Genomic DNA, 144,179 nt, shown 5'->3' on the forward strand with positions numbered 1-144,179 from the left:
CATTTAAATGAACATGATAATACTCTTTGAGACTTCCCAGAAGTTTTTATAATATAATCTGTTTAGTTCAGGTAAGTCCGGTTTCATCCACAGGGGAACAGAGGCAAGGAAATATATAAGGTGATACACACCTGGTAGGTTTTGCTGTTTCACTGGGCTACAAAGTAGGCCATAGAACCATCTAATATGATTTATAGTAGACTGGAAGGGCAGGATACAACGCAATGCTCCCACCAACTTCAGAGCCACTGGAAGAGCAGAAGAGTGCTGGAGAATGTGGAGGCCTGTTGCCTGGGACTAGTTTTCTCCTCTTCCTTGATACTTGAACACTTAGGCACAAGTCCATGCTCAGAGATCTCTGCCAAATGCTTATAGAAGGTACCTAGAATTGGCTGCCTGACCTTTGCCTTCTAGTACATTGACTAAAAGGAATTTCTCCAAGCTTTAGACTGCAGCGAGATAGTGAATGTTTTTAGCTCCAAGGTACCTGAGCTCAGCCAGCTGAGAAAGGCCATCTCTTGGTTGGCCTGTTTGATAACAGAGGACATGGTATGTGCAGCTCATTTGTGCTCTAAAGCTTACGGAGAATAAGGGCATGAGGGCCTGGAGTTGGGACTCGTAGAATCATTCCCCTTCTGTTTATGTTACTGGTCTGATCATCTTAGATGAGCAGAAATTACAGTTGGTCTATTTGTCCATTATCTTCTATCCCTCCCTGGTTTTTACACAGTAAGGCCATTTCATTTAGTGGTCTCTCAACTGTGGGGAGGGGCCCAGTTTGGGGCATGTGGATATTCGCTCTCACTTACCACTTTGTTTATAGAACTCTGTCTTTGGTCTTGGAGAAGGTTCTTCAAGATCATGAATGGTGAAGGTAGATGGAATGTGGGTGTGGGCTGATGGTATGATGAAGCTCAGGAGGTGAAGTTTCCAAGATCCTGGGATTTGGGGATCTTCTTGACTTAACATATTTATGGCTTTCATTGTCTGTATTGTACATTCAAGATCAAGATTTAAGATTTTTTTTTTTTTTTGAGATGGAGTCTTGCTCTGTCGTCCAGGCTGGAGTGCAGTGGCGTGATATCGGCTCACTGCAAGCTCTGCCTCCCAGGTTCACGCCATTCTCCTGACTCAGCTTCCTGAGTAGCTGGGACTACAGGCGCCCACCACCATGCCCGGCTAATTTTTTCTGTTTTTAGTAGAGACGGGGTTTCACCGTGTTATCTAGGATGGTCTCGATCTCCTGACCTCGTGATCCGCCCGCCTTGGCCTCCCAAAGTGCTGGGATTACAGGCGTGAGGCACCGCGCCCGGCCAAGATTTAAGATCTTGAAACATAAGTGGGCCATTCATTGAGGCTGGAATGTGAACCAAAGGGGACCCATGTCCTTGGAACTTTTCTTATTCCTTCCTTCTTTTGTGTATATCTCAGAATTCTAGGTGAGTCATTTAGATGTCACATTTAATGAGGCACCTGCCTAGGGACTTTAGTGAGCAACCCCAAAGCCAGTTGCAAGGAACTCCAAGATTATAATGTGTGTCATTTAGATCTTTGTCAATGGTATGTGACACTGCTTGCTACTGACAAAAATAAAAAGCAAATCGATTTCCCCCTTCCTTCAAAACAAATAACAGAAAAACATGGGATGTGAGTGACAAGGCTTGGAGTTTCTATTTGTGCTAACTCTAGAACATTGGCCAAGATCAAAACCACTCTTGGCAGGGCACGGTGGCTCATGCCTGTAATCCCAGCACTTTGGGGCAGGCGGATTACAAGGTCAGGAGTTTGAGACCAGCCTGGTCAATATAGTGAAACCCTGTCTCTACTAAAAATAAAAAAAAAATAGCTAGGCGTGGTGGCTGGCACCTGTAATCCCAGCTACTTGGGAGGCTGAGGCAGGAGAATTCCTTGAACCCGGGAGGTGGAGGTTGCAGTGAGCCGAGATCGTGCCACTGCACTCCAGCCCGGCGCGGTGCAAGACTCCGTCTCAAAACAAACAAACAAACAAACAACCGCTCTTATCAGTAAAATGGAAAGGTTAAATGGAAATATGGAAATTACCTTCTAGCCAAAATAGGGGGTGCAAATGAGGATTATGATTAGAATTATTGAGATGGAGGAGGAAAAAAATAAAGGTAGCTTACGTACGTTAGGTATGGTTTCTTTTTTTTTTTTTTTTTTTTTTGAGATGGCGTCTCGCTCTTATCACCCAGTCTGGGGTGCAGTGGTGCAATCTTGGCTCACTGCAACCTCCACCTCCTAGGTTCAAGCAATTCTCCTGCCTCAGCCTTCTGAGTAGCTGGGATTACGGGCACCTGCCACCATGCCCACCTAATTTTTGTACTTTTAGTAGAGACAGGGTTTCCCCATGTTGGGCAGGCTGGTCTCAAACTCTTTACCTCAGGTGATCCACCTGCCTCGGCCTCCCAAAGTGCTGGGATTACAAGCATGAGCCACCACACCTGGCCTAGGTATGGTTTCTATTGGAAATATTAGGACTTGGGTGACATCCATGGGCACGGCCTCTACAGAATGGCAACCCTGCTTCTCCCCACATTCCCATTTCTGACACCAGGCTGAACAGGTCATGTGGTCAAAATGCCCATACCAAGGGCTCTTCTCCTCTTGGTGCTCCTGGAATAAAAGCAGTAGGAGTCAGTATTTATTGAGCAAGTGATATGAGCAGGCACTATGTGAAAAGCTTAATTCATATTATCTCATTTATTTCTCACTATAAGTCTCTATCACCATTTTTTAGATAAGGAGACTGAGACTAAGAGGTTGTCATTTGCTCAAGATCACACAGCAAATAGGAATATAATTCTTTCATTTTTTTCTAAATGTCTTAATCACTCTGACTCACACCTGTGTTGTTTTAGTCATTTTGGTCTTCTAGTCTTTTTCTGAGGTTTCCACATTAGCTATTTGCTAGGTAACTGCCCATCAGGTTCACCTTGCCTGCTGCCTAGACAGAGCCAATTTATTGAGACAGGGGAATTGCAATAGAGAAAGAGTAATTCATGCAGAACCGGCTGTGTGGGAAACCAGAGTTTTATTATTACTCAAATCAGTCTCCCAAGCATTCAGGGATCAGAGTTTTTAAAGATAATTTGGTGGGTAGGGGCTTGGGAAGTGGGGAGCACTGATTGGTCAGGTTGGAGATGGAATCATAGGGGGTCGAAGTGAGTTTTTCTTACTGTCTTCTGTTCCTGGGTGGAGTTGCAGAACTAGTTGAGCCAGATTATGGTCTGGGTGGTGTCAGCTGATGCATCAAGTGCAGGATCTGCAAAATATCTCAAGCACTGAACTTAGGTTTTACAACAGTGATGTTATCCCCAGGAGCAATTTGGGGAGGCTCAGACTCTTGCAGCCAGAGGCTGCATGATCCCTAAACCATAATTTCTAATCTTGTAGCTAATTTGTTAGTCCTGCAAAGGCAGACTGGTCCCAAGACAAGAGGGGGGTCTTTTCAGAAAGGACTATTACCAATTTTGTTTCGCAGTTGAACCATAAACTAAATTCCTTCCCAAGGTTAGTTCGGCCTATGCCCAGGAATGAACAAGGGCAACTTAAAGGTTAGAAGCAAGATGGAGGCTGGGCGCAGTGGCTCACGCCTGTAATCTCAGCACTTTGGGAGGCCGAGGCAGGCGGATCACCTGAGGTCGGGAGTTCAAGACCAGCCTGACCAACATGGAGAAACCCCGTCTCTACTAAAAATATAAAATTAGCCGGGCGTGGTGGCACATGCCTGTAATCCCAGCTACTTGGGAGGCTGAGGCAGGAGAATTGCTTGAACCCAGGAGGCAGAGGTTGCGGTGAGCCGAGATCAAACCATTGCACTTCAGCCTGGGCAACAGAGCGAGACTCTCTCTCAAAAAAAAAAAAAAAAAAAAAAGGAAGCAAGATGGAGTCAGTTAGGTCTGATGTCTTTCACTGTCATAATTTCCTCAGTTATAATTTTTGCAAAGGCGGTTTCACCAATTTCATTACCATATCTACAAATTCAAGTGCATCCAGCAGAGTAAACCCCCCTAGATTGCAAATGTGAAAATAAGGATTTATTTTGCCTTTCATGTTTACAACTATATCTCCTGCCACATAATAGGTACTTTATATATATTTGTCATATGAAAGATTAATTGAATGGGCTGGGCACAGTGGCTCAATTCTGTAATCCCAGCACTTTGGGAGGCCAAGAAGGGAGGATTGCTTGAGGTCAGGAGTCTAAGGCTGCAGTGAGCTATGATGCCACCGCATTCCAGCCTGGGAAACAGAGTAAGACCCTATCTTAAAAAAAAAAAAAAAAAATTGTGGAAGACAGTGTGGCAATTCCTCAAGAATCTAGAACTAGAAATACCATTTGACCCAGCCATCCCATTACTGGGTATATACCCAAAGGATTATAAATCATGCTGCCATAAAGACACATGCACACGTTATGTTTATTGCGGCACTATTCACAATAGCAAAGACTTGGAACCAACCCAAATGTCCATCAATGATAGACTGGATTAAGAAAATGTGGCACATGTACACCATGGAATACTATGCAGCCTTAAAAAGGATGAGTTAATGTCCTTTGTAGGGACATGGATGAAGCTGGAAACCATCATTCTCAGCAAACTATCGCAAGGACAAAAAACCAAACACCGCATGTTTTCAGTCATAGGTGGGAATTGAACAATGAGAACACTTGGACACAGGAAGGGGAACATCACACACTGGGGCCTGTCGTGGGGTCGGGGGAGCGGGGAGGGATAGCATTAGGAGATATACCTAATGTAAATGACAAGTTAATGGGTGCAGCACACCAGCATGGCACATATATACATATGTAACAAACTTGCACGTTGTGCACATGTACACTAGAACTTAAAGTATAATAATAATAATAAAAGATTTATTGTTGAATGAATGATATGTCAACAGAAACTCAGATCCAGGGATTTGCTTTTGGGCTGGGATCAGGCCTCTTGAACTAGGATCTGGGTGGGGATCTATCCGCAATATGCGGCTGGGTTCTGAAGACTGCTTGCATATCTTATAAAATTCTGAAAGGTAGCATAATTGCTCAAGAAAAGTATGTCTATCCTTGGTATCAGGACCAAAACGAAATTTATCCTGAGAACCCTCATAAAGACGATCTTGCATAATGAATGCACCAGGTTTTCAACAACATCCATGAGGAAACACCATGGAGATGCGCTATGGTGCTTTCCTTTGGCTACACGCAGTAAAGGTGGATGGTGGCTTCTAGCAGTGCAATCAGAAGCCACCAGGCCTGGCCGGGCACGGTGGCTCACGCCTGTAATCCCAGCACTTTGGGAGGCCGAGCTGGGTGGATCACCTGAGGTCAGGAGTTTGAGACCAGCTTGGCCAATATGGTGAAACCCCATCTCTACTAAAAATACAAAAATTAGCCGGGCAGTAGTGGCGCACCCCTGTAATCCCAGCTACTTAGAAGGCTGAGGCAGGAGAATTGCTTGAACCTGGGAGGCGGAGGTTGCAGTGAGCCAAGACTGCACCACCGCACTCCAGCCTGGCCGACAGAGTGAGACTCTGTCTCAAAGAAAAAAAAGAAAAAAAAAGGAAGCCACCAGGCCCAAGCCTTGGATGTCCCTGAAGAGGAGCCTCCCTCTCTGTTTTAAGCATCCCTTCTCCCTCTCTGGCTTTTTGTGTGGGTTTGCATTCTGAGAGCAGTTGGGCACCCTGGGGAGATTTCATTCTTGAATTGCTCTAAAAACAGCACTAGAAAATTTAAACACATGCTCACACTCTTATGTTTTCTCTCGGGCCCATTACTTACCCCAAAAGACACTAGATCTAAAAGACCATTCCACTTGGAGAAAGCCCAAAGGATTGAAAAAGGTCTCGTTGCTTTCCAAATAAGATGATGGAAAAATGCAAAACAACCCAGCAACAGCCACCCAGTTTGATGCTGGTGCCCTTTATTTCAATGCAAATTTAAGACAATCATGGCTCAAGAAAGAGAAATGGAACTGTGTAGGACCTGGCCCCATAGAAACACACATTTTCATTCTCTGTGGCATGCTTTGCTGACGTTACAGAGTTTTGGAAAAGTCAATTATTCACAAGTAAGACTTGTAAAATTCTCTAGCCCATAAAGAGTCTTACAATTTTCTTTGGAGCTGCAAAATAAATTTTAGACTTATCATTTTGTCATTTAAAGTCCCCAGATCTAGAGCCAGAATACTTAGGGATGCTGGCAGAGTTGCAGGAAAAAAAACTCCTCTCCCAAGGCTTTGTTCTGTTCCAGCGAGCCTGCCAGTTCTGCCTGTACATCCAGTGAGGGATTGTGTAATCCCAACACTTCTGGGAGCCTACCAACCCTAGAAGAGCCTTCCTCCAACTTTAACCTGGCCTGGCAGGTCCCCCAAACAAAGAACCACTTCATTGTCTGTAGAACCAGTTTGGACCACATTCTGCTGGATTTAAAGTAATAATCCACCCACCTACCTGGCACGGGTGGCTAAGAAGTAGTTCTTTTCTCATTTGTATGCCAGAATTTCTGAGCTGTGTTTGGTTTTATCTCTTTCTTCCCCTTCATCTATAACAAAAGAGAGGCAACAGAGGGTATGAGAAGTGTTGCACATCCCCAAGGAGGACAGCACCAGAGGGTGTGACCTTAGACCACAACATGGGAAATGTTAGTGACACTCAAGGAAGAGTTCTCGGCCGGGTGCAGTGGCTCATGCCTGTAATCCCAGCACTTTTGGAGGCCGAGACGGGTGGATCACTTGAGGTCAGACATTTGAGACCAGCCTGGTCAACATGGTGAAACTCCATCTCTACTAAAAATACAAAAATTAGCGAGGCGTGATGGCATGCACCTGTAGTCTCAGCTATTATTTGGGAGGCTAAGGCAAGAGAATTGCTTGAACCCAGGAGGCGGAGGTTGCAGTGAGCCAAGATTGCGCCACTGCACTCCAGCCTGGGCAACAGAGTGAGACTCCGTCTCAAAAAAAAAAAAAAAAAAAAGAATAACCTACAAAAATGTAATTATTTTGTGGAAGGTTTTGCCTGAAATAGTTTTCTGGTAAAAACATTCATAGAAGGGTCACACTCAAGTACTACAAATGCATCAACATTTCATTAAAGATTTCTACTAATGGAGAATTAAAGCTCACAAGAGCTGTAAACTTAACTTCCAACAGTCTTTGACTAGGATCAGGAATTTTATGCTTCTTAACTCCTTGTTCTGTCACTGATTCTCAAGGCTTAGGCTGGAAGAGATGGAGAAGAGGGAGTTGACCTCTTCCAGGAGTTGGCCTGGAGGAAACATTTTGTCCCCAGATCCTAATGCCTCCCAGTGCCACTAGCAAATTAAAACAATGCTTAGGGGTCTCTTTATGCCATCAGTGGGATGAGGACATAGATGCAGGTCAAAAAAGAAAAGGGGGGTGAAAAAAGAGAGGAGGAAAGAAAACGGGAGAAAGGGAAGGCTTCAGGGAAGGAGGGTCAAGTCTAGCACCAGCAAATTTGTTGGAGGGGCTATACTCAGTTGCTCTCCCAGCTGTAGGCTGCTGACAGATGGTCTGTGGATGTGTCTGAAGGTGCAGGCACAGGAGTGGAAGTGGCACTGGCCTGGACCACAAGGGTTCTAGTCCCTGTTCTGTAGTAACTAGCTGAATGACCTTTGGTGTTTTTTACCCATAACAGGAGGGGGTTGGCCATATGGTCTCAAAGGTTGCTTCCAACTGGAGCAGTTCCTGGGTTGTGAAATGGTGATAATTTTGAAAGCCTGTGACTCCACCACCAGTAGGGAACCACACCTTATGCAGAGGACATCCTAATTAACCCAAAGGAATGATTAGCTGTGGAGGTTTCTGTCCTCCCCACCCCCGCTAGTTCCCAACTGTTGAGTCTCATTGTTGGTAGAAAGTTTATAGGAAAAGTGCTTGGAAACTGTTGCTGGTCTTCCTTCCTTCCTTTAACCTTGAGATAAGAATGCCTTTGTTTGAGTCTCAAACATGTCTCAAGTTATGTAACTCACTTGTATTAAAACTCTCCCTGACTGTTTTATATTCAGCTTTCTAGCTGCCCTGGTTTGCAGCTTTAATTGAATAGGTGGCCTTGTATTTATGCTAATTTTTTGTCTTTCTCCACATTGGTTTGTTTAGTAAACACTGAGACCAACTCCACCATCCAGAGGACTGACAGACAAATGGCCTGAGACAGGGCTGGGAAAGTTTTGCTTCTGGATGGGAATTCAGGAAGAGTTTTTTTTTGTTGTTTTTTTCCCCCAAGGGAACAAGCCCTTGAATCCGGGAGGCCGAGGTTGCGGTGAACCGAGATTGCGCCATTGCACTCCAGCCTGGGCAACAAGAGCGAAACTCTGTCTCAAAAAAATAAATAAATAAAAAAGATATGTACGTCAATGTCAGACTTTCTGTGCTGGATGGAAGGACTCTGAGCCTACCAAAGGAAGCGTATTTACAAACCTCTAGGTACTGACTTGTTGCTGAAGGTCAGAAATTCGCAATGACATTTGGATGCATTTAGGGGTGGAGGGGCAGGTTTGGGGAAAGTTCTTTTAAAGAAAAAATGCAAAATTTGATTACAAGAAGCTGGGGTGCCTCCCAGGGCCTCTGAAGGGGCTTGCGCAAGTGAAGCACCCTGAAGATAATGCTTCATTAGCTTCACAGTGAAGCCACCTCTGAATCTCTGTGTGGTGTTTGTCCAAAATATTCCAAGTCTGAAGGTAGGCCCGCTTATATGATCGCACAGCAATTTTCCTGGGGAAAAGTCTTTTGCTGCCAGTTCTTCCTCTGCTATGAACAGGTCTTAGTCTTGTGCCCTCTTTTCTATCTATACCCTTTCCCTACTCCAGGGGTCCCCAACCCTTGGGCCACAGGAACCAGGCCACACAGCAGGAAGTGAGCAGGGCGATCGAAGCTTCATCCCTATTTACAGCTGCTCCCCATTGCTTGCCTTATGCCTGATCTCTGCCTCCTGTTAGGTCAGCAGTGGCATTAGATTCTCATAGGAGTGTGGATGCTATTGTGAACTGCGCATGCGAGGGATCTAGGTTGCACACTTCCTATGAGAATCTAACGCCTGATGATCTGTCACTCTCTCCCATCACCCCCAGATGGGACCATCTAGTTGCAGGAAAACAAACTCAGGGCTCCCACTGATTCTACATCATGGTGAGTTGTATAGACAGAAAGAGTCAAACTGTAAAATATTTGAAGATATTTATTCTGAGCCAAATATAAGTGACCAGAGCCCGTGACACAGCTCCCAGGAGGTCCTGAGAACACATGCCCAAGATGGTCGGGGCACAGCTTGGTTTTATACATTTTAGGGAGGTATGAGACAGCAATCAAATACATTTGAGAAATACTATAGGTAAATTTAAACATTTTCTGGTTGACAATTGGTTAAGTTTTCACCATGTTGGTCAGGCTGGTCTCAAACTCCTGACCTCAAGTGATCTGCCCGCCTTGGCCTCCCAAAGTGTTGTGGTTACAGGCGTGAGCCACCACACCAAACTGACCTTGCAAAGCTGTCCTTTGTGGGGGAGAATTTGCATCTGTAAAGAATCTTTATTAACATAGCTAGATCTTTTTCTAGCTATGTTAGAAAAAGGCCCTCCCAATCCTAAAGAGATTAACTAAGAGTCTAGCACCTTTTAAAGGTCTGAATAGGAAACATTTCTCATCTATTGTCTCTAAGGACAGCCACTGTAAGACCTCAAAGGAACTTTGGCCTCCACAATCTTTTATCTTAACCTGAACATTTCTATCAATCCCTGAGTAGCTGGGATTACAGGAACGTGCCACCAAGCCCAGCTAATTTTTGTATTTTCAGTAGAGACGGGAATTTCACCATGTTGGCCAGGCTGGTCTTGAGCTCCTGACCTCAGGTCATCTGCCTGCCTTGGCCTCCCACCATCTCAGCATCTTTGCATCTGCTCTTCCCTTTGCTTGGAGCACTCTTTCCCCAGAATTTCATTCTAATATTCAAGATGTAGCTCACATGTTGCCACCTTCTCAGAGGTTCTCAAGGAGACCTTCCCTGACCACCCAATCAAAGAAACCTTTTAGATCCTTTCTATTGCACCACTCTGCTCTATTTTCTTTTCTTTTGAGACACAGTCTCGCTCCGTCACCCAGGCTGGACTGCAGTGGCACGATCTTGGCTCACTCCAACCTCCACCTCCCGGGTTCAAGCAATTCTCCTGCCTCAGCCTCCTGAGTAGCTGGGATTACAGGCGCACACCACTACGCCCAGCTAATTTTTGTATTTTTAGTAGACATGGAGTTTCACCATGTTGGTCAGGCTGATCCCAAACTCCTGACCTCATGATCCGCCCGTCTTGGCCTCCCAAAGTGCTGGGATTACAGGTGTAAGCCACCGTGCCTGACCATGGACACTCATTTTTTTTTTTTTTTTGCGACGGAGTTTCGCTCTTGTTGCCCAAGCTGGAAGGCAATGGTGCAATCTTGGCTCACTGCAACCTTTGCCTCCTGGGTTCAAGTGATTCTTCTGCCTCAGCCTCCTGAGTAGCTGGGATTACAGGCATGCACCATCATGCCCGGCTAATTTTGTATTTTTTAGTAGAGACGGGGTTTCACCAGGTTCACCAGGCTGATCTCGAACTGCCAACCCCAGGTGAGACTCCCACCTCTGCCTCCCAAGTGCTGGTATTACAGGAGTGAGCCACCACGCCCAGCCATGGACACTCATTTTTTAAGGACTCCAATAGAGTTCACTGACAGCATTCTTACATAATTATAATATTTTGCATCTGTGCTTTTTACTTTTTAGTTTTCAAAAGATTTTTACATACATAGTCTCATTTCCACCTTAAAACAACCAATGAGGTAAGTAGGAGAGGGGTAGTTAATGTCCCTGTTTTAAAGATGAGTAAATTGAGACTCATCTTTAAAACAAATTAAGTAGATTGAGGTGGGATGGCTTATCCAAAATTTTCCAGCCAATAAGTGACAGCAGCAGTCTTCTTCTGTCAAGACCAGCTCTGTTCTCATTCGGTCTCATATTTCTAAATCTTGTTATTTCTCCTGGCTCCTTAGAACAAAAGAATTCATCCATGTAAGGTATGAGAAAGCACCTCTCTCTCAAAGGGAAGGAAAAGAGAGCTTGGGTTTCATATGAAGGTTTATGACAGAGAGCCCAAACTTCACTTGTGGTTTACCAGTCATGCTAATTATGACCGAATGATAACGATTGATGTTGGACAATAGTAACACACTCCCTCAGTGCAGTAGACTTTGTCACCTGTCATGAAAATGGTGAGGGACTTTGTCATTTTGATTTAATGTCAAAAGCATTGACTGCAGCACAGTTTCACATATTTCACCTTAAAGGCAAATCTAATGATGGTGAATGAAGAATGAGAGCTAACTTCACTATTTTTAGAAATAGAGGTAATAGGAATAATAATAGGAATAATGTTTTTCTAAAATTGCCTAGAGAATCAGTGACAGAACAGGGAGTTAGGAAGCATGAAATTCCTGGTCCTAGTCAAAGACTATTGGAAGTCAATTTCCACAACTTGTCTAGGCTTCAATTCTCCATTAACAGAAATCTTTTTTTTTTTTTTAGAGGTGTCTTACTCTGTCACCCAGGCTGGAGTGCAGTGGTGCGATCTTGGCTCACTGCTACCTCTGCCTCCCAGGTTCAAGTGATTCTCCCACCTCAGCCTCCTGAGTAGCTGGGACTACAGGCATGCACCACCATACCTGGCTAATTTTTGTATTTTTAGTAGAGACAGGGTCTCACCATGTTGGCCAAGCTGGCCTCAAACTCCTGACCTCAGGTGATCTGCCTGCCTCGGCCTCCCAAAATGCTAGGATTACAGGTGTGAGCCACCGTGCTCAGTCTATTAACAGAAATCTTTGAAGAAATATGGATGCATTTGTAATGCTTGAATGTTACCCTTCTATGGATTTTTAATTGATAAATAACATACATAAAAGGGGTACAACTCATATAGAGCTCAATGAATTTTCACAAAGTGAACTCAACCACATAAGCAGCTCAAGAAACCAAGACCTCAGAGTTCTCCTTTTGCCTCATTTTAATAAATACCATCCCCAAGGAAAGGTAACCCCATCCTGAGTCCTACTACAGTGAATTATTTTACCTGCTTCTGAGCTTTATATACATGGAATCATGTAATATATTGTCAGCCTTTTTGGTCTGGCGTCTTTTGTTCCACATCATGTTGGTGAGACTTATTCATATTGTTGCTGGGAGCTACAGTTTTGTTTATTCTCACTACCGTGTGTTATCTTACTGTCTGAATATACTACATATCCATTCTATTATTGATAATCATTTGTGTTGTTTTCACTTTGGCTCTATTATGACTAGTACTGCTATGATGATTCCTTATATCTTTTGGTGAAAAGATACAAGGATTTTAGTTGGATATAAATCCAGGGTTAGAACTGCTGGATTATAGGATATACATATATTCATAGACATTGCCAGTTTTCCAAAGTTATTTTACCAATGTATTCTTGCATTGTTGATATATGAGAGGTCCAGTTGCTTCACAACCTTGTCAACACTTGGCATTGTCTAGCTTTTCAATTTAGCTATGCTTGAATGTGACCCATAATGGATTTTAATATATTTAAATTAGGATTAATTTGATTTTTTTTTTTTTGAGACAGGATCTCACTCTGTCTCCCAGGCTGGAGTGCAGTGACACCATCTTGGGTCACTGCAACCTCTGCCTCCCAGGCTTAGGTGATTCTCTTACCTCAGCCTCCCAAGTAGCTGGGACTACAGGCACATGCCACCATGCCCAGCTAATTTCTGTATATTTAGTAGAGACAGGGTTTTGCCATGTTGCCCAGGCTGGTCTTGAAATCCTGAGCTCAAGCCATCCATTTGCCTTGGCCTCCGGAAGTGCTGGGATTACAGGTGTGAGCCACTGTGCCTGGACAGATTAATGTTTTATAATTTTTAAATTTAACTGTGAAATGATGCATAAGAAAACTAAGATTAGATAGAGATTATACCAATTTTGATGCCCAATTATATTCTTGTCTTGTCTTGTTCCCTAGTTCCTTCATGTGTATAGGTTTGGCCCACTCAACAAGATGGTGAACTTCCTAAGGTCAAGGGCTGTGTTGTAGGCTTCTGTTGTTGCTATGGCCTTTAGCACAGTATTGGCACAGAGTAGGTGCTGAGGAAGTTCTGATTGAATTATGCTGAACTAAATGACAGAGGCAAGCCCACCAAAATCAATGGAATATCTCTCTGTTCACAGTTCTCTGCTTAATCACCCCATTTTCAGGTACTTCTTTTCTTCTTTTCTTTTTTTTTTGAGACAGGGTCTCACTCTGTTGCCTAGGCTGGAATGCAGTGGCACGATCTCGGCTCACTGCAGCCTCTAACTCCCAGGTTCAAGCAATTCTCCCACCTCAGCCTCCCGAGTAGCTGGGATTACAGGCACACCACCACGCCCAGCTAATTTTTGTATTTTTAGTAGAGATGGGGTTTCACCATGTTGGCTAGGCTGGTCCCAAACTCCTGACCTTAGGTGAGCTACCCTCCTCAGCCTCCCAAAGTGCTGCGATTACAGGTGTGAGCCACTGTGCCTGGCTCAGATACTTCTTAGGGTGATGAAAGGACCAGGAGAGAGAAATTCTAGAAAATATCCAAATCATTTGTGTTCTTCCAGAGCCTACATTCCAAGTGCTGAAAATCTTTAGGTAGGATGAGCCCTTTTAATTTTTTTTTTGGAGTCAGGGTCTCACTCTGTTGCCCAGGCTGGAGTGCAGTGACGTGATAATAGCTCACTGCAGCCTAACTCCTGGGCTCAAGTGATCCTCCCACCTTAGCCTCCTGAGTAGCTGGGACTCCAGGTGTGCGCCACCATGCCTAATTAAATTTTTTTTTTTTTTAGAGACAGGGTCTCCCTATGTTGCCAAGGTGGGTGTCAAACTCCTGCAGCCCTTTTATTTTCAACTGCATTTTCTGAGGCATGTACCTTAGACTACCAGAAAGCAAAACAGAAGACTCTTACTCTGGCTTGTTAGGAGAGAACACTGTGGTGTCCCTCCATGCTTAAAGAAATGTTTTGGACTCAAAATGTCTGATCTTATAACACTAACCCGATTTCCTTATGGCTGAATCCGGTTTGATAGAAATTGCTCCGAAGGCCACAGTAATCTCTAGGACACTTAGTTCTCCTTTTGGCTAATTTTTTAAAAAGCTGTACTAATTTTTAAGAACTATTTCTGTCCTTTCATAAGCTAAAGGATTTGTACTCAATGGCCTGTTTCAACATGCAGCACGCTATGTCATGCTATGCATATTTTTGTTCATATTGAATACTATTTCTGGACTGAGATCCTGAGATGTTAAGCTACTACATTTTACTAGTTTTACATAGTACTGAGTTGGCATTACACACTTATTGAAAATAATTGGTGGAAATATCGCTCCTAGCCCTTCTTTCAGTTTTGAGCCCCGCCATCCAACAAGAAAGATGAGTTTTAGGCTGGATGTGGGGGATCAGGCCTGTAATCCCAGCACTTTGGGAGGCCAAGGTGGGCAGATAAGTTGAGGTCAGGAGTTCGAGACCAGCCTGGGTAACATGGCGTAACTCTACTAAAAATACAAATATTAGCCAGGCATAGTGGCACGTGCCTGTAATCTCAGCTACTTAGAAGGCTGAGGCAGGAGAATCCCTTGAACCTGGGAGGTGGAGGTTGCAGTTAGCAGAGATTGCACCACTGCACTCCATCCTGGGCAACAGAGTGAGACTCTGTCTCAAAAAAAAAAAAAAGGCCAGGCGCCGCAGCTTATGTTACGCCTGCAATCCCAGTGTGTCCAGAATTGGTGGGTTCTTGGTCTCACTGACTTCAAGAATGAAGCCATGGACCCTCGCAGCCAGTGTTACAGTTCTTAAAGGCGGCATGTCTGGAGTTTGTTCCTTCTGATGTTCGGATGTGTTTGGAGTTTCTTTTTCCTGGTGGGTTCTGGTCTCGCTGGCTCAGGAGTGAAGCTGCAGACCTTCGTGGTGAATGTTACAGCTCATAAAGGCAGGGTGGACCCAAAGAGTGAACAGCAGCAAGATCTATTGCAAAGAGTGAACAGCAGCAAGATCTATTGCAAAGAGCAAAAGAACAAAACTTCCACAGTGTGAAAGGTGACCCCAGCAGGTTGCCACTGCTGGCTGGGGCAGCTTGCTTTTATTCCCTTATCTGGCCCCACCCACATCCTACTGATTGGTCCATTTTACAGAGAGCCGATTAGTCTGTTTTACAGAGAGCTGATTGGTCCGTTTTGACAGGGTGCTGATTGGTGTGTTTACAATCCCTGAGCTAGACACAAAAGTTCTCCAAGTCCCCCCTAGATTAGCTAGATACAGAGCACTGATTGGTGCATTTACAAATCTTGAACTAGATACAGAGTGCTGATTCGTGTATTTACAATCCCTTAGCTAGACATAAAGGTTCTCTAAGTCCCCACTAGACTCTGGAGTCCAGCTGGCTTCACCAAGTGGATCCCACACCAGGGTTGCAGGTGGGGCTGCCTGCCAGTCCTGTGCCTTGCGCCAGCACTCCTCAGCCCTTGGTTGGTGGATGGGACTGGGCACCATGGGGGAAGGGGCGGTGCTCATTGGGGAGGCTCGGGCTGCGCAGGAGCCCATGGCAGCAGGGGGAGGCTCAGGCATGGCGGACTGCAGGTCCCGAGCCCTGCCCTGCGGGGAGGCAGCTAAGGCCTGGCGAGAAATCGAGTGCGGGGGACCCAGCACACCCTCTGCAGCTGCTGGCCCAGGTGCTAAGCCCTCACTGCCCGGGCAGGCGTGGTCTGCAGAGCCCATGCCCATCTGGAACTCGCGCTGGCCTGCAAGTGCCACATGCAGCCCCAGTTCCCGCCTGCACCTCTCCCTCCACACGTCCCCACAAGCTGAGGGAGCCGGCTCCGGCCTTGGCCAGCCCAGAAAGGGGCTCCCACAGTGCAGCGGCGAGCTGAAAGGCTCCTCAAGCGCGGCCAGAGTGGGCGCCGAGGCCGAGGAGGCAACGAGAGTGAGCGGGGGCTGCGAGGGCTGCCAGCACGCTGTCACCTCTCACCAGCAATTTGGGAGATGGAGACAGGCGGATCACCTGAGATCAGGAGTTTGAGACCAGCCTGGCCAACATGGTGAAACTTCGTCTCTACTAAAAATACAAAAATTAGCTGGGCACAGTCGCGGTTACCTGTAATCCCAGCTACTCAGGAGGCTGAGGCAGGAGAATCACCTGAACCCGGGAGGTGGAGGTTGCAGTGAGCTGAGATCACACCACTGCACTCCAGCCTGGGCCACAGAGCCAGAATCTGTCTCAAAAAAAAAAAAAAAAAAAAAAAAAAAATGGTCAGCACGGTGGCTCACACCTGTAATCCCAACACTTTGAGAGGCCAAGGCGGGCAGAGCACCTGAGGTCAGGAATTCGAAACCAGCCTGGCCAACATGGTGAAAACCCATCTCTACTAAAAATACAAAAATTAGCCAGGTGTGTTGGGCACCTGTAATCTTAGCTACTGGGAAGGCTGAGACAGAAGAATCGTTTGAACCCAGGAGATGGAGGTTGCAGTGAGCTGAGATCACGCCACTGCGCTGCAGCCTGGGCAACAGAGCAAGACTCCATCTCTCAAAAAAAAAAAAAAAAAAAGATGGTTTTTAATGGTCATAATCATTACATGGGGATTAAAGAAGGAAGAAAATTGGACCTTGAGAAACATGTAGAGAGAGCTAATAAAACAGAGTCTATCTGAGCCAGTTTCCAGAATCCATGTGGGACAGGCATATCAAAATGGGATGTATGTGTGTCTGTGGGTAGGGGATGGTAGAAGAAATACGTTCCTAAAAAGAATATTGTGGTAAGATCCTGTAAGCATGTCAGCTAGTAATTGTATACTGTCACTAATGGGAGCAGGCTTGTTCTGCAAGCTGAAATCATGATCAGCAGGTAATCAGATCTAGCGCTCTGGGGCTTCCCATGACTCAGTGATTGTTGTACACTAGAAACAAGGGGATGTTTTATTCTCTACTCTTGTACTATCAGGGTTGGCCAGCTTCCCAAGATTTGTGGGGAGAGGGAGGAGGGCTGTGAGGTTCAGAGTGTTTTTTTCTTTGGGAATGGGACTCATGTCTCTGAACTCCTGAAATCCCTTCATCAATGTATTTGCTTTTCATTCTCTGAACTGGCTATAACTTTTAACTTTTTTTTTTTTTTTTTTGGAGATGGAGTCTCACTCTGTTGCCCAAGCTGGAATGCAGTGGTGTGATCTTGGCTTACTGCAACCTCTGCCTCCTGGGTTCAAGTGATTCTCCTGCCTCAGCCTCCCAAGTAGCCAGGATTACAGGTGTGTATCACCACATATGGCAATTTTTTTTTTTTGAGTTGGAGTCCCTCTCTGTCACCCAGGCTGGAGTGCAGTGGCATGATCGTGGCTCACTGCAACCTCCACCTCCTGGGTTCAAGCAATTCTCTTGTCTCAGCCTCCCGAGTAACTGGGACTACAGGTGCCTGCCACCACATCTGGCTAATTTTTGTACTTTTAATAGAGATGGGGTTTCACTATAATGGTCAGGCTGGTGTCAAACTCTTGACCTTAGCTGATCCACCCGCCTTGGCCTCCCAAAGTGCTGGGATTACAGACGTGAACCACCGCACCCAGCCAGCTAATATTTGTATTGTTAGTAGAGATGGGATTTTCACCACGTTGCCTAGGCTAGCCTCTAACTCCTGGCCTCAACTGATCCACCCTCCTCAGCTTCCCAAAGTGCTGGGATTGCAAGCGTGAGCCACCAAGCCTGGCCAACTTGTGTGTTTTTTTTTTAATTTTTTAACTCTTATTTTAGGTTCAGGGTTACATGAGCAGGTTTGTTATATAAGTAAATTGCATGTCACTGGGGTTTGGTCTACAGATTATTTCATCATCCAGGTAATAACTATAGTACCAGATAGGTAGTTTTTCCCACCATCCTCTTCCCACCATCCATCCTCAAGTCGGCCTCAGTGTCTGTTGTTCCTTTCTTTGTGTCCATGTGTACTTGAGGTTTAGCTGCCATTTATAAGTAAGAACACGCAGGACTTGGTTTTCTGTTCCAGTGTTAGTTCACTAAGGATAATGGCCTCCTGCTTCATTCATTTCCCTGCAAAGGACATGATCTCCTTCTTTTTATGGCTACATTTTTTGACTTTTTAATGATACCCATTGTGACTGGTGTGTGAGATGGTATCTCATTGTGGTTTTGATTTGCATTTCTCTAGTGATTAGTAATGTTGAGCATTTTGTGGCTTGTTGGCCACATGTATGTCTTCTTTTGAAAAGTGTCTGTTCTTGTCCTTTGCTCACTTTTTAATGGGGTTGTTTGTTTTTTGCTTGTAAATTTAAGTTCCTTATAGATTCTGGATATTAGACCTTTGTCACAAGTATAGTTTGCAAATAGTTTCTCCCATTCTGTAGGTTGTCTGTTTACTCTGTTGATAGTTTCTTTTGCTGTGCAGAAACTTTAGTTCAATTAGGTTCCATTTATGAATTTTTGTTTTTGTTGCAATTGTTTTTGGCATTTTTGTCATGAAATCTTTGCCCAGTCCTATGTCCAGAATGGTATTTCCTAGGTTATCTTCCAAGGTTTTTATGGTTTTAGGTTTTACATTTGAGTCTTTAATTGGTCTTGAGTTGATTTTTATATATGGTGTAAGGAAGGGGTCCAGTTTCAATCTTCCACATATGGCTATCCAGTTATCCTGGAACCATTTATTGAATAGGGAGTCCTTTCCCCATTGCTTGTTTTTGTCAACTCTGTCAAAGATCAGATGGTTGTAGGTGTGTGGCATTATTTCTGGGCTTTCTATTCTGTTCCATTGGTCAATGTGTCTGTGTTGGTACTGCTACCATACTGTTTTGGTTACTGTACTGGCTATGACTCTTGAGTTAGGTCCATTAGGTAACTACATGGGCATTTTTGATTAGGTAGCCAGGGGCCATGAGTTCAAATGCTTGAGATGGGCCAGGCAGGTAGCACAAGTGTGAATGGAGTCTGTGGCAAGTTGGAGAATCTATTTCTGATCAAAGGGGGACCCACTAGTCAGCTTCAGACAGTGGTCCCTATATAAGTAGACTGGCTCCGGTGGTCAGATCTTCAGATAGTTTTTTAAACCAGAAATCTACTTTTTTTTTTGAGGCAGGGTCTTGGTTTGTTGCCTAGGCTAAAATGCAGTGGCACGATGATGGCTCACTGCAGTATTGACATCCTGGGCTTAGCAATCCACCCACCTCAGCCTCCCAAGTAGTTAGGACTATAGCCATGTACCACCCAGGTAATTTTTAATTTTTTTGTAGAGATGGGACACACTTTTAAAAATGTGTGTAATTTTCTGATTTTAATTGTTTGTAATTAATTTAAAAATTTTAAAAATCACTTTGTAAGCCAACTATAAGAGTATCAAACAAAACGAAGCTTCAGGTTTCATTCAGTCTCCCAATCCTGTCTCCTGGCTGAATTGATTTTCCGAAGGGAAAAACCCAACATTTATTCAAGTCACTTCAATTTATGGGGGGCTATATTATAAGAATGCATGTGACAATAAGATAAACAGGATTTTCAACCATGCAGCAAGGCCTCTTTGAAACCCAGGAACTCTGTACACAACTCAGGTCAAAGGAAGAACAAGGACAGCACATGCCTGATGCTTAGTGATAACTGGAAGGTCCTTTCTCACCATCTGTGGTGTAACTTAAGCTTCTCAATTGGTGGCATGTTTCAATAGAAACCACATGTAACTCACATTAATTTCTCTGGGAACTGTAGAATTCTTGACTGGTTCTCGGGGGTTCCTGTTGTATAAAGGCCTTCATCACTTTAGTTATACCCAAGTGAAAGGGGCATTTACGTCGTGACAAGTGGATTATAGGAGAAAAAGAGGAGATGGTAGGTCAGAGTGTGCTTGGAAGTCATGCCCAGTGTTCTCATCAATGCCAGACATTACGGACTGCCCTTCCGTCAGCCATTCTACCCGTCTTCCTGCTAACAGTATCCCAATTTTGTTCAGATATCAGGCCACTTAATATGTTTCAGGGAAAACTGGTTCCGGCCCAAAGCAGTGTGGACCTTCATTACATCAAACTAATCATGGTGAGTCCATTTTCCTTGCCAGAAATTAGTTTAGGAGTGGACGTGTATTTCACTTGTGAGTACACAAGAGACTGAGGAAAAGTCTAAGGGGGCTTCTGGGAAATTTTCCTTCTAATAAGAAGAGATTCAAGGCAGAAAGTGACACTTTTTTGTTCCCCTGTTGTATCTTTATGGGGCACTTACAACTACGGCAACCACTTTGAGCTATGCAGGATAAATATGCAAACAAAAGTCAACCTATAGAGGAAGAAAAAAGCAGAAAATTGGAAAACAAAACAAAACAGGTGCCTTAATGCTGTCATTGAGCAGTGAGTTAACTCAACCCTGAAACCATCCTACCTTTGAACTTGCTGTGATATGACATATTACCTTCTCCTTTGTTTTTTTTTTTTTTGAGATGGAGTCTCGCTCTGTCGCCGAGGCTGGAGTGCCATGGCGTGATCTCGGCTCACTACAACCTCCACCTCCCAGGTTCAAGTGATTCTTCTGCCTCAGCCTCCTGAGTAGCTGGGACTACAGGCAGGTGCCACCACGCCCGGCTAATTTTTGTATTTTTAGTAGAGACGGGGTTTCATCATATTGGCCAGGCTGGTCTGGAACTCCTGACCTTGTGATCCACCCGCCTCGGCCTCCCAAAGTGCTGGGATTATAGGCGTGAGCCACAGTGCCCAGCCTACCTTCTCCTTTTTATTGATGCCGTTTCTGGTTGGGTTTTCTGTTACTTTCTCCTAAAGCATCCTAACTGAAAAATGTATTATCAATGATTTTCCACTTAGAATATTGAAAAAACTGGCCAGGCACAGTGGCTTACGCCTGTAATCCCAGCACTTTGGGAGACCGAGGCGGGTGAATCACGAGGTCAGGAGATCGAGACCATCCTGGCTAACATGGTGAAACCTCATCTCTACTAAAATTACAAAAAATTAGCCGGGTGTAGTGGCGGGCGCCTATAGTCCCAGCTACTTGGGAGGCTGAAGCAGGAGAATCGCTGGAACCGGGGAGTCGGAGCCTGCAGAGAGCCGAGATCACGCCATTGCACTCCAGCCTGGGTGACAGAGTGAGACTCCATCTCAAAAAATAAAAATAAAAATAAAAAATATATGGAAAAAACCAGCTTTCCCCTCAAGACTAGATTGTGTCCACAAAGAACTTACTAGAGGCGGGATATGAATGCTAATGTTGGCCTTTATGCTCAAAGAAAACGCCTCCACAGGTTACAACTGTCTGTGTGTGGAGGAACCTGCTGAAGGTGTGGGTGTGATCAGAGGTCTCACTGGTGGGAGAGGAGAGCTATTTTGGGTATTTGTGGTGGACTGGGAGCTTGTGCTCCATACCATATCCCTAGGTGTACTAATTGAGGAATCGAGTGCCATCTTGGAGGTTTTTTTTTTCTTTTTTTTTTTTTGAGACAGGGTCTCTGTTACTTGGGCTGGAATGCAGTGGTGTGGTCATAGCTCACTGTAGCGTCAAACTCCTGGACTCAAGTGATCCTCTTGCCTCAGCCTCTCTAGTATCTGAGACTACAGGTTCACACCATCATGCTGGACTAATTTTTATATTTTTTGTGTAGACAGAGTCTCTCTATGTTGCCCAGGTGGTCTTCAACTCCTGGCCTCAAGCAGTTCTCCTACCTCGTGATCCTCCTGCCTCAGCCTCCCAAGTTTCTGGGGTTTCAGGATGAGCCACTGAGACTGACCTTGCAGTCTTAGACTTAAATCACCATGCTTATTGAACTGTAAAAGGTCCAGATTATCAAAGGATCTCAATCCTACAAAGTACCTTTTGGCTGTGATCACTATTTGCAAGCCCAGTGCAGACACTGCTCCCCCAGGCTGGGTCTACCAGATCCCCGCTCCCTGTAGCTCCTACATTTCTTTCTGTTTCCTCAGCAGCACCTCCTAAATCTCTCCTCTATTAAAGTATTTGCTGCTGTTGTCCTTTCTATTTCCCTCCCACCTTCATTGTCTGCGTCCTTCTCCCTGCCCCGCAAGGGGAAATGAATAGCTGGCCAAATTACTGCTTTGGGGAATTGCTTTAGTGAATGTTGGAAAGGATAGACCAGAAACTAAGATGTTATTCTTCATTCCTTGCTTGGGGGGCTTGGGACCTCCATTATTTAGTGATTGGGTTTGGATTCTCCAGAATCATATTGGACTTGAGTACATTCCATTATTTCTTTTTTTTTTAATTCCAGAATTTTTGGTGCCTAATTTCTCTTTCCTCCCGCTGGACACACAATGGATACTCCTTTGCCTCAGTTACACCTTCATAAACCTAACTTCCTCTTAGTCCCTCTTCCCATTCTCAACTTCTCACAAGGAGCTCCTTTATCCCATAATATTCATTTTCCTGACTTTTCATCAGAGGCCTGTTATTTTGCTTCCACCCTTCTGAGAGCGTCTGGGTGTGTACCTGGAACTGCAGTGGTCTCCTGGAACTCTCCTGATTTACTTGGGGGATATAGCCACATAGCAGTCTTCTGAATATAGTGCTTCATCTCCACTGCTTTCGGCTCCCTGCAGAATGGCTACCAGCTCTCCAGTTTTCATGTAAGCGTTATGATATTAAAACCACTCAACAGTAGTTCTCCTTGTCAAAGAATTAGACTGAAAGAGTCTGTGTTCTTTTACACGATTGCAACTTTTATGAGAGAAATAACCTGCCAATCTTGTAGAGAACAAGTACCCAACCTACAGACATGGTGAATTCCTTCTAGCTTTTTGTCATTGACCTGTATGTGATAAAATCCTCTCAGTCACCATCAATTAAGGATGAAATAAAGGAAAACATGAACGTATGTAAGGAGAGAGCCCTAATTTGGGATACAAGGGTGATATAGGTCTTGACCTTCAGATTTAAATATGCCCATGAACTAGAATCTAAAAATGCTGTTTTCCCATATGGACCTGTATATTCTTGGTTCTCGCTACTTAAAATAAGAACAGGAGGAAAATACTTAATCTATGCTGAAATTACTAGCTATGATTATTATAAACATCTGCTATGGGGCAACTTTGACCTACCAAGCTGGGGCCAAAATATAGCTAATGAGGACAATATTTCTTTTTTAGGTCCCTTTCAGCTCCTGCCTCCCTCTTCCCAGTGTCAATTTGCACCTGTTGTTGTCTCCTTGTTTTGTGCTGGGTTGGTCAAACATCCAGGCCCTTGTGGGGAAGACAGGTAGGATTCATTGCAAGCAAGGCCTGAGAGGTGAATGGTGGGGGAGAGGCACAGTCTCTGTTCCTTGCCTGCCCTCTTGGAAGGTGTCAGAGACCCATGGTTAGAACAGTGAGACCAGAAACAGAGGAGTTGGCTTCATGAGACTTTGAGGCATTCCCAGCAAGAGGTGAGAGCAAGAAACTGCAAAACTATTTATGAGAGACTTTGGGAATCTTTAGGCACAGGCAGAATTGCTTAGGAACAAAGCAAGGCTGTGCAGAGAATTCTTCTCCGCTGTGGTACCCAGGGGACCAGAGACTCTAGGAGCATCAGCAGTCTGCAGGCTTGGCACGGACCTGGCTTTATTTATGGGCACTGTCAGCAACAGCAAGGATATGGCTCTGTCTTGAGAGTGCTGAGGGAAGCAGACGCTGATGGAGAGGGTGTTGGAGAATCACATGAACATCAACACTTCCTCAAGAAATAACCAACCAACAAGCCTATAAATGATACTGGTATGTTGCACTCCCTTCATTTTTGTGGTAATGAAGGTACATAAAGGTTAAACACATTTTCAAGGGTTCTTATCACAAATTCAGAATTGGAATCTGGAGCCCTGTTGCTCCAGTCTCTGGGTTACCCATAGCAAGTGTGGTTATTTCTAAAAATATGCAACACATGGTTGTGCTGGGAGAGGGCGTGTCCTGGAGATGCTGCAGAGGCTTCTCGAATGGAGCAGAAAATGGGTACAAGATGGAGGGGGTGGGTTGCTGCTGCCAGCACAACCTCACTACCAGGTCTCCTGTTACCCCAAAAGGGGCTCTTTCCTGCTCAGTGCACACAAAACTGAAAGTGAGTGTCAAGCAGTGCAGGCTGTATTTCATGGCCACGGAATGGGAGAAGTGGGAGCACAGCTCACAAATCAACTTCTCGGCTCCTGGGAACTGGGAAGTTCCTCATATAGGGTATTCTTCATGAAGAGGCTGAGCATTAAGATTGAGGAGAGGTATATTTATGCTTTTTCTTGGGAAGGGACAGAGATTTACTTGGAATCAAGGAGCCGCCTCCCTTTTGTCCTGTTTTGGTTTCCTCCTGTTGTTGTCATGGTAATTGTCAACTGTCATGGCGCCCCTGGGAGTGTCATTTAGTATGGAAATTGGATTATAATGAAGTTAGAGGTTCTTCAGAGGTGGGGTAAGCTGCCTAAGAAGGAACCTCTGACCACAGACATCCTGTTTTCTTTTTCTTTTTCTTTTTTTTTTTTTTGAGACAGAGTCTTCCTCTGTCTCCCAGGCTGGAGTGCAGTGGCATGATCTCGGCTCACTGCAACCTCCGCCTCCCAGGTTCAAGTGATTCTCCTGCCTCAGCCTCCTGAGTAGCTGGGATTACAGGCGCGTGCCACTACGCCCAGCTAATTTTTGTATTTTTTAGTAGAGACGGAGTTTCACTATGCTGGTCAGGCTGGTCTTGAACTCCTGACCTCGTGATCTGCCCGCCTCAGCCTCCCAAAGTGCTGGGATTACAGACCTGAGTCACCGCGCCTGGCCCGTGTTTTCTGAAAATATGCAGAGTCAAATCAGAGTAGGAATTTTGCTAAGTCACATAGGCATTGCATTGGGCAATAAAAGCAGGGTAGGGGTCCACCTAAGTCACATAGGCCCTGCAGTGCCTTTGTGACTCAATGCAATGGGTAACAGCCCCAGTGTGGTATCCACAGAGTAGTGATGGCAGCAATACAATGCTTCTCCAGCAGCCGAGCAACTTGCGCTCTGAATTTGAGAAACAGACTACACTGAATACATTGGAGCAGCACTCATTTTATCTTCTGAGATCTGCCATTGATGTCACATGGTGATGGTGGTTGCAAAAAAAAAAAAAAAAAAAAGCCCAATGGAAACACTGTAGGTATTCGACATGATCTTTGACTCAACAGTGGAGAGTTGACAACTCTGAACCCTGGAATGGTTTGTTCATCACCTAAATCCTAATTCAAGGAAGGGAACTGTGGCTGAGAATGGTTAGGCCAACCCCAAGGAGCTATTGGTATCATACCTCTGGAGTTCTTCAAGCTACTACGGGCAACAGAGTTTAGTAGTCCGAGTGTGAACCCCAGAGTTCTATCTGTGGGGTACCAAAGCCCAACTCCACTATTTTATACACCTGGTAGTCTTGGGAAAATTATTTAATTTCTCTTGGCTTCAGGTTTCTTTGCATAAAGTGTTAAATGTAATAGTGTCTCTGTTTTAGAGTTATTGTGAGGTTTAACGTGGCTCAGGCCTGTAATCCCAGCACTTTGGGAGGCTGAGGCTGGTGGATCACCTGAGGTCAGGAGTTCAAGACCAGCATGGCCAACATGGCAAAACCCCGTTTCTATTAAAAACAAAAAAATGGGCTGGGCGTGGTGGTACACACCTGTAATCCCAGCTACCCAGGAGGCTGAGGGAGGAGAATTGCTTGAACCCAGGATGCAGAGGTTGCAGTGAGCCCAGATCATGCCATTGCAGTCCAGCCTGGGCGACAAGAGTGAAACCCCATCACAAAAAAAAAAAAAAAAAAAGAAAAGAAAAGTAATAAATTATTACTTCATATGAATTCTTGGCACATATAAGTATCTGATAAATGTTAGATGTTATTTTAAGTGTTAGCAGACGATTCTAGAGAGTTTCCTCTGTGACTTGAGAATCTGATTCTGGGTATCTTAGGCTTCGTTGTTTCTACTCCCTCCTAGAACAACAGCTAAAGGAACAAGATTGCAGACAGGGTGGGAAGCTTTCTCGTGTGACCACTTAGCAGCGGGGAGGAGGCCTGGGATGTGTGCCTGGATCCTAGTGCTCTTGTGTGGGGCTTCCGTGGGCTCTGCTGTGAGGTGGGTTGGCTAGTCTGGTTCCTGGGTCCCTTGCACTCATATCCCTGGAATTGGAGCTGACCCTCTGTTTTGTTCTTTGGTTTTTACTCAGGTCCTTATGCTCCTTTTTGTGATTCAGGTCTCCTTGGTGTACCTGTCTGAATCTCACCTCCAGCATCCATCCGATTCCTGGCATAGACTGAACACCCCTGTACCACTATGATGACCTCTGGTTCTTAACTCAGCTACCTCCCTAATCCTCTATAGTGTGTGTGGTGACCTCTGGGTCCCAGCCAAGGGAAGCTAAGAAGGCATGACTAAGGCCCATTTCCACCTAACCACCATGAACCATCATTTTTAATTTGCTGAGCCCTGTCCTGCCCTTCCCTTCTCTTCCTTCTTTTCTTTTTTCTTCCTTCCTTTCTTCCTTCCTTCCTTCTTTTCTGTCTCTCTCTCTCCCTCTTTTCTTTCTTTCTTTCTCTCTCTCTCTCTTTCTTTCTTTCTTCTTTTTTGAGATAGGGTCTCATTGTGTCACCCATGCCGGAGTGCAGTGGCATGATCATGGCTCACAGCAACCTAAACCTCGCTGGCTCAAGTAATTCTTCCACCTCAGCCTCCCGAGTAGCGGGGACTACAGGTGCACATCATTGCACCTGGCTAATTTTTATATATTTTTTGGAGAGATAGGGTTTCTCTATGTTGCCCAGGCTGGTCTCGAACTCCTGGGCTCAAGCAATTAGCCCGCCTTGGCCTCCCAAAGTGCTGGGATTTACAAGCGTGAGCCATCACACCCAGACTGAAAGAGAATTTTCTAAGTCACAGATAAATAAAAACTTTATTCACTACACTACAGGAAAAACTGAATTGCCTTTCTATTCTCTCTTCAGAAAATGATTTCCCCAAATTGGCATAACATGAAGAGTCAAAGACCATACAGTGAAAAGATCAGAAAAAATGGTTTAGGCTGGGCAAGTTGGCTCATGCTTGTAATCCCAGCACTTTGGGAGGCCGAGGTGGGCAGATCACTTGAGGTCAGGAGTTCGAGAGCAGCCTGGCCAACATGGCGAAACCCTGTCTCTACTAAAAATACAAAAATGAGCCGGGCATGGTGGTGCACACCTGTAATCTCAGCTATGTGGGAGGCTGAGACAGGAGAATCGCTTGAACCTGGAAGGCAGAGGTTGCAGTGAGCTGAGATCGCACCACTGTACTCCAGCCTGGGCAAAAGAGCTGAGAAGACTCTGTCTCAAAAAAAAAAAAAAAAAAGGAAATGTGGTTTTAGAAAGGTATGCTATGAAGTTAATAAATAAAAAAATTATTTTTCTGTATTGTAGTATGTGTTAGATAAAATTTGGGATTTTGAGGGGGTTTCTTTTCTTTTGCTAAATATGCATTTACTTATATAATTTGTTTTAATTCACAATTTGTTTTTTGTGGGGTTTTTTTGGTTTTTTTTTTTCAAGACAGGATCTCACTCACATTGCCCAGGCTGGGGTGCAGTGGTGCAATGTCGACTCACTGCAGCCTCAACTTCCTGGGCTCAAGTGATCTTCTCACCTCAGCCTCCCAAGTAGCTGGGAATACAGGTGTGCACCACCACACATGGCTAATTTTTTGTATTTTTTGTAGGGATGGGGTTTTGCCATGTTGCCTGGGTTGGTCTGGAACTCAAGTGATCCACCTGCCTCGGCCTCCCAAAGTGCTGGGATTACAGGCATAAGCCACCACGCCTAGCCTCACAATTTGTTTTCTTAAAGAAATTCCTCAAACTTGTAGAAGCTTCAGGACCCCCAAAATACTAAATCTGTTCCTGATGGGAGCTACATGGCGCATAGTCTCATTTACAGTGGCCACCAATGGATATTGGGGCACACCTATGGAACATGTCCTGTTGGTGAGTGCCATTTGTCATTTGTATCATTGTAAAACAAAACAATATGAAAAAATTAAGAACCACTGCTTTAGGCAGCAGAAGCAAACAAGTAACTTTAACAGAGAGTGATTAGCACTATCTGAATTCAGAGTTTATTATTGCTATGTATTTGCTTATGCATTTACCACATATATATGTTTATATATTGGTATGACATCATGGATATGTGTTCTGGTTACCAGTTGCTCTATAGCAAATTACAGGGATGAAAGGAAATATTTGGCTGCTCTCCAGTTACAAAACAAAATGTCTTAAAACAACAATCATTTTATTATGTCTTACTATAGCTCGCCTTCTTGGAGGGTGATCAGGATAAGCTTGAAAGATAAATATTTGCCAGGCCGACTGAGTGGCAGTGGCATTACATGCAATATTCGAGTCTGAGCAAAGAACTGTTGGGAAAATGAAAAGATGGAACTCGTATTCTGAGCATTTATAATTGAAGACAGACCCCAAGAATATTTGGGAAGGGGAGAAATGGTGTGAGTCTAGGAGGAAGTGTTTGAGGTGAGTACAGATTTCACCATCAAAGTATAATAACGAAATGACTCTAGTGGCTGTGAATCCAAGAATTAAATAGGTTACAACATGGACAGTGGCTCTAAGGATATTGTCAAGGTGCAGTGTTTCTTCCTACCAACCAGCCAGCCAGTTTTTAGAAGTTAGAAATTAAGCTTGAGTGTGAGTTGGAAAGAAAGATTTGGCTGCTCTCCAGTTACAAGAACAGTATGTTGGCTGTAATAAGGCCAATGTAGATATTGTCTTAATCTTAAAAGAGGCCAAGATATACAGTTCCTTCTATGAAGTCTGGATTTCCCACTGATTTCAAAGGCAGGCCAGTTATGAGGAACACATTAGGCGTGGTCCAGACAGGCTGTCCAAGGAGGATACCATTCACCACCCCGTTTTCAGAGGATCCTAAAGCACATGGCCATGTTCGCTTCAAGCTACAAGCATATTTTCTGTGTCATGGTGTTTACTTTCACTCCTTTTTTTTTGTTTTTATTTACTTATTTTTTGAGACTGAGTTTAGTTCTTGTTGCCCAGGCTGGAGTGCCATGGCACGATCTCGGCTCACCGCAACCTTCGCCTCCCGGGTTCAAGCAATTCTTGTGCCTCAGCCTCCCAAGTAGCTGGAAAAACAGGCATGCACCACCACGCCCAGCTAATTTTGTATTTTTAGTAGAGACAGGGTTTCTCCGTGTTGGTCAGGCCCATCTCAAACTCCCAACCTCAGATGATCCGCCTGCCTCGGCCTCCTAAAGTGCTGGGATTACAGGCGTGAGCCACTGCGCCTGGCCACTCCTTCATTTTTATTTTTGAAAATGTACTATAGGATATTATATTGTGCCTAGAGTTCCTGCCAGTGTTCTTTTGTATGAGAATTGTAATTAAAAAACCAGTATCTATCTACTTTTCCAAACATAAACAAGTCCAGTTTCTGGATTTGAACTTTTGTTCCTCCTGCTACTAAATCATTTTAGTAACTACAAGACACCTATGAACTCTATAGATGTCAGTCGTTCAAGTAGGAGCTACCAATTGCATCTAGGACAGTGCCGGTTATCTTGATCATGGGTGCCCTAAATCTGGACCTCATCCTCTCCAGCTATTCAAAACAGTCTTCTGGACATCCAGAAGATATACTTCTAGCTATTTAGTTGTCTGTAGAAGGTGATTATAGAGTTTTCAGTGCCTAGCCACAATGCCAGTGTGTTATCTGAAGATACACAGTTAAGAACATGGGCTCCAGCCTGACCAACATGGTGAAACCCCATCTTTATTGAAAACACAAAAAGTAGCCGGGTGTGGTGGTGCGCACCTGTAATCCCAGCTACTTGGGAATGCTGAGGCAGGACAATCGCTTGAACCCGGGAGGTGGAGGTTGCAGTGAGCCGAGATCGCGTCATTGCACTCCAGCCTGGGTGACAAGAGTGAGACCCTGTCTTTTTTTTTTTTGATATGGAGTCTCACACCGTCACCAGGCTGGAATGCAGTGGTGCAATCTTGGCTCACAGCAACCTCCGCCTCCCAGGTTCAAGTGATTCTCCTGCCTCAGCCTCCCAAGTAACTGGGACTACAGGCGTGTGCCACCACACCCAGCTAATTTTTTGTATTTTTAGTAGAGACGGGGTTTCACCATGTTAGCCAGGGTGGTCTCGATTTCCTGACCTTGTGATTCGCCTGCCTCGGCCTCCCAAAGTGCTGGGATTACAGGTGTGAGCCACCGCGCCCAGCCTGAGACCCTGTCTTAAAAAAAAAAAAGAACATGGGCTCTCACCAGGCGTGGTAGCTCACGCCTGTAATCCCAGCACTTTGGGAGGCCGAGGCAGGTGCATCATGAGGTCAGGAGATCGAGACCATCTGGCTAACAGTGAAACCCCATCTCTACTAAAAATACAAAAAATTAGCCAGGTGTGGTGGCATGTGCCTGTAGTCCCAGCTACTCGGTCAAAAAAAAAAAAAAAAAAAAACCAAAACCAACATGGGCTCTCAGAACAGACAGAATTCGGTGGTTCAAATTTCAGCTCTTCAATTTACTAGTCATATGGCCTTGAAGAAATTAAGTAACATTTTAAAGTCCCCGTTTCTGTAGAATGCTGATGGTGAGGATGATGTCAACAATCCTTGCCTCATGAAAGTATTTTGTAGATTAAATGAAATTATGAACAGGTATTACTACTAATTGTGTTCTTGCTCTTTAATCCCTTCTTAGACTTAAAAGAGCTGTTTTATTGGAGCATTAATCATGATGGCTATCAGTTATTGCCATGTGCCAGCACTAGGCTAAATACTTTATCTACGTGATCTATAATCATAATGAAAAATGCAAGGAAGAGACCTTTACTTTACAGCAGAGGAAACTGAAGGTCAGAGAGGTTAATGATCTTGGTCATAAAACCAAGAGGTAGATAGAGCTGGGGTGCAAACTCAAAGCTGCTGTTCTTTCCACTAAGCCCTACTGATGCTCATGTATCCCAGTTTAAGTCATTGCCTCTGCAGAGGAATACAGCTAAGAAGGATCATTATTTCCCTCTTGTATTAACAAGGGACAGCTGTCTATCCCTTGCTCTAGAAAAAAAAAGAACACCTAATATTAAGCAGTAAACCCACGCAGAAACCCATCTACTCACAGCGTTTCCATATGGGGCTAATACATGCCTTTGAAGATGCCCACAAGTCTCAACACGAACGGCTGTGCCAGAGAGGTATGCGCCCATGTCCAGGCTCCTACAACAAATATTAGCCACAGAAACCCTTGATTTTTTTTCTTTTCTTTTTTTTTTCCGAGATGGAGTCTTACTTTGTTGCCCAGGCTGGAGTGCAGCGATGGGATCTCGGCTCACTGCAACCTCCGCCTCCCGGGTTCAAGTAATTCTCCTGCCTCAGCCTCCTGTGTAACTGGGATTACAGGCATGTGCCACCATGCCTGGATAATTGTTGTATTCTTAGTAGAGACAGGGTTTCACCACGTTGGCCAGGCCAGGTCTTGAACTCTTGACCTTGTGATCCGCCCCCCCCTCGACCTCCCAAAGTTTTGGGATTATAGGCATGAGCCACTGCACCCGGCAATTCTTGATGTTCTTAATTTAATCTCCTTTAGAAGGTCTATCCAAATGACCCTGAATCACTAGCTTTGGATATAAATAAAATTTTTCTGCCAGTCAATAACCCAGAGTCCCTATTCTATTCTCATCTATTTACTTAGTTTTCAAGTACAAAGATAAAGCCAAGACTAGAGTCCGTTTTCTTGTCCACATCTACTCCAGCAGGAACTCCGATTTCCCTCTGTCCCTACAAAATATTTCCTCCCTGGCCCCTCCCCCAAAAGGAAGCCTCGCCTGTGGCAAATCAGTTCCTTAGCCACAGTCACTGTACAACTTCTGGGACAAATCAATGGTCTGTACCCCTCAGGTCAATGAACGGAGCCCACAGAGTCCATCATGAGAATATTGGCGACTGAGTCAAGCTCATTGCTTTGTAGTACTTCCAGTGCTTCAGGTCTCTGAGGCCAATTTCCTAGCCCTGTTCTGCTTTTTGTAACCTGGGCCCTGAAGCAGCTCTGCCTGCATCCAGAACTCCACATAGTCTCAGAGAAACAACTTCTTCATTTCTGTCAACCATTCTTGCACAAGAAAATGAGCAACAGTTTGCAAGCATGGTGTAGCTTAAACAAAACTTCCAGGAAACACATCACTGAAAAGATAACAAGGTCTGCAGAGATGCTGTTTGCCCACAACATAGACAGGCTTTTTCATTCTCGGAGAGTGTAATTTATCTCATTTCAGCCTCAGCAATATCCAACACCTTTTCTATTGACAACACTGCTTTATATTTGTCTTTGGCTTTTCTCTACTCTAACCTTGCCCCGTCCATCTGATATCACCCCAGGCAAGCGAGTGGTTTCCACTAATGGATATCTAAATCTCTACCTCTCACAGGGAGGAACTTTCCTTCTATCTTTTTTCTTTTTTTGCCACCCAGGCTGGAGTGCAGTGGTGTGATCTTGGCTCACTGCAGCCTCGACCTCATGGGCTCAAGCAATCCTCCCACCTTAGTCTCCTCCATAGCTGGGACTACAGGTGCGTACCTGGCTAATTTTTGTATTTTTTGTAGAGACAGGCTCTCATTATGTTGCCCAGGTTGGTGTCAAACTCCTTAGCTCAAGGGATCCACCCACCTTGGCCTCCCAAAGTGCTGGGACTATAGGCATGAGCCACCGCGCCTGGCCCATTCCTTCTATCTTACACCATCTCCATGAAGGTTAAAATGATTGTAGGGCAAGTTCTTGTCAGTTCTCATATTCTCAGTACCCCATGCTTTCCCATAGAAGAGTTATAAGAAGGAATGTCTTCCTGAGAGGTGGCAAGGAAAAATTTTCCTTAGGAATCACTGACTTTTTTCTGGACAGCAAAAAATTAATTAATTCCTTTTTTTTTGAGCTGGTGGTGTTAGGCAGCAATCTTTTTTGAATGGTATTGCTTCTTGCGGAGCAGGGCTAACTCACAGGCAGTGTACCCAGGGTCAGGGTCAGCCTATTTTTTTTTTTTGAGATGGAGTCTCACGCTGTCATCCAGGCTAGAGTGCAATGGCACGATCTCAGCTCACTGCAACCTCCGCCTCCCAGGTTCAAGTGATTCTCCCACCTCAGCCTCCCGAGTAGCTGGGATTACAGGCACCCGCCATCATGCCCAGCTAATTTTGGTATTTTTGTGGAGATGGGGTTTCACCATGTTGGCTAGGCTAGTCTTGAACTCCTGACCTCAGGTGATCCTCCCACCTCGGCCTCCCAAAGTGCTGGGATTACAGGCGTGAGCCACCACACCCGGCCTTTTTTTTTAAAGATCAAGACCTCTCTTGATTCAGGCATAGAAACCACAGATGGGGGAAAGAGTGGGTTTGGGAGCCAAGATAGGCAGATCACCAAAAAGAGAAGAACATAGGCAAGGAAAAAAAAAAAAAGAAAAGAGAAAAGCAAAGCAAAACACGAAACACATGGGGTAGCAGCCTAGATTAGTAGATAGAATTGAAGTCGTTAAAATCGAAGGCACAGTGAGGGAAACCATAAGGTCTTTTATTACATGTAAGATGTTCAATATCTTCCAAAGGACTGCCTATACTAAGCATAGAGGGTGATTTGGCTTAGGTGAACACTGCAGTTTGGTAAGGATTCAGGTAGCTTTTTGTTGTCACCGACTGTATCAACCTTAATTTAGCAAACGGCCTATGCTGTGCTGTTTGTAAATGGTTTCTTTTTTCTATGTGCCTAAGCAAATGTTTTTTAGTGAGTAAATGACAGTAAATAAATCTTTGTAGAACAATCCTTGTGAAGATTTTTTTGCCCTTCTTCTTCTCCTCCTCCTCCTTCTTCTGCTTCTGCTTCTTCTTTTTCTTCCTTTTCAATACTACGTTTTTCAGGCCAATGATAAAACAGAAAATGTCTTGACAAAGTGAGCTCTCCAAATCATATATCACAAGGACATAAGAGGAATATCACTTAACAAGTTGATAAAGAGTCTGCCATCAATATGAAGGAGGGGGAACGGTAACTGTTCTTTGGATTGTGCAGGTGGTTCAAGTCCCAGAACTAGAACCTTAGTAACTCAAAGAATATTGCCAAGAGCATGTATACAGTTATTCTCCTAGATTTATGTGACAATGAGAACAAACTCCATAGTCTGTTGAAATATATTTGGATGGGCCGGGCACAGTGGCTCACGCCTGTAATCCCAGCACTTTGGGAGGCTGAGGCGGGTGGATCAACAGGTCAGTAGCTCAAGACCAGCCTGGCCAAGATGGTGAAATCCCGTCTCTACTAAAAATACAAAAATTAGCAGGGTGTGGTGGCGGGGGACTGTAATCCCAGCTACTCGGGAGGCTGAGGCAGAGAATTGCTTGAACCCAGGAGGCGTGAGCCACCACGCCCTGCCTAGAATGGTATTTTGAAAGCTTCAATAACACCAATGCTTTTCTAGAGATCGTGCAGGCTGTGAATTTTAGACTTATGAGAAGACCTGGACAAAACAGCTGTTTGTACACCCGGACATCTGTTTTTACTGGAGAAGAGGAATTTTTAATGCAGCTGGCAGTATGGTAAAAATCCAAAGGGATCATGTTTCACAGACGCCTCCATGGGCTGACTTGTATTTTAAAAAGTGACCTGAACTTTCTACTGGATGTCACTGGATCCCCAGAAGAAGGTTCATCACAATTAGGAAAGAACCTGCCACGATTCATTTTCCGATTAGAGTGCTTTCTGGCGTGCCTCTGCAAGGTGCTAGGAGCACAGGGCCAGGGTATACACAGTTGAGAAGATGGGGGAAGGTCTCATAAGTAGATGGGGAGCGAACGCAAACAAACCTTAGGATGGTTGGGGGGGAGGGGAAGCAACAGTAGGGACTTGGGTGAGGAAAGAAAAGATCAAGAGGAAAAGCAGGGCACTGGCAACTGCTTGGGGGGTGGATGGGGAGAGAGGAGGGGAATGGCTGTGATGAGGAGGGGGCGATGAAAAGGAGAGAAGGGGTGCGAAAGCCACCTCACGTGCAGGACGCACGAATCAATGATTAGAGATGTAAAGCGAATTGGGAGGGAGGGACTTAGTTCTCTGGAGATCCCTTCTGCGTTTGCAGAGCCTGGCCCAGCGCTAAGGGGGTGTGGTGCTGAGCTCAGGGAGGTGGGGGTGTGAGACGGCGGCGGCAGGGACACCCCCGCCCCAGTCCAACCAGAAACTTGGAGCTGGGGAGATGGATCTGCAGGCGGGCAGGGCGGGGGCGGAGCGAGCGAGCGATGGGCGGGGCGGGGGCGGAGGGAGGGCGAGGAGATAGAGGCGGAGGGCGAGGAGACAGAGGCGGAGGGCGAGGAGATAGAGGCGGAGGGCGGCGCTAGGACCCGCCGGCCGCCCCTCCGGCTCCAGGGAGGTTGATAAAGCGGCGGCGGCGTTTGACGTCAGTGGGGAGTTAATTTTAAATCGGTACAAGATGGCGGAGGGGGACGAGGCAGCGCGAGGGCAGCAACCGCACCAGGGGCTGCGGCGCCGGCGGCGGACCAGCGACCCAAGCGTTGCGGTTAACCACGTCTCGTCCACGACCTCCCTAGGTACGGGCCAGCGGGGCAGAGGCCGCGGGGCCCTGATGGGGAGAGGACGCTCGCTGCTCGGGCTCGCGGGCACCGGCCGCAGGCGGCGGGGTCGGAGTCCACGGCTGGTTCAGGTCTCCTCCCGCCGCCGCGCCTGCCCGCCGGGCCTAGCCTCAGCCGCGCCCAGCGCTCCCGCAGCGCGCGGCCTGAAAGGGCGGCTCGTGGGCCGCGGCTCCAGTAGCTGCTGGGAGAACCAGTGGCGCGCGCGTCTGCGCCCGGCCCGGCCCCCTGCCCGCCAGCCCGCCGCGTGGCTGCCGCCGTGTCCGCCCCGACCTTAGGGGGCGGCCTTGAGCCGTGGCCGCCTGCCCCGGGCGCGGGGAGGTCGGCTGCGGCTCCGCTCCGTCCGGCGAGCTCCGGACGCGGCGGGGCGACCCGTTAGCTGCTGGGCGTTCGCTGTCCCTTGCGCGGACAGGGAGGAAGGGGTGGCCGGGGCACGATGGGCCCCGCGGAGGAGGAGGTCGCGCGGGGAGCAGACACCTTGCTGCCGGGTCCGAAAGCTCCTTAAACACCCTTCCTGGAGGGAACCGCAGTCCGCAGGCCAGGACTCTGTCCCCGGGCTCGCGTTTCGGGGCTCCTCGGCTCCCTAACCCATTCGCGCGGGTTGTGCGTGGTAGGGTGCAAGTCCAGATTTTCGGGTCAAACTGGGGTTATGAGCCGTTTACGAGTCAGTTGGACGATAGTAAGGCCTGATCACTCTGAAAGTGTCTGTGGTGTGAAGTCACTTGGACGATAGTAAGGCCTGATCACTCTGAAAGTGTCTGTGGTGTGAAGTCACCTGATCCTTGGCTCCCTGGTTTTGCTGAATGTGCGCTCCTACTGTACGTGTACCAGGAGCGCCCCTGCCCCCTCGAAGACGCAGTTGCGTTGGCAGCGCAGTGTTGTGTATCCCTCTCACTCATAACACCCCTATTTATAGGAGTTTAGCATTTGATCTCTTACTGTGGTGCGAATTGATCGCATGAAATCCTGATTGAAATTTTTGATGGTACTTAAGAAAGGCATAAAGTTTTTTCAAAGGCTTATAAATAGTAAAAGCCTACGATTTGGTAAGTACGGCCAAGATAAGAGTTTATTATTAAATAGAGATACGAGCTCGTGTCTTAAGATTTCCTTTTTTACAGTGTATAAAGGTTTTGCTGGATAAAATGTAAAACATTTTGGTATGATATTAACCACAAGGAAGTATAGGAAAGTTTATTTGAAATATACTTCATCATTCCTGGTAGTCCTTGGCGCATGTCAGAGGTGATGACAGACTGGAGTTTTGCTAAGGGAAAAAGAAAAGGAAATAAAGCTTATTTTATTATTGTCTGCCAACCAAAACACTGGACTGTTTGTACAGTGGTAGCACTCTGTAGAATAAAAAACTACCAAAGAAGCAGCTTCGCCTTAGATCTGTGCTGGTTGGATTTCTTAAGTAATTAGTTGTTTGGGAATGCGGATGGATTAATTTCGCTCTTTTGATTGGATCCTAGGGGAAGAAGTGTGTGTTCTGTTCTTTCTTTCTTTCTTTCCTTTTTTTGAGGTAAGCGTTTTAGATGCAGTTTCAAAATATTCTATGTATTTACCTTATTAGAAGAAACATAAATTTATACTTTAGTTATGGTTGTGAACGTTTTTGTGCTGTGGTATCTTGAGAAGAGATGATACTCTTCAGATTGTTGTTGAAATAGGGCCCACCATTTATTATTTAATAAATGCGGTTGTCTGCTACTCATAGGTTTTTGTCCTTTGTTTTTTAGGACGGATCAGGAAGACCTTCACATGATAGCCATTCCTAGCAAATGATTGCCTAAAACAGTCCCTGTACCTGCTAATTTGCTCCGAGTCACTCATTAATGAGTTAAAAACTAAATGAGCTTGGTAGGATTTGTGTTTAAAGTGAGAAGAAACAGACTGAATGAAAAGGACTCATCTATTTTTGACCGTGTAGAAACTCTGTCTCCCTCTGCTTCCTGGAGAAATAGCTTCAAAAACCAAGTTGGGGTCAAGTGTCACTTTAGTAGTTTAGTGTTAGGAAGAGGCTTTGTGTTTATTCTTTTAGGAATGTAGGATCTTTAGAAAGCAAATAAGTACTCATTTTATTGGCTTTTTAAGTTGATAGGATTCTGTAGATATGATTAAATCTATTTAGTAAAGTGTTTTGAAATTCTTCGAAATTATTTAGGGAGAAGGAGCTGCCTTACAGTAAAGATATTATAGGGAAAAGAAACCCTGAGTGAAAATAAGATTATGGCCTTAAGTGCACATAGGTGTATTTCAGGATTTGTTTTTCTGTGACTGTATTGTAACTTTAAAGTTTTGGAATATTCACAAGTATAAGTAACTTTCTTGAAATTGTTAGACCTTTTCCAAAATTAGGCTTTTTCCGCAGTTAGTATTAGGCAGCTAGCTGCTAACAGTACAGGGAGACTGATTAACTAGTTTGATAATGCTGGATGGAGTTCAACATATATTTTTTAAATTTTGGGACTTCATAGCAAGACGTATTAAAAAATTGTTTATGGTCATTTGGAAGACATGTTTGACACACACAATTGTCAGCAAAGCTGTTTGTCAGGCTCTTAAAATTAAGAGCCAGAAATGTAAGGCATAGGAGTAGAAGTTAAACTTTTTTTTTTGGTAATGGTGGTTTAGAGCTTTACAGCGCAAAGATTTTCTCCAGATAGGTGCAGGGAAGCAGCTTTCTTCTTTTCTTTCTTTTTAAAGTGTAATGGTATTCTGATTTTGTAGACATTTTGGGTTTTCAAAGTCCAGGTGTATTATTTACTTTCTAGAAAATTTGAGAGTTATTTACTTTAAGGAACGTAGATGTGAACATAGAATAACTGAACTTGATTCCACAGTGAATTCATTACTTTAGTAGGTTTCTTCCTGTCCGTTAGTCCTCCACACCACACATGATACACAACACTCCAGGGCTTTCTCTATGGCGTTAAAAATGGATAGCAGCCTGAGTGTGGTGGCTCATGCCTGTAATCCCAGCACTTTCGGAGGCTGAGGCAGGTGGATCACCTGAGGTCAGGAGTTCGAGACCAGCCTGACCAACATGGAGAAACCCCCTCTCTACTAAAAATGCAAGATTAGCCGGGTGTGGTGGCGCATGGCTGTGATCACAGCTACTTGGGAGGCTGAGGCAGGAGAATCGCTTGAACCTGGGAGGTGGAGGTTGCGGTGAGCCGAGATCATGCCATTGCACTCCAGCCTGAGCAACAAGAGCGAAACTCTGTCTTCCCAAAAAAAAAGGATAGCAGGAAGAAAATACCAACCTGAAAATATGATGGCAATAGGATAATACTTGGTAGATATTATAGAAAGAAGTAGAACAATTAGTAAAGGAAGTAGAACAATTCTGTTTGTTATGGTCATGGAGAAGCATGAAGTATTCAGAAGCGCAAAGCCAAAATAACTTTTACAAATGATTTTCCAAGGTATGGAATGTGTCTCTGTGTGTTTGGGTATATACACATATTGCCAAACTTGGATACAGTTTTTTTAAAAATGTGTGTATTTAAGTAGCCACCTTCACTACCTACTCTGAGACAAATGGCTGTCGGGTGTATGGTCGGATGATAGTTACTAGAAACAACTTTTAAGTCATAAAAGACTAACATCCTCTGTTTTCCCGAGAAGATAATATGTACTTTTGATTGACCTTGGATTTGGTCTTCTGACCAGTACAAGTAGAATGTAGGGGATTCCCTTGCTAAGCTACTAGCTTAATAAAAAGTATTCATAAAACTCCTGTTCATACAACTTTATGATTGATACCCAAACAACCACTTAGAGGCTAGCTGGATATCCTGCTGGCCAGTAACTCTAATAACTTGTTGGAGAAGTATGTAACTGGTGAAGGATACTTATCTAGGATCTCTAGTACATTTTATCTTTTATTGCAAAGATGCTCTGATTGTGGCGGCAATGCTTCTTTAATCATAGGGAGGATAATGTAGTGGGAAAAGAACAAGGAATCAAATGAGTGATTTCACTTAAGCTCTCTGAGCCTTGAGCCCTCATATACAGTAGTGATAATCGGTAACAAGGCTGTCGTGGGAAACAGATGATAGGGTGCAAGTGTTTTGTAGTACTTTACAGTTTGTAAAACTGTCTTAAGGCACAGTAACATATATGTAAGAATGTACCAGTGTGGCTACTTGTGTTATTATGCTATTATATATAATGTGTATATTTGCAATAAAAAGTTATACTTTTTTCCTGTGGACAGAGATTTAGTTTAGGCAAGGGTGGTAGGCAAGTTTTAAATTTTAGCTGTAAAATGCTGATAATATGTTCATGATAGGGTTATTGTAAGTATCAAATGTGTTAAAAGTGCTTAACCCAGTGCCAAATATTCTGCTAGAGGTGGTTATTACTATAATGGGTGGTTATTTAAGATGAGACTTTGAACTAAAAAGTAATTTTCAAAATAGGCAACTGGGAAGGTGTTTGTTCAGTTATTAACATAAGATGTGATTATTCATGCTTCTTAGCTATCTTCATTTTAATAAATGTGCATTTTAGACAATTTAATCCTGTGGCAAAGTAGTTCTTCTGGAATTGTTTATTTCAATTGCAGGATTTCGTATGAGTTAATTTCATAGTTTAAGGTTATGGCAGTTTCCAAGTACAGTTGTCCCTTGGTATCCATGGGAAATTAGTTCCAGGACCTCCCTCTGATGACAGAATTCAAGGTCGTTCCAGTCCCTGGAACACGGCATAGTATTTGCATATAACCTATGTGCATCCTCCCATACACTTTAATCTCTACACTATAATACCTAATACAATGTAAATCATTGTTATACTGTATGCTTGGGGAATAATGACAAGAAAAAATTGTACATGTTCAGTACAGATGCAGTTAAAGAATTTTTCTATTCCTGGTTGGTTGAATTCATGGATGTAGATCATAGATATGGAGGGCTGACTTGACTGTATAGTGCACTGGCTTTTCAAACAGTAAATCTGCAAAATCTAACTTGGGTCTATTATGCACAGGATTGCCAAAAAAAAAAAAAAAAAATTAACATGAAACCATACTAACAGTGAATCTCATAAAAAACTTATTTTTCCCTTCATTTAATCCTTTAGAATAGAGTCATGGACAGTGATTAGAACTACATCCATCTTTAACATTTTAACTTGAGTTCTGTAAACTTCCTATGATTTTGAAATGGATTTAGAATGGAGGCTTGGATTTTAATACTAGGTCTGTGATGTTTTATTTTTATGTATTTTTTTATTTTGAGACAGGGTCTCCCTCTGTCACCCAGGCTGGAGTACGGTGGCGTGATCTTGGCTCACTGCAATCTCCACCTCGTGGGTTCAAGCGATTCTTGTGCCTCAGCCCCTGAGTATCTGGGACTACAGGCGCGTGCCACCACGTCCAGCTAATTTTTGTATTTTTAGTAGAGACAGGGTTTCACCATGTTGGCCAGTCTGGTCTCGAACTCCTGACCTCAGGTGATCCACCCACCTTGGCCTCCCAAAGTGCTGAGATTACAGGCATGAGCCACTGCACCCTGCCTGGGTCTGTAATGTTTTTCTGTAACTTTTTTTTTTCCTTTCCAGTGGTTAATATCTACCCTAGCAAACTTACAGTAATTTTTTAAAAAAATTTTGTTTTGTTTCTATATATTTTCAAACGAGGTATTGCCCTGTTGCCCAGGCTGGAGTCCAGTGGCATGATCACCGCAGTTTTGACCTCCCTGGCTCAAGTAATTTTCCTGAATCAGCCTCTTCAGTAACTAAGACTACAGGAGTGTGCTACCACACCTGGCTAGTTTTTAAAATTTTTTGTGGAGATGTGGTCTCCCTGTGTTGTCCAGGTTAGTCCCAAACTTCTGGACTCAAGTGATCCTTCCAGCTCTGCCTCCGAAGTGTTGGAATTACAGGCATCAGCCACCACACCCAACTATTTCTTTTTTTTAAATTAAAGAGATAAAACCTATAAATGCCATTTAGAAATTTGAAAGCCTTCTATAAAGTCGTTAAAGGAGGAAAGTTGGCACGGTAAATGGGAGCTTTTTAAAAATTTCAGTGAATGAATTTGTGGGATGCCAAAAGTTGGTTTAATTTCACCTTTATCAGAATGGGGGAGTTGATTTTTGCCATTTCCTAATCTTTTTTATCTTTTTGTATTTTTTTCCTTAATTTTTTGTTTCCCCCAGAGATAGGGGCTAGCTTTGTTGCACAGGCTGGAGTGCAGTGGCTCAATCATAGCTCGCTGCAACCTTGAACTTCTGGGGTGCACCCCCCACCCCTGCCATTTCAGCTTTCTATGTAGCTAGGTCTACAGGCTTGCACTACCCTGCTGGGCCAGGGGTTGATTTTTTTGTTTTGTTTTGAGATCGAGTCTTGCTCTGTCGCTCAGGCTGGAGTGCAGTGGCACAGTCTTGGCTCACTGCAACCTCCACCTCTGGGTTCAAGAGATTCTCCTGCTTCAGCCTCCCAAGTAGCTGGGACTACAGGCGCCCGGTACCACACCTAATTTTTGTATTTTTTAGTAGAGATGGGTCTTACCACGTTGGTCAGGCTGGTCTCAAACCTCTGACCACAAGTGATCCGCCCGCCTTGGGCTCCCAAAGTGCTGGGATTACAGGCATGAGCCACTGTGCTGGCTGGGTTGATTTTTTTTTTTTTTTTTTTTTTTCTTGAGACAGTCTCACTCTGTCTCCCAGGCTGGAGCGCAATGGCGCGATCTTGGCTCACTGTAACCTCCGCCTCCCAGGTTCAAGTGATTCTCTTGCCTTAGCCTCCCGAGCAGCTGAGATTACAGGTGCTCACCACCGTGCCCGGCTAATTTTTGTATTTTTAGTAGAGACAGACCAGGCTGGTTTCAAACTCCTGACCTCAGGTGATCCACCCATCTTGGGCCCCAAAGTGCTGGGATTACAGGTGTGAGCGATCGCCCGGTCTTGATTTTTTTTTTTTTTTTTTTTTTTTTTTTGAGACGGAGTCTCGCTGTCGCCCAGGTGGGAGTGCAGTGGCGCGATCTCGGCTCACTGCAGGCTCCGCCCCCCGGGGTTCACGCCATTCTCCTGCCTCAGCCTCCCGAGTAGCTGGGACTACAGGCACCCGCCACCTCGCCCGGCTAATTTTTTGTTATTTTTTAGTAGAGACGGGGTTTCGCTGTGTTAGCCAGGATGGTCTCAATCTCCTGACCTCTCGTGATCCGCCTGCCTTGGCTTCCCAAAGTGCTGGGATTTTACTGGCGTGAGCCACTGCGCCCGGCCTTGATTTTTTTTAATGACAAATCCGAGAGAAGTTTTGACGAGAAAACACCCCTGTTCTTAGAGTTTTTTCAAGATGGCTATTAATAGCATCTTCATAAATTGCTGTTTTCTTTTTATCAGCACTTTAATTTTTATTTTTTATTTATGTACTTATTTTTGAGATAGGGTCTCAAATATGCAGCCTCCACCTTCTGGGCTCAAGCGAACCTCCTGCCTTAGTCTCCTGAGTAGCTGGGACTTACAGGTGTGTGCCACTATGCCTGGCTAATTAAAAAAAAAAAAATTGGCCGAGCATGGTGGTTCACGACTTTAATCCCAGCACTTTGGGAGGCGGAGGCGGGTGGATGACAAAGTCAGGAGTTCGAGACCAGCCTGACCAACGTAGTGAAACCCCCTCTCTACTAAAAAAATTTATTTATTTTTTCTATGAGACAGAGTCTTACTCTGTCGCCCAGGCTGGAGTGCAGTAGAGCAATCTCGGCTCACTCTACCTTCTGAGTTCAAGTGATTCTTGTGCCTCTGACTCCCAAGTAGCTGGGATTATAGGCATGTGCCACCACGTCCAGCCTATTTTGTATTTTTAGTAGAGATGGGGTTTCACTATGTTGGTCAGGCTGGTCTCGAACTCCTGACCTCAGGTGATCCACCCACCTTGGCCTCCCAAAGTGCTGGGGTTACAGGTGTGAGGCACTGCACCTGGCCTGACATGTACATTTTCAAGAGTAAAGCTAGATCCATTCAGAAAGGTTTTACCCATTTGTTCTTCATCAGGGTTAGGTTTGTGCTTGTTTGCAAGTACCTTTGTTCACAGTGGGTGTTGTTAATTAAAAATAAATGCCAACATATAGGTAAAAATGGGCATATTACAGTTTAAGTTGCAATTTTTTGATTGTAGTTGATGTTGGAATAGTAATATGGAAATTGAAAATGTGAATTAGTTTATTTACTTTTTTAGAGATGAGGTATCACTATGTTGCCCAGGCTAGTCTCGAACTCTGGGGTTAAGCGATCCTGCAACCTCCACCTCTCAAAGTGCTGGGATTACAGGCGTTAGTTACTGTGCCCAGCCCTGACTTCTTTTTATCAATTGCTTTTTAATATTTTTTGAGCATTTCCCAGTATTTCTTTTATTGTTTTGTAAAAGCCTGTTTACATGCAGGAAATTATTTTTCATATTTGCTTTTTAATTTTGTATTTTTTTGGTGAGAATTGTATGTGTTGGTTTCTTTCATGTTTTTCTTAAATAAATTGGCAATTTTTTTGAACTTATTAGTGGTAGTCTTAGTCTTTAGGCATGCTATTGGAGTACTTTTAAAAAGTTGTTATGGCTGGGTGCAGTGGCTCATGCCTGTAATCCCAGCACTTTGGGAGGCCAAGGCAGGCAGATCAGCTGAGGTCGGGAGTTCGAGACCAGCCTGACCAACATGGAGAAACCCTGTCTCTACTAAAAATACAAAATTAGCCGGGCGTGGTGGCACATGCCTGTAATCCCAGCTACTAGGGAGGCTGAGGCAGGAGAATCGCTTGAACCTGGGAGGTGGAGGTTGAGGTGAGCTGAGATTGCACCATTGCACTCCAGCCTGGGCAACAAGAGTGAAACTCCGTCTCAAATAAAAAAAAAAAAAAAATTATGTCTTTATTTTAGAGGCCAGGCGCGGTGGCTCACGCCTGTAATGCCAGCACATTGGGAGGCTGAGATGGGCGGATCACGAGGTCAGGAGATAGAGGCCATCCTGGCTAACACAGTGAAACCCCATCTCTACTAAAAATACAAACAATTAGCCGGGCGTGGTGGCAGGCGCCTGTAGTCCCGGCTACTCGGGAGGCTGAGGCGGGAGAATGGTGTGAACCCGGGAGGTGGAGCTTGCAGTGAGCCGAGATCGCGCCAGTGCACTCCAGATTGGGAGAGAGAGCGAGACTCTGCCTCAAAAAAAAAGTTGTTTTAGGCCAGGCGTGGTGGTTTACGTTTGTAATCCCAGCACTTTAGGAGGCCAAGGTGGGCAGATCACCTGAGGTCAGAAGTTTGAGACCAGCCCGGACACCATGGTGAAACCCCATCTCTACTAAAAATACAAAAATTAGCCGGGCGTGGTGGCAAGCGCCTGTAATCCCAGCTACTCCAGAGGCTGAGGCTGGAGAATCACTTGAACCCTGGGGGCGGAGGTGGCAGTGAGCCGAGATCGCGCCATTGCACTCCAGCCTGGGTGAAAAGAGTGAAACTACGTCTCAAAAAAAAAAAAAAAAAAAAAGTTGTTTTAAATTGTTGTTGTTGTTTTTTTTGAGATGGATTCTTGCTCTGTTGCCCAGGCGGGAGTGCAGTGGCTCACTGCAAGCTCCACCTGGGTTCACGGTATTCTCCTGCCTCAGCCTCTGTAGTAACTGGGACTACAGGTGCCCGCCACCACGCCCGGCTAATTTTTTTTGTATTTTTAATAGAGACGGGGTTTCACCGTGTTAGCCAGGATGTTCTCGATCTCCTGACCTCGTGATCTGCCCGCCTTGGCCTCCCAAAGTGCTGAGATTACAGGCATGAGCCACCGCGCCCGGCCTTAAATTGTTAATGATATATTGATTGTTTATTTGTATCTCTTTTTATTGTCAGAGAGTGGGCATCTGTTTCAGTGCCTAGTAGTGTGGTAGAAGAAAAGCAAGCTTAGAAGCTAGGTTCAGATCTCTACAAATAAGTTTTAGTTTCCTGAAGTAAAAAAAAACCTACCCGGAAAGTTTTAAGATGAAAAGATAATGTCTTGGCTGTGTGCGGTGGTTCGTGTCTTTAATCCCAGCACTTTGGGAGGCTGAGGCTGCAGGATGGAGCTGAGCCTGGGCGACATAGTGAGACTGTTGCTAAAAAAAAATAATAGTAATAAAGATAATGTCTTAAAAGCGTTTGGCATGTACTGAGTGCACAAAGTTATCATCTCTTCTCTTGAGGATAGGACATGAAGGGGTTGGGGTTAGTTTTCTTTAGGGACTAGAGGCCGGAATGGGACAGGCAAATACAGGACCATACTTAGACAAATAATTAGCTTTTTTCCCTTGATAGTTTTAGTTGACATACTGTGTACCTACCTTATAAAAGGGCTTTTGAGCTGCTTATAGTGAATACCTACAAAAAATAATGTAGACAGATGCTTGTTCTAAGCTTTCACGTAGATCATAGAGACTTTATGTGTATTTGTGAGTTAAGTTTATCATTAAGCTTATATGTTCTGAAGTAGAAATTGCCATGTGCTAGAGAGTTGTTGAGGAACACTTCATGGAAGAGGGAGGCTTTGTCGCTTTGACAAATGGGTAGATCTTAGAGAGCGAAGTGTAGGCTGTGCCACTGGTTTGAAGATAAAAAGGCAGTATTTTGGTAACTTTTTATGACATAATTTAAGCATTTGACCCTGATTTCTGAGAATTTTCAATCTAAAAGAGATGCTTAAAAATACGTAAAAGCAATTAGATAGAGGCAACTGAAAGACCAAATGGTATTAGAGTATGTTTAATAAAAAAAGGAATGGGGCTATTTTTCTGTTAGCCAAATAGAGCAAATAATTGGTTTAAATAACTGGATAATTCCTGGAAAAATTATCTGAGGAGCTCAAAATGCAACTTAAAAACTGTGCTAACGTCTCCCTCCTTCCTCCTGTTTTTGAGTGTGTTTATTTACTACAAGGAATCCTGACATGTACCCTCAAATTGCCAAACTAGAGAGAGGGGACAAAAGGAGAGTATAGTGCGAAGCTCTGACTTTATCTTTTTTTTTTTTTTTTTTTAAATTAGTCACATTTTATCTAGTTGGAAGGATGTTTATTTGTCTCCTTTTGGCACCATTCCCTTCTTTTCACAGCTGCTCTTGTAGTAGGAATTTTGTCTGTATTGAGCCAAGTCTGGAATTTGAGTGAATACTTAGCTCTTTTTTTTTTTGAGACAGAGTTTAGCTCTTGTCGCCCAGGCTGGAGTGCAACGGTGCGATCTTGGCCCACTGCAACCTCTGCCTCCCAGATTCAAACCATTCTCCTGCCTCAGCCTCCCAAGTAACTGGGATTTTAGGTACACACCACCACACCTGGCTAATTTTTTTCTTTTTGAGATGGAGTCTCATTCTGTCACCCAGGAATGATCTCTGCTCACTGCAATCTCTGCTTCCAGGGTTCAAGCGATTCTCCTGCCTCAGCCTCCCAAGTAGCTTGGACTACAGGCACCTGCCCCCACGCCCAGCTAATTTTTTTGCATTTTTAGTAGAGACAGGGTTTCACTGTGTTGGACAGGCTGGTCTCGAACTCCTGACCTCGTGATCCACCCACCTTGGCCTCCGAAAGTGCTGAGATTACAGGTGTGAGCCACTGCGCCTGGCCAATTTTTTGTATTTTTAGTAGAGACAGGTTTTCACCATGTTGGCAAGGCTCGTCTTGAACTCCTGACCTCAGGTGTTCTGCCTGCCTCGGCCTCCCAAAGTGCTGGGATTACAGGCGTGAGCCACCGTGCCCGGCCTTCTCTTTTTTTAAACTGCTGCTGTAACAGTCATCTGAGCTAGAGAGATGCGGCAGAATGGAACTTAGTGTCTAAATTTCCAGAGTATTGGCTTAAAGCTTTTTGAAATTTGTCATGGTAGCCCTATTCGATCTAAATGTCTATTCTAAATTTAAATATTCTAAGTGTGTGTGTGTGTGTGTGTGTGTGTGTGTGTGTGTGTGTGTGTATGTGTGATTCCCTTGCTAACTGGCTATCCCAAATTTCAGAGTTCTTTTATGGGCTTGATATTTTACAACTCTTAAACAAAGTAATTTTTTTTTTTTTTTTTTGAGACGGAGTCTCACTCTGTACCCCAGGCTGGAGTGCTGTGGCGCGATCTCGGCTCACTGCAAGCTCCGCCGCCCGGGTTCACGCCATTCTCATGCCTCAGCCTCCCGAGTAGCTGGGACCTACTACTCTGGAGTAGGTGGCGCCCGCCACCACGCCCGGCTAATTTTTTGTATTTTTAGTAGAGATGGAGTTTCACCGTGTTAGCCAGGATGGTCTTGATCTCCTGACCCCGTGATCCACCCACCTCGGCCTCCCAAAGTGCTGGGATTACAGGCGTGAACCACTGCGCCCGGCCAACAAAGTTATTTTTTGAGCCTAAAAGAGAATGCTCAAACTATATGCCTGAGTCAAGGAAACCTGTGTTTTTGATTAATTCTTGATCCGTGTGCTACAAAATCTTGCAGCTCTTAGAGTCATTGTACTAAAAATACTTCTGGAAATAGGAATGTAGTACATTGTTGTTTTATAAGGCATGTAAGAAAAGTGAGTGTTTCATATAACAAATATGGAATAATTTGGCCTAAGGCCACAGAGAATGATGTTTAAGAACTAGCTCTTCCATTTTTACTGTCACCTCTTGACTTTTGGCTTCTCACTTTATATTCGGGCTCTTGAAATTGCCTTATATCTGATTTGCTCATTACACTTCTTACTCATCACTTTGAGTTTATCTCTGCAACACAGCTTTGATTCTCTCTCTCCTCTGCTCTGAAATTGTCAGTGGTACTCCTCAGGGTTGATGTCCAGCATTCTCAGACTATTACTTTTATTTTTATTTTATTTTATTTTATTTTTTGAGATGGAGTCTCACTCTGTTGCCCAGGCTGGAGTGCAGTGGCACAATCTCAGCTCACTGCAACCTCTGCCTCCCGGGTTCAAGTGATTCTCCTGCCTCAGCCTCCTGAGTAGCTGGTATTACAGGCATCCGCCACCACGCCCGGGTAATTTTTGTATTTTTAGTAGAGACGGGGTTTCACCATGTTGGTCAGGCTGGTCTCCAACTCCTGACCTCATGATCTGCCTGCCTTGGCCTCCCAAAGTGCTGGGATTACAGGCGTGAGCCACTGTGCCCGGCCTAGACTACATTTTTAAAGTTAGCCTTAATCTGATCCTCGGGTCCTAAGAGATGCAGCCGTCTTCAGAATGTCTTTATTGACAACCCTAGTTTAGATAATCCAAAAAGGGCTACTTTTGTACTCAAGTAGCATTTCCTTTATATTACAGTATCCTTTTATATTTTTTGTGTTAGAACCGTTAAGAGTAAAGACAGTTACTATTGAATTATACTTCTGTCTAGGATAGTGCCTTGCTCTCTAGTTACCATTGTGAAGCAGGTAGGGTGGGAGGTCTTCCTCGTAATTCATGACACATTGGATAGTAGGTGTCCTGAGAATTGTTGGAGTTGGTTGAATAGGAAACAGTGAGTTGCACATTTACTTATATTTAAATATATGTGGTTGTCTTGCCAAAGATGGGCAAATATACTTTTATTGCATCTTATATTTTAAAGGTATGCAATTTAACACTTGCCCTTCTAGAAAGTTTATGAAGAAAAAATTGTTCCCCAAATATTGGGAGACTGTGTAAATGATTTGCTGACTGTATAAATAAATACTAACTAGGAAATTTTTGGAAAAATAGATGTATGCCAAGATTCGTTGTAAAGATGATAAATAACCCCCCCCCCCACCTTTTTAATAAACAACTTGTATTTTTGGTAACTTTTTTCAGGTTTCTAGAAGTACTGAGCATATAAGAATTCAGATCTGAGTTTATTCAGCAAACATGCTCATTTGATAATAAAGACACTAACAGTTTGGCTCAGTTGGAAGATGATGCATTTTGACAATTACAAAGACCTGGTTGTGTGTGCATCCTCAGTTGATTACTTACAAAATGTGTATCCTTGCAGATTGCTTAATCCGAGCTTCAGTGTCCTCCTTTATGGAAACAAGGAAACTCATAGCTACTCCACAAAGTGATTTTGAGGTTTAAAGAGATAATAGGCACATAGTAGGCACTCTGTGTTTTTCACTCTTCTGTAGTAAAAGCTACAACACCTAAAATTATTTCATACAGTAAATTATTTTGAGGGATGAGAAGGTTACTAATAATGTTTTCCTCTTTTCCTCCAGATGTCCATGTCTTTCAGTTCTTTGCTCGAATGTCATCTTGTAGGAGAAGTTATCTCTGACTATTGTCTTCAATGACAACTCCTGCCTCCATTTCCATTGGCTCGCTTTACTTTTCTCTGTAGCACTTAACACTAGCTGACATCACACATGTTTTCTATTGCTCTATCTTTAGGATGTAAGCTCCTAAGGGCAGGATTTTTGTTGTTGTTCTTAATTTTGTTTTACTACTGAATCTGTAGTTCTCAGAACTGTGTTGTAGGTGTTCAGTGACTATTGAAAGAATAAAGATTTATGCACCTCCAGTTCTAGACCTTTCACCCCTTGTGTCAGAATTACCATGGTGCTGGTTAGTGGGGTGCTTGTTAAAAATGTAGATTTCTGGACTCCATGGATCAGCTGAATCAGACTCTGGAGGTGGGGTCTAAGAATCTGTATTCTGAGTCAGTTACCCAGATGGTTCTTAAACTCTAGTGGGTGTGAGACTCACTGTTTTATGGTGTGGCTGTGGCTAATTAAATATTGACAGTATTAACTCAGTCATAGGCCCATGATAAATAATTGAATTACAAATGTGTTGACCATTCTTTAGTAAGCAGTTTTTTGCCCTGTGATATGTATGGTAAGGAAAGGTTATGTGTATTTGTAATTGTGATTATTTTGGTTACTCTAGTTTTTTCCCAAACATCTAGTTTAATCTGGAACTTTAGGGAGCTAGAAATCTCAAATACCAGATGTTAGCGAATCCACCTTTCCCAAGCAAAAACAAGCCCTTTAAACCTATTCTTATTCTGCACTTGTAGTTTTTTACTCATAAGAATCGATTAGCTAATACTAGGGATTTATTTTAAATGATAAGCATCATTATGTGGACTGATTTGAGTCTCCTTTCTATGGCTGTATCACTGGGGAACAGTGATTGATCCGTTTAAGAATTATCCTATAACATCAAAAAGCAGTTTGATATAGTGGAAACAGCATGGGTTTAAAAGATAGAAATCTTGATGCATGCATTACCTTTTAACTGTGTAATCTTAAATAATTTAAAAAAAAAATCTTTGAACATCCACATTTCCTCTCTGAAATGGGACTAATAGCTAAGTTACTGGGTTGTTGAGAGGATTATTTCATTGAGTCATTTCAGTAAATGTAAGTTTTCTTGCCTGTCTGTGGAAGTAAATTTTGAGGCAAATTAAAATGTTTCATTAAAAACAATTGTATTTCAAACTTACAAAAATGACAGAGAAAGATAAAATAGATACCCAAGTAGCCATTGCATTAATCTAATACATAATATTTGCCATATTGATTTCGAGTCCTTTTTAAAAGAGAAAATGTTACTGTGCAGTTGAATGGTTCGCCCAATAACCTTTCTCTTTTCCCCTTTCTTTGTAGATATACACCTGTCCTGAAAGTGGTGTATGCTTTCTGGTTTTTAAATAGCTTATAATATTTGTATATTTCATAAATAATATACAGTATTTTGTTGTGTTTAAAACATGGTGAGTGGTTCAGACTGTATTTTGTAGCTTGATTTAATTTAATTTAATTTTTTTTTTTTTTGAGACGGAGTCTTGCTCTGTCACCCAGGCTGGAGTGCAGTGGTGCGATCTCGGCTCTCTGCAGGCTCCACCTCCCGGGTTCATGCCATTCTTCTGCCTCAGCCTCCCGAGTAGCTGGGACTACAGGCATGTGCCACCACGCCCGGCTAATTTTTTGTATTTTTTAGTAGAGATGGGGTTTCACCACGTTAGCCAGGATGGTCTTGATCTCCTGACCTCGTGATCCACCTGCCTCGGCCTCCCAAAGTGCTGGGATTACAGACGTGAGCCACTGCGCCTGGCTGCTTGATTTAATTTTTTTCATTCCACGTTGGTGTGGAAGCTTATCCGTATGTAAATATTTAGATCTTATGCATTAATTTCAATTCTCTGACTTATTTTTTATTTATCCATGGGTATTTAGGTTGTTCCAATTTTTTTTTTGGAGTTACAAACAATACTTTGGTGAACAAGGAACCATATTTCGTTCTTCTTGTATATGTATGCAGGAATTTCTCTAGGATATAAACAACTTACCTAAAAAATATTAAAGTAAGAAAGTTTCAATATTGTGTACTCTCATTCTTTAAAAATCTGGTCCACATAACAAAAGTATGTTCTCCCTCTTCTCCCCCCAAAAAAGTACCTAAGAGCCCGTCTAAGACCCTTTTTTTTGGTCTTGACTTGAGGTGAGATTTTCTTCAAGACTTCTCTGTAGAAGAAAATGAAGAGCCTTAAATGAAGAGACTTGCAGAACCTAAATAAAATGTCTGAATTTATGTCTTGTTGATTATAGAGTTCCCCGAGGCTGGGTGTGGTGGCCCACTCCTGGAATCCCAGCACTTTGGGGAGGCCGAGGCAGGAGGATCCCTTTAGTCCAGGAGTTTGAGACCAGGCTGGGCAACATAGTGAGACCTGGTCTGTACAAAAAATAAATTAGTTGACTGTGGTAGTGCATGCCTGTGGTCCCAGCTACTCAGGAAGCTGAGATGGGAGGATCTCTTTAGCCTTGGGGGTCAAGGCCACAGTGAGCTGTGATTGTGCCACTGTACTCCAGCCTGGGCATCAGAGCAAGACCCCATCTCAAAACAAACAAGAATGAGAGTACACAATATTGAAACTTTCTTACTTTAAGTTTCACCCAAAATCTTAAAAAAAAAAAAAAAAAAAAAAAAAAGAATCCCCTGAGCCATCATTTATTCTAGAATCTCCTGACTAGCTAACAAAGTTGACTTCATAAATTTCAACCTCATTTAAAATACCAAATTTAAATTTAGTTTAGTATTCTTTTTTTTTTTTTTTTTTTGAAATGGAGCCTTGCTCTGCCCAGTCTAGAGTACAGTGGACGATGATCTCATCTCACTGCAACCTCTGCCTCCCGGGTTCAAGTGATGCTCATGTCTCAGCCTCCTGAGTAGCTGGGATTACAGGCATCTGCCACCACGCCCAGCTATTTTTTTGGTATTTTTAGTAGAGACGGGGTTTTACCATATTGGCCGGTTTTGAACTGCTGACCTCAAGTGATCCACCTGCCTGGGCCTCCCAAAGGGCTAGGATTACAGGCGTGAGCCACCGCGCCCGGCCAACTTTAGTATTTTTTTTAAGTACACTTATATATTCAGGTGTGTGCTTTAAGAACTGGGTAATATTTGATGACAAACTTTGGGGAAAAATACTTTGAGTTTATACATTTATAAACCATTTTACGTTTTTCTTCATGTATTTTAATAAATGCATAAAAGCATTTTTTGCCTTTGTGTTCTTTAAGTGGGAACAGCAAAAATTCTGTGACATCAGTGGTAGTTACTATGGAAACGGGGTACATTTCAAGTGGAAAATAGTATGTGAATCCTATAGGAAAAACAACTCTTTGTTTCCTGATTTAATAGTAATGAAGGAAGGAGATGAATGGCATTATATACTCTTTAAAGCATTTTTTTTTTTTTTGAGGTGGAGTCTGGTTCTGTCACTCAGGCTGGAGTGCAGTGGCAGGATCTCGGCTCACTGCAACCTCCGTCTCCTGGGCTCTGGGGTTCAAGCGATTCTCCTGCCTTAGCCTCCCAAATAGCTGGGATTACAGGCGTGTGGCACCACGCCTGGCTAATTTTTGTATTTTTAGTGGAGACAGGGTTTCACCATGTTGGCCAGGCTGGTCTGGAACTCCTGACCTCAGGTGATCCACCCACCTCGGCCTCTCAAAGTGCTAGGATTACAGACGTGAGCCACTGCACCTGCCCTCTTTAAAGCATTTTTAAAAGTCTATTTTAGGATGGTCTTTTGTTGTTGGCTAGAAAGGGACAAGGCTAAGGGAAAAAATATTTGATAACTGAAATTGTTAATAGGTCCTTTCCTGGAGTCTTTAAAATTTTTGTTTTTGTAATTTGCATTGTAGTTCTAATTTTATATGAGAGAAATATGACTTTATAAGTTCTTAATGTTTTATAGGACCAGATTATAAGTTAAAATATTTTCTTGTAGTATCTGTTTGACTAATAGCTGTTTTTTTCCTTCAAAAAAATTTATTGAAGTCCAAGTTTGTGTCTTTGTCAGTACTTGTAATACTAGTATCCCAGGCTGCAACAGTCTGGGGGAGACCCAGCACTGTTATAGAAGCTCACCCAGGTGATTGGATGAGCTAGACTAATAGTTTAATAGAGCTAAACTAGCTGATAGTTTTCAATCCTAGCCGTATATCATGTTAACATTATAAAATAATTTCTTTTTTTTTTGAGACGGAGTCTCGCTCTGTTGCCCAGGCTGGAGTGCAGTGGCGCGGTCTCGGCTCACTGCAAGCTCCGCCTCTCAGGTCTACGCCATTCTCCGGCCTCAGCCTCCTGAGTATCTGGGACTACAGGCGCCCGCCACCGTGTCTGGCTTACTTTTTTTGTATTTTTAATAGAGACGGGGTTTCACTGTGGTCTTGATCTCCTGACCTCATGATCCGCCCGCCTTGGCCTCCCAAAGTGCTGGGATTACAGGTGTGAGCCACCGCGCCCGGCCATTTTAAAATAATTTCTATAGCTTTTTCCTTTTCTAAGTAGAGATTGTTTTATGTACCTCGACTGTTTTGAACTTTGGTATATCAAACCCTTGATAGCAACCCTGGAGTGGTTGGTTGTATCAGAGTATTAGCAGTCTCCCAGGAAAAAGAGCATTACAGTTTAGCTTGAAAACTTTTTTCCTTCCTTGAAAATTTTATTTTAATATTGTTAGAAACTACATGAAATAGAATTAAATGAATGGCACTTACATCCTAAACACTTGTGAAATAGAGTGACCCTTGTTAGTCCATATATCCTGAGGACCAGCAATGTTGGCATCATCTTGGATTTAATAATGCAGTTTCAAGCTCAACCCCAGTTTTGTTGAATCAGAATATGCATTTTAACAAGATACTCAGGTGATGTGTATTCATGTTAAGCTTGACAAGCACTGCTGTAGAGGAAATAACACTAAATAAGACCTGGCCTTGATTTCCCCCCAAACAGTGGTTTAATTGTATGTTTTTCTTATTTTTAAAATGAGCAAATTGGGCGGCATAATCTATAAAGCCTGTGGGAGTGATGTAATAGTTTTAATTTTAAGTATTGAGGCTAATTTTTAAGCATATGTACTAGAACTTGAATGTTCTCATGTATCTTGATATATATTCTAGGGTGTATATGTATATTCTATTAATTCCTAAAACTTTGTAGTGCATGGAAAATGCTTTTCCTCCCCAATATACCAATATAAAAAAGTATCTCTAGAGGTTTTTTTTTTTTTTTTTTTTTGAGACGGAGTCTTGCTCCGTCACCCAGGCTGGAGTGCAGTGGTACGATCTTGGCTCACTGCAAGCTCCGCCTCCTGGGTTCAAGCGAGTCTTCTGCCTCAGCCTCCTGAATAGCTGGGACTACAGGTGTGCCACCACGACCGGCTAATTTTTGTGTTTTTAGTAGAGACGAGGTTTCACCATGTCTACTTCTTTTTTTTTCCTTAATCCCAAATGTGATAGGAAACATTTCTGACTGAGGGTTCTGTAGGAAGTAAATCGTAAGTATATTAAACAAACATATATATAGTAACTATAAATTTTTTCTTTTATTTATTTATTTATTTATTTTTGAGACGGAGTCTCACTCTGTTGCCAGGCTGGAGTGCAGTGGCGCAATCTTGGCTCACTGCAACCTCTGCCTCCTGGGTTCAAGTAGTTCTGCCTCAGTCTTTCAAGTAGCTGGGATTACAGGCACCCACCACCACACCCAGCTAATTTTTGTATTTTTAGTAGAGACAGGGTTTCACCATGTTGGCCAGAATGGTCTCGATCTCCTGACCTCATGATCCACCTGCCTCGGCCTCCCAAAGTGCTGGCATTACAGATGTGAGCCACCGCGCCCAGCCAGCTAAACCTTTTAAATTAGATTTCCATCCTTAAATTATATACTGTATACAAGGTACTCCAGTTTACAGCGAACACAAAGTTTTTTGAATTAAAAAACCTGTCGTAAAATATTGTTTAAGCATCTGATTTAGTGTAGAATTAGAGGGACTTTAGGATGGTAATTTAAACATTTCTTTAAAGCTATCTAGATTGTGAATAGACAGTTCATACAAGAGGAAACATGTATAGAAATGGTTGTTAGTGAAAGAAGTATTAAAGCAGTTTGAATGGTGTGACTGAAGAACTTAATTTTCAGTTTTATTTAATTTTATTAATTTACTTTAAAAACAGTTTTGTTAGTATGGATACAAATATAAGTGGAAAATGATTAATATTTGATTTGGTTATACTGGAAAACTTTGTTGGAACAATTTTTATACATAAATCTACTTTTTCACTTGTAAGTTTTATGAAATTAAATGATTATGTGTTTCTGATAAGCATTTAGTGTCTAAGTTGAAATGTGCTGTAGGTGTAAAATACACAGCAGATTTAGAAGACTGTGTGTAAAGTAATAACCAGCCAGGCGTGGTGGCTCATGCCTGTAATCCCAGCACTTTGGGAGGCTGAGGGAGGTGGGTGGATCATTTGAGCCCAGGAGTTCGAGACCAGCCTGGGCAACATGGTGAAACCCTATCTCTACAAAAAATATAAAAAAAAATTAGCCGGCTCACGCTTGTAGTCCCAACTACTTGGGAGGCTGAGGGAGGAGAATTGCTTGAGCCGAGATCACACCATTGCACTCCAGCCTCGTCGATGGGAGTGAAACCCTGTCTCAAAAAAAAGAAAAAAGAAAGAAAAGTAAAAAATACTGAGTAGGTTGAAATGATAATATTTTGCGTTAGCAAATAAAAATATTATTTAAATGATTTTTTTAAAATGTGACTTAGAAAACTTAAAATTACATATGTGGCTAATTTTTCTTGTGGGTAGGGCTGTCTATTCAATATTCTTAATAGTAATTTTTTGTTTTCTTATTATATTGATTACTTAGAGTTGTTAAACTCCCCAAATGTGGCCAGGCATGGTGGCTCACGCCTGTAATCCCAGCACTTTGGGAGGCCGAGGTGGGTGGATCATTGAGGTCAGGAGTTCAAGACCAGCCTGGCCAACATGGTGAAACCTGTCTCTACTAAAAATACAAAAATTAGCCAGGCGTGGTGGTGTGTGCCTGTAATCCCAACTACTCAGCAGGCTGAGGCAGGAGAATTGCTTGTACCCGGAAGACGGAGGTTGCAGTGAGCCGAGATGGCACCACTGCACTCCAGCCTGGGTGAGAGAGTGAGACTCAAAAAACAAACAAACAAACAAAAAAAACATCCAAACAAATGTGACTATGCATTTATCTGTTTTTCTTTTTAGTTCTCTGAATTTTTGCTTCATGTGTTTTGAGTTTCTTACTTGGCATTATTATGTCTTTCTGATGAGTACACATTTTATATCTGGTATGCTTTTAGTCTTGAAGCCAGCTTTGATGTTTATGTGGCTACTTTAGCTTTCTTATGATTAATGTCTGTATAGTATACCTTTTCCCCTTTTACTTTGAAACTTTTACTTGAACCAAGCTCTGTCTTTTTATTAAAAGGACACCTCTAATATACAGTATGGCCAGGCGTGGTGGCTCACGCCTGTAATCCCAGCACTTTGGGAGGCCGATGAGGGTGGATCATCTGAGGTCAGAAGTTCAAGACCAGCCTGACCAATATGATGAAACCCGGTCTCTACTAAAAATACAGAAATTAGCTGGGCATGGTGGAGGGTGACTGTAATCTCAGCTACTCGGGGGGCTGAGACAGGAGAATTTCTTGAACCCAGGAGGTGGAGGTTGCAGTGAGCTGAGATCGTGCCATTGCACTCCAGTCTGGGCAACAAGAGTGAAACTCCATCTCAACAACAAGAAAAAAATACAGTATATAGTTTTGCTTTTATTACCCAGTCTGACAGTCTCTGCCTTTTTATTGGAGTGTTTAGTGTATTTATATTTGATGTAATTATTGAATTTAGTTGGGTTTAAGGTTGCCATCTTGCGTGTTTTTCATTCATCTCTTTTGTCTTTTGTTCTTATTTTTTACTTTGGGTTCATTGAATATTTTTTAGTATTTTATTTTGGTTTCTTATTGGCTTTTTTTTGTTTTTGTTTTTGAGAAAGAGTTTCACTCTTCTTACCCAGGTTGGAGTGCAATGGCGCAATCTTGGCTCACTGCAACCTCCGCCTCCTGGGTTCAAGGGATTCTCCTGCCTCAGCTTCCCAAGTAACTGGGATTACAGGGATGCGCCACCACACCTGCCTAATTTTTGTATTTTTAGTAGAGACAGGGTTTCTCCATGTTGGTCCGGCTGGTCTTGAACTCCTGACCTCAGGTGATTCTCCTGCCTTGGCCTTCCAAAGTGCTGGGATTACAGACGTGAGCCACCACACCTGGCCCCTTATTGGCTTTTTAAGCTATACCTTTTTTCTGTTTGTTTGTTTTAAAGCCATTACTCTAGGGCTAATGATATTCATCTTTAATATATCTGCCTATTTAGAATCAATGTTTTACCACTTTCCACTTTAAAATCATAACCTTAGGGTGTAATTTCATTTACTTTGCCTCATAATATGTCTTTTAAAATTTTATGCTTCTACATACTTTATAAACCCCACGTTGATCAATTATCTTTTAGGGAAATTAGTTGGAGGAAAGAAGTAGTCTTTTATATTTGCATCTGTTTACTATTTTGGATTCAGATCAATAGGAAGGAATAAAGAGACTTTCCATTTTATAATGTCTCATTTCAGCCTGAAGAACATTATATAGCTCTCATGTAATGCACATCTGCTAATGACAGATACTCTTTGCTTTTTTTTTTTTTTTGAGACAGAGTCTTGCTCTGTCGCCAGGCTGGAGTGCAGTGGCACGATCTCCGCTCAGTGCAACCTCCCGGGTTCAAGTGATTCCCCTGCCTCAGCCTCCCAAGTAGCTGGGATTACAGGTGCGTGCCACCACGCTGGCTGATTTTTTCTATTTTCGTAGAGATGGGGTTTCACCATGTTGGCCAGGATGGTCTCGATCTCCTGACCTCGTGATCTGCCCACCTTGCCCTCCCAAAGTGCTGGGATTACAGGCGTGAGCCGCCACACCCGGCCGTACTCTTTGCTTTTGCTGTCTTTATTTTGCTTTCATTTTTGAATGATTGTTTGTTTCACTGAATATAAAAGTCTAGGTTGACACTTTTTTTTAAAACACTCTAAAGCTATCAATCCCTTGTCTTCTGGCCTCCAGTGCTTCAGTGATGATGTGATAAGAAGCAGTTATTTGAATTATTCTGCTCTGTATAATTGTATAATTATTACACAACTATACAATAATTACTTGAATATTCTGCTCTGTGTCCTGTTATCTTTGGTTTTTGGTTTTTAGCAGTCTGGCTGATGTGGTTTTCTTTGTATTACCCTATTGGAGGTTTGCTGAGCTTTTTGGACCTGTAAATCTCTATCATCAGATTTTGGTAACATTATGACTATTGCTTCTTCAAATATTTTTTCAGCTCCAGCCTCACTTTGTTCTCCTTCTGGGATTCTAAATGCAAGTTGGATAGTGTTCCATAGGTTCCTGAGACTCTCTTAGCTTTTCTTTATTCTTTTTTCTCTCTGTACTTCAGATTAGAAAATCTCTTTTGATCTCTTTGCAAGTTTACAAACTTTCTTCTGTTACCTGCAGTCTGCTGTTGTCCATCCAGTGAGTATTTCATTTTAATTATTGTACTTGTCAGTTCTAGAATTTTCGTTTGTTTTTTAATAGTTTCTATAGTTTTTTGGCTGAGACTCCTCATCTATTTATTTATTAAGACTTTATTTTCTTGTAAGTCCTTGAACGTATTTACAGTATCTGGTCGAAAGCATTTGTCTGCTAAATTCAACATCTGGGTCATGGCAGAATTGGTACTGTTAACTGCTTTTCTTTCTTGACTATGGGCTACATTTCCTTCTTTCTTTGTATGTCTAGTAATTTCTGATTTATATACTGTATATTAAATGTTATGCATTGTAGAGATTTTGGATTCTCTTGGCTTGTTTTTGGTTTGGCAAGCAGTTTAATTACTGATGGATCTTGACCTTGGCTTTGCTTCATATTTCATTAGTGTGGGTCTGTGGAAAGCTTAGAGGAAATCTCCCTAATTTAGTGGGACTAAACTTCCAAACTGTGTATCCTGCAGATCTTTTCAAGTCTTGGTTTTATTTAGGCTTTGATTGGATGGATTGTCAGTAGGCCTTACTCTAGAACTTGACCCTTAATTCTAAGATATGTCCTTTCTAGTGTCTCAGCTTGATGCCTAAGGTATAGATGTTTCTTTCCACTCTGGCTGGGCCAGAACTCCAAAGTGTCTCAGTAATGTTTGACTTCTGTTTCTCTCTCAACCCTGTAGTAGCTTCCTTCTGTTAAGCATTGCATAGTGTTGTGTTCCCCTGCACCTGTGATGCTTGTTGTCCTTGTCCAAGGACTTCTGGGCTCCACCTCTGCATAGATCCCTTTTCTCTGGTATCCTGCCTCACAGATTCCTACTGCTCTAGCAATCTTGAACTCAGATCTTTGTGCTCTAGTTCTTCACGCTATAGTTAGGAAATTGTTCCCAGGCAGAGAGCTGGGAGTGATCATGGCACTCACCTTGAAAGTGTCCTTGTGCTACTTGTTGTCCATTGCTTGAAAAACAATGCTTCATATATTTCGTCTAATTTTATAGCCGTGGTCGAGAGCCAGTCTGATACCAGTTACTCTAATGACTAGAAGTCTCAAATATCCTCCCTCCCCCAAATACCTGGGTTTTAAAAAATGCAAAATAGAATTGGGGGTGATTTTTACTACTTTGTAGTCTGCCCTTTTCCCACTTGATTTTATGCTGTTTTTTTTGTTTGTTTGTTGTTTTTGTTTGTTTTTGAAACAGTTTTGCTCTGTTGCCCAGGCTGGAGTGCAATGGCGTGATCTTGGCTCACTACAGCCTCCACCCCTGGGTTCAAGTGATTCTCCTGCCTCAGCCTCCCGAGTAGCTGGGATTACAGGGGCCCGCCACCACACCCAGCTAATTTTTGTATTTTTAGTAGAGACGGAGTTTCATCATGTTGGCCAGGCTGGCCTCAAACTCCTGACCTTAGGTGATCCAACTGCCTCGGCCTCCCAAAGTGCTGGGATTACAGACGTGAGCCACTGCACCCGGCCAATTTTATGCTGCTTAAAAAAATACATAGATTTTTTGGCTAGGTGAGGTGGCTCACGCCTGTAATCCCAGCACTTTGGGAGGCCGAGGCGGGTGGATCACCTGAGGTCAGGAGTCTGAGACCAGCCTGATCAACAAGGTGAAAACCCATCTCTAGTAAAAATACAAAAAAATTAGCCAGGCGTGGTGGCAGGTGCCTGTTGTCCCAGCTACTCGGGAGGCTGAGACAGAAGAATTGCTTGAACCCGGGAGGTGGAGGTTGTAGTGAGCCGAGATCGTGCCACTGCACTGCACTCCAGCCTGGGCGACAGAGCAAAACTCTGTCTCAAAAAAAAAAAAAAATTAAATATGTATATGTATAATTTTTTTAGAGTGTAAATGTGTTTTTAGGCTGCATAATATGTCAGTATATGGCTAAAATAACTGTTGGGCCACTTTCCAGTTTTGAGGTACGCAACATTAATTTTTGCCACCAGAAATAAAATTGGTAAGCAAACTTGTACATCTTCATTAGCGTCCTTATTTCCTTATAATAAATCCCTAGAAATATATTTAACCATCGTATAACCTCTTTAAGGCTCTTAAAAAATATGTGCTAGAATAAACTTGAATACTTAGATACTGTTTTCACTTGGGTATGAAATATAAATGTTGAGGTTCAAGTACTAGGCACTAACACATTACTTAGCTTTTGTGGGATAACCAATTTTTATAAGTAGACTGAATAGACTGAATCAAGGTTACTTTCCATAAAAATTTGTTTCAAGTTTTTGTTTGGAATGTGGATAATAAAATATACTTTTCATTCCTTTTGAAAGGTGAATTATTCTTTGTTCTCTTTTTATAAGTTTAGTTTTGGGTTGATGTAATCTAACATTAATGCTACATTTTGTTATAATGAAGATTTGTAGCACTTTTTTATTATTTTAGTTTATAATTAAGCTTGAACTTTGCTGATGGATCTAGGTCAGCCCTGAAGTGTAAATTTTGCTGTTGGAATACATGCTGAGTGTATGAATTTGGCAGATTTAAGATAATGTGTGATTAAACAACAAAAAGACAGGTGTCTTATTTAAATAGACTGTTTTTTTTAGAGCAATTTTAGCTTCACAGCAATATGAAGCCAAAGTGTAGTTCACATACTCCCTGCCCCTCCGTATACACACTGTCCCCCGCCGTCAGCATTTCACCCACAGTGGTGCTTTTGTTAAAATCGATGAACCTTCAATAACACATCATTATCATCCAAAGTCTATAGTTTTACATTAGGGTTCACTCTTGGGGTTGTATATTCAATGGTTTCTTTCATAGATGTATAATGACAGGTATCAACCAATTTCGTGTTATAGAGAATAGTTTCACTGCCCTAAGAAGTCTTTTGTGTTATGCCTGTTCATCCCTCCCTATCCCCCTAACCCCTGGCAATCACAGGTCTTTTTACTAAGACACTTTTCTTTTGTTAGGCCTTGTGGCAAATAGATATTAGGTAGGTACCTTAGTGTTAATGTGTGGAGAGATGTTTGAGAAGCAGGTGATCATCTGTAGGTGTCTTTTAGCTTTGACCTTGAAAGACCCATGTGGGGGCTAGCGTAGGGAAAAGTGCCTTACAAAAATGTGTTGGAGGGCTGAAATCTACTTGTCTCAGTCAATTTTTGGCATTGAAGAATGGAAATAAAATCACTATTCTATACACAGGATGTAACTTCAGTTTAAAATCTTAGAGTAGTGCGGAATTTAAAGACTTTTAATTGTAGGCAATCACTAAATGCTAGTACAGTATTTACAGATATCCTAATGAAATTTACATACAATTCTCTTTTATTCATTTGCTTATATCAGTGTTTGATGGACTACTTTATCTGTATTTAGTCCATATTTGGTAGAGAAATCACCATGGGGAGTAAGTAGATAGATGCAGGTGTATCACATCATTGTTAGGCTCCATTATACTTTTGAAATCTATTTGCTACCCTTCCCTTTAAAAGGCTGTAGACTAGATATGGTGACAAATATGTAGACACATTCTGTCTATTTGAAAGGCCTGTCTTTGTGCTAATAAACTTGGTTGCATAGTGACTATGGCCAACTAATATAGGTGAATTTTCAAGTTAACAAAGGTTTTCTGCCCAGTGTTTTTTTTTCTTTTTCTTAAACTTCTAAAAAACCAACTAATGCTTTCTTTACAATAAGAACAAAACTGTTTGTTTGTTTTAGCAAAATCACCAACCTCCACATTTGGTCATTGTGATATTTTAGCAGTTATTACTTTTGAGTTCTTTTTTAAAGTGTTTTACTTGGTTCATAATTTTTTTTTTTTTTGAGATGGAGTTTCGCTCTTGTTGCCCAGGCTGGAGTGCAATGGTGCAATCTTGGCTCACTGCAACCTCCGTCTCCTGGGTTCAAGCAATTCTCCTCCCTCAGCCTCCTGAGTAGCTGGGATTACAGGCAAGCACCACCACTCCTGGCTAATTTTGTATTTTTAGTAGAGATGGGGTTTGTCCATGTTGGTCAGGCTGGTCTTGAACTCCTGACCTTAGGTGATCCGCCCTCCTCAGCCTCCCAAATTGTTGGGATTACAGGCGTGAGCCACCGCGCCTAGCCAAGCTTCATAATTTTTATGGAATTTTTGTGTTACCTCTGGCAACTCAAGAGTATTAAGTATACGTATTTCCCCAAGCTATTTGATTATCACATTTGCTTATAAACTAGGTAAGGGCAGGGCCAGGCATAGTGGCTCATGCCTGTAATCCTAGTACTTTGGGAGGCTGAGATGGGTGGATCACCTGAGGTCAGGAGTTTGAGACCAGCCTGGCCAACGTGGGGAAACCTTGTCTTTACTAAAAATACAAAAATTAGCCTGGCGAGGTGTCGGGCACCTGTTGTTCCAGCTACTCTGGAGGCTGAGACAGAAGAATGGCTTGAACCCAGGAGGCAGAGGTTGCAGTGAGTCGAGATCGCACCACTGCACTCCAGTCTGGGTGACAGAGCGCTCTGCCTCAAAAAAAAAAAAAAAAAAAAAAAAGGTAAGGGCAGATGTAAGACTCCTGAGTAAAATGCTTAAATTTCATTCATTCAAGAAATATTTACTAGGCACCTGCTAGGCTAGGTGTCAGGCACTGTTCTAGGTGCTGGTAGAGAATGGTTAACAGGGTGATTGGGATCCTTACTTTAGTGGCACACACATTCTGTGGAGCGGGAGATATAAGGTACACATTTAAACAAATGAAAAAAGGTTGTTTTAGGAATTGAAAAGAACTATGAATAAACCTGTTTCATTAAAGTGTTAAGGAAAGGGATCTGTGATTTAGATTGAGTGGTCAGGGAGGGCCATGCTGAGGAGATAACATTTGAGCTGAAGAGCTGGATGATGGAGACATAAGCCATGTGAATTTCTAGGGACAGAGCATTCCAGATAGGGGACAACACAAGACAAAAATTCTCAGGTGGGAAACAGGGTTAGCTTCGTCAGGGAACAGCAAGAAGGCCAGATTGTCCAGGCTTTGGGAATGAATAGGAGTGTGTTGTAAGATGAAACATGCTTTATAAGGCCCCCTGCTATAGAGAGGAGGCTGGGCCCAGATCACATACGACTATGGAAGCCATGGTAAGGTATTTAAGGGCTTTCTTCTTTTGTTTGTCTATTTTCTGCTTTTGATGGGAAACTAAGTGGTAAATTTGCAATCCAAGAGGGGAGACATTTAATAAGTACTTACATAAATATTCAAGTGATAGATTAAAATTTGGGGAGTATAGAATGACTAAACTTGGTTGGAAGCCTCAGGGAAGATTCTTGTTCCTGAAAAGTGACTTTTAAGCTGAGATTTAAGGAGTAAGTATGAATTGATTAGGAAACAACACAGGAAAGAGTACTCTAGGCAGAGGAATATTAAAGCAGAGTCTAGAAAGAGCTTAGCAGCATGAGGATCTGATGAAAGGTTAGCTTGGCTACTTAGTTTAAACCAGGGGTTCCCAACCCTAGGGCCGTGGACTGGTACTCGTCCGTGGCCGTTAGGAACTGGGTCGCACAGCAAGAGGGGAGTAGCAGGCGAGCGAGCGTTACTGCCTGAGCTTCGCCTCCTGTCAGACCCACGGTGACATCAGATTCTCATAGGAGCGCGAACCCTATTGTGAACTGCACGTGTGAGGGATCTGGGTTGTGTGCTCCTTACGAGAGTCTAACTAATGCCTGATGATCTGAGATGGAACAGTTTTATCCTGAAACCACTGCTCCCCCTTCTGTGGAAAAGTTGTCTTTCATGAAATCAGTCCCTGGTACCAAAATGGTTGGGGACCACTGGTTTAAAGAGAAAAATAGCACCAAAAGAGGCAACAGAGATTGGCGGTGAGTACGGGACCTTATAGAGCATGTGTAGGATTTTAGTCATTAGTCCTCTGTAACAGTGATTTTAAGGAGGGTAACCTGGTCAACTTTACATTTAACTATATTATTTAGTTGATACTCTGTGGAGATTAGATTGGATTGGGTGAGAGGACAAGAGTATTAATGAAGGGAGACCAGTTAGATGCTACAGTGTGAGATAAGATGGCAGTGACAAGTGCAGGAATGTTATCAATAGAGATTCAGAAATGAAGACAAATTAAGAAGGTGGTTATTGATTAGATTTAGGGGTAAGTAAAAGACACGTAGACGTATCTCTATATGTCAAGGACAGCCAGCAAGTCTGTGCCAGCGCAAATGGGTGGATGGCAGTGTCAGTACACAGCTACACTGGTCAAGTGAAAATCACCATAGCATTTTGGCATTTCAAGGGGAAAATAAAAGCTTCTCCTGTTGGATTGGTTATTTTGAAGTTACTGTTAACTTACACCTATGGTGCTTACTGCGTAGCATACATATTTCAACTCATTGAATCCTGATGACAACCCTGTGAGTTAGGTACTGCTATGCCTGTTTTACACGCACCCATTTTCCAGATGAGAAAACAGGCGCAGAGAAGTTAAGTGACATGCATCGAGGCAGTTTTGCTCCCTACTTCATGGTCTTAGACCACTAATTAAGCTTAGAAACTTATACCATTTGCATCCTGTTTTGTTATTTATCTGGACCTACCTAATGAGACATTAATTTAGAATTTAACTGTATTACAACTTTTCCTGGAAAGTTCACTTTTTGCATGCATAGCATACCTGACTATTGCTATATATCATTGATATAGGCAGTGATAATATCCTCTTTAACTAAATATTGATTGCTTTTACTTTCAAAGATTCTCCTTTGAAGTGGCTTGCTCTTTATAATGCATTGTCATTGTTTGCAGCACATTTTGAAATAGTGTTGTTGACTTTGCTATATACAGTTAAAGGTGCCTCGTGATGTGGAGGTAGAGGCTCTAATAGTCTTTGCAAATCGGATAAGTGAGATGCTTCTTTTGGTAATAAGATTAAAAATCCACTAATGTAGTTATATAATCTTTGCTCTGTGAATATTGGTTATGTGGATAAGGTATTACTGAACTGTTGACTAGTAATGTACTACGCCTCAGTGGACTGGCTTTCTTCTCAGAGTAGGACAGTCATTGATTGCATTGAAAACAGTGGATACCGTATGTGTCCTTAGAGTGGAACCTGACACTTAGTAGACAGGCTCAAGGAGGGGATCTCTTAGAAATTTTGATGTGGGAGAAGATAAGGTCTCCAGGAGTAACTAGTTGCTACGTGGGATCAAGCAGTTGGTAGAGAAGAAAGTCAGACAAGGTATGTGTCCTCTGAAGCTAGGTGTTTTTTTAAAGAAGAACAGAAACCTAGACTGTGGAAGTTTATCTCTGCTATTTACATTTTCTGTACTTCTTCATCACTATTCAGTAAAGTTATGTCTGCAAAGGTTACCTTATTTTAGTGTGTTGTGGTGAACAAAGGAAGGGTTTATATGGCTGTTTTGGGGAGCTATATATAGTCTTAAAGTGGTGGCTGTAGTGTTTGGTGAGAAAGAGCTCCAGTGGGAGATGAAATTCTGAGATATAAATGCATCTCACTGACTTTTCTTTACCGAAACATTAATCCTGTGCTTTGCTTTAATGAGGAGGCTGTAGTACTAGGTTGCTGTTATTAAATTAGGGACTCATTGTAAGTATCATTTTGGAAACTTGTTAGAACCCTAATTTTCCTCTTTAAGTTTCAGAATGAAAAATAACATGAATAATTTTTTTTGTTTTGTTTTTTGAGACTGAGTCTCACTCTGTTGCCCAGGCTGGAATGCAGTGGTGCGATCTCAGCTCACTGCAACCTCTGCCTCCCAGGTTCAAGCGATTCTCCTGTCTCAGCCTCCCAAGTAGGTGGGACTACAGGCGCCTGCTACCATGCCCAGCTAATTTTTGTATTTTTAGTAGAGACGGGGTTTCCCCGTATTGGTCAGGCTGGTCTCGAACTCCTGACCTCAGGTGATCCGCCTGCCTCGGCCTCCCAAAGTGCTGGGATTACACCCACCGCACCCAGCCACATGAACAATTTTAATATTATGTTTTTAATGTTTGTAAAGTAGAGTAATGTTTGTAAATTTTCTAGGTGATGCTTACAGGGAAAATTGGGATCTGAAGTATCAGGTGAAATTGATTTTTCCCCTCTTTAGTTTGTGTGTGTATACAGTTGGAAAAGTTATTTACAGAATAATACAGGGCTCAAAAACAGCTGCTGTTCACATGAACATTCTCAATGAAGTTAAGACTTCATTGAGATAGAGGCCATATTTAGTATTATTGTTTATCTGTATGTATAATGGTGTATGAGTCCATTTTCATGCTGGTAATAAAGACATACTTGAGACTGGGCAATTTACAAAAGAAAGAGGTTTAATGGACTTACAGTTCCATGTGGCTGAGGAGGTCTCACAATCATGGCCGAAGGTGAAAGGCACATCTCACATAGTGGCAGATGAGAAGAGAGCTTGTGCAGGGAAACCTCTCATAAAATCATCAGATTTCGTGAGACTTATTCACTATCATGAGAACAGCACAGGAGAGACCCTCCCCCATGATTCAGTTACCTCCCGCTGGGTCCCTCCCACAGCATGTGGAAATTGTGGGAGCTACAATTCAAGATGAGGTTTGGGTGGGGACACAGCCAACCGTATCAAGTGGGAAATCTTATCAGCATTCTTTGTCCTGTTACAGAGGGAGTGAGAAATCCAAAGGAACATTATAATGATCTATAATGGGGGAGAGGGCAATTATTTATTTGAAATTTTGCTTTAGTTGTGGTCCTTAATGAAAGTTTGTAATATAGGGATTAAAGTAACCAGTTTCTTTCTTTTTAAATTCTAGGTGAGAATTATGAAGATGATGACCTAGTAAATTCTGATGAGGTTATGAAGAAACCATGTCCAGTACAGATTGTTCTTGCTCATGAAGATGACCATAACTTTGAACTTGATGAAGAAGCTTTGGAGCAGATATTGCTACAGGAGCACATACGAGATCTTAACATAGTAGTGGTATCTGTGGCAGGAGCTTTTCGTAAAGGGAAGTCATTTCTACTGGACTTCATGCTTAGATACATGTATAATAAGGTGAATAGTCTTTTAAATTGAACCCAATTAAAAAGAACAAAGTACCAACCATGCCTGTTAAAAAAAATAGACAAAAACCAGAACTGTATATATATATATATATTTTTTTTTAATTTAAGTGGTCTCACTCTGTTACCCAGGATGGAGTGCAGTGGTGTGATCACGGCTCACTGCAGCCTCAACCTCCCAATCTCAAGCAGTCCTCCCACCTCAGCCTCCCGAGAAGCTAGGACTACAGGAGTGTGCCACCATGCCCAACTCTTAAAAAAAACTTTTTTTTTTTTGTAGCAGTGGGGGTCTCACTTTGTTGTCCAGGCTGACAGAACTGCATTTTTAATTCTATAGAAATATAATTCTTTATAGGACTTCCTGGTCAATACAGTAATGTAAGTTTGAGCTCTTGATTCTTCATCGCCATAATTCCCTTCTGCATATACTGCATATGGAAACATAATTGAGCATCTGTGTTCCAGGCATTGTGGCTCTAACCCAAGTTGTCTGAGTATATCCTAGAAGTCTCTGAAGTACTATTTATCTTCTTTCCCTTTTTGTTACTTCTTCACACTTTCCTTTTGGCCACCTTTACAGTGAGTAAAGTAGATGGATAGAGACCTTTGAAAAAGTATATCTGTGTTCCTCAGACAAGTCAGTTTTAGTGACCATTACCTTTGGAGATAAAGTCCAGTTCCTTAGAGTGGCTTCTGCAGCCATCCATGATCTCTGAGTCTCATCTCTTGCCCTTCATATGTCAAATAAACTATAGTTTTTGCTGTTCCTCGAGTATGCCATGTTTTTTTCTCAAATATTATGGTATTCTTGGCTCATCTTTTCATGGGGGCCTTCCCTGACATCTAGGACTATATTACATCCTCTTCCTAACTCATGGTACAGGTTGTATGTTTCATTGATATTACTTTAGTTGCTAATTTTTTTCTGGCTACTTTAATCTCTGTCATGGGTGGGCCCTCTGTTGATTATCAAGCACCTGGCACAAGAATTGGGTCTTAGGAGATACTTACATTTTAATTGATGAATCTGTTTCCCTTCTATACATTTTCACTTTGAGATGGTACCAGACAATTGCTACTTACCTATCTCTCCCTGACTCTGACTTTCTCTCCTGAAAAAAAAAGCAAAAAAAATTTTTTCACTTGAATTGGAATGTTTTTCTGATAATTGTAAGTTGGGCTGAGGGAATGGGAGTTTGAAAGGGAACAGGAGAAGGAATTGGAAATTTTGGAGTGGAGCACTTAGTGGAATTGCTATATAGGGAAATTTTGACATTCAGAAGCCATATGAATTATTAGAAATAACACTTTGACAGAATTAGGTAATTGTCTAAACACCTGTCAGGGTGCTCACCTTTATGAGTTCTGTGACGTTTGTAATTGGGTGTGCAGTTCTCTTCGAGATAAGAAATAAGGTAAACATTCTCATTTGGTTTTCCAGGAAGCTTTTCAGTAAAGTTTTTCATGGGGATCATTTCAGGCATTCTCAAATATACCTGAGTATCAATAACATAGTTTATATTAGAGAACAATGTTTTACATGTTTGGGACATTGAGAAAGATACATCATTTTAAAGTTTTTCTCATTGATTGAGACGTGATCTCACTCTGTCACATAGGCTGGAGTGCGGTGGTGTGAACATGGCTTTTAGTGTCAGTTTAGTAGACTGCAGCCCAACCTCCTCTGCTCAAGCAGAGGCTGATCCTCCCACCTCAGCCTCCCCAGTAGCTGGCACTACAGGCATGCACCACAATGCTTGGCTGATTTTTAAATTTTTCATAAAGTTGGGGTTCTCACTATGTTGTCCAGGCTGGTCTTGAACTCCTGGCCTCAAGTGATTCTCCCACCTCAGCCTCCCAATGTGTTGGGATTACAGGTATGAGCCACCATGCTCAGCTAAAGTTTTCCCATTTAGACTTGATCTAGAATTTTACATCTGAAATAGAGAAATGTTTAAGTAGTGGCATACTTTTTTAAAAAACTACATTTAAAGATGATAAAGGATTTCTATATTTTGAGGTCCTCTTAAGTCCTTAAGTTAGCTTGTGTATATTTTATCTATCTGTGTCTAAGCTGTTTAGTGCAAATGTATTTCGTTCCAAGTAGGTCACAGACAGTAGAAAGTTAGAAGGGGAGGGAAGCTTAGATCACTTATCTAGGAATGACAGATAAGTTTCACCTCAGGTGCCATTTCTGTTTCCATCTTTGATCAGTTAGTAGTGGCTGTTCAGAGTAGAGTAGCAGCCCCCATTGCCATGTATTTGCAATCTCTGCACAAACGGAACTCTCTTTCCTGGGGGAGTTGCAGAAGCCATGCAAAGGTTATGATGGCTTGAGTGAGGTTATACGTCTAGTTAGTGGCTTCTAAGCTGAAATATCTTTATTGGCTTTCATTTATAGTATTGCCCTATAGAATTCCTGATATAAATCACCTTATTCTGTCAATCAAAAATTGCATTTAAATGGTATCTGATTTTTGGATAATGTGCCTCCACTTACATTGATCATGTGGTGGGTCATGTTTTTCCTATGAGATGAAAGTAAAGAAGGAGAAATAATGGGGTAGTTGGATTTATTTTATTAACCTGTATGCCTGCACAGGTGGGATGCTAGCTGAAAGAAGTAGAAGAGTAGTGACATACTGACAGTGTATAAGTTTTCAATGTTGACCTGAGTCAATGTATGTAAGTATGCAGTTGATGAAAGTAGTGAGTAGTTTTATAAAAGGAGATTAAAATCTGTAATCAAAGACAGAATTGGTGGGTATGGTTATTGTGTGAGGGATGTTGGCTTTCCCCTCCTAAATAAATGTTACACTCAAATATTCTATGCCCTGCGCCCCCACTTCTAATTCTTATTTGCTTATTTAGGGGTGTGCTTTAGATAAATGTATCTTTTCCTTAAAAATTTTTTTCCTTTGAAGTATAATTTACATGCAGAAAAGGTGCACAAATCTTAAGTGTACAGCTTGATGAAATTTTACATAGGTATACACCCTTACTACCACCACCCAGATGAAAATACAGAACAACCCCCACTTTGTGTTCCTTCTCAGTTAATATCTACCCCCCCCCCCTCCAAAAGTAGCTGCTGTTCTGAACTTTTCACCACAGGTTCATTTCACTGTTTTTGAACTTTACGTGAATGAAATCATACCATAGGTATTCTGTGTTTGGCTTATTTTGTTAACATTATAACTTTGAAATGTACTCATGTTTTTGCATTATTTTTGTTGCTTTAATATTCTACCGTATGAGGGCAGGGTGTGGTGGCTCATGCCTATAATCCCAGCACTTTGGGAGGCCGAGGTGGGTAGATCACCTTAGGTCAGGAGTTCGAGACCAGCTGGGGCAACATGGTGAAAACCCGTCTCTACTAAAAATACAAAAATTAGCTGGGCACAGTGGCATGCACCTGTAATCCCAGTTACTTGGGAGGCTGAGGCAGGGGAATCGCTTGAACCTGGGAGGTGGAGGTTGCAGTGAGCCGAGATTGTGCCATCACACTCTAACCTGGGCAACAAGAGAAAAACTGTGTCTCAAAAATAAATAAATAAAATAAAAATAAATATTCTACTGTATGATTATGCCACATTTTGCTTATCCTTTTAACTGTTGATGGGTTTTTGCTTTGATACTACAATTTTTATTCAGCTGATTTTTTAGAAGTTTTTTTTTCATTTTTAACACGATATTAGAGGTCATAGTTTTTTAAGTTTTCAAACACACTTTTTATATTGGAATATAACAAAGAGAGCCTGTATACCTGAACCCTTTACCTAGTTTCTTCTAATGTTATCATTAGTGTGATTCATTTGCAAAACTAAGAAACCAATATTGGTACATTACTACTAACTAAGTCCTAGACTTCATTCAGGCTTCCTCAGTTTTTCCAGTGGTGCTCTTGTTTCTATTCCAGGATCTCTAAGACAGAATACGATTCCTAGATTTAGCTGTCATGTCTCCTTAGTTTCTTCTGGTTTGTGAGTTTCTCAGCCTTTCCCTTTTTTCATGATCTTGACTTTTTTTTGAGAGGTAGTTTCGCTCTTGTTGCCCAGGCTGGAGTGCAGTAGCGCAGTCTTGGCTCAACTGCAACCTCCGCCTCCTGAGTTCAAGCAATTATCTCGCCTCAGCCTCCTGAGTAGCTGGGATTACAGTTGCCTGCCACCACACACAGCTAATTTTTGTATTTTCAGTAGAGATGGGGTTTCACCACGTTGGCTAGGCTGGTCTCAAACTCCTGACCTCAGGTGATCCGCCCGCCTCAGCCTCCCAAAGTGCTGGGATTACAGGCGTGAGCCTGGTGATCTTGACTATTTTGAGGCGTACTGGTAAGCTATTTTGAAGAACGTTCCTCAATTTAAGTTTGTCTTACATTTCTGTCATGGTTAGACTGGGGTGATGGGATTTTGGAAAGAATACTCCTGAGGTCAAATACCCTTCTCATCACATTGTATCTGGGGATACGTATAGTCACGTGATACTGCTAGGAATGGTACTCTTAAGCTAGTGTTTGCCAGGTTTCACCACTGCAGACTTGATATTTTTTAGTCATTAACTCCACCCCAACCTCAACAGGGAAGGAGGAGGATTAAGCTCTACCTTCTGATAGGAGGAAGACATCTAAATATATTATGTAGGATTCTTCTGTTGGGAAGAGTTGTATCTTCTCCCTATTTATTTATTTATTCATTCCATGCTTTATATCAGTGTGGGCTCATTTATACTTGAGTTATAATCCAAAATGTTTACTTTAAAAAAATAATTTTAACTTTTATTTTAGAATCAGGTTCTATATGTGCAGGTTTGTTACTAGGGTGTGTTTCCTAATGCTGACGTTTGGGGTATAGTTGATCTTGTCACCCAGGTATTGAGCGTAGCAACCAATAGTTAGTTTTTCAACCCTTGCCCTCTTCCTCCCTCTCCCCTCTAGTACTCCCCGTTGTCTGTTGTTGCCATCTTTGTGTACGTGAGTACCCTTGTTTAGCTTCTACTTTTAAGTAAAATCATGTGGTATTTGGTTTTCTGTTCCTGCATTAATTTGCTTAGGATAATGGCCTCCAGCTGCATCCATGTTGCTGCAAAGAACCTAATTTCATCCTTTTTTTTATGGCTGCATGATTTTAAACCTTTTCAAAGTGAAATAGATTATTCCAGTGTCAGTAGGAACTGTTAGAAAAATGCTGATTAGATTGTCACATCTCGCTGTTGTAGTTTGAATTCTAGGAATCAGTTTACAATGGTCAAAACTTAATTTAGTAGAATTATATAATATACATGAAACTAAACACAGTGCTTACGATATTGATGCTAAGTAATGGTGATAGCTATTATTACTAAATTCTCCTAGATAAGGATTCTTAATTCTCTATGGAGTTGCTTCTACTTTTATACCATTTCCCGTTTTTTCTTTTTAAAACTTTATTATGAAGAATTTTATTAATAAATACATGTAAAAGTAGACAATAATATAATAAATGCCCATATACTAAACAATTTTTAGCACTTATCAATTCCAATCTCATTTCATCTATAATCTAACTCACTCTACACCTTATATGTTATTTTGAAGTAAATCCCTGTGATCAATTAATTTATAAATATTTCAGTATGTGTCTCTTAAAAATAAGGACTTTTTTGAACATTACAATAATATCATAAAAATAATAATCCCTTAATATTATGTCTTTTAAGTGTTCAATTTTCAAGTTGCCTCAACTGCTTTTTTTTTTTTTTTTTTGGGAGACAGAGTCTTGCTCTGTCGTCAAGGTTGGAGTGCAGTGGTGTGATCTCAGCTCACTGCAACCTCCGCCTCCTGGGTTCAAGCAATTCTCCTTCCTCAGCCTCCCAAGTAGCTGGGTTTATAGGTGCGCACCACGACACCCGGCTAATTTTTGTATTTTTAATAGAGATAGGGGTTTCACCATGTTGGCTAGGCTGGTGGGGAACTCCTGACCTCTAATGATCCTCTCGCCTCAGCCTCCCAAAGTGTTGGGATTACAGGTGTCAGCCACTGTGCCTGGCCGCCTCAATTGCTTTTTGTTTTTGTTATTTTTAATAGTCCACATTGTGATTGGTTGTCTTCAAAGTGTTTTAATGCATTTTAGGTTTCCCTCCCTCCCTCCCTCTCTTTTTCTTGGCAATTTATTTGTTGAAGATACTGATTGTTGGTTATAGGGTTTCCCACTCTGGATTTGCAGATTGCATCCCATTGGTGTAGTTTTACATGTTCTGCATTCTGTGAATCTTCTGTAAGTTGTTAGTTGAATCTAGAGACTTCATCAGACTCAAGTTTGACACTCTTTTGGCAAGAGTACTTCATAGATGATGACGTATTCTTCCATTAGGAAGCACATACTATTTTGTGATGTAACGGTTTTTGAATCTTTACTGAATTCTAGGTATTTTGATTACTAAGCATTTAGCAGGCATTATCTTACTTAGTGTTCAGAAATAACCCTGTGCAGTGATAATTGTATTTCAACTTGGTAGTTGAAGATACGAGACTCAAGTGGCAAGACTTAAATTCGAGACTAGGCAATTTGATGCCAGAGCCTTTATTCTAAAAACTATTATGTAAAATTATGTTTGGTCATTTTCTCATATATCTACAATATGTAAAGTACAGATTAATTTATAGGATATACCTACACTAAATTATTATTTTATAAATATTTACTTTGGTTTACTTCAGAGTTGAACTAGACTGATGGGAGGATATGTGTGAGTACAAATGTAACTTTTCTTGCTATGCACTGGTATCTAAGCTCAATAAATAAAGGATCCTTGCTGTATTTGCTACACAAGAGTTTTGACTCCATCTGCAGCATATTTGCTAATGGCATTTTAAAAAAACTGTCCTTTATGTTTTTATTCTTTGCTATTTAAAGAGCTGCTCCCCAAACTGTTGCCAGAGACCAGGAGTAAAAAACTATCTTTAAGAATCATACGTACTGCTACATATAACTTGCCACAAGCATAAATATCTCAGAATGAGCCCTATGGGATGTTGAACTTGATTTTACCTTCCTCTTTAAGGATAACAGTGTCTGAGATTTCATGGGAAGTGTGCAAATACATGAAGAAAAACTTTGTCTTATGTTCTTTCTCAAGACTGAAATGTATTTGGAAGAGGAACAATATTTTTAAATGCTGCTTCCTTGGATCTTTTCATTTTTATTTATGTATTTATGTATTTATGTATTTATTTATTTATTTAGAGACAGAGTCTCGCTGTGTCGCCCAGGCTGGAGTGCAGTGGCGCGATCTCGGCTCACTGCAAGCTCCGCCTCCCACGTTCACACCATTCTCCTGTTTCAGCCTCCCAAGTACCTCCCGCCACCATGCCCTGCTAATTTTTTGTATTTTTAGTAGAGACGGGGTTTCACTGTGTTAGCCAGATGGTCTCCATCTCCTGACCTCGTGATCTGCCCGCCTCGGCCTCCCAAAGTGCTGGGATTACAGGTGTGAGCCACTGCGCCCGGCCTATTATTTATTTTTTATTGGGTGTAACTTACATGCATAAAGTGTATAAACCTTAATATAGCCAGTACATTTTTATATACATATGCTATAGTAACCACTGTCTCTCAGATCAAGACAGAGAGCATTTCCTGCATTCTAGGAGGCTAATTCCCCTTCCCAGTTACTGCTATCTCCGGCTCTGAAGGGCCACCTTTGTTCTGACTTGTATTAATGTAGATTAGTTTTGCCTACTGTAGAACTTCACATAAATGTAATCATAGAGTATGTACTCCTGTGTCTGGTTTCTTTCACTAAACATTGAGGCTGGTGTATGCATGGTGTTACATGTGTCAGAAATATGTTGTATGTTATTTTTATTGCTGAGTGATATTTCATTGGATGAATATGTCATAATTTACCTTTTCTACTGATAGACATATGGGTTTCTAGTTTTTTTCTGTTATGAATAAAACTGCTAATGAACATTTTTGTAAAGTCTTTGTGATGTAAGCACTGAATTCTGTTGGGTTTATACCCAGGAGTAGAATTGCTGGGTCACAGGGGGAAATACCCATTTACTTTTAGTAGGGATTGCCAAAATTTTTTTCCAAAGTGGTTTCATTAATTTTACACTTCCACCAGCAGTGTGAGAGACTTACAGTTGGTGTATACTTGTAAACAGTATTGTCAGTCTTTTTAATGTTAGCTATTCTGATGTGTATTTTGTTGATTTAAAATTATCTATATACATCTGTATACAAGTTCATTTGCTTATAAAACTATTTGCCAGATTTAAGGTAGAAGTTTAGCTTATTTAATATTTATTATATAAATATAATATGTTATATATTATAATATATAAATATAAATATATGTTATATAATATATAAATATTTAATATAAATTATAACTATAATATTGAATATTATAATTGAAACTTATGTAACAAAATGCTGATAATTTGAATTTTATGTTATTATTTTTGCCAGTGTGAGAAGCAGGCAGACTTTGACCAGATTTTTTTGTTTGTTTGTTTGAGACGGAGTTTCACTCATGTTGCCCAGGCTGGAGTACAATGGCACGATCTCGGCTCACTGCAACCTCTGCCTCCCAGGTTCAAGCAATTCTCCTGCCTCAGCCTCCTGAGTAGCTGAGATTACAGGCATGCACTACTACGCCTGGCTAATTTTGTATTTTTAGTAGAGACGGGGTTTCTCCATGTTGAGGCTGGTCTCGAAGTCCTGACCTCAGGTGATCCGCCCACCTCAGCCTCCCAAAGTGCTGGGATTACAGGCGTGAGCCACTGCGCCCAGCCTTGACCAGATTTTTAAGAGTCAATAAGGAAATAAAAATTGTGGGCTGCTTCTTGCTTCTTCTTCTTCTTATTACCTGAATATAAGATAAGGGGATTGGGCTGGGCTCGGTGGCTCATGCCTGTAATCCCAGCACTTTGGGAGGCCGAGGCAAGTCGACTGCTTGAGGCCAGGAGTTCAAGACCGGCCTGGGCAACATGGTGAAACACCGTCTCTACCAAGAACAGAAAAATTAGCCGGGGGTGGTGGTAGGTGCCTGTAATCTCAGCTACTCAGGAGGCTGAGGCAGGAGAATCTCTTGAACCCTGGAGGCAGAGGTTGCAGTGAGCTGAGATCATGCCAGTGTATTCCAGCCTGGGTGACAGAGTGAGACTCTGTCTCAAAAAAAAAAAAAAAGAGGATTGGATATAGAGGTTATGTGGACTATCCTCCCCTTAGCATATTGGGGTCCCTGCTGCTGAGACTTTGATTTTGGAATCAAAACTAAGTTTTAATTCTTCCCTATGCAGGTTTTAAATTGGATTAGATTTCAGTCAGAAAAATTTCATCAAATGTTGCCAGAGCTAGAGGAATCAGAAATAAACGAGATAGAAGTGTTTACAACATTGTTTGAAGTCCTTATTGCAGTATTTTAGGAGAGACTTTCTTGGTTACATTCCTGAACCTGTTGCCTGAAAATACTCTGTCCTTTGCAGCTTTTCCAGCTTTAAGCCCCAAATGTATGTATTGCCTCTTTTGCAGTATCATAAATATTATGGCACCCCTGTCATCACATATTTCCATTTTGGATTTGAGAGAACATCAATTATAGATCTTTTTTCATTCCAAACTCTTTGTTCCAGTAGGTTACATTAACTGTTTCTAAAGTAATTGGTTTTATTTAGGCTATTTATTGAAAAATACCTCAAGCAACAAACTGTTACACATAAACACTGATTACTCAACCACCAGCTTTAGAACATTTAGGGAGTTAAGCCATCTTGTATAATATAAGTTCCTTTTATGTTAATACTAACTGTTTTTGGAGGAGACTTTTTTTTAAGGTAATTAACTCCCTACCTCCTTCCCTCACTCTGCCAGGACAATTTTGCTATTCAGCTTGTACATTTTTTAAAAAATTATTTTAAATTTTTTAGAGATATGGTCTCACTCTGTTGCCCAGGCTGGAGTGCAGTGGCACAGTCACAGCTCACTGCAGCCTCGAACTCCTGGGCTCAGGTGATCAACCCTGAAGGGCCTCACTTTTTAGCCCAGCTTGGTCTCGAACTCCTGGGCTCAAGCAGTCCTCCTGTTTTGGCTTCCCAAAGTGCTGGGATTGTAGGTGTAAGCCACTGTGCGTGGCCCAGCTTATAAATTTTAGTTCAGAATTTCTTTTCTTTCTCTTTTTCTTTTTCTTTTGAGACCGAGTCTCACTCTGTTGCCCAGGCTGTCCTTGAACTCCTGGTCTCAAGCAATCCTTCTGCCTCAGCCTCCCAAGTAGCTGGGACTTATAAGACATGTGCCATTGAGCCTGGCTTCAGAATTTCTTTGTTCTCACAAATTTATTTCCTTTAATAGGATACGTTTTCTATAAATTGGAGAATGTATACCATAATTCTTTCATCAAGAAGCAAGTTCAAGCCATGAGATTTATGTCACATTGTACTAGTATATGGACAATCATCAGAAACTTGAGTGGGCCATTCGTTCTCCCCTGGACTCTGGTAGTGTTATACAAGTGGGTTTTGTGTGACTAGGAGTCTTTGTTGAACTTGTACACTAAGGGTATTTGATTGTTTGTTTTTCCTTTAACAGTGTTACTGAGATATAATTTACTTACCATATAAGTCATTCACTTAAAGTGTGCAGTTCAGTGGTTTTTAGTATATTCACAGAGTTGTGCAACTATTACCCCAATTAATTTAAAAATGTTTCCATTGGCGGGGCATGGTGGCTCATGCCTGTAATCCCAGAACTCTGGGAGGCCGGGGTGGGAGGATTGCTTGAGCCCAGGAGTTTGAGACCAGTCTGGGCAACATAGGGAGACTCCATCTCTACAAAAATTAAAAAATTAGCCGAGCATGGTGGTGTATATCTGTAGTTCCAGCTACTCAGGAGGCTAAGGCAGGAGGATGTCTTGAGCCCAGGAGGTTGAGGTTACAGTGAGCCTTGATTGTGCTATTGCATTCCAGTCTGGGAGAGAGCAAGTCACAGTCACAAAAAGAAACAAAGTTTCCATCATCTCAAAATGAATCCCTGTAACAGCCCTTTAGCTGTTACCCCCAGATCCTTTCTCCAAACCCTCAACCTGAAGGAACCGCTAATCTATTTTCTGTCTCTGTGGACATTCATGTAAGTGGAATCTTAAAAAATGTGGTCTTTTGTGACTGGCTTCACTTAGCATAATGTTTTCAGGGTTCATCCATATTATAGCATGTATCAGTACTTTTTATGGCTGAATAATATTCTCTTGTATGGATATACCACACTTCATCCATTCATCAGTTAATGGACAGTTGGTTTGCAATTTTATGACTGTTAGGAATAATGCTATAATCATATTAATATATAATGTTAATTACATAAAATATATTTATATATATGTTATAATAATGATGTGAAAGAGGGTTCTTCCTTCATTTTTTGGTTATGTATCTGTTTGTCCCAGCACCATTTTTGGAAAGACTTTTCAACACTTTCACTATTGAATGCTCTTGGTACCTTATTGAAAACCAGTTGATTATAGATGCATGAATTTATTTCTTGACTCTCAGTTCTATTCCATTGATCTATATACATGTTCTATTTTTTTTTTTTTTTTGATATGGAGTCTTGCTCTGTTGCCCAGGCTGGAGTGCATTGGTGCGATCTTGGCTTACTGCAATGACCTCTGCCTCCTGGGTTCAAGCAGTTCTCCTGCCTCAGCCTTCCAAGTAGCTGGGACTACAGGCATGCGCTGCCATGCCTGGCTAATTTTTTTTTTTTTTTTTTTTTTTTTTGAGACGGAGTCTCACTCTGTTGCCAGGCTGGAGTGCAGTGGTTCAATCTCAGCTCACTGCAACCTCCGCCTCCCAGGTTCAAGCGATTCTCCTGCCTCCGCCTCCCGAGTAGCTGGGACTACAGGCGTGTGCCACCATGCCCAGCTACTTTTTGTATTTTTAGTAGAGATTGAGTTTTACCATTGAGTTGGCCAGGATGGTCTCCATCTCTTGACCTTGTGATCCGCCCACCTCAGCCTCCCAAAGTGCTGGGATTACAGGCATGAGCCACCACACCTGGCCAGTTTTTTTTTTGTATGTTAGTAGAGACGGGGTTTCACCTTGTTGCCGAGGTTTGTCTTGAACTCCTGCCTTTAGGCAATCTGCCCGCCTCCCAAAGTGCTAGGATTACAGGTGTGAGCCACCACGCCCGGCCATGTCTTGTTCTTATACCAGTACCACGCTGTCTTCATTACTGTTGCTTTGTAGTAAATTTTGAAATGAGGAAGTGAGTCCCATTTTGTTCTTTTTCAAGATTGTTTGGCTATTTTGGGTTCCTTGTAATCCCATATGAATTTTAGAATTAGCTTCTCAGTTTCTACAGGAAATTAGCTGGGATTCTATCAGTGATTGGTTGAATCTGAAAGATCAATTTGGGAAATACTACTGTGTTAACAATATTAAGTGTAACAGTCCATGAATATGGGATATTTTTCCATTTATTTAGATCCAAAAATTTTTTTATAGTTTTTGAGTAGAAGTTTTGCACTTTTCTTCAATTTATTCCTTTTGTTGACGTTACTATGAATGGAATTGCTTTCTTAATTTCATTTTTGAATTGTTCATGCAAGTGTATAGTTCATATACTTGACTTGCATATTGATCTTGTATCCTTGAAACAAATACTGAATTTGTTCATTAGTTCCAATAATTTTTTTAGTGGATTCCTTAGAGTTTTCTATATAAAACATCATGTCATCTGCAAATGATGATTGTTTTACTTCTTTCTTTCTTTTTTCTTACCTGGGAACCTTTTATTTCTGTGTCTTGGCTAATGGTCCCAGCTAGAACCTCCGGTAGTATTGAGTACAAGTGATAAATAATGAATATCCTTGTCTGTTTTCTAACCTAGTTTCTAGAAAGCACCTAGTTTCTCACTGCTGTGTTAGCTGTAGAATTTTTTGTAGATTTTTTTTTTAATTGAAGTTTCTCTTTATTCCTAGTGTGCTGGGAGTTTTTTTTTTTTTAAATCCTGAATGAATGTTGGATTTTGTCAAATAGTTCTCCTGTATTTATTGATAATATCATGTGTTTTTTTTTTTCTTTCTTTTCTTTTTTGAGACAGTCTTGGTCTGTCACCCAGGCTGGAATGCAGTGGCACAATCTCGGCTCACTGCAACCTCTGCCTCCTGGGTTTAAGTGATTCTCCTGCCTCAGCCTCCACAGTAGCTGGGATTACAGGTGCATACCACCATGCCTGGCTAATTTTTGTATTTTTAGTAGAGATGGGGTTTCGCCATGTTGGCCAGCCTGGTCTTGAACTCCTGACCTCAGGTATTCTGCCCGCCTTGGCTTCCCAAAGTGTTGGGATTACATGCGTGAGCCACCATGCCCAGGTGATTTTTTTTCTTTAGACTGTCGTTATGATGGATTACATTTATTGACTTTAAGTTGTTGAGACAGCCTTGCATTCCTGGAATAAATCCCACTTGATCATGGTGTGTAATTCTTTTTGTACGTTGTTAGATTTGATTTGCTAATGTTAGATTTGATTTGCTAATATTTTGTCAAGGATTTTCGCATTTATATTCACTATATATACTGGTCTGCAGTTTTCCTTTATTTGTAGTATCTTCGTCTGGTTTTGGTATTAGGGTAATACTTTGAATTAATTAGGAAGTATTCCCTCTGCTTATTTTCTAAAAGAATTTGTAGAGAACTGGTACCATTTCTTCCTTAAATGCTTGGTAGAGTTTTCCAGTAAAGTCAGTTGGGCTTTGTAAATCCTTCTTTTGGAAGGTTATTTATTGATCTTTTTTTTTTGGAGATGGAGTCTTGCTCTGTTTCCCAGGGTGCAGTGGCGTGATCTTGGCTCACTGCACCCTCTGCCTCCCGAGTTCCAGCGATTCTCCTGCCTCAATCTCCTGGGTAGCTGGGATTACAGGCGCCCACCACCATGCCTGGCTAATTTTTGTATTTTTAGTAGAGATGGGGGTTTCACTGTGTTGGCCAGGCTGGTCTTGAACTCCTGACCTCAGGTGATCTGCACATCTCGGCCTCCCAAAGTGTTGGGATTACAGGCGTGAACCACTGCACCCGGCCTTTTTTTTTTTTTTTTTTTTTTTAAAATAGATGATCTAGTTCTCCTTGCGTGAGTGTGGTAGTTTGTTTCTTTCCAAGAATTGCTCCATTTCAACTAAGTTACTAACTTTGTGGGCATAGAGTTCTTAGTATTCTTTTATTTTTTTAATGTTCAAGGAATTAGTAATGATGATTCTTCTTTGATTTCTGATACTAGTTTGTCTTATTTTTTTCTCCCCTCTCTCTTCAATCAATTATATTGATCTTTTTGAAGGATCAGTTTTTTGTTTCACTGATTTGTTTTTTCTGTTGTGATTTTCTGTTTTCTTGTTTCAGTTTCATCAGTTCTTGCTCTGATTTTATTCATCTTACTTTAGGTTTATATTGCTCTTCTTTTCCAGTTACCTGAGATGGCAGCTTAGAGTATTGGTTTTAGACCTTTTTTTCTTTCCTACTATATGCATCTAATGCTATAAATTCTCTAATCATGGTTTTTGCTGCATTTCATATATTTTAATAGGTTGTGTTTTCATTTTCATTTAGTTTAATATATTTTAAAATTTCTATTGAGATTTCCTTGACTCCTGTGTTATTTTGAGGTGAGTTGTTTTAAACTGCAACTATTTGGGGAGTTTTCCAGCTGTGTTTCCATTACTGATTTCTAGTAATAGTTTAATAATTCTGTTGTGGTATGAGAGCATACTTTGTATTATCTATCCCTTAAAATTTTTAAAGGTGTATTTAAGTCTCAGGATATGGTCTACCTTGGTGAATGTTCTTTGTCAGTTTAAGAGTATGTATTGTGCCGTTGTTGGATGAAGTATTCTATAATGTCAGATCCATTTGATTGTTGATGCTGTTCAGCTCAACTATGTTATTGGTTTTCTACTTGCTGGGTGTGTCAGCTACCTATAAAGAGGTGTGAGGTCTCCCAGTATAATAGTGGATTTGTCTATTACTCTTTGGAGTTCAATTTTTGCTTCACATATTTTGGTGTAATGCAACTCTTAATCTTTGTTCAGAAGTGGTTTTTATCTTTCCTTATTTTGAAAACTGCTTTGTCTGTAATTAACATATAGCTATTCTAGCTTTCTTTTGATTAGTGTTGGCATGGTATGTTTTTCCCATACCTTTACTTTTAACCTGTGTCTGTCTTTGTAAAGTGGGGTTTTTAAAATAGATAGCATATAGTTGGCTCTATTTTTTAAAAACCCACTGTAACAATTTCTTTTTTTGAGACAGAATCTTACTCTGTCACCCAGGCTGGAGTGCGGTGGCGCAATCTCAGCTCACTGCAACCTCCGCCTCTCTGATTCAAATGATTGATCTGCCTTAGCCTCCTCAGTAGCTGGGATTACAGGCACCCGCCACCACGCCCCGCTAAGTTTTGTATTTTTAATAGAGACGGGGTTTCCCCATGTTGGCCAGACTGATCTCGAACTCCTGACCTCAGGTGATCCACCCACCTTGGCCTCCCAAAGTGCTGGGATTACAGACGTGCACTGTGCCCGGCTGACAATTTCCTTTACTTGGTGTATTTAGGTCATTCACATCTAAAGTGATTGTTGATATAATTGGATTTGTAGCTGCCATGCATATAATTGTTTTCTGGTCGTTTTTTTTTGTACTTTTTTTTCTTTTTTTTAATCTTCCCCTCTTTTTCTGCCTTCTCCAATTTTAATTGAACATTTTACTTGATTACGTTTTCTATACTCTCTTAATGTATCTGTTAAACGTGTTTTTTGGTGGCTGCCTGGAGTTTGCAATATGCATTTACAACTAAGCTAAGTCCACTTTCAGATATTATACTGCTTCATGGATAGTGCAGTTACCTTAGCGTATTCCTAATTCCTCCCTCCTTTTATACATTGCTGTCATTTGTTTCCCTTATCTATACTATAACCACCTAAAAGATTTTATTTTACTTTATTATCCTTCTCTGATACTCTTTCTCTCTTTAGGTAGATTTGAGTTTCTGACCTATGTCATTTTCCTTTTTGCTGACGTATTGGCGACAACCTTCCTCGGTTTTTGGCTAAGAAGGTCTTTACTTCTTTTGTAGGATAACTTTACTGGATACAGAATTCTAGTTTGGTGTTTTTTTTTTTTTCTTTTTTCCAGCTTTGTCAACATTTCACCCTATTTCCTTCCTGCTTGCATGATTTTGTTTTGCTTTGTTTTTTGAGATGGAGCCTCGCTCTGTTGCCTAGGCTGGAGTGCAGTGGTGCGATCTTGGCTCACTGCAACCTCCGCCTTCTGGGTTCAAGTGATTATCCTGCCTCAGCCTCCCAAGTAGCTGGGACTACAGGTGTGTGCCACCACGCCCGGCTAATTTTTGTATTTTTAGTAGAGATGGGGTTTTGCCATATTGACCAGGGTGGTCTCGAACTCCAGACCTCAAGTGATCCACCTGCCTCGGCCTCCCAAAGTGCTGGGATTATAGGCATGAGTCACGGCTCCCAGCTGCTTGCATGATTTGTAATGGGAAGTCCAGTGTAATTCTTATCTTTGTTCCTCTGTAGGTAAAAGTGTTTTGTTCCTGGCTTCTTTCAAGATTTTCTTTTTGTGTTACTTTGCAGCTGGGCTATAATATACCTAGTGTGGATTTTTTTGGTATTTATCCTGCTTGGTGTTCTGTCCTCTTCCTGGATCAATTTCCTATTTTATAATTCTGAAATATATCATATCTGAGTCTGGTTCTAATGTTTGCCTTGTCTTTTCAGTCTATTTTTTTCTTGCCTTTTGGCATGGCTTGTAATTTTTTGCTGAAAGCCAGACATGAAGTATCAGGTAATAAAGACTGAAGATTTAGGCTTTTATTATGAGGTTATATGTTAATCTAGCTGGGAGATCGGCTATGTTTAACGTGTTTTGTAGCTGCAGTTCCTAGAGGCTTCAGTTTCTCCCTATTCTCTCACTGTCTTTGAGGTTTCCCAAGAACTTTTACTGAACTCGAAATCTGTGTCTTGCAGCTTTTTTATTTGTAATCCACTGTCATTATATTGGAGCATTGTTGATGAGGTGGTAAAGTGTAGGAGAGCAGAAGCATCATATGCCACCTTATGGTTAAATCTTAGTTTTATTTTTATTCTTTTTGAGACAGAGTCTCCTTATGTTGCCCAGGCTGGTCTTGAACTCCTGAGCTCAGTCTCCTGAATAGCTGAGACTACAGGCACACACCACTGCACCTGGCTCCTTAGTTTTTTAGTGGGCCTGAGTCCTGGTCTATGACCCTCTTTTTTTTTTTTTTTTAAACAAACAAACAAAAAAACCTTAAACTTGACAGGAAGCCTAGATGGGGCTGGAGTTGGCTAATTGCTCCTCCCTAGGGTCAGATAAAGCTCTGGTAAAGTAGTTTTCTCAGGAGGGCAGGCTTTTGTTGTGGGGACTGGTGTGTGTGTGTGTGTGTGTGTGTGTGTGTGTGTGTGTACTGGTGTGTGTGTGTACTGGTGTGTGTGTGTAGATAGTGGTTACTTTCCCAGGGTGAACTTAAAAAGTGTTACTTCCCCTCCCCTTGTCAGTCATGAGGGAAACTTTCTTCTGTAATTACTTTGAGAATTTTGTGGAGTTCTTTGAGATAATATTCAGCAAAGTGGGGGGTTTTCTAAGACTGAGCCTCTAGGGTTTTTAGTGCTTAAACTAGTTCACTCTCAGCTTCTGACAATTCATTCAAATAGCCATTTAAGTGTTCCTACCAGTTGCTGCAGCAGTTGCTGGTAAGCTGACCTCAACTCGTGATCCTTTGTGTTAGTTTGTCTCTTGTGATTTTGCAGGGATGGTTTGACCTGTGATCTCAATTCTTTGACTAAGAAAGGAGAGTTATTGATTTTTCAGTTTGCTAAGCTTTTTTCTTGTTGTAAAGATAGGTCTGATGACTTCTAAACTTTTTACATGAGAAAGCTGACACTGGAAGTCCAATGGAAGACTCTAAAGTCAAATCTCAGTTTAATTACGAGAGGTGTCTGCCCCTTCCGTTGTTAGCCCTCAAGGGCAACTTTTTTAATTGTGGTAAGATATGCATAACATAAAATTTACCTCTTTAACCATTTGTAAGTGTACACTTCAGTGGCACTAAGTCTGTTCACATTGTTGTGCAGCCATTGCCACTATCCATCTCCAGAATTACTTTCATCTTCCCCAGCTGAAGCTCTGTGCCCATTAAACACTAACTCCCTATTTCTCTTCCCGATCCCCTGGCATCCACCATTCTACTTTCTGTCCCTATGAATTTGACTAAGCACCTCATGAGTGGAATCATAGAATATTTGTCCTTCTGTGTGTGGCCTATTTCATTTAACATAGTGTCTTCAAGGTCAAAGACACCTTTTGAGCAGAACCTTTTATCAAAATATATTAAATTCCTCTTCAGCATGTACCTAAGTTGTTAGAGTTGTCCTTTTTCAGGGCTCGTGACTTGGGTCAGTCATAATTTCATTGATCTGTCCAGCCTCAGACGGGAAGAGTTGGGCATGGGGTGGGGATGGGGTTGGATAAGATGTTAGACAGTTTTAAACTATTTTAAAGTTAAATGTTTTATAATTTGTTCCAGGACTTGCAGAGTATTCTCACATATTCAAATGAAAATAGTAAATACAATTGGTGGTTAGAATGTGTGCAGTATTTATTCTCTCCATCAGTTTGGGTGCTGAGTGTTCATAACCTGTCTCCTGAATAGGTACTAGTTTTATACAGGTGAAGATTTTCATTTGTGGTGGTGTGGGGAATGCCATGCAACTAGGGAGGATCTCGCTTATTATTGTAGCACTACTTGGATGATTTTTTTTTTTTTGAGACTGAGTTTCGCTTTTGTTGCCCAGGCTGGAGTGCAATGGCGCGATCTTGGCTCATCGCAACCTCCGCCTCCCGGGTTCAAGCGATTCTCCTGCCTCAGCCTCCCGAGTAGCTGAGATTATAGGCATGCGCCACCATGCCTGGCTAATTTTTTTGTATTTTTAGTAGAGACGGGGTTTCTCCATGTTGGTCAGGCTGGTCTCAAAACTCCCAACCTCAGGTGATCCACCCGCCTCAGCCTCCCAAAGTGCTGGGATTACAGGCGTGAGCCACTGCACCAGCCCACTTGGATCTTAATTTCATTCTTTTTATTCCTTTTACTCCTAGTTGTGATGATTTATGGCTCCTGTATGAACCTTTATTCTTCCAGCCTATCCATTGTGAAAGGGAGTCAGCTTGCCAGCAATCAGGAGCAGGTGTGCTGTGATACATGTAGGCCTGGCAGGACAACCAACCCTTTGTTTGATCACTTGAGCCCAGGAGGTCGAGGACAGTGAGCTGTGATCGTGCCGCTGCTCTCCAGCTTGGGTGATAGAGCAAGACCCTGTCTGTCTGTCTCTTTCTTTCTCTCTAACTAACTAAATAAATGGCTACATAGTTGTTTCACTTTGTTGCTAGGGAATGTACCTTTCCTTTGGTAAAATATGAATTTGTTTCTTACTGTTTAGAATAGGTAAGGTTTCTTAATTGCTGATAATTATATTATGTAGAACGTCTTTTTGGCAAGGGCTGTATTTATTCACTATTTGATTGTACTTAAACTTCAGGCTGGGCATGGTGGCTCATGCTTGTAATCCCAGCACTTTGAGAGGCTGAGGTACTGAGGTGGGAGGATTGCTGGAGCTCAAGAGTTCAAGACCAGCCTGGGCAACATAGCAAGTGAGACCCCATCTCAAAAAAAAAAAAACTTCTGGTGATTTCAGATTGCCTTTTGCAGTTGAGATTTATTCTATAAGTACTTCTTTTTTTTCTATTTACTTTATATTCCTGGTGGAATAGGATTACTTTTGCATTTCTGAGTTTTGAGGCTTTTGTCTCCATAGTAGTAAATAGTATTAGATTAGTGTTTTTGAGTTTTTAGGTTTGCTTTTAGTAAATTATCACAGCAAATAGGGTCTGTTATCAGCAAGGCTGCCTTTAGCTCTCACTAAAATTGTCTTTGTGGGCAGAAATGTTTATTCTTGTTCACTGCTGTATCCCTAGAAAAATGGCTGGCACATGGTAGAGGTTCCACAAATATTTAATGAATGAATGACTGTATTTTATGAAAGCTGTCAGTGTTCACTATGTTAGAGAAATTATAGACTTTTTCAAGTTTTAAAGAATCTGATTAGTTCTCTGATTTAGTTTTTCATCTTTGTTGTTGTTGTTAAATGGAGACAGGGTCTCACTCTGTCATCCAGGCTGGAGTGTGGTGGCGTCATCATAGCTCACTGCAGTCTTGAACTTTTGGGCTCATGTGATCATCCTGCCTTGGCCTCCCAAAGTGCTGGGATTACAGGTGTAGCCACCACACTCAGCTTCTTTCATCCTTTTGCTGACTAATCAGTTTAGTTTTTTTTAAACATTTCCGTTACAAGGTAACCTAGGAAGAGATGATACATAGTAGATTTTTATGAGACACCAATTCTTTTTAAAGTTTCTTTGGAAGAGGGGGCTGGCAAACATATAAGCCTATGATTTCAGTCATCTGTACTTTTAAAAATTTATTTTTAATGTCTTCTTTATGTGATTGTATTGTTTCTAGGAATAATAACAAAGATCATGTTTCTTCTGGATTTATTACCCATGCTCAAAAGGGAGTACATTGACGCTTATAAGTAAACTTTTTTGTTTGTTTAAGAAATACTTAGAGTACCTACTACAAGCCAGGCACACTTCTCTGTGATGGGAATACTTGTAAGAATGAAACAAACAAAACTTTGGTGAAACTTACCTTCTTGTAGAGGAGATAGAAATAAGTAAAAGGTAGAGTAAAACCAGAGTTCTCTTGGAGGAGTTATTTGTGTAGGCTGTAACTTTTACAAATAATAAATTCATTAAGTACCAGATTTTTTTTTTTTTTTTTTTTGACATTGTGGGGGAATGAGATTCTCCGTGTCAAAACTTACAACAGTGTAAGGCACTTTGATAGGAGCAGTTTGGTGAACAAAGATGATTCTTTATAGCCTTTGCTCTCAAGAGACTCACATAAGAACTGCAAAATATAAAGATAACTCCATGCACCATCAATAATACGCTTTAAGAGTACAGAAAAGTTGGAGTTTCTTGACTGTTGGCTGAGTCTAGGCAGAGAACAGGTGGAACAGAGGTATAGCTAAGCTGAACAACATGCATTTGGGGAATGGTAACTTTTTTTTTGGTATGGTAGAATCAGGAAGATGTGTGTTGAGATCTATGGGGAGTATCAGGAGCACAGACAAGAAGAGTAAATTAAAGATGGATTGTTATCAGCCTGGGCAACGTGGCGAAACCCCCTCTCTACAAAAAAATACAAAAATCAGCCGGGTGTGGTGATGTGCACCTGCAGTCCCAGCTACTTAGGAGGCTGAGGTAGGAGGATCGCTTGAGTCCGGGAGGATGAGGCTTCAATGAGTTCTGATTGTGCCACTGCACTCCAGCCTGGGTGACAGAGTGAGACCCTGTGTCAAAAAAGGAAAAAAAAAAAAAAAAAGGAAAAGGAAAAAAGGATTGTTATGCAGCAGATCTCCAGATGGTCTTATTGGTAGTACGGAGCCACAGATGACTTTTCAGCAGGACAGTGGCACGATTACATTTCTTGTGAACATTCAGTGACTATGGAAAAATGGGTTAGAGGATAGAGCAGGAGTTGCATAGAGACCAATATGAAGTATCCAAATATATAGTCAAGGGGCAGGATCACCAGTTTTGCTTGTCTGGGGAGTGTCAAAATAATCTTCTGATTCCTGTGAAGGGTGCCTCCTGAAACACAAGTCCATCATATATACTGTGAATGGAATTGTCTCAGGTGGCAGCCCCTTCTGACCAGCATAGATGAGGTCTTTAAGTTGAAGGTATTGAAAACTGAAGAAAAAGAAATGAATCCAAGAGAAGTTTGTAATTGATAGGATTGGTGTCCTACTGGGGATGGGAGTTTTGTGGAATAATAATAATAATTAAAGATGGTTTGAAGTTTAAGGCTATGTTAGGTGATGGTCTGAATGATACTGTCTTTGTTTTGTTTTGTTTTGTTTTGTTTGAGACAGAGTCTCTCTCTGTTGCCCAGGCTGGAGCGCAGTGGTGCGATCTCAGCTCACTGCAACCTCCACCTCCCACAACCCACCTGAAACCTGGGTTCAAGCGATTCTCCTCCCTCAGCCTTCCAAGTAGCTGGGATTACAGGCATGTGCCGCCACGCCTGGCTAATTTTTTTTTTTTTTTTTGTCATTTTAGTAGAGAGAGGGTTTCACTTTCACCAAGGCCAGGCTGGTCTTGAACTCCTAGCCTCAAGTGATCCACCCGCCTCAGCCTCTCAAAGTGCCGAGATTACAGGCATGAGCCACTGTGCCTGGCTGACACTGTTTTGTTTTTGTTTTTGGCACTGTGTGTCTGCTTTTCATAAATTGCTTCATCCTTCATTGGTCCTGTCTTAACTGTCTCTCCACTCCTAATTCACGCTTTGTAATTTGTTTTAGACTAGATATCCAAGCTTATTAGAAGTATTTCTGAAACAAAGGCATTTTTCCTGTGGGGTACATTGAGTAAAGGCTATGTGGGCTTTAAGTATAGTAAAGTATAGGGATCTTGACATCTGTTAAAGGTACTCATTTATTATGTCCCACATTTAATTTTCTAGAAAAATTACCTTATATGTTAACTTTTGTATTTCATAATAACAATTTAGCCCTGTGGTTCTAGTTAAAAACTTTCATTGAAAATTTTAAACATATCCTAAAATAAAGAGAATTGTATAATGAACTCCAGTGTACCTGTCAACATTTTGCTGGTCTTGTTTTATCTGTTCTCTTTTTTCCTTACCTCCCAGAATATTTTAAAGCAAATGCCAGGCATATCCTTTCACTGCAGATACTTGAGTATCTAATAGATAAGGACTCTTTTATTTTTTTTTTCTTAACCACAGTATCATTAGCACACGAAACAATCTTCTTTACCCTAATTTAACACCATCTAATGAGATAACCAGTTTGGGTACATATTTTCCTGTTGGTTTCAAAAAAGGCATTTTAAATAGTTGGTTTGTTTAAATCAGGTTCCAAACAAGTCTTGGGGTTATTTTTTAAATTGATTTTTTTTGTTTTTGTTTTTGAGACGGAGTTTCGCTCTTTTGCCCAGGCTGGAGTGCAGTGGCGCGATCTCTGCTCACTGCAACCTCCGCCCACGGGCTCAAGTGATTCTCTTGCCTCAGCCTCCTGAGTAGCTGGGATTATAGGCGTGTGCCACAACACCCAGCTAATTTTTGTATTTTTAGTAGAGATGGGGTTTCGCCACGTTGGCCAGGCTGGTCTCGAACTCCTGACTTCAGGTGAGCCACCTGCCTCGTCCTCCCAAAGTGCTAGGGTTACAGGCATAAGCCACTGCACCCAGCCTAAAATTGATTATTTTTTAAAGAGGAAATGGAGGCAGTATGAAAACAGTATAAGCTATTCTAAGAAAGCAATGCTGTTTTGACAGTCATTCTACCTGGAACTTAGTTTTGCTTATCTATGTAACAACATGTTAAAATAATTGGTGCCGAGTTTTTTATGATTTTTAACATTTTAGGAAATCTTTCTCTCTCTCTCTCTCTTTTTTTTTTTGAGGCAGGATCTCACTCTATCACCCAGGCTGGAGTATAGTGGCACAATCTCAGCTCACTGTAGCCTCAACCTCCCAGGTTCAGGTGATCCTCCTACCTCAGCCTGCTGAGTAGCTGGGACTACTGGAGTGTGCCACCACGCCTGGCTAATTTTTGTACTTTCTGTAAAGATGGGGTTTTGCCACGTTGGCCAGGCTGGTCTCAAACTCCTGGCCTCAAGTGATATGCCCACTTCAGCCTCCCAAAGTGCTGGGATTACAGGCGTGAGCTGTCATGCCCAGCCAGGAAATCTTTCAAAAAAGGGGGAAAGTGAGTATGACCCCACTTATTTAGAAGCCTAGAGAGTAGTAATGTGAGCTGATTTGAGAAGATTCAAGTTTGGAGGAGACTACATCTCTATAAGAAAAATAACCCCACATGGGATTTAAGGACTGCTTTGTAACTACTTGTTTGTTACACAGTGTTTTTTATCTTTCTGGGTTTAGCTTCCCCATCTGTAAAATAAAGAATGGGTGATTTTTTGGTTTCTTTTATTTCTTAATTGTGTTTTATTTTACATTTATCCTTGACTTCAACAGGATTCTCAAAGTTGGATTGGTGGAAACAATGAACCGTTGACAGGCTTTACATGGCGAGGTGGCTGTGAAAGAGAAACAACAGGCATACAAGTTTGGAATGAAGTATTTGTGATTGACAGACCTAATGGAACTAAAGTAAAATTCTGTTTATACTTTTCTACCTTGTATTCTTTCTTGGGCTGTTTTCCAGTATTAAAAATCAAAACAACACAGAACTATTAATGTTTGATAACTTTAACATACGGATTATTATGTCAAATGTATGAGATATAAGTACTTTTCTTGATTTAATTACTGATTTTCAAATTTATCATTTGATTTTTTTTATAGTCATTTTTGGTGACTGTTTTACTAAGTATTTTAAACTCTCAAATTCCTAGGTTGCTGTGCTGCTTATGGATACCCAGGGTGCCTTTGATAGCCAGTCAACTATCAAAGACTGTGCAACGGTGTTTGCTCTGAGCACTATGACTAGCTCTGTCCAGGTGAGATACAAGATTAAGTGGTGCGATCAGTTCACGTAATCATTTGGCCCCTTTTTTTTTTTTTTCTTTTTTGAGACAGAGTTTCACTCTTGTTGCCCAGGCTGGATTGGAGTACAGTGGCGTGGTCTCGGCTGACTGCAACCTCTGCCTCCTGGGTTCATTCTCCTAACCTGAGTAGCTGGGATTACAGGCTTCCGCCACCATGCCCAGCTAATTTTTTGTATTTTTAGTAGAGACGGGTTTCACCATGTTGGCCAGGCTGGTCTCGAACTCCTGACCTCAGGTGACCCGCCCGCCTCGGCCTCCCTAAGTGCTGGGATTACAGGCGTGAGCCACTGCTCCTGGTGTTTGCCCCTCTTGAAAATGCCTTTTTAATTTTTTTTGAGATGGATTCTCACTGTGTTGCCCAGGTTGGAGTGCAGTGGCTATTCATGGGTGTGATCATGCACACTCTAGCTTTTGGGCTGAAGTGATCATCCTGCCTCAGCCTCCTGAGTAGTTGGGACTATGAGCATATGCCACCTTGTGTTGGCAAAATGCCTTTTGATTGAAGGGAAAAAAAAGAAAGAGAGCTATTTACATTTCTTGAGAGCTATTTACATTTCTTATTGGTTATTTACATTTCCATGCATGGTTTTCTGGCTTAGGATGTGAAATTTTGTACTTTGGATAGTTACAAAGGATGCAATAAACCAACAACCAGTCTCTAGTTTTTAATTATGGAATATATACTTTTTTTTTTTAAAGGAAAAAATATCAAATGTTATCTGTAATTGAAATCAGTTAGATGGCTACCAGACACAGTAATATGGAGAGTATATTTTTGTTTTTTGGCTAAAACAAAAAACCCAGGTAATTAAGCTTAGAAGTTTAGTTTTTTATTCTATATCTATGACAAGTGGTACTCAGTTATTTGAACTAAAGGAGATAAAAGCAGAATCATTAATTAATGTTTAATTTAGGAAACCCAAATAAGGCTTATTTAATAATAAACTGAGGATTTTTAGCACCTTCATTTAGGAAGGGATAAAATCCCTTCTCTTTTTCACTTATATTCAAATTGTGTTTGGTGTTCTATCCGGTTCTGGTTTCTTCAGGCTAGGCCATTTCTTTTCTGTATAATTTAGAAATGGATTGAATTAAACTACCACACGTCATTTGGTATTTCTTTACTTTTTCTTTTCTGAGATCATCTGTGGCTGATACATCTCTGAAAAATGAATTATTGAAGTATGGCGGTTAGGCCCAGCTGGTGATGGTGTATCAAGAAATATATTTGCAAATATTTTTTAAAAATGGGTATGTGATCCTCCCAAGATAAGAAATTGTTCTTATCAATGGTAGATCATAGCTGATGCTGTCACAGCGTCTTGGATTTTTTTATGCTTTCCAGTAATGTCTGGAACATATGACTCGTCTCTCTAAGCTCCCATTTTCCTCCTTCCTCAGTTTGAAGTACCTAGCCGTCAGAGTGGAAAGAAGGTTGGCTGTTAACATGAGCTAAAAGAAGAATACTCTTCAGCTTGGCTTCAGTTTATTATAGGTTTGGGATATTTGTCATTACCCTCTAAGTGATGCTGGTGGGGACCCTCTAAGTCTCTTTTTTTTCTCTGATCTTGCAAGATGGCCCAACTGTGATTCCCTTGAAGCAAGCAGAAGCCCCCTCAGGTTAGCTGGCTCTAGAGGGAGTTCTCGAGTTCTCTGTCCTAAAACTTATCCCTTAGTCTTTTTTTGTTTATTCAACTTTTTGATAGTAAGAGACCTGGTTTTAGACAGCCACTTAAAGCTGTGCAGCCACTTTGTTGTTTGTAAAATGAGTTTTACTTATCCTGCCTATCTTGGATGTGGTTGTTGTGTGCAGTCAGAAATGAGAGCTAAATGAGATAATGCATATGAAAGTGCTTTGTAAAGTATAAATAACCAAGAAGATTAAGATTATGATTATTTTCTTCCTTGCCTTTGGGTGGGGGGGGGGTAGTTTTCTTTCCTTATGTAAGATATCTGGCTGATAGATAAATGATAATTTGATCTGCTTGTCATTTATTCCTTTAACAAATACATACTGAGCACCTGTTACATACAAGACAGTATGCTAAGTACTAATGATCTAAGTTAGATAAATCTCTTTCTCTGTTTGCTGTTTGCAACCTGGCCCTGACAATGAAAGGATCCAGACCTATTTTCTAAAAGCAAAGGCGCACATAGGTTGGTCATGGTGTCAGGGTTTATGTTAAAATCTAAAGTTTAATCACCTCAGTCATCAGTTACTTTTTAAATCCTTGTTTGGAATTAGTAGCTAAGAATATCATTTTAGGTTTGCTGGCCTAAATTGACTATATTCTTGACCTCCAAGTGGTTTAGCTAGAGTATCACTTATTTGCTCTTAGAACAGATTGTTCTATCTTTGGAGTCACCCTGGTTCCTAAGATGTAAGTTATTTCTTAGCAGAGGTGATATTTGTTGATGGCCACTTTTCTCCTGTGGCAGTGTAGATTACCTTCTAAAGATCTGTCTTAGAATTAATGGATGAAAATCCCCGTTTCCTGAGGATACTTAGACCCTCCTTTATCAACTCTAGTCCCCTCCAAAAAATTCTGGAAAGGGCAAGAGTGCCACCTACTGTTATTTTTATTAGCTTCCACAGGCCAGTAAAATTGTTATATACAAGCTGGGTATTCAGAACAAAACACTAATAAAAAACAAAATAAATTTTGTTTTAACAGGTATATAATCTGTCTCAGAATATTCAAGAAGATGATCTTCAACATTTGCAAGTACGTATTTCTTTTTTTAATTTTTATTTTTTGAGGTGGAGTTTCGCTCTTGTTGCCCAGACTAGAGTACAATGGCACAATCTCAGCTCACTGCAACCTCCCCCTCCCAAGTTCAAGGGATTCTCCTGCCTCAGTCTCCCAAGTAGCTGGGATTACAGGCATGTGCCACCATGCCTGGCTAATTTTGTATTTTTAGTGGAGATGAAGTTTCACCATGTTGGTCAGGCTGGTCTTGAACTTCTAACCTCAGGTGATCCGCCCGTCTCGGCCTCCCAAAATGCTGGGATTACCCGGCATGAGCTGCTGCGCCTGGCTGCAAGCACATATTTCTTAAAGAAAATATGCCAACTGTTGAAATTTAATTCTCACTTTATTATGAATTTACACTTGGAAGCTTATAATACTGGTAACACGATTGAATGTTATATGGGTTTAAACTGATGTATGACTTCTTAACTGGAAGAAATTTTTTACATGCCTAGTGTGTTCGAAAATTAAATGTTTGGCTTTCAAATGATTTTAAAGGTTCTGGTACCTGGAGCTTTGGTGTAGACAGGTTTAAACATGTCTTCTTTCAATCTCTTTAGAGGCATTATTTTAACTAACTCAATTTAATAGTTATTTACAGAGTATGGAAGACTTGCGATGGAAGAAATCTACCAGAAACCATTTCAGGTAAAAAAGTTATTCTAACATTTTAAAGATTTGCCTATGAGAAGTTGTGGAGCCACCTCAGTTTCTAATTTTGGAGACACCAGGATATTACAACGGACTCATCGCTAGCAACAGATTCAGTGCAATCGAAACTAACCTTTGGTAGTGTCATCATCAGCATACTTACCAGTAATAGGCTAACAGGATAAATAGAATAAATGAATCTAGACTAATTCTTAATGCTTTCACTTAGATTAAGGGGAGTAATGTTTCTCTTAACAGGTGTTACTCTTAAGACAATAGGAAATATATGACAGTCATGCCAATTTTTTTATACGTGATAACTACAGAATGTTACAGGTTTCTTTTTTGTGGTTTACTACAAGTTGAAATTAGTTCTGTTACTCTTTATTTTGGTTTCATATAGAAAAGTTCCAGATAGTTTATTTTTTGAAGCAAGTGTAATTTGTAAGTTGCCATCAATAATACTGTTTGGTGAGCTGCAGTTACAGTAGGAGAGCATGACTCTACCATGTTTGCTCCTAAGTGTATTTGCTCCTAAGTGCACACTTAGTATGTGTGACAGTAGTATGACAGCATTGCTACTGATTGTTAATCTTAATGGGTTTATATTGATTCTGCCTCACTCTTGTCTGGGTAGTATGGTCACTTTTATTAAGTAGTTGAGCAGATTATGCCTTCATTTTTGGATATATAGGTGAAATATACCCTATTTGGCCTATATCAGCTTTTTCTGAACTGGGATAATTTTGCCACCCAAGGGGACATTTGCTAATGTCTGGAGACATTTTTGGTTGTCACAGTTTTGTGGGGGGAGCTTAGCGCCACTTGGTATCTAGCACATAGAGGCCAGAAATATGGTTCAGTGTTCTGCAATACACAGGACAGCCACACACAACTAAGAATTAACTGACCCAAAATGTCAGCAGTGCTGAAGTTGAGAAATCTAACCCTATATGAGTAAAAATATCCTCTGTGAATGAAAATGTCCCTATTGACACGAGATCTATCAATCAGTCTAGATAGCCATCTAGAATTAGTTGGTCTTGTAGTTACACAACCATGATTTAAAATTATGATCCGCGTGTCCTGATAAACCCATTTTTCATTTTTAAAGTCCTGTGTTATTGCTTGTGGTGACTCTTTCTTTATATTTAGTGAAGTTTTCCAGTGGTGGCGATTGGTTGGTATAGGGCCTGGGAATGTTGTTTAAGTGGGTCCTTGATATAGCCATGACCAGTACTGACCATTTGGTTACTATAACTTTTGATAAGGATTGTTTAGGAGAGTAAGAGAGGCTTCAATTGTTAGAGCTGTGATTTTTTTGTAAATTTTCTTTATTGTAAAATAAACAATTTTTATTTTTTCTGTGTATAGACATTAATGTTTTTGATTCGAGATTGGAGCTATCCTTATGAACATTCATATGGTTTGGAAGGTGGAAAGCAATTTCTTGAAAAGAGATTACAGGTAAGACCCTAATGCTTAAAGAGGAGAACATAAGCACCAAGCCAGGCAAACGGGTGGGCTGTCCGGACTGCTGGTCACATTACCAGTATTTACGTGTCGTTGGAATAAAGTATTCCAGGTTAGTCCAAGTGACTCTGTTTGTAATTGATGAAAAGTAAAGTGGTTGCATTCCTACCAAAGAAGACAGTGCCCTTGAATCAAAATTAAGGATCATGGTCCTTTATTCCTAAAGGTAGCCGCCCATGGAAGTACTTGTGTATTAGTCTGTTCTCACACAGCATAAAGAACTACTTGAGACTGGGTAATTTACGAAGAAAAGAGGTTTAATTGACTCACAGTTCCACAGGCTTAACAGGAGGCATGACTGGGAGGCCTCAGGAAACTTACAATCATGGTGGAAGGTGAAGGGGAAGCAAGCCCTTCTTTTTTTTTTTTTTTTTTTTAGACAGTCTCACACTATTGCCTGGGCTGGAGTGCAATGGCACAATCTCGGCTCACTGCAACCTCCACCTCCCGGGTTCAAGCGATTCTCCTGCCTCAGCCTCCCGTAGCTGGGATTACAGGTGCCTGCCACCATGCCTGGCGTATTTTTTGTATTTTTTAGCAGAGGCGGGGTTTCACTATGTTGGCCAGGCTGGTCTTGAACTCCTGACCTTGTGATCTGCCCACCTCGGCCTCCCAAAGTGCTGGGATTACAGGCATGAGCCACCGCACCCAGCCAGCAAGCACCTTCTTCACAAGACGGCAGGAGAGAGATGGAGAGTGAAGGGGGAAGTGCCACATGCTTTTTAACAACCAGATCTCGTGATAACTCATTCACTGTCAAAAGAACAGCAAGGGGGAAGTCTGCTCCCATGAATCACCTCCAACCAGACCCCTCCCCCGACACATGGGCATTACAATTTGAGATGAGATTTGGGTGGGGACATAGAGCCAAACCATATTAATTTGGGAAACCTGCAGGTCAGATACTTACAGGCTACCCATCTACTCACACACACAAAGAATACATAAAGACCCCTTTATTCATAAGTAGGAGGGTGCTGTCTTTGGTTAATAAGATTTTATTTGTCTATGGGAATGATGCATTTGGTTTCTCAACCACATTAAAGACTTGGGGTATGATATAATTTTCTTTTAGTTTTAAAATGAGATTAAAACCAATTCAACATTCTTAGATTATTTGAAAGGCATTTCCAGACCCCACTTTTGGAAATAATTTGAGTCATTGGCATTTTCTGTCTCTGGTTTGTTCAGAAGAAATTAACACAAAGCACAATAGACATACTAACTAAACTCAGAATTATGTAACTCAAAGACAAGAAGGTTTTTTAACTTTTTATTGAAATGTGATACATATATTCACAAAATTGCTCAAATCATAAGTGTGTAGCTTGATGAATTTGTAAAAAATGAACATAGCCATTTAGCCAGCACCTAGAAGCACTCACCTCCATACACCAACCTTCCCCCAAAACCCTCTACCACTATCCTGACTTCTCACAGGCTTTGTTTTTGTACTTTATATGGATGGAATCACATACAGAATGTATTTGTTTGAGTCTAGCTTTTTTTACCCAATATTATGTTTCTGAGATTAATCCATGTTGCATATAGTTTAATTCATTTATTTTCATTGCTGTATGGTATCCATTGAATGAATAGACAACAGTTTTTCCATTCTGCTGTTGATGGGAGATTTTAGGTAGTTTCCAGGTTTTAATTATAAATAGCGCATATTTTGTTAAAATTGTTTTCCAGAAGAGTGTTTAGGAGACTATGTGAGTTATATTGGGATAAATGAGTAATTATCTAAAATGTGTCTAAGTTTTAAGATTTTTTTCCCCCCAGTACATGGCAGTTTCCCTTCTCAAAATTCTGGTAACTAGCCTAAATCATAAATAATCATGTAGAGAGGGACCTGAAATCCTAACACATTTCTAAGGTCTTTGTACTGCACTGTAATTTTTTTATCTTAGCGTTTACTTTGCTCAGGGGCTAAACTTTTTATTTGTAGGCAAATTTATACTTTTTTTTGTTTTGTTCTGTTTTGTTGCTGTCATAAGTACTTTAAAGGTAAATTCTTAATTTATTTACTGGTGTATAAGTCACAGCCATAATTTGTTGTTTGGTTATTAGATACTGTGATTAACTACCTTATTTGTAGTTTTTGCTGTTCCAGGCAGCTTACTGGGAAAAACATCTTTTGTGGTTTAAGAAAATGTGGAGTTGGCTGGGTGCGGTGGCTCATGCCTGTAATCCCAGCACTTTGGGAAGCCGAGGCGGGTGGATCACCTGAGGTCAAAAGTTCGAGATCAGCCTGACCAACACTGTCTCTACTAAAAATACAAAATTAGCTGGGCGTGATGGTGCATGCCTGTAATCCCAGCTACTCGGGAGGGTGAGGCAGGAGAATCACTTGAACCTGGGAGATGGAGGTTGCGGTGAGCCGAGTTGCACCATTTTACTCCAGCCTGGGCAACAAGAGCAAAACTCTGTCTTAAAAAAAAAAAAAAAAAAAAAAAAAGTGGGATCTTAAAGTGGTCAGAAATGTGCTTTCGTAATTTTTTGTATTGTCAAAAAAGACTCCTTAGGAGTACCATCTGAGTTAAGTGTGCATGCGAGTCTGTGTGTGTTTTCTTTAAAAAAATTTTCTTTCTGCTGTTTACAATTTCACCTGTCTCTCTCTGCCCTCAGGTAAAACAAAATCAACATGAAGAGCTTCAGAATGTAAGGAAGCACATACACAATTGTTTCTCAAATCTTGGTTGCTTCCTTTTGCCACATCCTGGTCTTAAAGTTGCAACTAATCCTAGTTTTGATGGGAGATTGAAAGGTGGGAATTCCCATTCTTGCTAAAATCTGAACTTATTTATTAGAGGCGGAAAGTTTTTTAAGAAAATACGTGACGCCTTAAATGTCCTGTCTTATACTGGAGAATGTTCGGATGCATTGTTCATGTTGTGATTGTAATGCTCTGTGTTGTTTCTCTAGCATTCCATTGATTTGTTTGCAGCTGTCTAGTATATTGATTAACCTATTTTATAATGTGTCTGTTGCTTAGCACTGATGTCCTGAAAATTCTGAAGGCTGAGAGCATTTCTTTTCAATTGATTGCAGTCTGCTAAAAGGCTTTATCATTTTATTATATTGATGAAATCAGATATAAGTCTCTGTTTCAGGAGTGATAATATAGTTTATGTATGTTGTAGGATTATTTTGAGTGTGTTGGCAAAACGCTTGGGGATTGACAAAACTTTTACAGTATGGCTGGTAAAACAAAATCTAGTGGTAAAATTTAATACAATTTTATGAATTGTTTGCCTCTTGAAAAGGATATTTTCGTTAATACTAAATGTGAAATTTGTCTTGGTAGTCCACAAATTTATTTATGTTTTATTTATTATTTGAACTGGCAGTGTTACTAGGGGGTTGGGGAAAATGGGCTAGTAGAGTAAGGGGGATTATATTTTTTCCTATGAGATATGGCATGTTGGATGAGCTTTGTTTTAAAAAATGAATCCACTTCAGTAATAGATACTATGTATTCTTATTTCATAAAACAGAATTTTATGAAATCGTACCAATGGGGACCTAATTTTTTTTGGACTAATATGTTGCTCAATTTTTTGTTTTCTAGATATTGATGAAGACTTTAAACGAGAGCTTCGAAATCTGGTTCCATTGCTGCTTGCCCCTGAAAATTTGGTAGAAAAAGAGATAAGTGGATCTAAAGTCACTTGTAGAGATCTTGTAGAATATTTTAAGGTAGGTGAGTTCTTAAACAGCTTTGTCTAAGATAGAAATGTAGTTGACTTAAAACTCATCTGTATGTATAAGAAATTCCTTGTCTTTATTTTAAAACAAAAAAGAGTAAGATTTGTAATTTATCTTTCTGCCTTGAATTAGATGTATCTGTATTTAAGGATGTTTAAAAGATTATGGCAAATTTCTGTCTCCTAGACAGTGATTTAATTTATTTACAGAATTATCTTACTTTTTCTCCATCTCAGATATGGAGAGAACAAGCCATTCATCATACTCTAATACTACTCTGTCATTAGTGAATGATAATAGGAATGGAAAGCATAATTTTACATCCTAAGTTCTCACAAAAACACTCCCTCAGAGTTCTGAGGACTTGGTAAGAACAGCTGAAAGTATTTATATTGGTTCAAGTAAAGTATTCTTAGGTTTTTTTTTTCCCCCTCTGTTCTTCTCTAGTCTTTATAGCTTGCCTGCCAGAACAACACCGTTGTGGAAGGTTGTATTATTTGTAGTAGTTTTAACTAAGAGTGTATTTTGTTCACTTACTGGGTACTTGATAGTTACTCTCATATTATCTTTGTTTAGTTATGGATGAATTTTTTAAAATTTATTTTTACTTTTAATTTTTGTGGGTATGTAGTATATATACTTATGGGGTACATGAGATATTTTTGATACAGGCATACAATGTCTAATAATCATATTAGAGTAAATAGGGTGTCTATCACCTCAAGCATGTATCCCTTCCTTATGTTACAGACAATCCAATTATACTTTTAGTTATTTTAAAATGTACAGTAAGTTATTATTGACTGTAACTACATTGTTATGCTGTCAAATACTAGATCTTATACTAACTATATTTTTGTACCCATTAACCATCTCTGCCTCCCCTCCACCCTCTGACTACCTTTCCTAGACTCTAGTAACCATCATTCTAGTACTCTCTATCTCATGAGTTCAGTTTAAATTTTTAGCTCCCACAAATAAGTGAGAACTTGTGAAGTTTGTTTTTTCTGTGCCTGGCTTATTTCACTTAACATAATGTCCTCCAGTTCCATCATGTTGTTGCAAATGACAGGATCTCATTCTTTTATATGGATGAGTAGTACTTCATCGTGTATATTTACCACATTTCTTTATCCATTCGTATATTGATAGACACAGGTTGCTTCCAAATTGTAGCTGTAGTAACTAGTGCTGCAGTAAACATGAAAGTGCAGATGTATCTTCTATATATTTTTTTTCTTTTAGGTATATACCTAGCAGTGGGATTGCTGGATCATATGGTCGTTTTATTTTTAGTCTTTTGAGGAACCCCCAAACTGTTCTCCATAGTGGTTGTACTAATTTACCTTTCTGCCAACAGTGTACGAGGATTCCCTTTTCTCTACATCCTTGCCAACATTTGTTATTGCCTGTCTTGGATAAAAACAATTTTAAATGGAGGAAGATGATATCTTTCTGTAGTTTTGATCTGCATTTCTCTGATGATCAGTGATGTTTTCATATCCTGTGTCCCATTTTTGTTTGTCTTCTTTTGAGAAATGTGTGTTCAGATCTTTTGCCTGTTTTTTGATCAGATTATTCGATTTTTTTTTTCTTTTCCCTGTAGAGTCGGTTGAACTCCTTATATATTCTGGTTACTAATCCCTTATCAGATGAGTAGTTTGCAAATATTTTCTCCCAGTCTGTGGGTTGCATCTTCACTTTTCTGATGTGCAAAAGCTTTTTAACTTGATACGATCCCATTCGTTTATTTTTGCTTTGGTTGCCTATGCTTGTAGGGTATTACTGAAGAAATCTTTTCCCAGACCAGACCAATTTCCTGGAGAGTTTCCCCAATGTTTTCTTCTTCTTTTTCTCTTTTTTCTTTCTTTCTTTTTTTTTTTTTTTTTTTTGAAATGGAGCCTTGCTCTGTCGCCCAGGCTGGATTGCAGTGGCGTGATCTCGGCTTGCTGTAACCTCCGCCTCCCGGGTTCAAGCAGTTCGCCTGGCCTCAGCCTGGGCGACAGAGCAAGGCTCCATTTCAAAAAAAAAAAAAAAAAAAGAAAAGAAAAGAAAAAAAGAAGAAAACACTGGGGAAACCCTCCAGGACATTGGTCTGGGAAAAGATTTCTTCAGTAATACCCTGCAAGCACATTATCAAGTTAAAAAGCTTTTGCACATCAAAAAAGTAGCTGGGATTACAGGCAGTTGCCACCATGCCTAGCTGATTTTTGTATTTTTAGTAGAGACAGGGTTTCACCATGTTGGCCAGGCTGGTCTCGAACTCCTGACCTCAGGTGATCTGCCTCCCAAAGTGCTGGGATTACAGGTGTGAGCCATCATGCCTGGCCACTGATGTGTTCTTTTAGTAGTTTCATAGTTTGGGTCTTAGGTTTAAGTCTTTAATCCCTTTTGATTTGGTTTTTGTATATGGCTAGAGATGGGGTCTAGTTTCATTCCTCTGCATGTGGATATTCAGTTTTCCCAGCACCATTTATTGAAGCCACTGTCATTTTCTCAAAGTTTGTACTGAAGTACAACTTTCAGTGCTGTGTAGAATAGGGGTGGTGAAAGTGGGTATCCTTGTTTTGTTTCAGATCTTAAAGGAAAGGCTTTCAATTTTTTCCCAGTTCAGTATGATACTAGCTGTGGGTCTGTTGTATATAGCTTTTATTATTTTGAGATCTGTTTCTTCTGTACCTTTTGAGGATTTTTACCATGAAGAGATGTTGAATTTTATCCAATGCTTTTTCAGCATCAATTGAAATGGTCATATGGTTTTTGTCCTTCATTCTGGTGATACGATGTATCACACTCATTGATTGATTGATTGATTGGTGTATGTTGAACTGTCCTTGCATCCCTGCCTGACCCTAGGTGATGATGAATGATCTTTTTAATGTGTTGTTGAATTCAGTTTGCTAGTATTTTGTTGAGGATTTTTGCAACGATGTTCATCAGGGATATTGGCCTGTAATTTTTTGATGAGTCTTTGTCTGGTTTTGGTATCAGGGTAATACTGGCCTTGTAGTATTGGTTTGGAAATATTCCCTCCTCCTGGTTTTTGGAATAGTTGAGTAGGATTTGTATTAGTTCTTTAGATGTTCGATAAAATTCAGCAGTGAAGCCATTAGCTTTTGGGCTTTTCTTTGTTGGGAGACTTTTTATTATGGCTTTGATCTTGTTACTTGTTATTGGTGTGTATGGGTTTTAGATTTCTTCATGGATCAATCTTGGTAGGTTGTATATGTCTAGGAATTCATACATTTCTTCTAGGCTTTCCCATTTATTGGCATATAGTTGTTCATGGTAGCCTCTAATGATCCTTTGGATTTTTGTGGTATCAGTTGCAGTGTCTCCTTTTTCATCTCTGATTTTATTTATTTGGGTCATCTCTTTTTTTCTTAGTGTGGCTAAAGGTTTGTTGACTTTGTTTATCTTTTTAAAAAATCAACTTTTTGCTTCATTGATCTTTTTTGTATTGTTTTTACTTCAATTTCGCTAATTTCTTTTCTTCTAATTTTGGGTTTGGTTTGCTCTTCCTTTTCTGGTTTTTTAAGATGTGTTGTTTATTTGAAGGGTTTCCTCTTTTTTGATGTAGGCACTTACTACTATATACTTTCTTAGTACTGCTTAATGCTGTATCCCATATATTTGGTATGTTGTGCTTCCATTTTCATTTGTTTCAAGAATGTGTTTATTTCTTTCTTAATTTCTTCACTGACCTAGTGGTCATTCAAGAGCCTATTGTATTAATATAATTTCCATGTGTTTGTGTAGTTTCCAAAATTCCTCGTTATTGATTTTATTCCATTGTAGTCAAAGAAGATACTTGATATAATTTCATTTTTTTTGATTATTTTTTTGACACCAAGTGTCGCTCTTTTGCCCAGGCTGGAGTATAGTGGAGCAATCTTGGCTCACTGCAACCTCTGCCTCCCAGGTTCAAGTGATTCTCCTGCCTCAGTCTCCCGAGTAACTGGGACTACAGTAATGCACCACCATGCCCAGCTAATTTTTATATTTTTAGTAGAGATGGGGTTTCACCTTGTTGGCCAGGCTGGTCTCGAACTCCTGACCTCAAGTGGTCCACCTGCCCTTAAGTGGTCCACCTGCCTTGGCCTCCCAAAGTGCTGGGATTACAGGCATGAGCCACCATGCCCGGTCCTCTTTCTTTAGTTTCTAATAATACTTGCTTTATATATCTGGGTGCCCCAGTGTTAGGTGCATATATATTTACAATTGTTATATCCTCTTGCTGAATTGATCCCTTTATCATTATATAATGACCTTCTTTGGCTGATATAAGTGTAGCTTCTTCTGCTCTTTTTTTGGTTTCCATTTGCATGGAGTATTTTTTTCCATACCTTTATTTTCAGTCTCTGTGTCTTTATAGATGAAGTGTGTATCACCATTTTTTAAAACCCATTCAGCCACTCTGTGCCTTTTAATTGGAGAGTTTAGCCCATTTACACTCAATGTTACTCATAAGTAAGGAGTTAACCTCTGTCATTTTGTTACTGTTTTCTGGTCTTCCTACCTGCCTGTCTTCCTTTTAGTGAAGGTGATTTTCTCTGGTGGTATGTTTTAATTACTTTTTATTTTTTGTGTATCTATTATATGTCTTTTGAGGTTACCATGAGATTTGCAACTATAATATATTTATTTTAAACTGATAACACTGATTGCCTAAACAAACTAAATAACAAGGAAAGAGAAAACTAATAAAAATTCTACACTTTAACTTCATCCCCCCACTTTTTAAACTCTTCGTTGTTTCTATTGATAGTATACTGTCTATGTCTGGAAAAGTTGTGATTAATATTTTTTATAGGTTCGTCTTTCTACTCAGGATATGAGTAGTTTACATACCACAATTAATGTTATAATATTCTGTTTTTCTGTGTATTTACTATTACCAGTGAGTTCTGGACCTTCACATCATTTCTTATTGCTCATTAAAATCCTTTTCTTTCAGATTGAAGAACTCTCTTTAACATTTATTATAGGACAGGTCTGATGTTGATAAAATTCCTCAGCTTTTGTTTGAGGAAGTCTTTATTTCTCCTTCATGTTTGAAGTATTTTCACTAGATATACTATTCTAGGAAAGATGTTTTTTTCCTTCAGCACTTTATGTCACGCTACTCTCTCCTGGCCTTTAAGGTTTCCGCTGAGAAGTCTACTCCCAGCTGTGTTGGAGCTCTTGTGTATGTTGTTTGTTTCTTTTCTCTTGATGCATTTAGAATCCATTTGTGCTTCTTGTTGTTGTTGTTGTTGTTTAATAGAAATGGGGCCTTGCTATGTTTAACAGGCTGGTCTCCAACTCCTGGCCTAAAGTGATCCTCCCATCTCAGCCTCCCAAGGTGCTGAGATTACAGGTGTGAGCGTGGCTCACCAACAACGTGCCTGGCCTGTTGTTGTTTTTAATAGAGACGTCATTTCTCTATGTTGTCCAGGCTGGTCTTGAACTCCAGGGTCAGGCAGTTCCCCCACCTTGACCTCCCAAAGTGCTGGGATTACAGGCATGAGCCACCATGCCCAGCCAGGATCCATTCTTTACCCTTGACCTTTGGGAGTTTGATTATTACATGTCTTGAGGTAGTCTTATTTGGGTCAAGTCTGCTTGGTGTTCTATAATCTTTTGTTCTTAAATATTGGTATCTAGGTTTGGGTAGTTCTTTGTTACTGCTTTGTATAAACTTTCTACCCCTATCTCTTTATCTACTCCTCTTTAAGGCAATGAACTCTTAGATTTGCCCTTTTGGGGCTATTTTCTAGATCTTATAGGCATGCTTCATTGTTTTTCATTCTTTTTTCTTTTGTCTCAGCTGTGTATTTTCAAATAGCCTGTCTCCAAGCTGACTAATTCATCTGCTTGTTCGGGTCTTGTGTTAAGCTCTGAGGCTGGGTGAGGTGGCTCATGCCTGTAATCCTAGCACTTTGGGAGGCTGAGGTGGGCAGATCACTTGAGACCAGTCTGAGCAACGTGGTGAAACCTTGTCTCTACAAAAAATACAAAAATTAACCAGGCACGATGGCGCATGCATGTAGTCCCAGCTACTTGGGATACTGAGGTAGGAGGATCTTTTGAGCCTGGGATGCAGAGGTTGCAGTGAGCCAGGATTGCACCATTGCACTCCAGTCTGGGAGACAGAGCAAAACCCTGTCTCAAAAAAATAAAATAAAATTAAAAAAGAGGTTTGGATGCAAACCTTCTTCAGTATGTCAGTTGCATTTTTCGGATCCAGGATTTCTGCTTGATTCTTTATAATTATTTCAGTCTCTTTGTTCACTTTATCTGAAAGGATTCTGAATTCCTTCTCTGTGTTACCTTGAATTTCTTTGCGTTTCCTCAAGACTGCTATTTTGAATTCTCTGAAAGGTCAGTTATCTCTGTCTCTCCAGGATTGGTCACTGGTGCTTTATTTCAGTTTGTTTAGTGAGATCATGTTTTCTTGGATGGTCTTGATGCTTGTGAGTATTTGTTGGTGTCTGGACATTGAAGAGTTAGGTATTTGTTATAGTCTTTGCAGTCTGGGCTTGTTTGTACCTGTCATCCTTGGGAAGGCTTTCTAACTATTTGAAGGGACTTGGGTGTTGTGATCTTGGTCACTGCAGCTCTATCTGCATTAGGGACATTTCAAGCCCATAATGCTGTGGCTCTTGCAGATTTGTAAAGGTAGTGCCTTGGTGCTCTTCGGTAAGATCCAGGAGAATTCCCTGGATTACCAGGCAGAGACTCTTGTTCTCTTCCATTACTTTCTCCCAAACAAATGGAGTCTCTATCTCTGTGCTGAGCTGCCTGGAGCTGGGGGAGGGGGTGACACAAGCACCATTGTGGCCACCATCCCTGGGACTTCACTGGGTCAGACCTGAAGCCAGCACAGCAGTGGGTCTTGCCCAGGGCCCATTGTGACTATTGTGTGGTTATTGCCTGTGGTCAGTCAAGGCCCAGAGGTTCTACAATCAGCAGGTGGTAAATCTAGCAAGTTCCCTCTGGCCTTGGGTGGGTCCAGAGATGTTCTCTGGTGATCCGCCAGCCTTGGCCTCACAAATTGCTGGGATTACAGGTGTGAGCCACCGCACCCGGCCTTCCCGTATTTTACTCAAGCAGAAGGAGACTCTCCTCATAGCCACAACATCTGGGAATGTGCTGGTTCACACCTGAAGCCAACACATTTCTGAATCTCACCCAAGGCCCATAGTGAGTACTGCCTAGCTACCACTACTGCTTATTCAGAGCCCAGAGGCTCTTGAGTCAGCAGGTGATGAACCCTGCCAGGACTTGGTCATACCCCTCAAGACAGTGGGTTCCCTTCCAGCCCAGGGTGTGTTTAGAAATCTTGTCTGGGAGCTGGGGACTGAAATTGGGGCCTTAGGACTCTGCCTTATGCCGCATTCTGCCATGGCTGAGCTGGTATCCAAATTACAAGACAAAGTCCTCTTTACTCTCCCCTCTCCTCTCCTCAAGCAGAAGGAAAAGACTCTCTCTCAGAGCTGTGAACTACACTGCCTGGGCTTGTGTGGAGGGAGTGACACAAGCAGTCCCTTGGCTGCCCCAGCTGGTGTCTTACTATATCCTATGTACCCCAGGTCCACTGGCTCTGAGCCCAGCCCAGCACCAGGACTTGCCCAGGAATTGCAGTCCTTGTGGCCTAGATGGCCTTTCAAGTTTATTCAGGACCTCAGAGCACTGTAGCCCATGGTGGCAGGACTGGCTGCCTAGGGCTGGTCTAAATGCTCCCTCCATGGGTGCTGGCTGAGTTCTTTCCACTGTGGCAGGGCGGCGCTGAGTTTCAATGCAAAAATTCCACTGTCACTGCTTTTGCCTTCCCTAAGCACATAGATTGTCTCTCCACACCATGTGGTTGCTGCTGAGAGAATGGGGGAGGGGTGGTGTAGGTGATTCAAGACTATTTTTTCCTATCCTCTTCAGTGCCTCTTTCAGTGATCTGAAGTTAAAACCAGGTACTGTGATTGCTCACCTGATTTCTGGTTCTTATGAAGGTGCTTTTTTATGTAGATAGTTGTCAATTTGATATTCCTTGGAGGTGGTGATCACTGGAGGCTTCTATTTGGCCATCTTGCTCTGCCTCCTTCCCAGTTATGAATGAATCTTGTCAGTAGAAAGTTGAGATGAGCCAGGCACAGTGGCTCATGCCTGTAATCCCAGCACTTTGGGAGGCTGAGGTGGGCGAATCACCTGAGGTCGGGAGTTCGAGACCAGCCTGGCCAACATGGTAAAACCCCGTCTCTCCTAAAAATACAAAATTAGCCGGGTGTGGTGGTGCATGCCTGTAATCCCAGCTACTCGGGAGGCTGAGGCAGGACAGTCGCTTGAACCCAGGAAGTAGAGGTTGTGGTGAGCTGAGGTCGTGCCATTGCACTCCAGCCTGGCAGTAAGAGCGAAATTCCGTCTCAAAAAAAACAAAAAAAAAAAGTTGAGATGAAAGACCCTATATGGACTTCTAACAAACTCTCATCTTTTCCTTCTTCCTCTTAAACCACAAATTAGGTTTTGTTTTGTTTTTTTCCTTCTTGAGCTGAAATACAATTTAAGCTGGTCAAAGTAAAATACTGGATAAAATGGTTTCTTCAGCTGGATGTGGTGGCACACACCTTGTAGTTTCAGCCACTTGGAAAACTGAGGCAGGAGGATCACTTGAGCCCAGGAATTCGAGGTTGCAGTAAACTGTGATCATCCCACTGCACTGCAGCCTCAGTGTCAGGGTGAGACCCCATCTCTAAAGAAAGAGAAAAAAAAGTTTTTAAAAAATATTAAAACACTGGCAATAGGGGGTAATTGTGAATTTCTTTTCATAAAGAAGATGGCATTTTATATCTAACTTTATGAGTTATAACTTTTATGTTATATTTGTTATAGAAATACCTAGGATATTATCTAGCAGCATATAATTTAATAATATTGAGAATAGGGTTAACTTTGTTGGAATAAGGTGATTTTTAAAGCCTAGAATTTACTTTTAATGGTGTTAATTATTTTTATATTTAATGACTTTTCTTTCTCTGGGGATGTGGAGCCAAATTGCATAACCCATCAGTCTAACAAATCTTCTCCCTTTTTAGGCATACATCAAAATTTATCAAGGAGAAGAACTTCCACATCCAAAGTCCATGCTTCAGGTAGAGAGAGTGAGAGAGTGATAAGTGTTGTACATATACTTATTTATGAGGGAGAATAAAAATCTTTGCTTTAGAGAGAAATGCTGAAAATGGGGGGTGCTTTTTTGCATGCAAATACATTTTGCTTAAGGCCGTATGTGTCGTGGGTCCTAAGATTTCATACAATTCTTTTTTTTTTTGTAACTGCAGATTGTAGGCCTTCCATGTGTCCAGGCCACCAGAAATAAGAGTCCTCAATACCTTCTCTTCAGATGCTCAAAGTATAGGAAAATTTCTATTTGATAAGATGGCTTAATGTGGGCCTCTCTGAACTAAGCTGCTTCTGTTCTGAGTCTTTGACAATGAATGTTGTTTGAAATAAGTCTTATTTTTATTTGGTGTTAATGATTTAGAGCTACTTCTAGTGAATATAGTCTCATTTTTTTTTTCTCTCTTTCAAATGGTGTTCTTTTGGGACAATGTCATTTTAACCCATTCATATTTTAAAAGATTTACTACTTTAGGCTATTTTTCCATTTTATAGTAGATTAAACAGTATTTTCTGATAAAACTTCGTGCAATAAGTTTGTGGGTTTGAAAATGTCTTGTATAATACTGATTATGAAAGAGAGAAACATATGGGTAATTCTCCATTCCTAACACCTGGAGATCCACATATTTTAGGGTTATATCTATTTATCTTTATCCATTTCCTGAGCATATGTGGTGTTTTCTACAGACACACTTTAACATCAACCTAAGCAAAACAAAATTAGGCAGGCAGTCCTATTAGAACCACTTACCATTATATCCTTTATACCAACATTGCCTTCCATAAGAAAGAAAAACTGGAAGTTACTTTCTCTGGTTCATTTTCAGACTTGTTTATTGTACATAACTTATTGTGTTAATCAGAATTTTTAGAGTCATAGAGTATTTTTTGCATAATAATGGCATATTTTATTTTTTAGGCAACAGCTGAAGCTAATAATCTTGCTGCAGTTGCAGGAGCAAGAGATACCTATTGTAAAAGTATGGAACAGGTTTGTACCTAAAATTTAAATTTGATGCTGGAGTGAGAAGATTTTTAAATTTAAAAAAAAAAAATTATTAAAAAAAATTTTTAAATAATTGAGCTAATTTGTGCAGCTTATGGTACATTATTCCCTAATTCCCCTTTATGGTCTTTGCTGGAAATAAACTATAAGAAAATAATTCACATTATTAGAGAGCAGAATTTGAGTTAGTAGATTATTATATAAACTCTACTGAAATATCTTCTGACAAATGTGTGATTCAGAGTGCTGTTATTAGTGACTTCTGATGTTAGTAGCATTAGTTTAAGGCCAGTAGCAGTTTCTGTACTTGCTTGCTCAAACATTAAAATATCTTTTTGGGGCATTATCTTTTACCCACTCTCTTGGCAGCAATTTTGTGTACTGTTATGGTATATGGATGGTCAAGTGAAGGCAGATACAGAGCGCAGTGTAAAATTTTTTTGTCTTCAGTTTCAGTTAGTCATATTTGGAAAATTATTTTGCTTGAGTAGGTTCAACATTAAACAATAACTAGATTATGATAACCTGTGAGGTTTTGTAAGTGAGTTTAAAACTGAATCAGTCATGTAAGTGGTTTGACTTTCTGAAACTAAAAACTATGAACAGGAACTTCTTTCAAGTGTTAATTATTTCTAGCATGTAATACTGTAATTCTGTCTGTCCAGGTATGTGGAGGGGACAAGCCTTACATTGCACCTTCAGATCTGGAGCGAAAACACTTGGATCTCAAGGAAGTGGCGATAAAACAATTTCGTTCAGTAAAAAAGATGGGTGGAGATGAGTTCTGCCGTCGTTATCAGGACCAGCTTGAAGCTGAAATTGAAGAAACCTATGCAAATTTTATAAAGCACAATGATGGCAAAAATATCTTCTATGCTGCTCGTACCCCAGCCACACTGTTTGCGGTCATGTTTGCTATGTATATAATCTCAGGACTGACTGGCTTCATTGGCCTAAACTCTATAGCCGTCTTGTGTAACCTTGTCATGGGGTTAGCACTGACATTTCTTTGTACTTGGGCATATGTTAAATACTCTGGGGAGTTCAGAGAAATTGGAACAATGATTGATCAGATTGCTGAAACACTATGGGAACAGGTTGGTATCTATCTTTTGGTTTTTTAGTGACTAATCTTATTTTCCTGTGACTTTCCATCCTTTGCAGTATTTGTACTCGGACTTTGCCTTCACGTGAGAAATGTCAAAAGGATGTCTTCTGTTTTGTTCAGATGTAGGATCTTTATGAATTGAATATTTTTTCTTTAAAGTTATAATTTTAATGTACTTTGGTTAGCCTAAATCTGTACTATCCTCTGGATAGATTGTTAGTTGTAGGCCTGATTATACCAGACGGTGGACAGGGTCAGAGTCTGTAATGATTTTTTTCTTTGAGGAAAGAAAATATAAACAATGAATGATTTTCAAGGTAAGGAAAAGAAGTTTGGAAGTGGTGCTTTGGGAAAGCAAAAGAAGTTTCGTCCTGTATTGGCAAGCAGCAATGCAGGAGAAATGCTGGATGGTAGACAGGTCTTCATTGCCTTCCATGAAGATAGTAGTGATTGCCTGATGTACTATGAGGAACAATCCCGTAGGGATTTCTTACCAAGGAAACTTTGAACTTTGTGTTATGGAATTATTAATTAGTAAAGCAAAGTGCCATGAACAGAGAACCATGCTCCGTCATAATCTTTTACGTCGAACCAGAATTCAAAGCTAGGCTGTGAACTCTTGCCTGCAAGTATCTGCTAAGGAAAGCCATTTTGTGTATCTGCTTCCTGTGTGCTGGAATTACCTGTGGACAGAAAATTCCACTTATGGATGTCATTAAGATGATCTTCGTGAAATACTTGAACATCATGTCAAGGACCAGAATGAAAGCTACAGTTAATAATGACGAACCTTGTAATAGGCATTTCAGATGCCATTTTTGGGCTCATGAAATATTGAGCTTATTTGAAGATCTAGGATATGCAGGTCCATGTTTGTTTTGGCTATAAACTCGAAGACTGAAGAAGAAGACCACTTTTTTGAAGAAAGTTGATCGGATATTGACTTTTCTTGTAATGATGTTATTTTATAAAGTGACCCACTATATTAATTTGGATTTTGTATTTACTCTTTAGAGAAATGCTCTATTCAGATCCAGTTGGGAAGTTTATGTTTGGATATTTATTCTATTTAAATTTTTATCTCAATCTCACTTACTTGATGTTTCTTGGATATCTTCTAATAGAAGATGGATGCAAAGCTATCGCAACTTTGCTGTAAAGAAAAAATTAGCTATTTTAAAATTTTGGATCATTATTTTCTGCAATATAATTTTCAATAATTGTACAGTATCTTCTTTTGAGAAATATTCATCTCTTAAACAGCATTGATTCTAGGATTTTAGAGGTACCATTATTACAAAACAATTAAATGGAAGAATCTAAAGTGTATAAAATCATTTTCAATACAGTTTAGGTAAGGTGATCAACTAGTCAGAGATCTGTGCTGTGTCAACAAACCTTGTCTAAATTTCTTTGCATTTCTCTTTTCTTTTGCTTCAGAGGAGTCCCAGGAAGGTGAGAAACCTACAGTCTCAAATTCTTGTAGTCTTAAACTCTTTAGCTTCGAGGCACTCTGATTCATTCTCCTAACAAATCACTTCATGTTTTAGGTGTTTTCCAAACTGTTTGAAGTTACTAGACGTCGAATGGTTCATCGTGCTCTTTCATCAGCACAGCGACAGAGACTGTCATCCAACAATAACAAGAAGAAAAATTAGACAGTATTTTTAACCTTTTTCTCTATCTGAAGTGTTCACACTTATACATGTAGGACAATAAGCAGGACCGTCTGGGCCGGTCTGCATAAATGCTGTATACATACCAGATTTGATGCTGCATATAGGGTATGGAATTGCACATCCATCTCATAGGAATTGTAAATGGTTTGAATAAGAGGAAAGTAATTTTTGTTGCATTATAAAATGTCTAGTAGCATCATAAGTTTTTTTTGAGAGAAGCATCTTTTTATTTCCCATATTCCTGGTTATTTTCATCATTGCTTTGAATTGAATTTTTATATCTATTTTTATATGTAACTCTTTTTTTACCTCATGTTTTTGTTTGTTTTGCACATTTCTCATACCACAGGTATTGAAGCCCCTGGGTGATAATTTGATGGAGGAAAACATAAGGCAGTCTGTAACAAACTCTATCAAAGCAGGCCTGACTGACCAGGTGTCTCATCATGCCAGATTAAAGACAGACTGACAGTTCATCTCCTCACGGACTCCACTCTCTTTTTTTTTTCATGCTTGCTGTACAATGAGAACTCAAATAAAAATAAACCAAAGTTTACAATCAACTGTAGAAGTAGTTTAGTGTAACTGGCTTCACAGATGGCTGCCACAGAGTGTGAAGATTGTTAGTTCTAAGCATTCTTTTAATGGCTCCTAAGACATGCAGATGGACTGAGGAGCATTGGTTAATCATGCACCTTTGTGCCGTGTTTAATTCTTTTATTTCTTTTTACTTAATCTAATGTTAGTGAATTTGTCTTATGTAAAAGGATATTTCAGGGAAATATTTTCAGAAATCTATTTAGAGTCTCTTTAACACAGTGTGTCCCATTGAAATTTTAATTTTTAAAGAATTTATGAATCACTGTTTCAAGAACCAGATTGGAATGACAATGAAGCCTTTATTGAGCCACTACATTAAAAGTATATATTGCTTTACTGCCTTCAATACCAGTATTACATAAATGCATGTATCAGAAACTTCACAGAAATTACATGACAACTCTTGTAGCTAAGAAAGTAATTCTGAGGTGTACATTTGTCTTGCCTTTTTAAATTTATAAACTTGCCCTAAAAGGAGATGCATATCTGGGAAACTGAACTGTCTTTTTGCAGTTTAGCCTTCATGTACATAAAATATGCCATTAATTTTATTGGGGAAGAAATTCCATCCAAAAATGTTGCCTACAGCTATGAGTTAGGAGTGTCTGTACAGTGTGTAGCTTTTATTTTCTAAAATCACAGATAGGGCATGTATATGACTTATAAATATATAAATACGATTTTGTATTAAAAGTTTTGTAGTTTATGGCAAAATCTGGTCCTGTGGTAGGCTAAATAAGTACAGTCCCTGTGAAAGGAATGTTTGTGGCTCATGTCAGTGTGTGAATGCATAGACAATTTGAAGTTTTTGATATATTTGTGATATTTATCTTGAGCACTGCAATCTCACTCCCCCCCCTCCAAGGGAATTCAATGAGAATGTTTATTGTGACTTTGTCCTCTGTTGCATTTTAAAGTTATTTCCTGTAATTTATTTTCAGTACATAATTAAAAATTTGTTGTATATATAAAATGAAACTTGTGATTCTTTTTTAAGGAATTTTTCAAGTATGTATTCCACTACATAAACCACATTTGTTTATAGTGAAAAGAGCATGAGCAGGAAACACCCCAGTTGAGAGCTCTAAGGCATTGTACCTCAAAGCTAAGCTTGTAAAAGTTACTTTTCTGTGTCTGTCTCTATAAGGGAAAACCTATGATTAGCCTAGTTGTAGATGGGGATTATTAATTTCTTTCTCTTTTTTTTTTTTTTGGTGGTATATGTAAGGCTAGCATTTTTTCAGTACTTTTGTGGTCTTCTTTATGAACACCTATTAAAGTACCTAGTTTTGTTTGTTTTTTGAGACAGAGTCTCTCTCTGTCACCCAGGCTGGAGTGCAGTGGCGCGATCTTGGCTCACTGCAACCTCCACCTCCTGAGTTCAAGTGATTCTCCTGCCTCAGCCTCCTGAGTAGCTGGGACTACAGGTGCGTGCCACCATGCCCAGCTAATGTTTTCTATTTTAAGTAGAGACGGGGTTTCACCGTTTTAGCCAGGATGGTCTCAATCGCCTGACCTTGTGATCCGCCTGCCTTGGCCTTCCAAAGTGTTGGGATTACAGGCGTGAGCCACCGCGCCCGGCCCTTAGTTTGCTTTTTAAGCAAAGAGAATGCAGGTGCTGAGTTGCATGCGTGAAAACTCTGAATTTACTTTGGTTGATACATCTTCCTTCCTACTCCCATTCAGATTCTGTTTTTATATGGATTGTATTTTCCATCTGTATTAAATTGCTAACTTATTTGTTCTTAAAGAATCCACCTGAAAAGTGTCTCTTTATTTCTTCTGCCACCCTGTTTTATGAATGCCGTGGACTGTTTTTTATGAATGAAAAAATAATTTGTTGTATAATAATAGATTTTCTGAAATTAAAGACAGCTTACCTTTAAAAAGTTATAAAATCTAGACCCTTGGCTTTCTTACATTTCTTATTGGAAAAGAATGCTTTCCTCAAAGAAGACAATTCTGTACAGGATTTAAGTCCATTTCACACTTTTAAAGCTTTAGCCTAAACATTCATGTCCTGAATTCCCTCCTTCCCTCTAACTTGACCAGAATGGATCTGCACATCTCAGGTTTTTCCATTCGTGTCATAGTCGTGGAGTGAGGATGAAAATTAGCTTGAGTTGCTGTGCCTCTGGTAGCCATCTTCTCGCTTGGCCAGAGATTACTCATCAAATGACTGTTGTACTTGGATTCTGTTGGGAGCCTCTGCCATGAAGACAATGGCGACTTTGGGGAGTCTTCCAGTTATTGGTTCCTGTCAAAGCTAGATTGGGGGTTTCTCAAGCAGCACAGAGAATTGCTCCCTTACCTTCTCTACTGAAATCTTAGATCCTAGGAACTTCTGTCTTTCAGATTTGCGTTTTGCTGGAAGTTAGACCGAGGAATTGAGCTGCCCTTAATGTACTCAGTGAAATACAACTTTTATGTCCTTTTAGGATTGTGAAATTTGCAGCCAAATGTATCAGCTGAATAGGTCCAAACTGCCTAGAGATACACATGAAAGGGCTTAGAGGAGGGAAGTCACAGCCTTTGCATAGCTCAGTAAGGCACCTCCATATGTATGTTATTACTCTCCATACTCATGGCAGTCCTGTGTGATAGATAGGAAACCACTTCATCAAAAAGAACCTTGGGCATCTCAGGCTTGCAACTTAGGACTCTCTACTACACACCTCCAGAAGTTTGAATCCATTTGAAGCTTCAGACATGATAAGTAATGTTCCCAACTCAAGATGCAAGGACTGTCTTGGCTGCATTCCTAGAGGCACTAAGTGGAGAAAGTAACATCTTGCTAATACCGAAACAAGCTGAAAATTACCCATAACGTTACCACTCTAAAAAATGAATCGATGCAAGAAGTGAAAATGTTCCTGTCCATTTGATTGTACACCTGAGAGAGAACCATTACTTTGGTGTGTGCTATTGAAACCTTCCCTCTGCTTATTGACATGTCTATATATGCATAAAACATACTCTTGTTTTTTGTTTTACACAAAAATAGAATTATTCTGCACATGATGTATTTTTTTTTTCATGTAATGGGATATTTTCCTGGGTCATTATGTAATTATTTAATGGTTACTTTGATTCTTACGGTAGGTGGAGTTTTAAGAAGAGAACACTAGACCTGGGATCATCACTGAGATGGCTGGGCCCTGTGTCGCCACCCAAAGCTCATCTTGAATTGTAATCCCCATAACCACCATAATCACCAGGTGGAACTTGGTGGGAGATGATTGGATTGTTGGCAGTTTCCCCCATGCTGTTCTCGTGATAGTGAGTTCTCACGAGATCTATTTGATGGTTTTATAAGGGGCTGTTCCCACTTCACTCATTCAGTCTGTCTCACCTGCTGCCACGTAAGACGTGCCTCTTTGCCTTCTGCGGTGATTTTAAGTTTCCTGAGGCCTCCCCAGTCGTGGAACTGTGAGTCAAACCTCCCTTTATAAATTACCCAGTTTTAGGTATGTCTTTACAGCAGTGTGAAAATGGACTAAAACAACTGCTAAGAGTTTTCTTTTTATGACAGTTTTCCTCCTGTAATAGGATTGTTGAGGGAATCAAATAAAATGTGAAGGAAGGGTGCTTGGGAAGCAGGTACAAGAACAGAAAATCGTGCCCTCAATTTTGCTTGTTTTAAGGCTGCATCTGCTGACTGGCCACCTGTACTTGAAGCTTGTCCATAACTTACTCCCCGACCACCCCCACCCTATCCCCGGTGTTTGGGCTGTTATTTAAGAGTTCTCTAACTTTCTGACAAATTTATATGGTAATTAGTAAACGACATACTCATTCTGGAGCCAAATGGGTCTGCAGCCCTTGACAGGTCATCTAAAACGGCATGGTTTAGACTTCCCGGTTACAAAACATGAAGACTACCTAAAGACTCAACCTAGATCTGGAAGAATGCTTAAATTTCCATTCTAAGCAAAGGAGATGACCTTATAGTTAAAACTGAGCTTTGTTCCTAGCTCCACCACCCAAGCTTCATGAATTTGTGCTAACCTTATATAGCAGTTGAGCCTCAGCTTCTTCATCTATAAAATAGGAATAATATTACCTCTCACGGATGTTAGGAGGATGTGATGAGAATTTCCACATCCTGGCAGACAGTTTTTTAAATCTTTTTTATGGCATTGATATTTGTAAACAAACACCTATCTTCCAAATCGTACTTATTTTTAACTTCCTCTGTTTCCTGAAGAGAATAAACAAGATGAATTTTGGAGGGTGGTGGTCATTGTTATTTTTGTCTATGGAAGAAAGCATTTGTCAGTACTTTCCCCTAAATGGATTGAGCTCCTTGGAAAGAAGAAACCATACTTTATGCACTTTTTTTTTTTTTACATTATCAAACATTTGTATGCATACTAAATGCTCAGAATGTTTTAACATGGACTGGATTAGTCAACTTCACCTCAATCTGCCTTCCATACTTAGGCATATGCCACCTACTGTAGGTAAGCTTGGTGGTTATTTGGCAACTGTGGGATCCTAAATATCGGCGGTTGCTTTTTCTCCCCTTGGCATCAAAATAATCAAACTATGAAGGAATATGATCATTAAAAAAAAACCCTCTGGTAAAATAACTTTGGGGGATGGTGAGGGTAGGCTACCTTATGGATTTGGGTTAACCCAATTTTTTTTTTTTTTTTTTTTTTTTGAGACGGAGTCTCGTTCTGTCACCTAGGCTAGAGTGCAGTGGCACAATCTCGACTCACTACAACCTCTGCCTCCGAGGTTCGAGCGATTCTCCTGCCTCAGCCTTCCGAGTAGCTGGGATTATAGGCACCTGCCACCACACCTGGCTAATTTTTGTATTTTTAGTAGAGATGGGATTTCACCATGTTAGTCAGGCTGATCTCAAACTCCTGACCTCAGGCAATCCACCCACCTCGGCCTCCCAAAGTGCTGGGATTACAGGTGTGAGCCACCGCACCTGGCCTGTGTTATTTTTAAAACTTTAGTATACTGATTTGGTCTAATGCAGTTTCCTAAGTATCTGCTTATAAGTCCTACCAGAATTGGGTTTACAGGCCTGCATAATGTGTGTTTATCTCCAAGAGGGATGTTTATATTATTTAGAGAGGACAGGGCAGTTTTTCCTGGGAAGACTGAAGGTTTTCTGTGTGTCAGGGGGTATAAACATGTTTAGTATCTGTACTGAGTGCTGCCAGTGCTCATGCAATAGCCTTGGGGTGGGTATTCTTATCTCTGATTTTATAGAGGAGGCATCTCAGGTTCAGAGAGGTCAACCACATTTACCAAAGTGAGGGTGCTCTGGGATTGGAAACCAGGTCTACTGGCTTTAGAGTCCAGAGGGCTATGTACTTACCCACCCTATCACACCGCTGTGAAGAATAAATAGTCCCACTCAGAGACAAGGAAAGAGAGAGAAGGGTCAACATCAAGAAGGAATACAGCAGTGGTTCAGCGTGGCTCTACTAGGGAGTTACTGAAGGGCAGAGATGGATGTAGGAGTGGAATTGAAGTTTAAAGACCTGGGCAAGATTGTGAAGGGCCTTTCAGATCAGGTAGAGGGGCTTGACATTTAGATATTAAGTTTACACGGACGATTCTTAGAAAAACAGAACAGCTAAGCGGCCAATTCTAATACTTTAGTATAGTTTCTCAAAGTATGAATTTTTATTTTTATTTTTTATTTTTTAAGGGATAGGGGTGGGGTCTCAAACTACTGGGCTCAAGCAGTCCTCCCACCTCAGCCTCCCAAGTGGCTAGGACTATGGACATGCACCACTCCACCTGGCTTGCTTTTTATTTTCGATCAGAGTCACCTGGAGTGCTGTGTGGGCCCCACCCACATTGCATAGTGAATTTATTTTTTTATTATACTTTAAGTTCTAGGGTACATGTGTGCAACGTGCAGGTTTGTTATGTATGTATACATGTGCCATGTTGGTGTGCTGCACCCATTAACTCGTCATTTATGTTATGTATATCTCCTAATGCTATCCCTGTCCCCTCCTCCTACCCTGCAGAGTCAATTTAAATCTGTATTTCTACCAGGTCTCTCAGATAATTCTAATACATACTGAAGCTTGAGATCAGTGTTAAGTGTTTCCTAATGAGTAGCAGAATTATGGATTTCTCCTGCTGTTTTTATACTTTTCTGACGAAGAAAGCTTTCTGCACAGACAGAGCTGAAATTATGTTGTTGTATTGTGTTGTTTCCCTGGGAGGAAGGTGGAGCTTGTATTGGGAAGGAAAGATCTTGGCAATAGATTGAAAGTGTGCTCTTCTTCCTTATTAAAGTAAATGTTGTCTCTCAAATTACAGACCATTCTCAAGCTTGGGTATTCTTTCAAAACTATGTCATTTTGCTTCACAAACTTTGTACTTGTTCTTTCCTTTTAAATACTTTTGTGAAGGAACACAATAGTTTTAGACATATCTGATGATTGCAGTCTTCTTTCATTTCATTAGGGAAGTGTTTAAGAATGATTAGGAGACTTCATAATGTTCTGTGTTCTTTCATCAGCTTTTGAATACAGAGAAAAGAAAGTCAGGACTAAATTGTATAAATCAGCGATCGTACCTCCTATCAAAGTATAATCCTTAAAATTATACATGACTGTTGTCCAAATACACAATGAATACATAATAAAATTTATTCAACTCCTTAATGAGGAAACCAGAGATGGCAAAAGGCTGTTTCAAAGCAGAATTGAAGAAATAGGAGTTATGTAGTCCACCAGGAAGGGCATTTTGAAATGAGTATGCTGAGTAATGTGAGCCCTTAGTAGTAAATGGCAACGCCAAACAGATCTAGATCAGTGAGTCTCAGACTTGAGTCTCAGGATCCCCTTTGGCTCTTAAAAATTGAGGCCCCCAAATGATCTGCCAATATTTATCTTATTAGAAATTAAAACAAAAATGTTAAAACATTAAAAAATAAGCCCGTTATATGTTAACTTTTAAAAATTGTATATATTAAAAGTATGCAACATGCCATTTTTATATAGTGAAATGATATTATAGTCAAGCAAATTAACATATTCATCATCTCACGTGGTTACCTACTCCTTTTTTTTTGTACTAAGTGCACCTAAAAGCTGTCTTAGCAGACTCCCAATATACAATACGGTATTATTAACTGTAGTCCTCATGCTGTGCGTTAGATCTCTAGACTTACCCTTTGACCTACATCTTCCCATTTCCCCTGCTCCTGGTAACCACCATTCTACTCTCTGTTACTGTGTATTTGATTTTTTTCCCCTTTCTTTTACTTTTAGATTCCACACATAAGTGAGATCATGCAGTATTTTTCTATGTTTGACTCATTTCACTTACCACAATGTCCTCTAGGTTCCTTGTCACAAACGGCAGGATCTCCTTTTTTAAGGCTGAATAATATTTCATTGTGTGTGTGTGTGTATATATATATATACACACACTATATATACACACACAATCTGCTAGGATTCAATACATAAAGAAATATATAAATTTCTTTAGCAGTTTGCCTAGAAGCCTTCTTGATAGGCATATTAAGCAATGTCCCTGTATGACTTTGAAAGGACATGATCTACTGCCTTTTCCTTTATTTTTAAGTTTTAGATATTTTTTCAAAGCTCATGTCATGCTCCTTTTACCAGAAACAGATTGGGTCAGACAGACCAAATAAATTCCATGTGTAAATAGTAGAAACTGAGACTGTATTATAAACTCCTTTCTTTAAGCAATCCCACTCAAACAAACAAAAGCCCGTTTTTAAAATTCAATCTGAAATATGCACAAGAAAATTTGAAAGTATAAAGACATTCACCCTTAAGATTTTGATGTACTCATCAGAGATAAACACCGATGCCATTTTCCCCCTTCTCATCTGTTATTTGTGTTAGTGTGTATAAGTAAGTGGTCCTCTGTATTTGTGGGTTCTGCATCCATGGATTCGGCCAGCCTCGGATGGAAAATTGAAAAGAGTGGATGGTTGCGTCTGTACTGAGCATGTACAATACAGACTTGTTTTCCTTGTCATTATTTCCTAAACAACTAGTTTCATAGCATTGACGTTGTATTAGTTATTATCAGTAATCTAGAGATGATTTGAATCATATGGGAGGATGTGTGTAGCTTCTATGCAAATACCAGACCATTTCCTGTAAGGGACTTGAGCATTGTGGATTTTGGTATCCACAGGGATCCTGGAACTGATCGCCCATGGATACTGGGGGATGACTGTATTTGAAAGTTTGGTTACTGTGCTGTACATACCCTGGCCTTACCCCCTGGAGATTCTAATTCAGTTGATCTGTGTTCAGGCATCAGTATTTTCAAAAGTTTCCCAGATGATTCTGTTGTGTGGTTGGACTGAGAACCACTACCTAATCTAACCCCACCTTCAACTATTCCGTGGCCTCCCACACCTGTCTTTTGTGTTCTCTATAATCCATGGTCTGTTATTAGCAATTTGCCAAAACATTTTTTCTCTGTGTGTGCATTTTCTTCATCTTTCACTTTAACTGAAACCCTGGTGTCTTCTGTTCCCCTAGTAGAAGGTCTCCCCTGCAGCCCTCTCAAGGCTGACTTTCTCCCTCCCTAGCTACTGCCGGTCCTAACAGAGGTGATGTTCCTTTGCTCCATTGCTCCCTTTCAAGTCTTTTTTCTATTAAACAACAAATAAAACAGCTTGTTTAAAGCTGTCAGACTTTTCCACTTGTCACCCCAACTTACTGTGGGCAATCTACTGACCTCCCTACCACACCCCCTCCTTCGTTGATAACTCTGGCACCTGGCTTCCAGCCTTTTTCTCTTGTTCCTTCTGTGGTCATTCTTGGATCCTTAATGCCACATGAATGACCCATCCCATCCCTTGATTTCTTCAGCCCCCAAAAGACCTCCTTTCCTCCATGTCTACTCACTCATAAGTCATACCCTTCTACTATGTCATTACTACCTCCCAAATCTAGATGTTATGGCTTCCTTTCAGTTCATTGACTGCAGTGTTTCCTTTCAAACAATCTTCTAATCTCATTGAAGCCTTGTCCTTTCACCCTACTGCTTGTTCATACATATTGCCCTCATCTCCTTGCCTTCTTACTCGTCTAAGATGCAGTGGTCCAGCACTACAACCATTCCTTTATAAATATCCTTAGCTACTCTGTGTACCCGCTTGATGAAACTTCAGCTCTGTTTATAAACCCAAGTCCTACCTGTACCTATACTTAGCAGCTGAATATTGTCGGAGAAAATCATAGAATCCTGCTGACTAGAGTATCTTTTTTTTGGCTGAGCACAGAGGACTTTATTGATGGTACATGACAAGGTGGGGCTCCCTAGACCCCTCCCTCTTCAGGGGGTCTGCATGGAAACTGTGAGGAGGGGAGATTCTCAGTGTGGTAGGAGACCTAGTGCAATAGGGAATTCCTAGCAGCTGAGGGCCTGGGGCTTGTGGTCTGGGGGTCTTACTTCTTGGAGGCCATGTGGGCCATGAGGTCCACCGCCCTGTTGTAGCCAAATTCATTGTCATAACAGGAAATGAACTTGACAAAATGGTCATTGAGGGCAATACCAGCCCTATCATTGAAGGTGGAAGAGTGGGTGTCACTGTTAAAGCTGGAGGAGACAACCTGGTGCTCAGTGTAGTCCAGGATGCCCTTGAGGGGCCTCTGATGACTGTTTCACCACCTTCTTGATGTCATCATATTTGGCAGGATTTTCCAGATGGCAGGTCAGACGCATGACCGACACATTGGTGGTGAGGACACGGAAAGCCATGCTAGTAATCTTCCCATTCGGCTCAGGGATGACCTTGCTTACAGCTTTGGCAGCACCAGTAGATGCAGGGATGACGTTCTGGAGAGCCCCGTGGCTGTCACACCACAGTTTCCTGGAGGGGCCATCAAAAGTCTTCTGGGTGGCAGTGATGGTGTGGATCGTGGTCATGAGTCCTTCCACAATACCAAAGTTGTCATGGATGAGCTTGGCCAGGGGGGCCAAGAAGTTGGTGGTACAGGAGGCATAGCTGATGATCTTGAGGCTGTTTTCATATTTCTCATGGTTCATGCCCATCATGAACATGGGGGCGTCAGCAGAGGGAGCAGAGATTATGACCCTTTTGGCTCCCTGCTGCAAGTGAGCCCCAGCCTTCTCTGTGGTGGTGAAGACACCGGTGGACACCACAATGTACTCAGCGTCAGCATTGTCCCATTTGATTTTGGTGGGATCTCGCTCCTGAAAGATGGTGATGAGATTTCCGTTAATGACAAGCTTCCCATTCTCAGCCTTGACAGTGCCATGGAATTTGCCGTGGGTAGAACCATACTGGAACATGTAGACTATCTAGTTGAGGCCAGTGAAAGGGTCATTGACGGCAACAATATCCACTTTACCAGAGTTAAAAGCAGCCCTGGTGATCTGGTGCCCAATATGGCCAAATCTGTTGACTCTGGCCTTCACCTTCACCATGGTATCTCAGGATGTGGCTGGTGCTACACGAGAAGATGTGGCTGTCTGTCAAATGGGAGGAGCAGAGAGCCCTGACTAGAGTATCTTCAACTGCATTACCACAATTCTGAAATAGGTACTCAGCTGTCAACCCAAAATAAAATTCTAAGACCTCCCCCAACTATCTGAATGGACTTTGTCCTTGGCCAGGGCACTCTTAAAATTTAACCTGAAAGACCAGTTCAGGCCATGATGGGAAGTGGGGGTCGGACATACCTCATTAAACCTCTCAGGCATTCACATCAACACGGACTTTAAGTCTGATAAGAAACATTTTACAGCCTATTCTCTCTGAAGCCTGCTACCTGAAGACTTCCTCTGCAAATAAGAACTTTGGTCTCCATGATCTTTTATCTTAACCCAGACATTTCCTTTCTGTTTATCCCAGGTCTTCAGATAGACTCAACCAATTGTCAGTCAGAAAATTTTTAAATCTACCTATAGCCTGGTAGATTTAAAAGGATGTTTAAAGACATTACTACGAAGATTTTCAAATATGAAAGTAGAGAGAATAGTGTAATGAAGTTTCATGTACACATCACCCAGTTTAAATGATTATCAGCACATATCCAGTCTGGTTTTATCTACACACTTCCATTCCCCCCATCTGAAGCTTGATTATTTTGAGGGAAATCCCAGATATTATATCATTTCTATCATAAATGCTTCAGCATATATCAGCAACCACAATACCTTTATCCTAAAATAATAGATCGTTACTTAATATCAAATATCCAGTCAGCATTCAAATTTCCCCAGTTGTCTTATTAATATCTTTGTTATCACCAATGTCCCTGATCATCCACTACAAGAGGTTGAACTTACTATTCATGTGCATTGCCTTGTTGGGTGGCACGAGCTCTATGCATCACTGATTTTCTCAAAGTTTAAGGAGGATCCATCTACCTTACCTCTTAATTCTTTACTAGTTGCACATCTAGCATGAATCATTCTAGGTTTCATTGATCAGGGCATGTTTTAGTACAAACAAATGAAAACACCCAGTACCTTCCTTCTACCTTCTCTTTCTACTATCCTCTAAACAAAATTACATTTCAGAATTAAAAGCTTTGTGTTCTTGAGATAGTTATCATTACAGTTGTAGGAGCCTGAGGAAAGATTATGCTGTTGGCTCAGTAACTTCCTGCTCTGAATCTCACTTCTTGCTCGGGCAGAATTTTTCAAGGTGAATGTAGAAAGTGAAGTTGGAAGGGCCAAGGAAGAGGGCTGCAGTAGTGGTAGTAGCAGTAGTAGTAATACAGCAATTATAGAAACAACATTTATTCATTCATTCATTCATTTGATCATTCAGTTTATTCATTCCACAAGTATTTATTAGGTACCATATGTCATATATAAATACCAAATATTTATATGGTACCATATGTTGTATGCAGGAGGATAGCAGTTGTAGGAGCAATAATTATTCATCTGATCAATTTATTCATTTCACAGATATTTATCAGGTACTAGTTACAGGCATTAGGGAAATGTCAAAGAATAAAAGAGACAAAATGTCAGTCTTTGTAGAAAGTCAGGCAAAAATGTAATAAAGTAAATTCAGTGGTTTGTTAGAATGTGGTAAGTGCTATAGAAAAAATAGAATAGGATGAGGATTGCTGGGGGTGTGAGGGTTTACTATTTGAAATAGGATGGTGAGGGTAAGCATTCTTGAGAGGCAACATTTGAGCAAAGACTTGGAGGAGATGAAGCAATGAGCCATGCAGACATTTTGATGAAGAGTATTCCAGAGAAAAGGAACAGGCATGCTAAGGCCTGCAGAATGAGTGTGGGTATCATGTTAAAAGGATAGGAAGGAGGTGAGTTCTGACTAGGAGGGAATGAACAAGGGGCAGAAAGTAATGAGATCGGAGAAGTATTAGGGGGCATGGCCTTGGAGGTCTTGCAGGCTGTTGAAAGGAATTGTTAGTAGGACAGAAATTGGGAACTATTAGGGCATGTTGAGCAGAAGAGTGACTGAAGTGGACTTACATTTTGATTGGGTCATCTTGGCTATTGTGATGAGAATAGACTTGAGGGTGAGGAGGGGGTAGAGTAGAAAAAGATTAAGAAGTGAGAGAAATAATCCAGGCACAAGATAATAATGACCCTGGGTCACATGAAAAGAAGTAGACTTTGGATATATTTTGATGAATTGAGAAGTCATGATGTGAGTATTTCCTAGGTATAAGTTACTTTGCCTGTAACATTTCCAATTTTTACAACAGTGCTTGAAAGTTTTCAAAGATAAGGAAACTGAGGCCGAGAGAGGGAGGGCCAATTGTCCATAGGCACACAGCTATGAAACTTTCCTAGATGCATAAGCCTTCCTTGTTCTAACGGTGGAATCCACGCTAGATAATTTAAGTAGGAAGGGAAGCACAAAGGCTATTTGAAACTCACAGAAGTTTTAGAGAAGCTAGGCCGACCTTCTTGGAAAGCTCCCAGAACCATACCTCAAAATTGAGCATGCAAAAGAACTGGAGCCATAACATAGCCTCTGCCGTGGGTGGTGGAAACAGATGCCATCACCACTGACTTCATCACCAAGCTGCCTTTGCTGCCCCTGAGCCAGCGAAATACCTGTCTTGGGCCTTCTCAGACAACTCATTTTCATTTTTTTTTTGAGACAGAGTCTCACTCTGTCACCCAGGCTGGAGTGCAGTGGCACAATCTTGGCTCACGGTAACTTCTGCCTCCTGGGTTTAAGCGATTCTCCTGCCTCAACCTCCCAAGTAGCTGGGACTACAGGTGCCCGCCACCACGCCCAGCTAATTTTTGTATTTTTAGTAGAGACAGGGTTTCACCATGTTAGCCAGGCTGGTCTCGAACTTCTGACCTCAGGTGATTGGCCTGCCTCGGCCTCCCAAAGTGCTGGATTACAGGCATGAGCCACTGCGCCTGGCCATAGAAAACTCATTTTCAAAATAAAGTCTTGTATATGTAACTCTGATTGGTAGAAGCTAATACACCTATTGATAGCCTAATTTCAATGTACTGTATAAAAATTATTCTATATGAGGGAGGAAGGATTCATACTTGGGGAGTGATTAAAGTGGGGAGAGTGTGTTTGAAAGACTCAAAGTAGGCTCAAATGACAGAGTTCCCTGCAGTTCACTTTCTGGCTGTGCAAGGTCAACATAGACCCTTACTCTATCTTCACATCTCCAACCTGAACAGCCATGCAACTATCCCTTATACAAAACGTGCTACTCCCTCCACAAAAGAGGAAGCCCCAGATCCCAATTTATTGCAGTTAGCTCTAAATTCAAGATTTTTGTTTGACGTTTACCATTCCATCTTTATATCCCAAAAATTATATATAAATTGTAAAAGTAACTGACCAATTATATAGAATAATTGGAGAAGGATGAAGGGGAATAAAAAGAATTAGTATATATACTTATATATTTAAAACCCACCAAGGAAGGAGAAAAATAAGGCCATAGCTGACCTTATCTCCTGTTCCCATTGCCCTTAGCCACACCTTTGGTTTTACCTGGTGGAGTGACCCAAACCTCTATTCTTGAGGGATTGGAGCCCTTGATGGTCCTCTACTTCTCTGGGGTTGCTCTAGTCCTTTGGTAACTTTCACCATTAAACAAGGCAGTATGACAAGAGCCCTCAAAGGATCCCCTAATTTCCAGACATTCCTACCTGCCTGTTTCATGTAGTACAAATCCTATTTTCCCTTGATGTTCAGGATCAATGACCTCAGATAAAATGGTAACACTGCCCCTCCCCACTGCCCCTACCCATTATTTGCTTGTTTAGTGATTTTGTGTAAGGAACCTGAAATGGTGAGTGCCAGCCTCAACTGGTAGAAGCATTCCTCTGGTAAAACATTTCTCTCTTGGACATTCATATTTCTAAACTAGCAGAATCTAAAATCACAGGGATGGCAAACAAACATTTTGCAATTGGATCAAAAGGTTTAAAGTGGAAGTTGTCACACTCACTTTTATTTATTGATACCCAGACGTACATTCTGGCTGTTGGTGAAATACCATTCGATTCCTGTTAAGAGCATGTCCTGCACGTGGTAGGACAACACCCAGTTTTACAAAGTGCTGTCTCTTGGCTGGTAGTGGAGAGTTCAGAAGGCCATTCTGCCGTTCGATAAAGTTACCTGCTTCACAGCAAAAGCATTCACTGGTCTTGCCATATATCCTGTGAGCACTGGCTTATTGCATTATTACTTTCGTTGTAAAATAAATTTCTTCATAAAAAGCACCTTTGGGGCTTGGCGCAGTGGGCTCACGCCTGTAATCCCAGCATTTTGGGAAGCCAAGGCAGGCAGATCACCTGAGGTCAGGAGTTCGAGACCAGCCTGCCCAGCATGGTGAAAGCACATCTCTACTAAAAATACAAAAAAATTAGCCAGGCGTGGTGGCAGGAGCCTGTAACCCCAGCTATTCGGGAGACTAAGACAGGAGAATTGCTCGAACCCAGGAGGCAGTGGTTGCAGCGAGCTGAGATCATGCCATTGCACTTCAGCCTGTGCGACAAGAACGAGACTCTGTCTCAAAAATAAAAAAATAAAAAAATAAAAGCACCTTTGGGTGGAATATTATGGTCATGATTAAGGTATTTAGTATGTCTGCAAAGGATACCATGCAGGGGAATCTAATCCATAGCCAGAATGAGTGTCTTGGTGGAGACAAATTGCAGCCTTTCTGTGATGAAAGCGGTTCTTTGTAACCTTTTTTTTTTTTTGGACAGAGTCTCGGTCTCTTGCCAGGCTGGAGTGCAGCGGCATGATCTCGGCTCACTGCAATCTCCGCCTCCCAGTTTCAAGCAATTCTCCTGCCTCAGCCTCCTGAGTAGCTGGGATTACAGACGCGCGCCACCACAGCCAGCTACTTTTTTTTATTTTTAGTAGAGATGGGGTTTCACTATGTTGGCCAGGATGGTCTCGATCTCCTGACCTCAGGTGATCCGCCTGCCTTGGCCTCCCAAAGTGCTGGGATTACAGGCGTGAGCCACCACGCCCGGCTCTTTGTAATCTAACCAGATGCCAAAGTAATCTCCTTGGGTTCCTGCACCGTACTGGAAGCTCAGAGTTGACAGATTGGGCTCTTAGCCATGCTCGTAGGCAGATTAGCTTCTGTGTGAAGTCTGTTTGCTGAGCCCAAGTGTCCCCTCCACTCCTCCTTCCATAATGATGGGGTTCCTGAAGCTATCGAGCAGGCACTGGAGTGGCTGGGGAAACAGTCTTTTACATTGTACTCAGGAATTCCTGACATCTCAACTTTATTTAGTGTAGGCCGCTATTGAGTCCAGATTTTAGGACATAATTAGAATTATGTCCTAGGGCAAACAATTAGAACCTCTCCTAGTTTGCCTAATCATTTAACTTTGGAACCTCTAAAGTGAATTCTTGTTACAATGTAGCCCAATCTAGCATGATCTATCATCCACAGAATCCCTTCTCACAAATAGTATTACTCAGGTTTTCTGAGTAAATAAGCAAAATTTGAAACGCTTTTTTTTTTTTTTTTTTTGGTTTTGGTATGTATTTTCTCTAGGGTTCGACTTTGTAATTGGCCTCATGGGATAAATGGATATAATTATAGTTTTAGGTCCAGTAGAAATGACATGAGGAAAATTGGCATATCATTAGGGTAGCTATTACAGAGTCTTTAAGCAAGGTGGGGCTGGTTGCGGTGCCTCCTGCCTGGACTCCCAGCACTTTGGGAGGCCGAGGTGGGCGGATCACTTGAGGCCAAGAGTTTGAGACCAACCTGGCCACTGTATTCCAGGCTGGGCGACAGAGAGGCCCTGTCTCAAAAAAAAAAAAAAAAAAAAAAAAAAAAGAAAAGAAAAAAAAAAGCGAGGTGGGATCAACTTTATCAAACAGAAGAAAAGCCGCTTCTCTCTCCAGAGCAGCTCAGGGCATGCTCAGTGCTCCATCTGTCTCTACTCATTCACTTCCCCCAGTGTGAAATGCTCGCTTTCTGCACAGGTGATTCATATCCATGTTTCCCAAGGCTCAGCTTCTTCATGCCTGAGAGGTCTGGCCCATTCGATATTTCCCTTGTGTGGAGTCCTCTAGCCGTTGTCTATGTCACATCTATTGCTACTTACCTATATTCCCTTTAGTATTGCCCCACACATGCACATTGTGTTGACTCCTCAGGGAAGCCTAGGCTGCTCCAACGAAGGTGTGTAGATAGGGGCAGGCACCCCTCATCTCATTGTGCCTTGCTTTATTGTTCTTTGCATATATCATGCTTTTTTTAAAGTGGAAAATTTGTGGCAACCCTGCCTCAAGCAAGTCTATTAGTATCATGCTTCCAGCAACATGTGCTCAGTCTGTGTCTGTTTCATTTTGGTAATTCTTGCAGCATTTCAAATGTCTTCTTTATTATTATATCAGTTATGGTGATCTGTGGTCAGTGATATTTGATGTTACTATTGTAATTGTGGTACCACAAACTGTGCCCAGAGAAGATGACAAACTTAATTGATACATGTTGTGTGTGTTCCGACTGTTCCAACCACTGGCCTTCCCCCATCACTCTCCGTCTCCTCAGTCTTCCCTACTCCCTGAGACACAACGACGTTGAAATTAGGCCAATTAATAACTCTACAATGACCTCTAAGTGTTCAAGTGATGAAGGGGTGGCCTGCCCCTCCACACCTGTGGGTGTTTCTCATCAGGTGGAACGAGAGACTTGAGAAAAGAAAGAGACACAGAGACAAAGTATAGAGAAAGAAAAGCGGGTCCAGGGGACCAGCGCTCAGCATACAGAGGACCCACGCCAGCGCCAGTCTGTGAGTTCCCTTAGTATTTATTGATCATTATCGGGCGTTTCTTGGAGAAGGGGATGTGGCAGGACAATAGAGTAATAGTGGAGAGAGGGTCAGCAGGAAAACATGTGAACAAATGTCTCTGTGTCATAAACAAGGTAAAGAAAAAAGTGCTGTGCTTTTGATGTGCATATACATAAACATCTCAATGCCTTAAAGAGCAGTATTGCTGCCAGCACGTCCCACCTCCAGCCTTAAGGCGGTTTTCTCCTATCTCAGTAGATGGAATATACAATCAGGTTTTACACCGAGACAATCCATTGCCCAGAGACGAGCAGGAGACAGATGCCTTCCCCTTATCTCAGCTGCAAAGAGGCCTTCCTTTTTTACTAATCCTCCTCAGCACAGACCCTTTACGGGTGTCGGGCTGGGGGACAGTCAGCTCTTTCCCTTCCCACGAGGCCATATTTCAGACTATCACATGGGGAGAAACTTTGGACAATACCTGGCTTTCCTAGGCAGAGGTCCCTGCGGCCTTCTGCAGTGTATTGTGTCCCTGGGTACTTGAGAGTAGGGAGTGGTGATGACTTTTAACAGGCATGCTGCCTTCAGGCATTTGTTTAACAAAGCACATCCTGCAGAGCCCTTAATCCATTAAACCTTGAGTCGACACAGCACATGTTTCTGCACAGGGTTGGGAGTAGGGTTACAGATTAACAGCATCTCAAGGCAGAAGAATTTTTCTTAGTACTGAAAAAAATGGAGTCTCTTATGTCTACTTCTTTCTACATAGACACAGTAACAGTCTGATCTCTCTCTCTTTTCCCCAAAAAGTGAGAGGAAGTGTCACATGTCTCTCACTTTAAATCACAAGCTACAAATGATTAAGCCTAGTAAGGAAGGCATGTTGAAAGCTAAGATTTGTCAAAAAGTAGGTCTCTTGCACCAGTTAGCCAAGTTGTGAATGCAAAGGAAAAAGTTGTTGAAGGAAAGAAAAAGTGCTACTCTAGTGAAGACACAAATGATAAGAAGCAAAACAGAGCCTTACTGCTGATTCGGAGAAAGTTTGAGTAGTCTCGATAGAAGATTAAACCAGTCACAACATTTTCTTAAGCCAAAGCCTAATCCAGAGCAAGGCCCCAACTCTCTTCAATTCTGTGAAAGCTAAGAGGTGAAGAAGCTGTAGAAGAAAAGTTTGAAGCTAACAAAAGTTGGTTGATGATATTTAAGGAAAGAAGCCATATCTATTACATAACATAAAATCAAGGTGATGCAGTAAGTGCTAAAGTAGAAGTGGCAACAGGTTATCCAAGAGATCTAGCAAAGATCACTGATGAAGGTGGCTACACTAAACGACAGACTTTCAGTGTAGATGAGATAGTCTTATATTGGAAGAAGATGCCATCTAGGACTTTCATAGCTAGAGAGAAATGAATCCCTGGCTTCAAAGCTTTAAAGGACAGGCTGACTTTCTCGTTAGGGTCTAATGCAGCCGGCAACTTGAAGTTGAAGCCAATGCTCATTTACCATTATGAAAATCCTGGCCGGGTGCAGTGGCTCATGCTTGTAATCCCAGCACTTTGGGAGGCCGAGGTGGGCGATCACTTGAGGTCAGGAGGTTGAGACCAGCCTGACCAATGTGGGGAAACCCCGTCTCTATTAAAAATACAAAATTAGCCAGGTGTGGTGGTTGGTGCCTGTAATCCCAGCTACTTGGGATTACAGGCTGAGGCAGGAGAATGCTTGAACCGGGGAGGTGGAGGTTGCAGTGAGCCGAGATGGTGCGATTGCACTCCAGAGTGACAGAGTGAGACTCTGTCTAAAAAAAAAAAAAAAAAAAAAAAAAAACCTAAGGCCTCTAAGAATTATGCTAAATCTATTCAGCTTGTTTTCTGTAAGTGGAACAACAAAGCCTGGATGACAGCACCCCTGTTTACAGCATTATTTACTCAATATTTTAAACCCATTCTTGAGAATTACTGCTCAGAAAAAAGATTCCTTTGAAAATATTACTGCTCATTGACAATGCACCTGGTCATCTGTGAGCTGTGATGGATGTGTATAAGAATATGTATGAATATTGTTTTCGTGTCTGCTAACACATCATCCATTCTGCATTCCATGGGTCAAGGAGTCATTTCGACTTTCAAGTCTTATTATTTAAGAAATATACTTTGTAAGGTATAGCTGCCATAGATAATGATTCCTCTGATGGATCTGGGCAAAGTAAATTGAAAAGCTTCTGGAAAGAACTCATCATTCTAGATACCATTAAGAACATTCATGATTCATGGGAGGAGGTCAGTATATCAATAGGAATTTGGAAGAAGTTGATTCCAGTCCTCCTGGATGACTTTGAGGAGTTCAAGACTTCAGTGGTGGAAGTAGCTGCAGATGTGGAAATAGCAAGATAACTAGAATTAGAAATGAAGCTTGAAGAGGTAATCGAATTGCTGCAACCTCATTATAAAACTTTAACAGATGATGAGTTGCTTCTTGATGATAAACAAAGAAAGCGGTTTCTTGAGATGAAATCTATTCCTGGTGAGGAGGCTGTGAACATTGTTGAAATGACAATAAAGGATTTAGAATATTACATACACTTAGTTGGTAAAGCAGTGGTAGCGTTTGAGAGGGTTGACTCCAATTTTGAAAGTAGTTTTGCTGTGGGTAAATGTTATCAAATAACATCACATGTGACAGAGAAATCCTTCATTAAAGGGAGAATCCATTGATGCCACAGACTTCACTGTCTTTAAGAAATTGCCACAGCCACCTCAACCTTCTGCAACCACCACCCTGATCAGTCAGCAGCCGTCAACATTAAGCAAGACCCTCCACCAGCAAAAAGACTCACTGAATGCGCAGATGATTGTTACCACTTGTTAGCAATAAAGTATTTGTTAATTAAGGTAAATCCATTTTTAGACATAATGCTATTTCACACTTAATAGACTGCAGTATCACGTAAACATAACTGTATATGCACTAGGAAACAAAAAAAATTTGTGTGACTTGCTTTATTGTGGTATTTGCTTTATTTCAGTTGTCTGGAATTAAACCCACAATATCTCCAAGGTATGCCTGTATATGAAATGTTGAAATCTTGGCCCTCGCATGACTTCTTTCATATTCAATAAATGTACCCCCAATTAAATATGATGCCTATCTTCCAATCTGTGCCTTCACTAATCCTTGAGAGATAGAGATAATCACTGGAGGACTGGCAGCTGCAGGGGTCACCCGGAGCGAGGGATGGGAGATGGCACAGGGAACTTTGCATGATCTCTGCAAGTTCTGCCATCTTGGAGAAAATTCGATGGTTTTTTACCTTAAGGCTTTCAGATTCTGAGCTCTCAAAAAGTTATTTCTCGACAGTCACATTTAGAAAATTTATCTATATCGTTAAGTCTGAATATTCTAATTAGTTTTTTTCAGCCTAATGGAATTATTAGAGGATAGCAAGTTTGAATTGCCGACAATGCATACTCGATGAGCACCAAGTTATTTTCAAAAACATATGAACATTGCAAAACATTTGCATTTTTTTCTTGGGCCTGTAAAACTTGGTATTATGTCTACTCAGTCTGTAAGCATACTTTCCTTACCTGTATGCTCATTCGTTCAACACATTTATTGAGTGCCTACTATATCCCAGGTACTATGCTACATGGTGGGGGACACAGTGGTGAAACACGTGCTGTCTTTTTTGCCGTAGCCTTTACGTTTTAGTGAGGGATGCCAAATAATCTTGTCTACCAATGCTAAATTAGTAAGTCCTGTTATTTACCTAGAGTACAGCAGGGGGCAGATGAAGCCCATCTTTCAAAATCATTTGTGGTAGTTCAGCATATCTGATGTAGCTGATTGTAATTGTTACTTAGTCCAGCTTTCAAAGGAAACTAGGATCTGGTTTTGCATTTATGCTCATTCATTATCTCATTTTAGGTATCCCTGGGATCAAATCTGGGGAAAAACAATGAACTGCAGGTACATTTCATCTTTCAGAGTAAATATTTTTCTGAAACAGTTGCTAGGAGAGGTTGCTAAATAAAATAATTCTACTCTGATTTTTTTTTTTCTTGAGACAGGATCTCACTCTGTCGCCCAGGCTGGAGTGCAGTGGCGGAATCTCCGCTCACTGCAACCTCTGCCTCCCTGTTTCAAGTGATTCTCCAGCCTCAGCCTCCTGAGTAGCTGGGACTACAGGCGTTTTATATTTTTTAGTAGAGATGAGGGTTTCACCACGTTGGCCAGGCTTGTCTCAAACTCCTGACCTCAAGTGATCTGCTCACCTCAGTTTCCCAAAGTGCTGGGATTACAGGTGTGAGCCACCGCAGCCTGGCCTACTCTGGTTCTTTTAAAAAATAAAGACTATTAAATTGATTTAATGTTAATTTAATACTTTACATAAATCTAAATTTTTATTCAGGCGTTTTCTTAAATTGAACTGTAGCCACATTTTTATTGTTGCTAAGAGGATGGATAAAGAAACCATCATTCTCATTAGCAAATCTTTTGTCTGTTTCAGCAATAAGAGCCCCCCCCTACATTCTCAGACTTTGAGTGAATAAGGGGAAATTTTCAGAAACATAGAGAAAGTAAACGTGTGTGTGTGTTTTATATATTGTTATGTCCACAAGAATGTTGTCCGCATGATATTTGAAGGGGCTGGAGAGAGGAAGGTCCTGGGGATGCTGGTCTTGCATTTTGGGCAGAGACCTCAAAAGAATATTTCTAATTTTGGAATTTTAATGCTATGTTAGATTTGCTTGGTGCTTTAAAGCAGTAAGTATTTATTTGAGGTATGAAGCTACATATTTGAATTTCTTTTGTAAAGGAAAATCTGAGCTAGAGAGAGAAGTCACCTAAGCAACACCTTTTGTTAACCAGTGTCCTGCTGGGTCTTTTTTTAATCTAAGGTTTCCCTGGCCCTGCTGTTCTATTACTGTCTTAGAAACAATCACAAGAAAACTGTACTTACTCTCTCGGATTATGACTTCGTAGGGAGCTAGTGATTGAGTACATGTGGAAGGTGAGGTTAAATCAATTTCTAGTGGATCTCAGATCCAATCACGTCTTGTTATTCTATCAAATTATTTATCTTTCCCACTACCTAGTCAGTTCTGTGGAACAGGGTCATTTATCTTTTGCTCACCATTGACTTTCCTATGTCCATTATGTTTTCCATATACCAGTGCTTTAAGATCACAAATAACAGCCCTCCTATTAACCTCATTTAAAAAAGTCTAAAGAGATTAAGAAACATGAATAATCCCAGGCATGATTTATTTGGTAATTGTGTAGTGTGTGGTGTGTGTGTGTGTGTGTGTGTGTGTGAGAGAGAGAGATATTTCCGAGAGTTTTCCAATCTCTGTTCCTGATCCACCTGTGAATGTGTTGAAATGAGGCACTAAGTAGGAACAGCTAAGGGACTCTTTGGAATGCCTTCTAACTTGACCATCTAACATTGCAGATTCTTTGAATTAAAAGGCCCTTACCTTGCCCCACCCATCAAATTCAATATTCCTGAAGGGAAGTCACCCATATTTTATTGGAACAGCCACTAAATCTTGAGGCAACTACTCCATTATTAGACAAGTCTCGTTTCTTTTTCTTTTTGGGGACAAAGGAGAGATTTATTTGTTTATTTTTTTGAGACTAACTTCTGCTCTTGTTGCCCACGCTGGAGTGCAATGGCGCGATCTCCGCTCACCGAAACCTCCGCCTCCCCAGTTCAATTGATTCTCCTGCCTCAGCCTCCCGAGCAGCTGAGATTACAGGAATGTGCCACCACGCTCGGCTAATTTTTTTTTTTTTTTTTTTTTTTTTTTTAAGACGGAGTCTCGCTCTGTCGCCCAGGCTGGAGTGCAGTGGTGCAATCTAGGCTTACTGCAAGCTCTGCTTCCTGGGTTCACACCATTCTCCTTCCTCAGCCTCCCGAGTAGCTGGGACTACAGGTGCCTGCCACCACGCCCAGCTAATTTTTCGTATTTTTAGCAGAGACGGGGTTTCACTGTGTTAGCCAGGATGGTGTCGATCTCCTGACCTCGTGATCTGTCTGCCTTGGCCTCCCAAAGTGCTGGGATTTTAGGCATGAGCCACCGTGCCCAGCAGATTTTTGTATTTTAGTAGGGATGAGTTTTCTCTATGTTGGCCAGGCTGGTCTCCAACTCCTGATCTCAGGTGATCTGCCTGAGATCAGTGACTTAAATAAATTTAGTGACTCGGCCTCCCAAAGCGCTGGGATTACAGGTGTGAGCCACCGCGCCCGGCCAAGGGGGAGATGTTTTAAAACTATTTCAGAAGTCAGAAAATAGTGTAATGACATTCATATGCCCACTGTCTAATAATTAATAAGTACTAATGTTTTGTCCTTTCAGCCTCAGCTACACATGGCTGAGAAATAATTATTCATGGGTCTCTTACCGTTTTGTGCATCTGTGAGCGAAATACCGACTGTCCCTTATCCTGGACTATCTTTTCAAGGTTGTTAGTACAGTAAATAACTTTGGAAGAAGGAGACAGTGTTTCTTTTCAGAGTAAAGGGTAGGTTTGCTTACAACCTTGGAAGATACAGTGTCTCTTTCTGGAGCAAAGAGTAGTTATGCTTCATGCTTATTATAAAACAGTCAGATTCCTAAGCTCAGGATGCCTCTCCTGTAATCCAACCTTCTATATGTGCAGGTGTCAGCTGTGTCTCTTCACATCTGCCTGGGGAGATAGGGCTTAGGAAATTGGTGCACAGATGCTGATATCTGACTACTGCTATTGCTATGAGTAGTAAATCGTCTTTTGTCTCTGATCTAGGAGTGTTGTGTCAGTATCCATGAAACAGTAGCAGGCTATTATTTAAACTATCCTAGGCCATAGGAAAATATGAAAATAGCTCCAAATTCATTTTATAAAGCTAGAATAATTAATACTAAAGCATGATAAAGATAGAAAAAACTAGGCAACTTCATCTACAAATACAGAAGCAAAAATTCTAAGCAAAAATTAGTCAATAAAATCCTATAGAAAATTGTAAAAATAATACATAGAAATTGAATCAAGTTTATTTTAGGTGTGTAAAGATAGTTTAAAATTAGGGTATTTATCAGCAAAATATATCTACTAGGTTAACAGATGAAAAGAGAAAATAACTATTATAACAGTAGATGATAAAAGGCATTTCATAAAACTTAAAAATTACTAATAAAAACTTCATGTAAAATAGGAGAAGCATAAAACTTTTTAAACATAATAATCACTATAGCAAGTTATGAAATACTGAAGCCATTTTAAAATCAGGAACAAGAGATTGCCTGCTATTACCATTATTATTATTCTTTTTTGGAGATGGAGTCTTGTTCTGTCGGCCAGGCTGGAGAGCAGTGGCACAATCTAGGCTTGCTGCAACCTCCACCTCCTGGGTTCAAGTGATTCTCCTGCCTCAGCCTCCTGAGTAGCTAGGACTACAGGTGTGTGCCACCACACCCAGCTAATTTTTGTATTTTTAGTAGAGACAGGGTTTTGCCATGTTGGCCAGGCTGGTCTCGAACTCTTGACCTCAGGTGATCCGACCGCCTCGGCCTCCCAAAGTGCTGGGATTATAGGTGTGAGCCACGGTGCCCACCCTTTTAACCATTATTTAGTATTGTTTTGGAAGTTTTAAATAATGCAATAGTACAATGTGTAAAATATTGCAGAAAAACAAAATAAATTATCTTTTTTTTGCAGAAAATATAAACATAATTCAGTTACTTAGATAATCTGTTAGAATTTAGTGACTTAAATAACTTAGCAGGATGGAGAGGAGAATTAAGATGGCTGAATACAAGAAACATAAAAAATCAATAGCTTTTCTCTAAATGAGCACGTCCAGTTAGAAATGAAAATAAGAAAAAATTTTATTCCTGATAGAAACAAAAACTACAAAATACTCAGGAGTGAGTCCAATAAGATGAGTAAAAGACACACTTGAAAAAAACATAAAATTGTGTTAAAAGACATGAGACAAAATCGAATAAATGAAGATATATACACTAATTTTATAATGTAAGATTTAATTTACAATGCCAATTCTTGTTTATAATCCATATTAATATACAAATATAATTAAATTTAATTGGAATAAAAATGATTATTTAAAGTGAGTAGAGAGGAATAGACGAAAAGATGTTAAAGATGATATGGAAGAACAAGTGTCTGAGAAGAGTTAAGGGTGGTGACTTGCTTTACCAGGTAGTTAAATTTAAAACTAAGCTACAGGATTCAGACAGTAAGGAACTGGTGCTAAAATAGACCAGTGGAGAGAAGAAGAGAGTCTAGGAGTAGAGTGAATGAATATAAAAACATAATGAATGACAAAGGTAACATATTCAATTCAATGGGAAAAGGATACTTTAAAAAACAAATTGTACTACCATACATTGGTAGGCCTTAAGACAAAAATAAAACCCTCCTAATTCAGATCCCATTCAAAAATAAATTCCAGGTGGATTAAAAATATGAATCTAGGGCGTGGTGGCTCATGCCTGTAATCCCAGCACTTTGGGAGGCCAAGGCAAGTGGATCACTTGAGGCCGGAAGTTTAAGACCAGCCTAGCCAATATGGTGAAGCCCCGTCTCCACTAAAAATACAAAAATTAGCCAATTGTGATGGCCTTGTAGTCCCTTGAGGCAGGAGAATCCCTTGAACCCAGGAGGCAGAGTTTGCAGTGAGCCGAGATTGCGCCACTGCACTCTAGCCTGGGTAACAGAGTGAGACTCCATTTCGGAAAAAAAAAAAAGAAATAAAAATAGCATATTAGAAAAAGGATATTAATAAAGGGAGTTTCCATGTTTCCCATCCTTTCTACCCCAAGACTTTCACATGAAACTGTAAGTCAAGAATGAGCATCCTGCAAGCAGCCTAAGTACTTCATGGGCTCTTTAGGTTCCCAAGGCCCTGGGGAAGCCAGTCATAGAAAGGCAGTATGATGACATAAAAATCAGGGACTTGAGACAGACAGACATGGGTCAGAATCTCAGTCTGACTCCATAACAGCTGTGGGGCATTGGACAAGCTATTTAGTTTCTGTAAACTTCGGTTTTCTCTTCAGTGAAATAGTACAATAACTCTTGGAGGTCTTAAAAGGATCAAATTCACTGCTGTGAATTTGCGAAAGGGCCCAGCTCACTGCCTGACACATGTCAGGTATTCAGTAAATGCTCATTTCCTTCCATCATTTTCAATTTTTGAGGACTTGCAATAGAATTAAATATTGGATGTTTGTGAAAGCTTTCATTATAGCAATATTCACTCTCTGTAACTAGGAAGAAAACTGATATAGAGATACTCATTTTAATTCTTTTGGTTCATGCTTCTTCCAGAAACCTGAGAACTTTTAACACTGGCAAACCAAATGGATGATTCTGCCTTGTACAGAAGAAAATCAATAAACATTAGCTCTTCTGAGGCAGACAAATTACAGAAACCACAAGTCCCACAGTGTTTCATAATCTTATGACAAATACCATCTGAGTTACTTACAGCTCTGGATGAGGAATCTAGTCTTACCAGGCTCCCAGTGATTACGCCCAAAGTTGGCCATGTCTCCATCTCTTAGTTATGTTGCTTTGTGCATATGATTTGTTTGCATTTTGGCCTACTGTGAGCTTGGCCATCTCTTGGTTTGATGGGTTTCCCAGCCCTTCAAGTCAGCCAATCTCTGCAGAGGGTCCTGGGAGGCTGCCTGCACTGGCCACCAACTGTTGGCCCTCAGCTCCAGCAATAACATGCCAGGCTGATGCTTTATTTCTTTGGAACTTTTTCCTGGTTTCTGGCTCAATCTCCTCTGCTCATCCAAGAGAAGTATCTTTGAAATCCTCAGAGAATGACCACTCCCACCATCAGCCTTGGGATTCAGTTTGCCCTGGGCCAGAGGGGGGCCCTCATATTTACTCCTGCCTCCGATGAGTACATGTGCCTCAGCCCTTGTGGGTGTCTTTTTCTTCTCCTTGTAGATAAGACTGTACCTGTTAATAAGAGGTTGTATCTTGTTTTCCCAGTGTTTTAATGAGAGATTATTTGAGTGTAAGGAACAGATATTCCAACCCCCATTCCAACCCCAGCCTAAGCAAAGGATTTCTTCTACAATGTCAAGGGAAAATCTCTCAGACTTCCAAAGACAAGACACAAAGTACAGTCAGACTGGAAATGTGACTAGAATGTTGGGAACTGAGATCTCCTCTCTAATTCTAAGGCCCAGATGATCTCTCTCATCTCTGTCTCTCTGTCTTCTCTCTCTTTGGTTGCTTCTAGTGTAATGGACCAATATGGCTGTCCCAGCCATGACTCTACATAATGTTTCTGTTCAATCACCTACTTCCATCTCATGATTTATCATTTCTGTGACAGTTCAAATACTGGAAGAGTCTGGTTGGCAGTTTGTCAGCCAATAGATGAACAGATTTGAGTTAGGTGTCAACCTCAAATCCAATCGTTTTTGACCGGAGGGCAGGGGCAGGTAATTGGCATTGGCTGTGAGCCAGGGCAGGTCAGCTACCCAGGAACTAGTTAGGTCTCATCCCTGGTCCTTCACATTTAGATCAAGCCTGATAGTTGAAAAGACACGTTTATACACACTGTGTTACTTACTTGCTTGCTGAATTCATTTGTTCATTTAACATTTCTTGAGCACGTCCTATATCAAGTCCTGGAACAGGTATCACTGCACTAGGCCCCATGTCTAAATATGTGTATGTTGTCCCTAAGGCAATTCTATTAATGGCAGGGGTGCAGGTTTAACAAGTAAGCGGGAATGTGATGTAAGTGCAGTGAAGGAGAAAGTTGGGCTGCTATGGACAGATAGAGAAGGATATAACTTGGGCTTGGGAGTAAGGGGAACGAGTCAGGCTTGATCATCTTTACATATTGCAGAAGTCAGGAGGTTGGCAAGGCAAGTAAAAATGTCAACTGATTTGAGAGATGAGGTAACGCAGGCTCAGAGGGGTTAAACGATTTGCCTAGCACCACACAGCACTGGAACAAGGACTGGGGTCCAGATCCTCAGACTCCTGGTCCAGGGCTCACTCCTTTCACCTGAGGTACAGCCCCACCCACTCACCCCCCATGCTGCCCCAGGTCTGCTTTTGTGGTGTACTGGGTAGGCCTTATCACATGAGTGGGTGCTGGGAGACTTGGCTTGGTCACTGCCTTGGCACCCGCTGTGGGCACATTCTAGGCGGATCCTAAAGCTTTCAAGGCTAGGGTGTTGGGGCAGGATGGGAAAGGGGAGGAGGACGAGGAAGAAGAGAAGTTGGGGATTTTGTCACCATTTTTCCTGGGAAGGGGAGACTGGGGCTCAGAAGTCTAGCTCCTGTGACAGGGCACATCTCATTCACAGGCAGCATGGGCGGGAGAGTAGGGGAGACCTCAGGCAGACCCTCACCATGCCTCTAACAGGCTTCTGAGGTGGAACTGGCAGCACTGGAAATCCCTGCCCAGAGGAAGCCCAGCCATGTGGAC

General features: G+C 41.2%; 1 protein-coding gene and 1 pseudogene across 6 annotated transcripts; one reads left to right on the forward strand and one right to left on the reverse strand.

Annotated features, from left to right (window-relative positions):
- The first annotated feature begins 35,378 nt into the window (after window positions 1–35,378).
- Window positions 35,379–116,435, forward strand: ATL2 (atlastin GTPase 2). 6 transcript variants are annotated; one of them, XM_024242572.3, is made up of 14 exons: window positions 35,379–35,670; window positions 68,299–68,543; window positions 92,733–92,867; window positions 93,113–93,217; window positions 95,941–95,991; window positions 96,610–96,666; window positions 98,044–98,136; window positions 100,834–100,972; window positions 101,777–101,904; window positions 110,982–111,038; window positions 111,989–112,060; window positions 112,741–113,172; window positions 114,624–114,638; window positions 114,734–116,435. In XM_024242572.3, the coding sequence occupies exons 1-14, from the start codon at window positions 35,553–35,555 to the stop codon at window positions 114,839–114,841; spliced, it is 1,755 nt and encodes a 584-aa protein (XP_024098340.1). In that variant the 5' UTR covers window positions 35,379–35,552; the 3' UTR covers window positions 114,842–116,435. The 6 variants fall into 6 exon arrangements, with proteins under 6 accessions (XP_024098340.1, XP_054403626.1, XP_002812159.1 ...); XM_054547653.2 differs by lacking the exon at window positions 35,379–35,670 and adding an exon at window positions 36,572–36,755; XM_054547651.2 differs by lacking the exon at window positions 114,624–114,638 and having other exon boundaries at window positions 35,412–35,670.
- Window positions 116,436–124,875: 8,440 nt separating this feature from the next.
- LOC100434349 (glyceraldehyde-3-phosphate dehydrogenase-like) lies at window positions 124,876–125,893 on the reverse strand (annotated as a pseudogene).
- Window positions 125,894–144,179: the final 18,286 nt, after the last annotated feature.

This window comes from Pongo abelii, chromosome 12 (genome assembly GCF_028885655.2).
Source record: "Pongo abelii isolate AG06213 chromosome 12, NHGRI_mPonAbe1-v2.0_pri, whole genome shotgun sequence".
In the NCBI taxonomy this organism is placed as follows: Eukaryota; Metazoa; Chordata; class Mammalia; order Primates; family Hominidae; genus Pongo; species Pongo abelii.

Bases quoted from the DNA above. Each gene is read 5' to 3' on its own strand.
- ATL2 (XM_024242572.3), top strand. From the start codon at position 35,553: ATGGCGGAGGGGGACGAGGCAGCGCGAGGGCAGCAACCGCACCAGGGG. The intron at 68,544-92,732 runs GTGAATAGTCTT...TGACTTCAACAG, and splicing joins TTAGATACATGTATAATAAG to GATTCTCAAAGTTGGATTGG. The intron at 95,992-96,609 runs GTACGTATTTCT...TCAATTTAATAG, and splicing joins ATGATCTTCAACATTTGCAA to TTATTTACAGAGTATGGAAG.